This window comes from Maylandia zebra, linkage group LG12 (genome assembly GCF_041146795.1).
Source record: "Maylandia zebra isolate NMK-2024a linkage group LG12, Mzebra_GT3a, whole genome shotgun sequence".
NCBI lineage: Eukaryota > Metazoa > Chordata > Actinopteri > Cichliformes > Cichlidae > Maylandia > Maylandia zebra.
In genome coordinates, this window is record NC_135178.1 from 12,118,652 (window position 1) to 12,225,525 (window position 106,874).

Consider the following 106,874-nt stretch of genomic DNA (forward strand, 5'->3'; position numbering starts at 1 on the left):
ATGGCGTCAATGCCAATAAAAAATAAAGCTCACCATGAAGCATTCTGGATATTTTGTTTAAAGAGTTTATTTCCTACAGGTATGAATGCAGGTCTATTAATGAGTTTCTGCGAGTTACACTATTTTGCTTTATGTTCTTAATTAGATTTTCAAAGACCTTTAAAAAAAAACATCCATCCATCCATCCATTTGCTTCCGCTTATCCTTTCCAGGGTCGCGGGGGGGGGGGGGGGGGGGGGGCTGGACCCTATCCCAGCTGTCATGAGGCGGTGGTACACCCTGGACAGGTCGCCAGTCTGTCGCAAGGCTAACACACAAGGACAGACAACCATTCGCACTCACATTCACTCCAGCATTTACACCTATGGGCAATTTAGATTTTTCAATTAACCTATCCCCACTGAAAAACCAAGAAACCAAAAACCTTTTATTGTAATGATAATTGCTGTTAACTAGTTCAAATTTTTTATTATGGAGTTAATAATTTTTTTTAAATCATTTTTTGAAAGTTGAACCAGAGCCAACCAGTCAGCCAGTACAACACGTTCTTGTTCCCAAAGTGTAACATATTACGCTATGTGACAAATCATCGGTATGTTACCCGTTTGGTCACCCAACATATTCCTATGTTATGCGTTAGGAAACAGGAGGAAACATGAGAATCGTTTGGACTCAATCTACACATGTACATTTATTTTACTTTCTCATCATGAATCGCGTTGGAAAACTCTATCTAACACGGGGCGATCGTGGCTCATGAGTTCTGAGTTCGCCTTGTATTCGGCCCCGGCTCGGACAGTCTCGGTCGTTGTGTCCTTGGGCAAGACACATATCGCGCCATTAGCCAGAAGGGCCGATGGCAGAAGACTGACTGCTTCTGTCAGTCTGCCCCAGGGAAGCTGTGGCTACTGTAGCTTGCCTCCACCAGCTTGTCTCCAGTGTGTGTGAATGGGTGGATGTGTAAAGCGCTTTGGGGTCTCTAGGCGGGACTAATAAAAGCGCTATACAAATACAGGTCATTTACCATATTTACCATTTAACACAATTATTGTTATGGTTAGGATTAAGGTTAGGTTTAGGGCTGGAATACACGGCTGGAAGCTTCATTCTATGGGATTTCATCCGCAATCCGCCGCGTATCATAGGGACGTGACAAATCGTCAGTATGTTATGTGTCGGTAATAAGAATGCCTTGGCTAGTACCACCCTCTTAAATGCTGATTGGTCAGCTTGTTTCTGTGTGGTTGGTTCACTTGGATTTCTTTCTTTATTTAAACACAAACTGTTTAGTATTTTGTAATGACCCTGATGAAGGCCACAAGCCGAAACGCGTTGGTCAGCTAATAAAGTTGTTCCATAGTGCTTCAAGTGTCGCTGGAGTCTTCACGCCACCAGATCTTTGTCCTTCTCAATGCACCTTGGAAGCAGGTGAAGTTGTGCCAGAAATATTTGGACACTGACTTTTTGCAATGGCAGCATCCAATTACAGCTCCATGCTTGAGATCAGTGAGGATTTAAAAAAAAAATCTATTGTTTCACAAATGATTTGCACCTAGCTATGATTTGCATAGCTAGGCGCTTGATTTTATACACCTGTATAAAATTCTGGAAACACCCGAATTAATAAATTGAAGCATGTCTCCCCAAAACCTTTGTCCATATACTGTTATAATATTATATTAAGCGCCCCCTCCTGTGTTTATTTAACTCTTTAGTCTTACTTCTTTTGCCTGTTGGTATAGCTAGCTATTTACGTAGATTTAATTAAATCAATCAGACGTGTAGCAGGACTGAGCTCCTAATATTACTCTACAATATGCTGAATCAGTATTCAGGACCAACTTCTGGGGACTTGTGTAGTGAGCTTGCCTAGTTGTGGGACGCTAAACCCCAAACAGTTTAGTTAACTAATTTTCATTGGCCTCAAAGGTAAAACTGTGTTACTATTACAACTGTATCATAACTGCTTATTGCCGTAAGCTGGGCATGCTATCATTCACATCATATACTTAATAATCTCCTTAAATGGTGAGTGTTGATTTCGCTGGTTAGCAGTTCAAAATGTGCAGAAAACCAAAGCTCAGCAGGTCTGCTGCACATAGTTATTGTAGATAAACTATTATTTGACAATTGTTGTTTACTGGACAGGTTTAGCTAACGGTCAATTCCCAGCAGAAAAACAAATGTATACTTTTATATCACAATAACCTTTTACCAATTTCATCGTAAACTGTGTTTATGTTAAGAACATAGAACTGCTGCGTTGAACAATATTCAGGATATTAATTGGGTGATCTGTACACGTTTTCCTTCCCTGAAAGTAAAATAGCCTAGAAGTGTATGAGTTCAGCGAGTCGAGCTTACTGTATCACATCAGATACCACACAGTCACAGAAGAAGAAAAGCAAGAGAAGTTACCATCAGGGTCTTGATCAATAAGGCAAAAACCAAACACACATCATTATCAGACAGTCCTGCCTGTGCTGTGCACTGTGCTCTGCAGTTTAAACCACCTACACAGCTGGCAAAGTACAGTAGACAGTTGTTTGGGTTGATACCGCTGAACTTGATGAATGACACTGTTTCCGGTCATTTAGCACAGTTTATTTGCCATATATTATATTGTAGCATTTTGTAAAAAGCACACGTGTAGATATGCAAGTGTACAATCAGATAATTGGCTGAATAACACATTATAAAAACCAAAAACCATTAGCCACATAAGTGATTTAAATGAAGGATGAAAAGTAAACATCTGAACGTCCCAGTGCACCAAGCTCTGTACTTGGTGTTTATTTTTCCTCTGTTTATTTCTCAAATGAATAAGAACGTGATCAACATCACAAATCATTAAGCAATTCAAAAGTCACCATGTAAACTATACTGACTGCCAGCAAGATGTGTGGGCTGTACATTTTATAAAACAATTACTGTCCGCTATTTTCGGACTTGTTTCTCTTGTCTTGGGTAATTTCATTGGAGAGGCTCATTTCTCGAAATGAAAAAAGCTACAGGGACTTGAGTTTGAGAGAGACCTCTGGCTGACAGCATGATCAGAAAAAAGAAAAAAACAAAACAAAACAGTAGAAACCCTTTCAGCTTGGTCGAGCTTTCGTTTGTTCAGCTACTCAGTTGCTTATCATGCTGTTTCCCCCTGCTCTGTTTACAACGTTTTGCATTTTGATTACTTTACCTGCACAGCAGAGGGGTGTCCACGTTATGAGAAGTCAAGGAAATATGTTTAATAAGATTAACAAATCATGAAATTATTATCTTTAATACTCCCCAAGAGGCAAAGCAGAATGCAGAAAGTCATGCTGAAGTTCAGCCTCCTTTGCTAATTGAGGACATTGAGGGTCAGGTAGGTCAGAAGCTCACTAATCAAAACTGCTGCTCCCCTTTATTTCCACTGAGAAATATTTTCATTTTCATTACCCTGGTTCCAGGATGCTCTGCAGTAAATTAATTGTCTCCTTTGCTTCTTTACCAGTCCCAGCTTCCTCCCACACAGCCTTTCATTTCGTATGAGCAGTTCTGTGATTATGTGCAGCTGACGTACAGTAGTTTGGAGACAGAGCCTCATGGTGTGCACAGCTCAGTGGTGGTGGGAGTGGGTCTGGGGGCAAGGCAGCACAGGCTTTGAGGGGAGGGCAGCCATTAGGCTGGGTTGGTACAATGCTGGCCCTGGACCTCCCTGCGCCTGAGTGGAGGGCTCCATGCCCACATTGAGGTGCAGTGACAGGTGGGTATGGCAGTAATCCAGAACAGACTGCTCACACCTGTACAATGTCAGAGCACTCAGCTGCCGCGGTACCTAGACAGAAACAGAAAGTAGAGGGAAAGAAGAAGCACACGTAAGGGTAAGGCTTTTAAAACAGCTAGAAAAAAATCCTTAGAATATTTGGAATTGGCTTAATTTACTTCATGGTGCCATGGCACAGCTCTGTCATTAATGCAGCCTTGGCCGATAATACAGCATGCGCCCCAAGACCTGAAATCTGTGGCGCTCAAACACCCACTTTCAGGAGTGATTTATATGCAAGATGAAAGCCTTAAGCAAGAGTGCACACATATTTTCTGCCCTCTTTTAAATGGAGTCAAGGCTCCATTTAGAAGAGAGTGCTTATTACATTACAAGCACTTTGCTGATTCAAAGACCCCTCTTCGCTTTACGTGCTACCGCGGTCTGAATTCTGTCAATTAAACGAGATAAAGCTGCATCACAGCCTGTGCAATATTGATATTAATATCCTAATGTATATTCATATATATATATATATATATATATATATATATATATATATATATATATATATATATATATATATATATATATATATATATTTATATATACACACACACACACAGTGGGGAGGAATAATTATTTGATCCCCTGCTGAATTTGTAATTGTAAAAACGATCAAAAGAAATAATTTTTATGGTACTTTTATTTTAATTCAATTCAATTTTATTTATATAGCGCCAAATCACAACAAAAGTCTCCTCAAGGCGCTTCATAGATACAGAGAAAAACCCAACAATCATATGACCCCCTATGAGCAAGCACTTTGGTGACAGTGGGAAGGAAAAACTCCCTTTTAACAGGAAGAAACCTCCGGCAGAACCAGGCTCAGGGAGGGGCGGCCATCTGCTGCGACCGGTTGGGGTGAGAGAAGGAAGACAGGATAAAAGACATGCTGTGGAAGAGAGACAGAGGTTAATAACAGATATGATTCAATGCAGAGAGGTCTGTTAATACATAGTGAGCGAGAAAGGTGACTGGAAAGGAAAAACTCAATGCATCATGTGAATCCCCGGCAGCCTACGTCTATTGCAGCATAACTAAGGGAGGATTCAGGGTCACCTGGTCCAGCCCTAACTATATGCTTTAGCAAAAAGGAAAGTTTTAAGCCTAATCTTAAAAGTAGAGATAGTGTCTGTCTCCCAAATCCAAACTGGAAGCTGGTTCCACAGAAGAGGGGCCTGAAAACTGAAGGCTCTCCCTCCCATTCTACTTTTAAATACTCTAGGAACAACAAGTAGGCCTGCAGAGCGAGAGCGAAGTGCTCTAATAGGGTGATATGGTACTACAAGGTCATTAAGATAAGATGGGGCCTGATTATTTAAGACCTTGTATGTGAGGAGCAGAATTTTGAATTCAATTCTGGATTTAACAGGAAGCGTCAATGAGTGAAATAAGTATTTGATTCCCAACAATCCAACCAAAACTCTCTGACAGATTGGCTCATATGACACTTCAATTACAATCAATCAATAAATTACAGATACTCTTGATCTCAACTCATTATATTTACATCATTTATATACAGCATGGCTGTACACAGCATCACCAACAGCTCCACCATTATGGATAAAACCAAAGAGCTGTCAAGGATTATAGATTATAGACCTGCACAACACCATCAGCAAGAAGTTTCTTAAGAAGGTGACAACTGTTTGGTGCTATTATAATTCAGTATGTATTTATAATAATCAATAATTATTTCCCCCACTGTATGTGATTGTACAGTCTACAGAAACATTCACATAACAACAGAAAGAACACGTGCAGAACAACTTTTCAGCTTTAATACTTCCTCTAAACCTAGAGTCATGTAAACATACATAACACCATTTTTTTTTCATTGACTTTCACAATATCCTCAGGAATAAAATCACATTATCAATCATTACAATGTAATCTTTCCTCATGTGTAGGATAAAGAATGGAGAATATATTCAAAGTCCTTGTGAGAAAAATCCCAATTCGCTGTAATCTTAGTTGTGGGCAGTACATCTATTGTAAAATATGCTGTCTTGGATTATTTTATTGGATCACAAAAGGATTTGCTGAAAGCTGATTTGATGCAGAAATGGCTTTCAGATAGGTTCCTCTTTATCTCGTTGGGTCAAGATTCATAGTGCCGTCACCATTCAGACCCTTAAATTTCAAATAACGGCTTTCTAAAGGTTATGTTTTCCTTTTCGGAAACGATATGACTCGGTTTGTTCTCCACTCTAATGGGAAGATTAGTTGAAAACACTCCATTGTCTAATTCAACAGCTGAACTTTGCACACTACATAGAGGACTCGATAAAAAATTCATGAACAACAATGCTCTGAATGCAAAATGAGGTAAATGCGGGGGAACCGGATCTGTGAGTTCTCGGTACAGACTGCCAAAGGAGAAAGGCTACACCGTGAACTTGTTTCTCCAATTATTACAATAGTAAAAGTCAAACACGTAAGCAGTGAAGTGGATATAAATTTTTCCTGGTTAGCTGGTCAAACCAATAGCCCTTTCCTTCTTTGCAGAAGTAATTGGCAGAGCACCCACAACCTTTGCCTCTACAACACTTTCTTGCCTCCTATATTTAACTTCACCAGTTAATTCCACATGAAATCCAAAGGTACCATAAAACAAACTGAGCTGCAGTTGCAGAGACTATAAAAGGCTTTCTTGGCCTTTGCGCCTATCCACCAGGGACCTGTACAGATCTGTAATTACAAAATAAATACACCTTTAGAAAGGAATAGTGCTATAATCATATAGGTCTCATCATTGTTAACAGCATCAGTAGTTCAGATATCACAAAAAGACCTGAAAGAGAAATGGTAAATGGGCACCATTTACACAGTGCTTCTTCAGTCTTTCTCACTACGTGGTGCTTTACACTACAAGCCACACTCAGCCATTTCCACGCACATTCATGCACTGCTCTCTCACAGACACCTATGAGACTCTGAGGGCTGCTGAGTATCTTGCCCAATGACACTTCGACATACACACTGAGGACCTCGGGATCTTTCAATTAGCGGAGGGCCCGCTCTATCTCCTTCGAGATGCCACAGCCACCCCAAAATCTTCTTATGACCTCTAAAACAGTTTGAGGCTTGTGAAGGATTTGTGACATTCAATGGGAAATGCAAATAGTTAAAAGAAAAATGCAAACCTAAGCATTGAGAGAGACTCCTCTTTTGTCATACAGATAGAATTATTTATTCACTGTCTACAGTCTAATTTTTGGTATGTGTTTGCAAGTCAATCTTTATACAGAGTTTTAAAGTTGCATCTTTGTGGGCTGGATATAAAATGTACTGATTATTCAAATGGTGCCAAAGTCAGATTCATTTTTCTGTTTGACCAGAGGGTCCAGCGTGGTACAGCAAGTGTGGAGATGCCTCAGTGAAAACCATAGACATAGGTAATTATATGCCACCCAACACATAGGCATATTACAATAAACACATACATTACAACAAACCCACAACAATTTCAAAACAACCACGCTGCATTTGAACCTTTCCCCTGTTATTTATTGCCACCTCCTCAAACACTTTAATCATTTGCAGCCTTTTCCAGCACTTCACTCACACTGTCACCTACTATAGCTTATATAAAGAGCACTCACTAAGTTTCTATTCGTGGGATGAAATGCCAAGAAATCCGGCTATGATTTCCATTTCACGGGCTCCATTTTTTTCTATTAAAACCCTCCACAGTATTTTTTCAATGACCATCAGGAATAGCTACAGCTTTTGTCTTGTAAAAAGTAGAAATAAAGCCACACATTAACATGCTATACAGTTCATCTATGAATCCTTATAGTGGGCGTTCTACAGACACTGCACAGTTAAGCTCAGCAGAACCGTTTGTAACTGTTAAACACTCATCATTGAGAATAGTTTTCACTGAAACAGTGAGTGAAGTAGTGAGATGTGACACGTCAAGTAGTGGAGGCTTGGATTTTGCACTTACAGTATGAATCACCCTAATGATTTTTACTGAATATCTTTCACTCTACCCTATATTTTGGCACCCTCTCATATGAACTCTTCAACAAGACTAAGCGGCTGCACGAGCCCATAAAGCGCCATGTGTTAAAACAATGCAAAACATTAAGGCATATATTCTCTCAGGCAGCGGTGAAGCAAGAGAAATTCAATGCAGGATGTCCACTTTGAATAAAATCTGTGACACTGAAAGCTTATCACTAACCATTGTTAGTGATCAAAGTGAAAAATATCTAATCATTTGTGCTCATGGTTGTGAGCTAAAATGAAAAAATGCTACACTAATGCTACACACCTGCTCGGCATATATGTATTTGATTACCCTCTCTGGGCTTTTGCAGGATTAAAACTCACTGTTTATCTGTTTAGTTTATCATGTTAGTTAACATGTATTACTTGGCAGTAAACACAGAGGTTATTGGAGTACTATTACATGTATCTGGCCATAAAGCAACGAAATGGCAAACTGGTAATCTGACCTAATGGTGCAATTAAAGTTTAGAGCGGTCAACAAAGATTTTCCAATCTGTATTTTGGGAAAATTAATGTCTATACCACATATCATGACAAACTCTCCAGTATCGTACAGACTGTTCAAAACCAGAAAGAAATCAGGAAATGCTCCTGAGATATTTCAGTCTGAACAAAACAGATGAAATGACTAACCATGCTGTGAGCCACGCAAACAGCTGTCCTCTAACTCAAAGGTCACTATCTGTGTACAATGTACTGGCGTCTAAATGGGCAGTTTGGCTTTAACTTGTCGTTATGAAATAAATGTTGACTGCAGAGTGAATGGCTACAGCCTAATGCAATCTGGGTTTTAACAGGCTACAGAAGGCTTCAGTCACACAAGCCTGGAGACCATTTGGCAACTGCTTCAGAAACCACCATTTGCTAGGAAAATGTTAGTTTTCCCTGACTGTGAGTGGTTGTTGGAGGCTACTGGCAGGCACTGTGAAATCAGCTGTTAAAGCCACAGTGGTGCAGTGAAACCTTCATCAGCTGATGAAATATGTATTCCCCAACTGATTGGCAAGCGGTTGCATTAAGTTGCTTACTGTAGTCCCAAAGAGTTATACCATGCAACACTAAAAGAAAAAAAGCCTGTCTGCAAATACTTACCTGCTTACAAAACTATAGTGAAACTGAAAAGCCTGTTGGTTTCAGCAGTAAGAGTTTTACTTTGGAAGAAAATATTTTCCTTTTTTGATTTTTGTTGCACTTTTAAGTTTTACTACTGCTCCATGGTTAATTAGCAAATGCTTGCAGTCAAGACAAAGTCATGCAAACTATGGGTGACTGTGGCAATCATGGTTCCAGGGGGACGTCAACCAGGCTCTAGGCTGGTGTAACTGAGGCCTAAACAGAATTTTCACTGAGGAATTGGTGCTTGGTAAAAAGTCTCCCAGAAACAAGAAGGTTTAATTGCCTAAGCAGAAGAGGTACTGCTTTGTTCCCCAGTAGCTAACAATAGCTTTCTCCATGTTGCTAAAATGTTAGGCATCAGACCAACTGCAGTAACATTTGAATTTAACATGCAACGAAAAAAGGAAGGCAAATAAGACAGAGAGGGAAAGTGGCAAAACCTGAAAATGTGAATCTCATACAGCCATTCATTCAATAGAGGAAGCTAGAAGACTTGATATTCAGTTGATATAGCTTCTACTACATCAAAGGAAAAAACAAAAAAACCTGCCTCTGTTTTCAGTCACTTTATGACAGTGGCGCGTGGGGGAGCAGTGCGGGGGAAGTTGTCTAACGCCACTTTAAATTAACCAGCTGATTTTTTTTCTCTTCCGCTGTTTTTGTTAAAGACAACAGCTTTTCTTTCACCCATTGTCAGCTTCTGTGGATAATAGCGTCCAATAATAACTAAAATACAAAATGTCAAAACAAAGTCACTTAACTTAATGTCATCTCCCTTCATAGGTCTGATGAAGCTGCTGCAGCTGGCGGTCATTAAGATTGGGATAAATGCTGTTTTGTGTTTAAACAGAACATTTCTGAGGTCAGCGGAACATCGAGCTCCATTTCCACAGAGCACAGAACCCTCTCCCTGCTCTTCACTGGCGATCTTTAATATCTGCATTGCCGAAGCGCTGATCTAAAACAGGATCAGTTTCATGTCTTTACACAGAGGAAAAGAGTAAAACCCTTTTTGGCGATCTAAGCTGACTTAGCATTCAGGTTTAATCAGGAATATTGGGGAAACGCTGGCTGTTACAGTTGGAGCTCTTAGAGAGGTGAGTCATTGGCTACCTCTGCTTGGATATTTGCCAACAGAGCTGCATATAGCTGGATTTCGCCTGAGGAATGATCGTCACCTTTCCTAACTTTAATGGGTCCTAAAGTCCCTTCCAATCTAGCTGTGCGCTACAAAAGCAGAAAAATATAAAATGAATTCAAATCTCTTGATTACAATAGCCATCTAAGAATAGCTCTGTTTCCTCCTGACAAGTGTACGCCGTTATTCAGTGAGTCACTGGCTACCGGCCAAGGTAATAGAGCGGACATCTGGCATCAGCCTGATCTTGTCTTCACTTTATGTTAACTGTTTAAACTGCAGCTTGACCTATTTACCCCGAAGTGAATTTCAGGAGAAGCGAACACGACAAGTGTCCTCCGCAGAGGCCGTTACCTCAACTACACCTTTAATTCAGGTACTTTTTGCTGTTTATATTGTACGGAGGTACATTTATACCTCGGGTTATTACATCCCATATTTATTTTCAATTTTTTCCCCCCACATCTTCCTCTCAGCTATGATTCATTGTTTATCACTGAAAACCTCTAGAGTTTAAAGTGTTAAGAAATTATCTTCTCAACTGTTGTGGGAATTGCTCTGGGCTTGAAGTGGTGACAGCTATTAGAATAAACAATAATGCCTTTTTTTCTTAGGTTCTTTTCTTTTCTTTCTGTTTAGTTGTGTGGCGTTGTGTACTGGGTATTGAGTGTTGATAACACAAAAAAGAGCAGTGGTTAACACTTCAGATAAGAGAGAAAATGAAATTGTTGGATGAGACGGAGACGACAAAAAACCTAAACGACAAAGTAACAAAACACGGAGAAATTACCTAAACGGAAAGTTGGGGAAAATAAATGACTGTGTGGTTTTTCCACAGTCTGTGTGTGCAAAACATGAGTACTAAAATCCTCACCTCAAGCAATATGAAAAATTATTCACTACCTGGGCCGTTTTCTCCCAAGACTGCTCTGTGTGTGGTATTAAGTTGTCTCTGTGACATCTAGTGCTTTTGTACAGTTAGCACTGTCTGGCTAATGAAATGTAGAGTGGATTACACAGATGCCACAATATTTGGAATAGCTACAGTTTTCAAAGAAACATCAGGAATATGGTTCTTGGAAATACAGTATTATGAATGTACACTCAACAAAAATATAAACGCAACACCTTTGTTACTGCTCCCATTCCCCATGGGATGGATGTAGAGACCTAAAATTCATTCCAGATACACAATATAACCATCCCTCCCAAACAGTGGTCACAAATCTGTCCAAATGTGTGGTAGTGGGCACATCTGCTATATTGAGATAATCCATCCCACCTCACAGGTGTGCCACATCAGGATGCTGATCTGACATCATGAGTAGTGCACAGGTGTACCTCAGACTGCCCACAACAAAAGGCCACCCTGGAATGTGCAGTTTTGTCTCACAGCAAAATGCCACAGATGCCACAAGCAATGAGGGAGCGTGCAATTGGCATGCTGACAGCAGGAATGTCAACCAGATCTGTCGCCCGTGCATTGAATGTTCATTTCTCAACCATAAGCCGTCTCCACAGGCGTTTCAGAGAATATGGCAGCACATCCAACCGGCCTCACAACCGCAGACCTCGTGTAACCACACCAGCCCAGGACCTCCACATCCAGCAGGTTCACCTCCAAGATCGTCTGAGACCAGCCACCCAGACAGCTGCTGGAACAATTGGTTTGCACAACCAAACAATTTCTGCACAAACTGTCAGAAACCGTCTCAGGGACGCTCAACTGCATGCCCGTCGTCCTCATCGGGGTCTTGACCTGACTCCAGCTCGTCGCCGTAACAGACTTGTGTGGGCAAATGCTCACATTCGATGGCGTCTGGCACGTTGGAGAGGTGTGCGCTTCACGGATGAATCATGGTTCACATTGTTCAGGGCAGATGGCAGCTGAGAATGTCCCAGTTCTTGCATGGCCAGCATACTCACCGGACATGTCACCCATTGAACATGTTCGGGATGTGCTTGACCGGCGTATACGACAGCGTGTACCAGTTCCCACGAATATCCAACAACCTCGCACAGCCATTGAAGTGGAGTGGACCAACATTCCACAGGCCACAATTGACAATCTGATAGACTCCATGCGACGATGTGTTGCACTGCATGAGGCAAATGGTGGTCACACCAGATACTGACCGGTTCTGGGTCCCCAGACCCCCAATAGCGCAAAAAACTGCACATTCCAGGGTGGCCTTTTGTTGTGGGCAGTCTGAGGTACACCTGTGCACTACTCATGATGTCAGATCAGCATCCTGATGTGGCACACCTGTGAGGTGGGATGGATTATCTCAATATGGCAGATGTGCCCACTACCACACATTTGGACTGATTTGTGACCACTGTTTGGGAGGGATGGTTATATTGTGTATCTGGAATGAATTTTAGGTCTCTACGTCCATCCCATGGGGAATGGGAGCAGTAACAAAGGTGTTGCGTTTATATTTTTGTTGAGTGTAGTTGATTTAAAAAAGCCCTTTTTTCTTTCCTGCTTCAATTCAGATAGAAGACTGTCTGTTCCTTGCTATAATCCATAGTGTTTAAGGTCAAATCTACTATATGTTGGACAGCAAAATATACAATGATAATAATAATATTACTATGATAATCAGAGTGTGTGTATGTCTGTTCCACAACTCCTCCTACATGGTCAGTTTAATCTAGAGTACCAGAATTGTCAAAATCTAAAAAGCTTTTAGAATTTTTTTGGCACTCTAGTCCTTACAAATTAAATGTATTATGTATAGCAGCTGATCTCAAACATTATCAGTACATTTGCATGTGTCTGTGAATTGTCTTCTTACTAATTATATAAGTTTTGTGTAGTAATTGCTCTCAGAATGAACACTGAACTTGCGTTACACGTACATTGTTGCCATTACATGTCTATTGTTATGTACTTGTATGTGCTTAAACAGTGAGGCCAATAATGCCTGTAACTGCTTATTTTGTCTCGTGGAATGAATATGTGTCTTGCAGAGAAGAATAAATATATTTATCTAATATTAATTTCTTTGGTTATTTTTGCCCTCTGACTACTTTCGTGATATGATGAAAATAAATATAATAAATTGATAATGGTAATGAAAACTTTATCTATATAGCGCATTTCATTATAAGTCAACTCAATGTGCTCAAATGAGAAAATGAAAACACCTGTGTAGGTTTTACAATGCCTCGAGGAAGTGAAAACAGGAAAAATGAACAAAACAAAATTAACATACATGTCTGGGCTTTTAATACAGGCGTGAAGCAAACAAGTGCCACAAGATAGTAAAAATAATAATAATGATAATAAGAATAATAATAGCTAGTAAAAAAATTCAAACTAGTAAATGCAAAAAAAAACCTATTTAAGAAGATTCAGAGGATTTTGTCTACTAAATTTCTGATTAAAGTTAATCCCAAGACTGGAAACAGTGTGTAACATTTGATTTTTGTATGGACGAAACCAGCTATAACAGTGGGCTTTAAAGACTTCCCCCTTATACAAGTCTTCATGCTCATCTAAGCTAGCTGTAGCCAGGAGCTTCAATTTCTCAAAGCATTGTCCTGACTCTAAGCAGCCTCCTAGCATCATAACCTTTCAGTGTAACTTCAGACTTTCTCGTGATTTTGGTGCTGCATTACAAATGTCACAGTTCTCCAGTAGAGCGCTCCGCTGACCCACTCGAAAACACTTTGCAGCAGATGCTAAAGAGGCCAGTGATCTGAACAGTACACAGCAATTAATTCTAATTCCTGAGCGATTAGCTTTGTGATGCTAATGAAAACATTCACATAGGTGGTCCCCCTTTTGCACTGCTCTGAATGTAGGTCAAGCTGCAGCTAAATAATTCCCATTTGCGTGATAGGCAGCTGCACCATGCCAGCATGCCTCAGACTGGCACGGGAGGCATGAGCTCTCATTGGCATATTAACAACATCCGCCGCCCGAGCTGTGCTGCTGCTCTCTGTCAGCTGGATAATTCACTCAGTGGTCAACGCTGCGGTGAGAGAGCACAGACAAGCCTCTATTATCATTGCTGTCTATTAGGCTGCACACCCAAGGCTGCTGAATGGCATCCTAATGGCCATAAGACCCCCCTTCCCTGATTGTTGATGAACTGAAAAATAATTTCAGGATGAGCATTGCCGACATGAAGCTGATAACAAGTAGTCAGTAAGCTTAATTAAGCGGGACATACGGTACAGCAGAGGAAATGCATTGTTATGAAGGTCAGAAATGTGCATACAAGAGACAGAAGCTAAATTGTCCTTGGAGAATGTTTCATTTCATAAATCATGCAACATATATTGAACAAGATAGCAGGCGGTTAGCATCCTCCATATAGGGGTTTAGTAGCAATAAGGAGACCAGACGTTGACCTCCATCTGAGAGGCAACTAATAGTTTTACAATTTGATACTGCGTGTGCTAGAATTCCAGAAAGATCATCTTCTGCTGACTTTAATATTGACCATGTAATTACATTTCTATTTGAAAAGCATTTTGCATTTGTCAAAATAACCATAATCCTTCAGATGTGGGGATTTATCTCCTCCTAATGCTGCTCATCCCATTTTCTGCTCATCAATGTTGGCAATGCCTGCTGAGATTTACTGTTATTTACTGGAGGGACAATTTATGAGTCACTTCGTAGTCTTTTCTGATATATGTAGATATAAGTAACCTGAATATGGAAGCCAAGAAAATGTAGATGCATAGATGAATCCATATTCATCGAGAGGCATGCACTAAGCAGGGATGTGTGCTACACTGTTTGGTTCATTCTCCCCCGTTGACTGTTTTTCTCTCTCTTTACACTCCCACACACTTTCCTAAGTACACACACACACACACACACACACACACACACACACACACACACACACACACACACACACACACACACACACACACACGCACACTCTTTCAAGCACACACATTCAGTATGTACTGATGCTGATTGTCAAAACAGCCATTAAAAAAACCCAGTTCTAAAATGATAATAATAAAAAAAAAATCATTTCACTTCTAAGGTCACACCTCTTTACTTGAAACTGTGATGCATCATATAGTGTAATAAGATATTGCTAAAGATTCGTATTTAATTTATGTAGCTGATATCACACATGCAGTAAGGATAAACTCTGCTTTTATCCTGTAACATGTATTAAAGGCTATACACTGCTGTGAGAGGGAAAGAAAAATCACAGCAGAGGGTTTTCTCGCCATTTGAACAAAGGCCTAAAGTAAACCTTCTTGTTAGCATGCCAGACCCTCTAATGGATATCATTTGCAACAAGAAACTCCAACTGCTGTTTTTTTTTTTTTTTTTTGGTATGTATAATTGCCACAAGTCAGAGCTGGTATTATTTAAATTGAAAAAATAGAGACCACGTTGGATTTGCTGGGGTATATATACAAATTTCTTTTAATTGCTTTGGACTTAATTCAGCGAGACAGGTCTCTAAATTTTTAATGCAGTCTAGTGATAATTAAAGCAAATGCAATAGGCTTTCTCATCAGTTAAAATGAACATAAAACATCTATGATTACTTTCAATAATTATTTTTTCTTTTTTTTCTGGAGAATGGATGCATGGGGAAGTTAGTCTTGATGGTGGAAATTTGATTGATTTGGTCTACTTTCATATGTTTTTGTCATAAATCTCTATAAGTTCTTCCCGACATCAAAGTGCAGACAGAGGAATTTAGCACCTACTGTAGCAGCATAGCTGGTTAACAAAGTAAAGCATCAGGACTCTGTGGTCATGTCCAGACTGGGTGAAAACAGAACCCCTGATTTATAGGAGCTGCTTTTCCATCAGTTAGTGCAATCAAGAGTGCATGGTGGACACTGCTAATGTTACTCTGTATCAAAAAATAACATTTGCAAATATCCGCTTAAAGCGTGATGGCAGTTTTCTAAAGAAAGTCCATTTTCATATATAAGATATATCTTGGAGAAATAACAAAACAAGCAAGGGAGGTAACTAAAATTAGAAAAAGCTCCATATCAACAAAAGAAAAAGAAGTTTGTCAGGAAATGCATACAGTCAGTAATTCTTAAAGAAAGATGATTCAGTGCTGCACGGCCGAGCTATTTCATTGTCTGATGGATCTATAGTTTATCAGCCTTGCCTTGGCCGGGTGAAAAGCAGAGCTAATGCTGCAAAGCACAGATAATTTAGTAAGTTAAAGAAACATATAAAAGACTAGTGTATTCAATGGCAATATTACAGTCACCTTGGTTCAGACTGAATGCTCACTGACTGTGCGGATGGCTGCTGCAGAGAAGCTGGGCCAAATTTTGTTTGATTGAAAGATTGCACAGATACAGTGTGTACAGTTAAGTCCTGCCTTCCACTTATTTAAAACATCTTAACTCCATGGGAATCTGCTGATATGCAAGAACTGCAGGACATAAGAGATATGGTAATTTGCTCACATCTTATACCGATAGTCCAATTAAGCAACTGCATTTAGTAACAAGCCACAGAGCTCAGCCGTAACTTCTGTAAAAAGGATAAGTGAAGGTTTGGGCTTGAGGTTAATTTGGGGATTAGAGTTAAACGCATACAGAGAAGACAGGGGTTGGGGTTAAGGATTAAAAGAGGGATCGGTATAGACCTAAACTCAGCCTTGGTTTGGGGCCTACATCAGACTAACTAAAAGCAAAAAAATCATCCCTTCTATAATCCTCCTGGTGGCTTTTTTCCCTCTGCAATGGTACTCTGTTCTTTCCAGTTTATGTTGGAATCGTCAGGGAGACACAACAGCGTGAAGCAGACGAGCTAACAAGCTATCCGCTAATTATGGAAAATACTGACAAATACCATAAGGCAAGTAATTAGTCTCGAGCAAACTGTTCCTGTTACATTTTTCTCCTGGACTATATTTAGAAAATGAGCCGCACGCTGGAAGTTCTGCATTTGAAGATTCTGATTGTTTAAACAAATGACCATAGGCACATTTTATATTTGCCAGAAATCACTATATGATAGAGGGATCCTTTTTCAGGCTGGTTTTCAGATTGCCAGAATTTGGAAAATTATTGTGGGATATGTGAGGAATACAGCTAGCAACCACCATGGCTAAGCAGGAGGCATGAACACCTGTCAATCAAGGAAACATGCTGCCAAATTCAATTACATGACATTTCCTGGCCAGGAGTCAGTGGAAACAGCAAAAAAAGAAAGAAATGCTATGAAAACCCCATTAACTGCATGCAAAAACTGTCAGCCGAACTTATCACAACATGAAACCGAGGTCCTAAATTTTAACAAGATGCCTCTAGCTAGCTAAAATGTTATATAAAATTGTATATTTATGTTAGCTAGCATCAACAGGCTAGTCTTCTAAATAATCCACATTTTACTATATTACAGGTGGCACACTTTAAAAGGCCTCAATCACAATGGCTGCTACCTCCAGTCTCTAGAAAAAAATATGTATTCTCAAAACAGTCTGTGTAGGTTCTTAGGCATCCAGGTCATGGTCTAAGGAGCTCGGAAGAACGCCAGTCAGGCTCCCGGAGGTTACTGGCTGTGTGTGCAATCAGTAGCAAAAAGGGTACTGCACCAAACACCTGCTTGTGATTGCTTTGATCGCTAGCAAGTTCCCCTGGATGCTTGAATTTTGCATGGAAGACAAAGGCCTTTCTGCAAAAACTTGCTAACTAACCACACTGAAACTTGAAAAAGTGCATCGCAAACGAGAAGTGGAAATCGTTTTTCACCAGCGACTGGTATTAGCGGGGTGGATGGGTGGAGAGATGTCACTGACCAGTCTTTAGGCCTGCTTTAGCAATTGATTGCACAGCTAACTTCCATTAACTAGTCGCAACCAGGTGGGGAATGCTCATTTTTCCCTAGCAACAGATGCTTGCCTGGCTGTCTCCTACCTGTGTCTAGGCCTCTGTGACGGAGGCTCTTGTAAACATAGCGTTATTACTCATAGGTTTCTAAATTATGCACATTCCACTATATTACTGGTGGCACGCTGTCAAAATGCTTTAGCTTCACTTAGAGCCTAAACTGTTATTTGGATGTTTGACAAAATGTTTGCTGCACACATACACTACCAAAGGTGGCAAAGTCAAGTTGAGGGCTGTAACCAAAACAATGGGCCTCCACAGTCATTTCATCCATTGCCAATCTAAATCCCTGTAGTGGCTTTAGTATATATTTTTTTTCGAAAGTACAGAAAGGCAGAGGAAAAGAAGCTCCTAGATTTTGGGCAGCCAGTGCAGTAGCACAAAATAGACAGCTGGTTTGATAAGACATGGATTTTTTTGTTAGTCAGTGGTTACCAAGAAAATGTTGCTGCGGCGATTTAAGCATATACTTTGAAAGCTGACTTTCTTGAAGCATTCAACCATGAGAGCTCAAAGTCTGAACAAGGTAATAATCATTAGCTTTTGATATATAGAGCTTAACAGGATTTCTGAAGAATCTTTTATGAATTTTTATTACTCTTACCGCTCTCACCCTTTTTAAATACCTGACTGACCCCTTCTGAGAGCTCAGGTTAATCTGCATAGACTCTGTAGTGCTGAGGTTGAAGTAAAATAAAGGATGCTAAAGTGGAAAGATGGCCAGTGATTTGCATTTCTTAGAGGCTGGCAGATAAAGCTTTTCCATATTGTGTATGTCACAGAGTAGGGCCTAGGATGTTGTCATGCCATTGCTCCATCCACCGTAGTATAGGCTTTTCACTTCTGTCCAGTTTCCATGGTGATAACTCTACAGGATAGGCTGTATGTCTAACTCTTAATGCTGTGGAAGATTATGTGCCATTGCATGCGGGTCTCTGTATGCCACACATGATAGTTTATGTGCTGGGTCATTGTGTGAATATCCGCTTAAGTTTCACACTAATATCAAATCTTTAAGGAAGGATACACCGAAGGAGACACACAAAAACACACAGATTTCCACTGCTCTAAATACGCCTCATTCTTGGCTGGAGAACCAACTTGTGCAGAGGGAAACAACTGATTGCAAAAAGAAAACTGCAGGAAAAAGATATTACATTTAGGTTTATCTCTGTCAGTCTTTTGTTTCAGCAGAAAAGGCCTAGAGGACTGCCATCTGTTTAAGTGCTACAGTCTGAAATCTCCTCTGAACTTGAACAGACTTGTTCAATAATGATGTGGCTGAAAAAGTGAAGTGACAAAAAATGAACTACAGCCAGCTGTTGGCCTCCTGTGATATTTCCACAGAGGAACAATCTGCACTACGATGATCGGGTTGAAGGCCCAGCAGAGATTCATCTGCGTCGATGAGAAGTGAAAATTGCTAAAGGATACAAGTGAAGCAAAGAGGCACGAGGCCAGCTCTGTGATAGAATAGCTGTTGCATGGAATCGCATTACAGCGTCTTTCTTCTTCCTGTCAAACAAACGGACTGTTCTGCCCCACTTTCAGAAGTCTCAAACTGTCTTTTCCACGGCAATGATCCCAAAGATTGGTTTTTGTTTTAATGCCGTGTCTCTGGTGCTGCTCATGCCACTCCCCTAAAAGCCCGGGATATTACAAATGCTGTCCATGCATGCAGCTGCACACAGCAGCGATAACTGCACTCTCATTAAACTGTCTTCACCTGATAAACATGTGATTGTTGACTGCGGTAGAGATAAAATAACATAATATATAGCGCTCCCTGTGATGAGCATCAGTCTTTATGGCTCTAGTGACGCATGGTGTTTGTAGTTTGTTTTATTTAACTCTTCTATTTCTGTACGGCAGATGAAAGTACCGTAAGCTTGGAGGAGATAGCCGCTGATTTTACACATCAAAGTCTGGTTACAGGTCTTTGAAAGCACTACTGCATTATGTGGAAATAAAAACTTTCGAAAGCCCTTTGTGGCTCCAGAGGGAGCACTGCTGTCACTTAAGGGTGAAGACTGAAGAGTTTGAAAAATAAAAAATAAATACATAAAAATAAATCTGTAAGTGCAGAGCAAGACAGAAGTGTGACCTCTGAAACCTGCATCTCATCTTAGCCGGCCGATGGGCTGACTATTATCTGTTTCGGATTTCAAAATGATCAATCCTCTGTAACAGAGTTGCTTTTATTCCACATATAAACAAGACAGTTTGTTTCTAAACAGGTTTCTGTTTGTTTGCTGTCTCTTTTTATAAGAATAAAGGTTTCATAAAATGATCAGGCAAGCTTCTTCACATAACTTCAACCCCCCTGAACCATCTTTTCTCTCCTTTTTCAATATTTCTTTTTGTTGGCATACTGCATGTATCATGCAAGATAGTAAACAACACGAACTGGCACATCTGGAATGTGGGTGTCATTTGAGTAAGGTTTCTCTACAGCTCTTCTGAAATCTGGATTTATTACGATTTTCTTTTTTGGTATCATGATTCATCCACTTCAGAGAACTTTGTGCCTGTTTTGTCCAAATTACAACAGAAACAGGAGCGACTATTGTTATACAGATAATTGTTAAACATTTGATATTTTTCCCCATGTGCCAGCTAAAGAATTTATGCATATGTTTACGCAAATGAATCATGACTCAGAAAAAATGGTAAAATTTAGGGTCTACCAAAAATATCCATCCATTCTTTCACTTCCCCAGCTACAAACTGTATTGAATGGTTATAAATGGTTTGTCCTATAAAGGGAGATCAATCAACAGCAGGAAACATGCAATCAGCCATCTGACTATGCAGCCTGAGGCTTAAGGTTCAAATAGCATCCTGTTCATTTACATTTGTTTTTTATATATCACCAAATCACAATGTAAGTCACGCTGTACAAGACACTTTGTATTGTAAAGATGTAAAGAGAAAACCCAAGACTGTGTAACCCAAGAGCTACATCTCAGACCCTATAGGCCTCAGTTAGCATGTTAAACATTACAGCTAATGACAGTTAGACAATTATAAAAAGACTAAAAAAGTATGGCTTACTTGGAACAAGCCTTTCCCTCTAAAAAGAACATGAGAGAGTACTTAGATTTGCAAAGTTGAAACTGAACAAAACCACAAGGCTTCTGGAACAATGTCCATGAAACAGAGATAGTATAAGTGAATTCCTGCAAACCTCAATGAACTGAACTAATACAGTAAAGAAGAATGCACCTGGATTTCTTCACACCAATGTGAGCTACTGATAAAGTCATACAGAAAATGATCAAGATATTGCTGCAAAACGTAGTTCTGCCAGATGATGCATAGGGTGTATTTGATAAATGATATTAAATAATGACACACTGTAATGTGTCATGCATTGTTGTTCATCTGAAGTTGTATTCATTTTAGGACCTTGTAGGATTTACGTACTTTTTTTAAATTTTTTATAAATGCCTGCATACTATAAATGTCCTGTGTACTTTGTTTTTAACCATGACAGCAGAAGCACCAGATTTTATCATGAAGGCTGCATGAAATAAAAAAGATAATATCCTGCTGCCACCAAGTTTTTGTTTTTATTGTGTACAGTAAAGTGGTTCTGAAAATGTTAGTCACAGTCGGTGGGCTTCTCTTGTAAAGACAGTGTAACCTCATTAGTGACCTTTAAGTGTGTATTAGAAAATGCAATAAAACCTGTGTAAAAAATCCCAGCGTAAGACCAACTGTACTAACTCTACTTACCGTGACATGCATGCACAATGATTTTAACACAACCCCACATGCACAAAGTAATATGCACAATATGAATGTTGTAGCTCACCCATTTCCAAGCCAGACCCAAATGCTATTATTACAGTGTAAATAGAACACATTCAAAATGAAAGATGTCAAATTAAATTTTTTAATCTACTTCACACTCTTTTCTGCTGCACTGAACGCTGTGGTCCTTACTGCAGTAGTCTGGGCTCAAATGTAAATCACCCCCTCTCCCTACTTTCCTGTCTACTCTACATTGCCCCATCAAATAAAAGCCCCTAAAAAAGGACCATCAACCAAAATTAATTTGGCTTTAAATTGGTCATGTAGACACACAAGACAGCTTTTGGAATATTAGGCATATTCCTCTACGGGGCTAAACGACCAGATTTCTGTCAAAACACAAACAAGCCTACGAAAAAAGAGCCCGTCTACATGAAAATATAGAGATATTTGGAGCTTTTTTGTCAGCAGATCAGTCTTAAATATTGCAGGAGGGGGAAGCAGCTGGTTGCATGAAGAGGTAGGAGGTGATGCGGTACACTTTTCTCTGCATGCTATCACTCTTGTAAGGAAAACCACTCAAGCTGTCACTCTGCTTTTGTTTTTACAGGAGATTACTTGTCAATCAATAAGTGACGTCTTTGCCTTTCTATTTTATGATGAACTTGAGTGTAGCCGTAGCATCTGTAGGCGATGCAATTTTCCCAGTTTGTTCCCTGCTTGAGATAAATACCCGGTATTTATTACAGAGACACTGCTGGCAGCATAAAATGCATCATTCCCTGTATGCCAGAAGATATCTTATGGGAAAGACCCCACAGACGTGGGTGTTTAAAACAGGAATGTAACAGCCTTTGTGATTCGACTCTTCTTTGAATCGCTGCTGTGCTACTGTATGTCAGCCACTGATGTGGAGTAGCAAAACACGTTTATTTTTATGAAAGTGTGACAGATTTTCACTTAAAAGAATAATTGTGCTACCAAGCATTTGGGGTGTCAAATTAAAATGTGCTTTGCAGCACTTCAGCAAAAACGAGCTTTTCTGCCAGTATGCTGCCAACAGGTAGGTACTGTTCTATTCAGGGGAATGATGCCGGGGAAAGAACATTGTGTTTACAGCTGGAAAGCCTTACCCATAGCCCTGTCTGCTTCTCTTCCCTCCTCTCTCTGTCTCCCTGCCTTTCTTCCCTTGTCTAACTAGGAGCTCTGCAGCCACATCACTTTGATGGTCCTCTTTATTAAGATGAATGAATCTCATCCGCGTGATGCCCTCCTTCATTTTACTGCAGCGCATTCCCTTTCTGCTCAGTGTGCTTCAAGTGCTCAGCTGTCACCTTGAGTAGCCCAACAGGATGTCCCTGGAGGTCACCTTGGGGATGTAAGTTCACAGTCCCAGTGCAAATGTTTTGTTACCCTGACAAAACTGCTGCAGCATGACTCAGTTACACTGTCTATCTGCTGAGCAGGATGCAATGTACCCAGCAGGACGGCCAGTAATAAATCACATAAGAAGAGCGAGGGGAGAGAATGAAGGGAGCGAGGGAGTAGAGGTCAGCAACCTCAATGTTTTCCGAACAACATACATTTAAATTCAGCGATAAGATGAAGGAAAGGTGGGTGTAAAGGATGCCAGCGGGGTCTGTCTGTATCCTGGAGTGATATAAAATGATTTTATGTTTTTTCGTTTTGCCCCACCCCCCTCCTTTAAGCCCAGCTGGTTGAAGACAGAAAATGTAATTGATTACAAGACCTAGTGGTTCAGTTTGGTCTCAGTCATTTGATTATTTACCTCTGCTCAAAATGGGGAATAAAAACTAAGCAGATTAAAGGTTGACCATTAATCCGCTGTGTTTAGCAATCAAATTAATTTCAAAACTTCCGATGGTACTTTAGTATAAAAAACCTTATATTCGGGCAAGCCAGTGGCTCGGCAGTGTGGATGGCAGACCTGTCGGTTCGGCCGAGTATTAAAGCCGCTGTGAACAATGTCTTATATTGAAGGTGATTCAAGTAAGTCTGTAAACTGAAAAAAGAAATTCTGTGTGGTAAATGGAACCATGAATTCTGCTGTCTACTAAAACAAAAAGGCGGTTCATGCTTGAAAACCCTCCAATGTGGCTGAATTAAAACAATTCTGCAAAGATGAGTGGGCCAAAATTCCTGCACAGTAAAAGACTCATTGCCAGTTATCACAAACACTTGTTTGCAGTTTTTGCTGCTAAGGGTGGCCCGACCAGTTATTAGGTTTAGGGGGCAATCACTTTTTTTAGACAGGGCCATATAGATTTGGATTTCTTTTCCCTTAATCATAAATACCTTCATTTAGAAACTGCATTTTGTTTACTTGTGTTATCTTTGTCTAATGTTGACAAACGTACAAAGAAAAAAATAGGAATTCTGAAAGGGGGCAAACATTTTTTCACACCTCTGAAGATATTGTCCAGTCTGTCTGACTAAAGCCTATATTTAGACTAATCTATTAAATTATTACATTCACTTCATTGTATTATTGAATGAACTGTTTAGATGGCCACTTCAGTTAAATCCTTCAGCCAATATTTATAAACCAGATTTTAGCCGTTTCTGTTTGTCTAAATGCAAATGACATTTCAAGTAGAACAATCAAGTTCTACTGAAGTAGAACACTGACTAAACAAATTTAACCCAATGTTACCTGATGGAAGGCAATAGAAATGTTAAGTCTTTAGCATTTAACAGCTAATGCTACACACTAGAGAAACAGTGATTGGAGGCTGCAGTGCAAACAAAATTTATTGCAGCTGTGTGCACTGAACCGGCCGGCTTGTTGGGTTTGAAATGGTTGCTTCAAAAATGGGCACCAGGTCTGCGCAACTTTGGTGTGATAAAACACCAATTAAATCCCGATAAAACAGAGTCAGGTTGCCACCAGTTTCTGACTGAATTAGGTCACATTGGTTTGCATGTAATCTGTTTATGATACAGTTCAGTTAACTTGCAAATCTGCTGCCATCTGTTGAAAATCCATTGCAAAGCCATTGCCATCTACATCACATTAAATGGAAATTCACCTTCAGATACAACTTCATCACGTAGCTGTTGACACAAGCGCTTTGCAGGCAGCCTTGCTTTTACAAAGGAAAATAACCAGAATGTAACCAGTTGGCTACGAGTTGAGTCAGTTCCTGTACTGCAAACAGACAAGTTGCCCCCATTGCAGCAAAATGACTCAGACTCATTGCAGTGAGTTGGCAGTCTATCTGCATTTATAAATTGGATGGCAAGCCTTTGCTAATCTGAGAGCGATTCCAATCAACCCATGTTGACCTATGCAGTCGCCTTGTGATCAAAAGTGGTTGCCAAAGGTTGAGGGTTCAGCAGTTTCAAAGAAAGTAAATCATGATCTCACATTTGCTGTTTGGTCAGGTGCTTGCTGCTAAGTGTAGCATAGTTGAAGGTAATTTGCAATAACTCATATAAACACGTACTTGGCTTGTAGTTCATAGCTAGCAGTAGAATATCACAAAGGGGGGTGTTTCTTTTCCTTCTCTTGAACCAATAAGGCAAATGTGGGGTAGGTGTGGGTCACCTACATCTCCATATATATATATATACTCTCTGTCATCCATTAATACACTATGAAGACAACGTCTTCTGTTTTGCATTGACATCTAATGAAGTAATGTGGGCTGCTTTCATGTCTGCTTCATACAACACGGCCATTAGGCCAATCTTTACATGTATCACCTAACAGTAGTAACACACGGAGAGTGGCACAATGTCTCCATTTAATATCCACAGATTTTGTTTCTCAGTGTGTACGTTCATTAAAGCTTCACAATGCTGCTAGTGTGGCTTTAGAGTTATTGAGATTTGCAGCGTGATGAAAACTGGCACTACAGAGAACTTGCATTAGGCCGGTGTCTAAATTCTCTATGCAGACTCTATTAATTACAGGATTACAATGCCTGTTCCAGTCTGTCGTAGCAAAGATCACGGGCATCTGAAAAGGATATAATCAGATAAAGATGTTAGACTACATGAACACAGCCAAACAATACACCCTGCTGTTTACTGGACCTATAAATAACACGAAGGTCTTTTAAAAAGCAATTAAAACATCCATGAACCATCTTTCAAGCAGCCAACACGCCTAATATTGTGAATCAAGGTCAAGGAGAATCTATCCTGCTGAAAAACAGTTGTCTGTTTTTCTCCTTTGCCAAACTTTAAGGTTTTTTTCTTTCTCGCTGTCTATCTCTTTACCCACTGTCAGACACAGCTGACATTAGAATTCTGACACAGCCTCCTTCAAGCAGTGTTCAGTGCCAGCCACTTAATTTGTCATTTATTGCTCCATGACAACTGAAGTAATTGAACCTCTTGCCCATGGATGCGATCTGCCAGCCTTGTGGCGTTTTCTCTCCTCGTGGTGAGATTGTGCTGTGGGGCCTTGGTGCAAATAAGGGCACAGATCTCATTTTATAGGGCAGTGAGATTGTTAGTCCTTACCCTGGGAAAAAAGGCCTCTCTGAAATGTTTTCTTTTCCCTGTGTACCTTAGAAAGGCTAACCAGATACACCAAATAAAATCAGAGAATCGGAGAGTATACAGTAAATAGCTAAGAAAAGGAAGGAGTACAGCCTAATGGGATAAGGTTAAATGTTTTATTGAAATAAAAGATTTTAGGATGTCCGATACTGGACAAAAAAATTACCTAAATATGTGCATGCAAACTAGTGATCATTTGCATGTTTATCTGATGCATTATCCGCGAGGGAAATGAAGGGAATTGTGAATCAGATAACGAAAGAATGAATTAAAGATGATTCTTTGATCCACTGATTTACTGCTTTCACTGTGTGAACAAATGATCACCTCTGACCTTGTTATGAATATTCACATGGCTGACAGAAAGAAATCTATTGATCTGCTGACCCCTTGACCTTTCCCACTGTGCTATCAGCAAACCGTACATACCTGTAATTATCCTGTCATCTCCTCTGCACAGTGTCGACTGTGAAGCTTATATTGACCATACAGTACACTTGTTTGGTCATCGAGCCAGCTCAATACATATGTATGTATGTTGGTGTAAACAAATGATATGTGCACAGTGATTAACACGGAGCAGAGCACATGTAAAGATGCTCAAGAAGCACTAAGAAGAGATTACTGGTTTGAGAAACAAGCTGCCCAGATGTTACACGAGTAGTAGTACAAGTGCTTATAGTAAGTCGCACACGAAAAGCTAGTATCTAAAGCAAGGGAGTATTTTACTACATGTAAGGAAATACTTTCCTTTTAAAATATTTCCAGCTGTAACTTTTGGAGTATTATATATGTACAGAGAAGCAAATCAGGTTCATGCAAGAGGCAGAGCATGGACCAAAAAAATTAAAGCTAGCTGCAAGCTTCAAATACCCCAAAAGAACAGAGCGTAAAGACGATAAAATGCTCTACAGCACTGAGGAAAACTGCAGAATGGAGAGCGGACTAAGCTGAATGTTGTGTTTAAGTAATCACACAGAGGTGGCAAACCCTATAACTGCCTCCATTCAGACTCAGTGCTGGAATAAATATAGCAACAGAACAATGACAACTGAAGGAGACAGCTTCTAGAGAATTCCCAGCACAGCACTCTAACTACCTTGGCCAAACTTTGCTTTTGCATTGGAATTATTCACTTTAAGTGTCAAACTGCCTCACTGACAAGGAAATACAATATGTGTAAAAAAGTTCATAACCCAGCTTCTCCAGGTTACAACCTAAAACATTGTTAGGTGTAATTTCACGTTTTATTTATCTAGCATCAAATCACAGCAGCAGTTGCTTTAAGGTGCTTTATATCTTAAGATAAAGACCCAACAATCAGATGACCCCCTGTGAGCTAGCACTTGGCAACAGTGACAAGGAAAAACTCCCTTTTAATAGGAAGAAACATCTGGCAGAACCAGGGAGGGGCAGCCATCTGCCACAAGCGGTTGAATATGAGGAGAGGGAGATGTTGCTTTAGACCACAAGTTGCACTGGAGAAATTCTCAGACCTCAGAGACAAAAACCTTACCAGATGTATCTTTGAATGATTTCTCCACAATATCATCTGTATGTGCATTTAAGATGTCACAAATGGCTCCCAAACTAGTCCAGACATTAAACATGTACTTCTGTATCAGACCAACCCAACTTTCTTGTTGCCACGGCCACTGCTAATGAAAGCTGGATCTCTGGATACAAACCACGGACTAAACAGCAGGCTTTAGTTAAGAGTTTACCATGCCTAAGCCTGAAGGAGAAGGACCAGGTCAGCAGCACCAGCAGGAGCATGACTGTCAATCACTTCACACCCCACTTGCCAAATTTGTCTCCTAGCAGTTTTTTTCTTTTTTGCTGAAACACAAATTATGGTGGAGACATGACACATTTGAGACTTCCAGTAATCAAGTGCAAATGTGCATGTCCAGGTGGTTACAACAGAAATTCCTAGTAGCAGGAGTGTTTGTAGCAGAGCAGCTACTGGTCGAAGATGACAGCGGCCAAATTTAACTCAAAAAGGTCTGAGTCCCGGATGTTTTTGCTACTGTATGTCACTACATGCTATGTAAATTCCTATATTAGACTTCATCTAAACCAAGATAATTTCACAATATCTGTTCATATGTCCACAGCAGTCACTTTACCACTGACCAGCTCATTAAACCAATAACACTCAATGGTCAATGAAGGCTTATTAAACTAAATTTCATCTTAAAATCATTTGTTATATTTAATACCAGACTGCACAGAAAACTGTTATATAATCCACAGTACTGTGCAAAAGTTCATCCCCCCCTTCATTTCTTTATATTTGGCTTCCGAGGAGTCAGACTGTCTTATAATTTTTTTTAAAGTGGTCCTGAGGAGTAGTTCTCCAGGTTTTCTGAATGTCTCTCAAAGTTTTTCTTTGAAAATTAATCAAAAGCTTGGAATATATCAGCATGGTGTGGAGTGTGCCCTTTAAAAAATGTTAAGGAAACTGGACACTTGGTAGATAAAAGTAAAAGTGACAGGGCTGAAAACTATCTAGAGCAGATGAAAAATATTTGACAGTCCTGTCCTTAGAAATTGGAAAAAATCCAGAAGAAACCTTATACGGGATCTGAGAGATGCATCTGGCTGATCTACAGTTCACTTGAGACCAGAAATGGTCAAGCTGAGGTACGCTGCATCACACAAGAACTGGACTAAAAATAAATATCAACAGGTCGGATGTAGTTGAAATTGTCATCAGTGTGTACAGAGGTGGTCAGGACAGGTATCATGGTTTGGGGCTGCATTGTCAAAACTGATGGAATTCTGAATGTGGTCATGGATTGGTCTCCCCGGAGCCCAGTGCTCAACATTATTGAGGCAGTGTGGGATAATGTTGGCAGAGAATGAAACAGAAGGCAGTCAAAAATCTAAAGAAAAGCTTTGAATGTCCTTCAAGTAGCCAGCAGAACTATTCCTGAAGACTGCTTAAAGAAATTACAAGTAACCTTATGTTTGCATATTTCAGTAAATCACTGCACCTATTTCCTTTTTTGTATGAAATTTTTCACACAGTACTGTAAAAAATGTCATTACAAAGTTTGAGATTTTAATTTTTCAAGGTCGATTTTGTATTTAGTGCCATCTTGCAGAGGGCACACAGGTCTGCAAAATGAATTTATTCATTTATATGTGGAAAAATAACAGAACGCAACTGGCTTTATTTCTGGGCTAACTTGCCTTAATATGATAAATGCATAGACATTTTTATTTAACAAACTCCCCCAGACTGTCTTAACGGAGAATCACTATATACACATATATATAAAATTCCACACTCTGTTTATCTCTGCATGAGCCATCATAATAAAGTAAGCCCTGCATGCCATCAAGGACTCTGTGAAGTCAAAAACAGTTTGTTTGAGTATCTCACATCTTTGTACTGTGCAACAATGCATAAAACTTAAAGGCAAAATCCAAGCTCATGAGTCATCCTAGGCTTTACTCATTTGGCATGTGTCCACAACCTTCATATCAATCATTTCAAAAAGACTAATTAGCCCAGCGCTCTTGGCTCTTCATGAGCTCCAGTATGTTTAGCAAAGGTGAAAAATACAAAAGAAGTGGACTGACTCATCTTTTCTCGAGTCCTGTTGTATAAAAGCCAAGCCTAAAGCTTTATCACCATCAGTTGAATCTCTGATGAATATTTTGGTGTCAGCAACAGATTCCTTTCTCCTCAGCTGTGCAGACAGACGTACCCCATTTACACCTGACATTGTCATCAACCTTTTATGTGGCTTATATATTATTCAAATGGAACTTAAGGCTATATCCTCAGATACACCATTCCGACGATCTCAAGTAAATTCTGCTAGCTCAGTTCAAAGAAAAGCCCCATTAACAAAGAGGTACAGTTTCTTTTTTTCTGCTGGCCGCGCTTCACTTTCATGACTGAGCTGTGTGAAGAAGCGTGGGCACGGCAGGAGATGATGGACACAGTACACAAATGTTTTCATCTTCGCTTTCTCAGACAGAGCAGACATTTGGCTACCATTTCGGTTTCTATTCATCTTCAGATCGATCACCACCAACCTTATAAAGCCAATTTCATGTACAAAGCACTGAGCAGCACACAGTGGTGCACACCAAAATCTCTTTTTACGTATTTCAACCATTTAGTGAATCTGCCCAGTTACCTTTTTAGCTGCATTCCACTGTGCATCAATCAAGGTTATACTCAGTGATTTATCAACATTAATTTATATCTGTGCCACACTGCTCTCCCCTGTCCATGTTTTACTCCTCAACATTGCATTGTACAGCTTGGACATCACTACCATTTCACAGCGACAGTAAACATCTGTTTTCATTGTGCTGCATTGTAAGTCTCATCCGTGTCCAGTGGCTGGAGCCTGTCCCAGTGTGCTTTGGGCGGAAGGCTGAAAAGAAGTGTGGACAAACAGCAGCCCACTGCAGACACACACTTAGTCATGCTCGCTCACACCTACAGTGTGAGAGTCATCAATGTGTCTAACCTGGGTTCTGTGTATGTGTGACAAAGATGTGTATGCAATGACATTCATGTGTGTAACGTAGGAAGCGTATAATTTCAGCCAAGCATTTACATGTATGTGTACGTGCACTAAGTTTATTGTTGCAAAGAATAGACACTATTAGTGACCGTGGAAACAATTTACATAATGAGGCATGCCACATGTTGTGCTGTTAAACAGCACGATGTCAGAGGTTAAAGGCAAAAAGAATAGTGCTAGCAATGTGAATGTACTGTAGATGTGTTGTTTATTCCATACAATGCTCTTAAAGATCAGACACTGAGGCAAATGTAGGTGCGGATGATTAATACTATACCCACACAAACCCTGTTAATGTCAATTATGATGCGTACAGTGGTTAGCAAGACATTAAATTCCCAATGTTCCTTCATTGTGCTATAATTATGTTATTAATAATCGAATATAAGAATATATATTTCAACAAAATACATATTGGTATGAATATATTTAAAATGTTGGCAGCACTTCCTATTACAGGCTAGGAATAATGTAGTAATAATATGGAAACAAGGAGATAACAATAATTTCAATTAAATCTTATTTATATGGCACCAAATCACAACAGCAGTCACCTCAATGGACTATATTGTACGCTAAAGACCCTACAGTAACACAGAGAAAAACCCCAACAATCAGACAACCCCTTTTTAGCAAGCACTGTCACAAACAAGGATGCAGTGGACTCAAGAGCAGACTCAATTGCTCGAACTATATACAATTTATTGAAAGGAAAAGGAACTTAAACAAGACTGGGTCTAACAGAAATTATTCGCAGGAACTGAGGGAGGCCCGAGGGCGGCGAAACGGACTTTGAACACAAAGAGAACACGGGCGGGAACTTCTGCAAACACAGGGTTTTACTGAATGGGAAACAATTAAAGGACAGAGGTGAGTGGTACTAGTGGAGAGTCTTGTGCTTACTTGAAAACACCGGCTATTAGGCGGGGAAGGGGTTGCTGTGGGAGTGTCCCAGGGATGGTTGAGAGTGTGGGAAAGCTGGTCCAGGTTCCAAGGTGTCAGGGGAGTTGAAGTACGGGCTGGAGGGCAGGCTGAGGAGAAGGTGAGTGTGTAGTCCTAGGGTTCTAGGCAGACTGGAGAACGGGATGGAAACAGAACCAGCACTGCTGATGAGCACGACGGGTGATGAATCTGGAGAACACAGGAGACGGAGAACACATTAACCCACGATCCAGGCACACAGAGTCCGAGCACAGAGGAGGCCAAGTTTATCACGGGTGGTAGGAGGACAAACTGGCGAGGAGTGGCAGGCAGCCCTGGCTTAAAAACCCTCTAGATGGAGGCCTGGAAATTGGAAGCAGGTGATGAGCTGGCCAACTCCACCCCAGGGAATGGACAACAGGAACCTGGACCACACCCGACCAGACACTCCCACGGCATATGACAAGCACTTGGTGACGGTGGGAATGAAAAACTCCCTTTTACCAGGAAGAAACCTCAAGCAGAACAAGGCTCAGTGAGGGGCGGCCATCTGCCATGACCAGTTCAAGGTTAGGGGAGGAAGACGGGACAAAAGACAGCGCTCCATGTTACTCTGTGAATATTCCAACTATTTCTGTATGGAAATAGCAAGTTATCATCTCTTAATTACACGCCTTATAATTGAGTTTGCTTTAATATGTCAATGATATGGAATTAGACAGAAACAGGGATTTTTGTATGTTGCAGCCCTGATTCCTGGTATGAAACTACCACATGTTCAGGTGGTTCCAGGAAATAAGTCACACATTACATATAATGTTTACCCAGTTACCTTCAAACAAAGACGAATGCTAAGGACATAATGCAGGAATCACTCCAGTATTATAATATGATAACAGTATCCTAATATGTCAAAGCATCAATCAATGAAGCTTCTTTTGGCTGCTCCCTTATTCACATGGGGTCACCACAGCAGATGGCTCATTATATGTGATTTGTCAGAGTTTTACACCAGATGCCTTTCCTGACGCAGCCCCCAATGGGATCTAAGTCTCCTTCCAGCATCAAACTGGGGAGCTTTCATGTGTAAGGCAACAGTGTAAACCACTCTACTATGGAGCCACGGTTAAAGCAAACAACATTAACTTATAATTATGAGGTTACTACCACAAGTTTGTATATACAAATGCACAGATATTACAATTTAATGGTCAGGAGGTTAATATTATTACTATAATATTTTGATACTATTAGTAATTGTTTTGCCTCACAGACATATATTTGTTTCTGCATTATTATCCCCTGTTATCACGTAATTACATATATTTCAATGTAATATTACTCAGAAGATCATTATTGCTATTTGCATATTATTACCTTCTTGTTTCATCTTATTACACCTATTACAGCATCATTACAAGCTATTAAAATCTTCATTCAGTTATTGGAAATGACAGTTATCACCTAACAGTTGTGACGATGTGTCAGCCACCTGGTCAAGTTGTAGTGTGCTTCCATGTCTCTCCAGACTAATTATATAGTTAGAGTTGCCTGGTGAAGTAAATGAATAAAAGGAATAAGAGTCTGTGTAAAGCTCTAGTGTGTTCTGATTTTATCACTATATAGACAAAATATACTAGAATCTATCCATCCATCTATACAGGCACAGTGGTTAAGTAATTAGCACCATCACCTCACAGTAGGAACCCGCTGGGGCTTTTCCGTGTGAAGGCTGCATGTTCTCCCTGTGCCTGCGTGCAGTATCGCAGGGAACTCGAGCTTCTTTATTCACTCCAAAGACATGAATGTTAAGGTAGCAGGTGAATCTAAAAAAAAATCTAACTGGTTCACTGGTGTGAACCAGTGCTAACACAGGTCTATCTCTCTGTGTTAGCCCTGCGATTGACTGGTGATCTCTCCAGGGTTTGGCCTGTGAGAGCTGACAGCTGGATAAACATACATTAACTTTACAAAATGTGAACATTTGCAGTAGGTTATTCTCTGCTCTGATAGGGTATGTCCACTGAGGTCATTGATGGACACATATGATAACATTCCAAACAGATTGCATTAAGTAGAAGATGGGTGTCACGGTACTTGGTCTGCGACCCACTATTTGTGTTTCAGCTTCTGGAATTAGATTCTTTGAATATTTTTTCATGTGTTTGGGTTTCTTTAGTTCTCGGTAATCTTAGTCCTCTCTCCCTTAGTGTTTAGCCTATGTTTAGTCTGTTCCCATGTTTTCGTTTGCTTTTGTATTTCCTCTGTCCCAGAGTCTGTCGTGTTTCCGTGTCAAGTCTGCATCTACATGATGTCATGCCTCCTGTTTTATTTTGATAGTCGTTGACTTATGTCAGTGTATTCTGCTTTGCTTCCTTTGTCTTGTTATGTCAGATTTGTCCCAGCGGTGTTCCCACCTGTTCCCCATCCTCTTGTTGTCTTGCCTGTGCATTTAAGCCCTGTGTTTTCCTTTGCCCTTTGTTGTGTCGTACCACTCCATGTGCTGTGTGTTTCCAAATTACTTGGCACCTAGTTTTCTAGTTTCCCTAGTGTTTAAGTTCTTAGTTTCTAGTTCATGAGTTTATGTTTCAAGTGTCAACAGCGCAATAATTCTGCCTTTTTGAATCCGTCTTCTCCATGTTTAAGAGTCCTGCTTTTGATTCCTCATCTAGCTCCTCATCCAGCACCAAATTGTGACACTGGGTTAGTTTTACCAAAACCACAAAGATACACAGTGTTTTCTACCCCCTTCATAGAGCCCTATTAAAAATCTATCCAACAATGTGCGTAGAAGGTTCAGTAATTCTGTCATTACACACTCAAGCAAAAGCACAACTGGACGAGGGGAAAAGGTGCCTTAATTGGATTCTCATGCAGCCTCATTTCTGCTAAATGTGTGAGTAGGCATGTGTTTAGGCACAACAACTGTGCTGTAATATGAAACAGCAAATTAAATGCAAACAAGTTGCTACGCTAAGCAAATTAAAGATGTGTAATTGCATAAACCAGCATGGTGAGCCCAGCTGACCTCGAAGAGTGCCTTTTTTTGTTTTACGAAAGCAATAACACACTTCACCTCACCAGCAGAAATGTTTCTGGAGGAGGATCGAGGCATGAGAGTGAAAAATGCGTCTTGTATTTTTTTGTATCTTATGTTCTATTTATTGCTAATAACTTATTGATCCACAAAGAACTGGAGCTCATTCACCAAGAGTATAAAAAGCCAAAAAAATAAATAAAATAAATCCACATTTTAGTTCCTCTTTGAAACGAGTCCTCTAAATGTCTGGTAATATTATCATCATTAAGAGCAGCTGGTTAGGTTAATGACTGTGGTCAAAAACTGTTGAGTCACCGCTGACTTAAAGAAATTGCAGAGCTACAAATAAAGCTCAAGCCTCACTCTCAGCTATCAGGGACTTAAACCTCGCCATTACCAATGGCATTCCTTTGCAGAACGGCTCAGCCTGCTTTGCATAATAGGGTGAGAAGTTCAATGATGTGAGCAGAGCTCAGTGTTCTGCTCCTGCTCCACCATGTTGCATGGACCAGCTGAGGTTTTTTAAAGACCTTATAAACTGCACCATTGATTCTTGTAAATAGAGCCCATGGTTGTTGGCTTATGATTAATGGAAGTAATTTTGAAATATCAGGAAGTTCAACTTCAGAATATTCTTTTCTGCAGTTTCTCACTCAAACCACTACAGTCAGAGTGTTCTTGTCTGTACAATTGCTCAAAAATTCAGGACGCTATTAAGTAGTCCACTTTAAATAATGTAATATTAGAACCATCACCACAAAATGTACACTAACCCAAGTCCTGAGACAGCAGAACGGCTGAAAGATAATTTGTATGTATGGGTTTTAAAGTGGCCCTTGCTGCAGCTGTACAGTACTATACAAAAGTCTTGAGCCAGCCCTCACTTCTTTACGTTTTCACAGAAAAATGGGAAGCAGACATAGCAATTTAATGAAATATTGCACACACTGCAATATATAAAATCCGAGTTTGTACAATTTTAAAGCGCTTGGAAGTCAATATTTGGTATGACCGCGTGTATTCTTTAACACAGCCTGAATTCTCTTTGGCAGCTTGTGCCTAAAAAATGACACATCTTCAGGACATTGCAAAGCTCTTCTTTGGATGTCGACTTCTTTTTGTTCCGTTCTCCATCAAGATGATCCCACACTGCTTCAATAATGCTGAGATCCAGGATCTGAAGAGGCTGATCAATCACTGACAGTATTCCACTGTATGTTTTTCTATCCAGATTTGATTTTACTGCATTGGCAGTGTTTGAAATAATTGTCATGCTGACAAATGAAGCTGTTGCCAATTAGATGCTTTCCAAATGGTATTGCATGGTGGATCAAAATCTGATGGTACTTTTCTGGGTAATATTCCATTAGCTTTGACAAGATCTCCCACACCACCAGTTGAAATGCAGACCCAAACCATGACAGAGCCTCCACCGTGTTTTACAGATGGCTTTAGACACTCACTGGAAAGTAACAAAATGCTTAAAGATTTGATTTAAACTTGGCTCTTAAAGTTATCTGCTTGCATTTGGTGTCTTTAGTATGCCTAAATGACTAATAGGAGAGTGGCTTAACAAACAGTAGAAAACAAAGTAAACATTCATGTGAAAATGTTCAGGTGCAAGAAATTGACTGAAAATGATTGAAAAAGGAGAAAATATCCAAAATAAAACTTTGAAAGACCTTCAAAAAGCCTGGAAAACTGTTGCTCAAGGCTATTTTAAAGAATAAGAAGAAAATCTGGGTGCTTGGAAGCAAAATATGAAGAAATGAGGAGTAGCTCAAGACTTTTGCTCAGCATTTTAACGTTACCAGGTAATAACTGGTTGATGAAGCCTTTCCTTGAGTGCAGCCAGTTATAAAAATGAAATACATTCTTAAACAAGAGAGAAATTCAAGGGCCAAGAAAAATCTTTCCATTTAGCAAACAAACCTAACTTGATGGGTTGTCATTTTGCCCTTCTGCCAACAAACAAGCTTTAGGGGCTGCTCCACGGACCTTGGGTTTGCACTAAATGTTTTTGTTCTTTAAAAAAAACACACCAGTCGCCTGACTCGGAAACTGCTGACAGACAGCACATAATATAGCGTTTGTTCAGAATTTCCACAATGAAATGAAAAAATAAAAACGTTTCTTGACTTTGCAGTCAGATGTGACTGCTGCCATCTCCGCAGCTCTTGATGAGTTATACATTGTCAGTGGGTGTGTGTGTGTGTGTGTGTGTGTGTGTGTGTGTGTGTGTGTGTGTGTGTGTGACTGTGCTCTGGAGAGAGATGAAGGCAGCATGAATGCGAATTGTGCATCTCTCTGACATGTGGGTCGACGTGAAGCAGATTGGACTAAATGCTGCCGCTCATAACGATTCATATCAGCAGCCTTGTTTTCGGCTCACTCGAGACATCTAAATTCATGGAGTCTATTTCTCAACTTTTTCAAGCATGTTGTGGCACTGAAATGTCAAGTTAGAACATAAAGAGCTATTTTACAAAACGTAGTGCTGTATGGGCAAACTGGAGAAAAGAAAAAAAAAAACATTACCACTAAATTGTACTAAGAAAAATGCTATGCAGGAAAATAGTTTCCATCATCCTTAGCAAAACATTTGAGATTGAATTAAGCCGCTTTAATATGGAGGGCTACACTTGTCATTTAAATGTGGTCATTTTTGTTTCATTACATTTTGGCCGTACACCGTCAAATTTGGGCAAAAAGGGAAAAATGAAAAATGCTGGAAATCCACTGCAACTGAGGGCAGTGTCTGTGCAATACAGTCAGACTATTACAGAGGAGAAAAGCTGTTTGACAGGTGGGTGGAAAGAAAGGGGGGGACGAAAAGCCTCAGGAGCAAGAGAAGCGCATGACCTCTCCATTCTGCTACAGCTGTGAGCTCGCACCTCTGTGCTTTATGGAAATAGGGATTGACGAAGATACGAGAGTCACCAAAAACAGGGAGTCTTCAGTAATGTCAAGCATGTACGGGCATGCAGGATCAATAAGTCCTGATCTCAAATTGATAAAAACGCCCGTCCTCCGGGGTTAAACTCTACAGATCTATCTGTACTAAGGATGCTCTGCAGAACACATAGCCCTGCGCTTTGTTCTTTACTCTGGAGTTTGAATCTATTTGCTACATGAGGAGGAGTAAATCTGTCGGAAGCAACGACTGCCCAAAATCTACTTTTAACTACAGTGGGCCTCATTTTAGCCTTGATGGAGAAGCTTCTGTTTTCTTATGGTGAACCCAAACAACGATCTTTCTCTAACTGGAGGACATATACAATGCTGGACATGAGACAGCAGCTGCTACTGAATGGAGAATCCAAACAAAGTGTAGCCACAAACATGTTTGGGGTTCACTCTGGTACAATAGCCTAGAAATCGGAGTGCTTTCCAGCGCTGGTATTTTCCAGAGAACAAAGAACGCTGGCTCCAGCAGGGGAGAGAGGCCAGCAAAATATTTCCAAGGCGTTCAGAAACATTTCAAAATCACATTATAACCATCATAACATTAAAACAGCTGCTGTAATGCTGACCGGTAATAAAATGGTCTATGTGTTCCATGGTGATACTAGGAGCTCATGAGTAACTCATTGTGAGCAACAATTGAACTGATAAAACTAAATAATTAGAAGAAAATGAGGTGAGCACATAGAGGATTTCCATGCACAGAGGATCTCCATGCGGCTGCTTTGCTGACTGGAGCTGATGAAGTTATCAAAGTGAACAGAGCAGGATGCACGCTCACGACCGTTTTAACAACCTTTGACTGTCTTGATTGATCTGAGTGAATCCACGTGCTCACATGCTGACAGCCATATGTGTTACCATGGTCACTGAATGATTTGTATTAATATATGTATCATTTATAAAAGAGGTTAAGGACACTTCCTGAGCAGTTTATAATCAGCAGCTATTGAATTTATGGTAATGCCACATAAAATCATGTCGATGGCCTGCGTGATAATGGATCAGAAACAAACCTCAGTAGGACAGGACTTTCACACATTTAGATCACAATTTTAGACATAGCTGTGTCTTATGTTGCTGTTTACTTCTGTTATTATTCATTCTTTTGCTAGAATGTATAGCCAATTACATGCAATGACTTTATTCACAATCAAGCATTGAAAACACATCAAATGGGAACATGTACTGTTTCAAGGAAAATAGTAGCTTAGTTTGAATTTGATGGAAGCAACAGATCTCTAAAAAGAAATGGGCCAGTGCAAAAAGAGTAAGTAGTACTAAAAAGAATCAGCTGGAGGGACGTTTTGAACTAATTAGGATAATTGGCAACAGGTCAGTAATGTGATTAGAGAATTTAGAGAGTTAGAGTCAAAAATAAAGATGAGCAGATGTTCATCAATTCCCCCAAAATTGTGTCTACAAAATTGTGAAGATTTTGAATATCTCATCATTTACAGTGCATAATATCATGAAAAATCCAGGGAATCTGGAGAAAACTCTGTGCAAGAGACAAGGCTAAAATTCAATATTGGATGCCTGTGATCTTCGAGCCCTCGGGGGCACTGCATTAAAAACAGCATGATCCTGGCATGGAAATCACTGCATGGGCTCAGGAACACTTCCAGAGATCACAGTCTGTGAACATAGTTCACCGTGTCATCTACAAGGCGGCAGGTTAAAGCTCTTTCGTGCAAAGAAGTCGTGTGTGAACATGATCCAGAAATGTCTTCTCTGGGCCAAAGCTCATTTAAAGTGGACTGAGGTAAAGTGGAAACGTGTCCTGTGGTCAGACAAATAGAAATTTGACTCTTTTTTCTTTCTTTTTTTTTTTGCATAAGATGAACACCACTTCTCCTGCATTAAAGAGGAGAGGGAGCATCCGACTTTTTATCAGCCCTCACTACAAATGCCTGCATTGCTAAAGGTATGAAAGTGCACTAGTGCCTATGGAGCTTTAGAGCAACAGATTTACAAACCAGATGGCGTCTTTTTCAGGGAAGACCTTGCATATTTCACCAAGACAATGCTAAAGCTCATACTGCAGCTATTACAGCAGCATGGCTTTGTAGGAGAAGAGTCCAGGAACTCACCTACCTGCAGTCCAGACATTTCACCAACTGTAAACATTTAGCACATGATGAAATAAGGAAAACAGCAAGCAGCATCCAGGACTGTTGAGTACCTAAAGTCCTACATCAGAAAACATGTAGGGGATGCTACATGATGGCCTCAACTATTTTCCATTCTTGTCACTTTAAACTTGTATTTAGGAAAGGATTGTGGTTTGGGCGTAAAACACACTCCGTCAAAGGCACAAACAATGGACATCTGGTGATCTTTCAACCTTTTTTGTCATAATACAACATTTTTAGCCGTCTACCAAAGTAGATGAGTTTAAATGAACTAGCAAATAGGTTTTCTGTGCATGGACACAAACTGGCTGTACAAAATCAGCTCAACATTTTCAGAAAGTGGACAAGGAGATAACATTGTTCAGCTTTCCTTCTTTAAATTGGCTCATTTGACAAAACTGAATTAGTTCCATTAATTGCATTCAGTTCGTTGGCTGATTGGCATAAATGATGGCTTCACTTTAGAAACCAAGTTCCACTGGCTCTAAATATTCTTCTCATAATCTCTCCCATCTACCTACGTTACAACAGAATTGAATTTTTATGTCAATGTGTCGTTCACAAGTTAATTTGATTGCTGAATTTATTGGCATGGAAAAACTGGCTCATCTCCAAGGAAACTGGCTAATTACGCTTTTTCCCAGTTTATTGCCTTTATTTTGTTTTCCAGCACATGGCCTTGCAGTTTCAGCCTATATAATTTTATAAAAGTATAAGTTCTTTCTGTCAGTTTGTCTTCCTACTTTAAGTTTGGCTTGTTTACTTTTCGCTGTATGGAGAAACATAGCTGGGAAAGGATGTTGGTAAAAAAAAAACACGGTACAAAAACATGGAGTAAGGTACCTGGGGAATGTCGAACTGAAAGAAAAGAAATCCAGAAATCAGCTGAGGTATGTTTAAATTCTGTTCACTCGGAGCACACGTAATCCCAACAGGAATATCTGCCCCACCTCCTGCATTGTGTAGACAGCGTTGTTTTTTCGTTTCTGTGAATGACCAAAATTAACTACAATTTTGCCCAGCATGGAGTAAATTTTTTTTTTTTGGTTAATGTTTGACTGCTGTCTGCCTACACAAATCCAGAAAGCATTTTAAATTTAGAGTGCTGAAACAGCCCGCTGATCAGAGTGTATTATATCCCTTTTAGATAAGGCAAGTAAAAATATTCTGCCGGAACAAAGGGCTGACCCATTTGTTTGATTTGAAAAGAAGCATTGGCAGCCAGAGTGAAAACGGAGAGATGAATCCCTCCGCTCCCTCCACCTGTTCACAATACATGTCAAAGCAGATTATACGGCAGCAAATATTTAAACATCTCCATAGCATTTAACATCAATATTACACACGAAATGAAATCTGACACATTTCATTCCTTGAGTCAATTTGTTCCATGTGCTCCAACAGCTGTGCGCTTCGGCAAAATTTCATATGAGTTTGATCAAAAGTTTGATTTGTTTAATAAGGCTGGTTCTTGCTCCCCTGCTCTATACAGACATGCTACGCCCACTCTAGCAGTGTGCTGATACACCTTATGTAAGAGATGTATCTGTGTGTGTTTATATACGTGTGGGTCTGAAAAGTGAAGCAAAGCAGAGGTGCTTTAAACTAGCATTCTTTCCCATGGCCAGCAGGAGGTAGCAGTCTATGAGAAAATCGTTCCATTTCATTCATGACCTCAGTATCATCATCATCATCATTTATTTATTTATATAGCACTTTAAAAACACACCTGGTAGACCAAAGTGCTGTACAGTACTAATATGCACATAGTAATAAAACCAGACATAGCAATAAAGTTAAAAAACAATAAAAATATCAGTTACCCACAGAGTTAAAAGCCAGGGAATAAAAGTAGGTTTTTAATAAAGACTTAAAAACTGGCACTGATGCAGCCTGTCTAATATGGAGAGGAAGGTTATTCCAAAGCATCGGCGCGGCAACAGAGAACGCTCGGTCTCCTCTAAGTTTCAGCCGTGACTTTGGGACCGAAAGCAGCAACTGCTCAGCTGACCGAAGGGAACGAGTGGGGACGTGGGGCTTCAACAAGTCAGACAAATAAACAGGTGCCAGACCACTTAGAGATTTAAAAGCCAATAAAAGGACTTTAAAACGGATCCTGAATTCAATTGGAAGCCAGTGTAAAGAGGCCAAAATCGGAGTGATGTGATCAAATTTTCTTCTGCCAGTTAAAAATCTTGCCGCAGCATTTTGCACTAATTGCAAGTGTGTCAAAGTGCCCTGCCCAACCCCTGTTAAAAGAGAATTACAATAATCTAAACGTGAGGTAATAAAGGCATGAATAACGCTTTCCAAGTCACGCTTGGAAAGAAAGGGCTTAACCTTTGATAAACGTCTGAGGTGATAAAATGCTAATTTTACCACCCCGTTTACATGGTCATCAAAGGTGAGTGCAGAATCAATTTTAACTCCGAGATTTGTGATCGAACTCTTTAGTTGGGAAGTCAAAGCTGCAAGATCAACATCCAGAGTATGAGAAGAACGATTTGGGCCAAATAAAATTGCTTCAGTCTTCCGATCATTAAAATTTAAAACGTTTTTTGCCATCCATGCTTTGACATCAGTAAGGCAGTCAAGCAGAGGTCCAGTTGGGAGACTATCAGAATGACTAAAAGGTAAGTAGAGCTGGCAGTCATCTGCGTATAGATGGAATGGCACTTTATGCTTTCGGAAAATCGCGCCAAGAGGCAAGAGGTACAATGAAAACAATAACGCCCCAAGAATAGATCCCTGTGGCACACCCCAAAGCAGAGGGGCCACAGAGGATGAAGCCGACCCCAACTTAACACAAAAGGTCCTATTTAAAAGATAGGACTTTAACCACAAAAGTGCCGAACCAGAAATTCCCACACAGTGCTGTAGGCGGGAGATCAGCAAATCGTGATCCACAGTGTCAAATGCAGCTGTCATGTCCAACAAGACCAGCACTGCATATTTACCACGGTCTGTCGCTATCAGGATGTCATTCATAACTTTTACGAGGGCTGTCTCCGTGCTGTGGAATGGCTTAAAGCCGGACTGAAAGATTTCTGACAATTTAGAGTCATTCAAGTAGTCTATCAACTGAGTATAAACAATTCTTTCCAGAATCTTACTAAGAAAGGGAAGCTTAGAGATGGGTCTAAAATTTGATATGACTGAACTGTCTAAGCCTGGTTTCTTAAGTAAAGGATGTATGACTGCATGCTTAAATTCCCTAGGTACTTGACCAGACAAAAGACTAGTATTAATAATGTTCAGAATATGTGGTCCGATGATAGGATATACCTTTTTAAGAAAACGGGGAGGAACAACGTCATTTGGAGAGCCACACGGTTTAGCATTCAACACAAGTTTCTCTAAATCAGATAAAACAATTGGTAGAAAAGCAGAGAACAGACTTGAGCAAGAACCATGCATGGCTGGGTCAGCAATAGGTAGCGTCTCAAACTAGCAACCTTATCCACAAAATAATTAAGAAACTTATTGCACATAACCGCAGAAGAGTGCAAAAGAATATAGCCTTCCGGATTAAGTACAGAATTTATAGTGTTATATAGAACATGAGGGTTATGCGAGCTGGCAGCAATAAGTTGAGAAAAATAGGAGTGCTTGGCAGCCTTTACTGCTCTCTGATAGACTTTCCAGCTAGTCTTAAGAGCTTCCATAGAGACGCACAGCCTATCTTTTTTCCACTGTCTTTCACATCTTCTACATTCTTTTCTAGCGGCTCTGGTAAAATCAGTTAGCCAAGGACTAGCCTTTGGCTTGCATTGTCTGAATATAAAAGGAGCGACAGCGTCGAGGACAGATTTACAAGCAGAATCCAAACAAGAAACTAATCCATCTGAGGTGGACAACTCAGGAGGATAAGAAATAAATTGGTCAAACAATATGGAAAACCGCTCGGCAGTATCTGAGCCAAAAGCACGATAACATCGAGCAGGTACAGCAAGCTTAAGAACAGGATTAAAAAGAACAATATCACATAAAATAGGCATATGGTCAGAGAACACCGCATCCTCGACAAGTAAACACTTTTTCAATGGGTTTTAAAGTCTTACTGAATCTAGTGTGATGTTACTTTTGTTTCTTCCATTTGGACAGAAATAGATAATAAATGAGACTGTTCTTTAGTCTGTGGCTAACCTGTGATTAACAAGTTAGCTTGCTCTGTCTTTTTATCCTTGGGTAGGTCCACCCCTTGCTTGGGAAGTCACGTTTCAAAGAACCAAAACAACCAATGGTTAAAAGTGCTTAATTTCCATCTTTAGAAGGGCCCCTAATAGGTCAAATGACATTCCTGTTTTTTTAGTGAAACTTTTATGTTGGGTTGCAATTAAAATGTAAATAAAATGCAGATATCCCTCCTCATGATGGCTTGCATTAAGTCCAGATACCATAACTTTTCTTATGTTTGAACTCTGCATTTAATCAATACTTATTATTAATCTCTGGTTCACCTCCACAGTGTCTTTTACCCTGCTGTCCTTCCCTCATCCACAGCCGGTGGCAGCAGATAGCTACTCCACCCTGAGCCTGGTTCTGCCAGAGGTTTCTTCCTGTTAAAAGGACATTTTCCCTTCCCACTGTTACCAAGTGCTTGCTCAAACTGGGTTCTTTAATTTACAATATAAAGCACCTTGAGGCAACTGCTGTTGTGATTTGGCGCTTCAGCATAAATTTATTTGAATTATTTTGTTTATCTTTTGGACCTACAGGTTGTATGATCTTATTGTAGTCCTAATTATTTAACAATTTCTATCTAATAGAATCTATCTTACTTATTTGTACTTAGATATTACTTAGTATGTAGTGTGTGGCAGCTCATGCTTTGCACAGCACACTGAAATGTGTTGTATGAATAAAGTTTGACTTGCTTGCTAGGGAGCGTGTCTTCATACCTTAACCCTGCTAATTAATTTTAATGACTCTTGGATCTTGTTCTTTTTTTTTGTTTTCACTAACTAGCTTTGGCTAAAAACTGCGTACATATATGCATTAAACGCAACAGTAACTCAGGCGGTAAACACGACAAACCTACCTGCTGAACATCAGCACAGCCACTGTGAGTGTTCTGATATTTATATTTCACTATAAGTGAGGAAGATGGCAGAAGTGTGGCATCATTTTCAGTTTGTGCTGACTGACACACCGTGTCCCATCAGACAGAGTGAGAACATACTGGTATGCTGTAGCTACACGATGTAGAGGTTTTAGTTTCTGGGAAAACACTATTTTTGAGGTAGACGTGAACGTTACATCAAAATTCTTCTGAGGAGAAATGATGAAAGAAACTGTAGTGTCACTCTACAGAGAAGCGTGGAGATACAAATTGCAGTCCAACAACTTACAAGGGCAAGCACTAATGTGCCTAGTCAACATTTCATCATTTCATTCTCTTTTAAATATCACTTTCAAATTCTTTTCAAGGGAATCAAAGTGACACAGAAGGCAGAACTACAGCGTCTCCGTCAAACTGTCTTAATAGCTCTAATTAAATGAATCATAATAAAATGAAGGGCTAAACACGCAGTAACTGCTTCAAGCTGCGATGAAAAATTAACGTGGCTGCTGTGACCATAAAACGGCATAAAATGTTATGTCTAATATTTTCATGTTATATTATTCATTCTCTCTGCGGTGCCCGACTTTTCATAAAGTGCTAGATAAGCTGTCAAATCCTATTAAAGCAGAAGTGTCGCTGACTGAGTGAGGAGAAGCTTAAACTGAGGGAATCCAGGGCGTGTGATTGCTGATTGATAGATACGCCATGATAATAGGACACTCGATATGGGATTCAGATTTTTTGAGAAGTTATTAGAAGTTTACTGATATGTGCAAATACTTTTTTTTTCTTTGAAAAGAGACATTGATCTGGACTCCTTGGGAATTCAAGTAGTTCTTTTGTTCCTCAACTCTGACTCAGACTGAAGACTTGATGGAAAAATCCACCCTTGGATAGACTTACACTGATATGTATCATCAATCTGTAATGTTTTGTGGATGCCAGAAGCGCAGATCTGATGTAAATTGTCTTTCGGGTACCGAATTGCCACATCTGCTTTGACATCAGCTAGTGATTTCCTGCATTTCCCTGTATGCCTTTTGACGAGCGCCAGGGAGTTGAGGGTCAGGTTGCTTGATTCAGCTGCAGTAGGTAGGTGGAGAGTAAAAATAAAAATAATAAAAAACAAGACATGACTTGTCATGACGCTGCATTGCATTGTGGTCTATTGAGGCGGCTGTCAACTGGAGAAATTGGTTTCTCTGCTTCTTCTAAAATGAATTTCTCTTTTATGATGGATTGTTGAATGCCTGTGTAAAATTGTGGGCCAATCTTTCACAGTGTCTGACACCAAAACTAGATGTACCCCCCTGGAGTTATAGCAATGTGGAAACGTTGAAGCACATGAAAGAGTTCAAACAAAATGAGTCCTGAAAAGAAAAGTACATTCCTCAATACCAGAGTATTACACCTACTTTAGGAAGTAAATCCTTCAAGGCGTTTGTATTAATTGCTCAGATAAGGCTGAAAAGAGACACAGCCTTCGGTTTATTAGGCTGGCCTTGCAAGAAAAATGATTGTCCTCTGATGAAACACCGGAGCATGACTACAGCCGAGGCACCAAAACAACATTGTGCTACTGATCGGTGCTGTTAATAGACACAGGATTACAACTGGTTTACACTGAGAACAAATGTGTAAATGGTGTGCGAAGAGGTTTGCTGGATCATGAAGCATGTAAGCAGCTAGTGGATGGGACTGATAACACTGGAAGAAACGAATACTAGGTAAATTACAGAAATGCTTTAGCTTCGTTTTGCTAGCAAAAGCTGACAGCTAACAAGCTAAGCTAAGATGACGAGCATAGTAAACACTTTCACGCACAGTTAGACTCAAATTGACTAAGAAATCAATTTTATCTAAAGCAGCTAATGCTACACCTCATAATAAACCCAGATAGCTGAACTATGTTGATCACATCCAGATGAAATTGACCGTGTCAGAACAAAAACACTCGGACAGAGCGCCTGATTAAGTAATTTTTCAGACACAGAGATGTTTTTGAGGAGGATTTATCTGCCACACCTGTACTGAATATGAATCAACAGACAGCAGCCAGTTAGCACTCTTACAATGACAGAACTGCACAGTGTGAATCCTTCTTGGTAAATGGACTGGTTGTTATAAAGCGCTTTTTTACTCCAACTGAGCACTCAAAGTGCTTTTCTACAACTTGCCTCATTCACCCATTCATACTAGCACTTTTTTTTCTATGTAAGTGCTTTCTATGTAACATTCACACCATTGGAGAGAGCAACTTGAGGTTAGCGTCTTGCCCAATTAGTAGGTGACCGGCTCTACCTCCTGAGCCACAGCCTCCCCAGGATGAAAGTCTGGAATGGGTGTTGGCTGTACAGTGAGGCAAGTCGTCTAATCCAGAGCTGTGCCATTTTATTCAACATCATAATATCACGGCAAAGGTGACCTTTGATCTTGTGGACAGGAAATGCCTTTTTTTTTAAATTCTGTTAGATATTTGATGAAAAATGAGTTCACAATTAGCATATTTTGTAGACAAAAACATTGTTTTGTTGGGTCACAGTTACCTTTCACCACCCAATTCTAAACAGATCACCCTCGAGTCCAACAGGACGTTTGTTCCAAATTTAAAGAAACCCTCAAGGTGTTCAAGAGAATGACACAGACGGATGAGCCACAAATGCAATGCCTCAGCTGTAGCCAGCAAGGAAGCGTAAAGAATAACCCAGCACACAACACTCAAAGACAGAAGGACACAGCTCGGGCTTATGCGTGGGGTACAAGTGAAGTACAAAGAAAGCAACAACAACAAAAAAAAAGAAATGACAAATTATGTTATTCTGTCAGTAAGACTTTAGCTGGGAAAGAGCTTTGCTCACAAGAAATTGACTCTGCTGTTATTTTATTACAGGAATTTGTTATTTTGGGTGGGTGAGGTAGCAACACAGTGGCGTACAAGATACTGTATCTTAGAGAAACACACACAAAAACACACAGTAGGCTGTATATTAGAACATGTATAGCAGCATCCACTATGTAACAGCATGAATTTAACACAAAAATCGTGAATAATTTAAAAAAAAGAATGTGAAATTGTTTATTTGAAACATTCATTTGGTCAACAACAGCGTGAGCATTAAAAAAAAGACAAAGTACATTAAATTGATATAAGAGGCGCGGCCTTAGGGAGCATCAACAGGAGCCTGTTTTTCCTCCTCCGCCACCCACCAACTCTTCACACAGACTGATCTTTCACCTTTTTCCTGCCCTGCAGGTTTTGCTGTTGAAGAATTTTAATCAGAGTTGCAATAATGGATTTTTTCTTTCCAGAGAAGAGAGGGGAAATATGTTAGAAATGATGTTAAGATTTAGTAATATTCTTTTTCCAACCAATTACTCGTTTATATTTTGGGCTCCCCCATGAATCTCAAAAGCAGAGGAGGAGGCGCAAGATCCTCTGCCTCCATGGAAAGAGACTCCTCTGATCAAAACATACTTCTAATTAATCACTACTTAATGGAAAAAATGGTCTTGAACAAAAAAAAAAAAGAAGAAGTTTAATATCGCATTAAATATTCATCATGGTTTGTGTGTGGCTCCAGGAGGGGAGGACCACTGGAGATTGTGTGATGGGGAGGGATGAATTAGTCTGATTTATCTCTGTGGTCTTTTCATTTACTCCCAAATTAGTTTGTGCAAAAAAAGGGGGGCTTCTAATTCCATTTCAAAACTTCCCATTCTTTGTTTCATTACAACATACGTCTCAGTCATGCCAAAGTAGTACCAAATCAACCAATTTGCTCACACAAGACATTTCATCTTAGGGTTAAATGAAGGACTAGGTTATCATGTAATATCAAGTGCATATCACAATTAATGATGTTGTCAATCAGCGCTGGCCTCAATTAAAAATGAAGGTGTGAAGGTCAACAAAATGATGGCTTTCATTTAGTTTTCCTCGGCAGAACGATGCGGGCTCAGAGGAGACTCCCACTTCTCTGGCTTTAAAGCTTTTGCAGGGATCTTTAATGATTAGCCAGAGACACAAACAGCAGTTCGTCGCATGTGTTCTGTAAATAAGTACATCTAACCCAGAGTGAAATTCAATATTGTCTGTGTTGGAGCGTGGAGGAGGAACATCATATTTTCCGCTTGTGCCAGCTTAAGCTATTAGCTGGCTGAGACATGTGCTATTAGCACATCATAATGAGAGTAATAAAATCACGAAAACATCAATCGGATGAAAGAAGAGATGCTAAGATTAATTATGAAACAACACAACTGCCGTATTCATTTTAACAGTCCATGTTAGACTGCAAGCTATTATTACACAGATCTCACGTTGCCTCGACTTGCTGCTAAGTATTCTTCTTTTTTTTTTTGTAATGTATTCCACCTCCTCACCCGAGCAGACATCACACCTCCAAGAGGAACATCTGTCAAAAGTCTGAATCATACATATCGCAGAGTATGTTTATTTGGAGGAGATCTCACCCCACACACACAGCAGCCTGAGAGGTGCTTTACTAAAGATAAGTCTGAGGTCTGATTATGTGCATTTTTGCTAATGAATCCCACTGCAACATTGTAACTCGGCTTGAAATCACAACCTTGACTGGAACGAGGTGGGATATGCTGCATATTTGAGGCTGGTATGAAGTCTCTAAGTAAATGCAGAATGAGGTACGTTTGCAGCTAACAGTGAAGTAAGAACGGGTTCGTTTGAGAAATGCTTTTAACGTTTTAGGCAGACATTTGTTTTGATGATGGCTTGGTTTAGCATAAACACTGAGTATTATTTGTTGGGACTCTATGTTTGTCAAGCATCCAGAGTTTGGAAATATATGTATATGTAAATATGTAGTCTGGTATAGTCTTTTTAGCAAAAGAAAAATTAAAAATGATCTGTATTTACTTTGTTTCATTTATAGATATCTGACACCTTACCTTCTTTGCTATAATGATTGTAGTGTATCTATATAAGTCTGTATGTACTCTCACCTTAACAGGTGGGCCAATCTGAACAAAAGTTTGCACAAACATTGCCATACATAGATTATTTACCATTATTAACATCTATATTTTCATCTATATTATAAATTCTTGGTTTTTTTTTATATCTACATTGTAGAAACAAACAGAAAACATCAAATATATGAAGCAAGATATATGGAATTATGTTACAAAGAAAAAATTGATAAATAACTCTAAAGATTTTTATATTGTAGATTCACAGCTGTGCCTTGTCAGGGTTCATTTGTGGATTTTCTTACCTTCTTAATGGTTGGGACCATTAGTTGTGTTGTGCAGAAGTCAGGCTGGTACACAGCTGACAGCCCTATTTGACAACTGTTAGATTTCCTATTATGGCAAGAACCAATCAGCTAAGTAAAGAGAAACGAGAGTCCATCATTACTTTAAGGACTGAAGGTCAGTCAGTCTAAAACTTTGAATGTGTTCCCAAGTGCAGTTGCAAAAACCATCAAGCACTACGACAAAACTGTCTCACATGAGAACCGCCCCAGGAAAGGAAGACTAAGAGTCACCTCTGCTGCCGAGGATAAATTCATCCGAGTCACCAGCCTCAGAAAGTTAACAGCACCTCAGATTAGAGGCCAGATAAATGCCACACAGAATTCCAGTAGCAGACACATCTCGCAGCAGGACCCGACGGCATCCCAGGTCGTATCCTCAGAGACTGCACATACCAGCTAGCTCCTGTGTTCACTGAGATATTCAACATCTCTTTATCTCAGTCGGTCATCCCCACATGCTTTAAAGAGTCCATCATTGTTCCTGTCCCGAAGAAACCCCACCCTGCTTCTCTCAATGACTATCGCCCTGTAGCCCTCACCTCAGTAGTGATGAAGTGCTTTGAACGCCTGGTCAGAGACTTCATCATTTCTTCACTACCAGACACACTGGACCCACTACAGTTCGCTTACCGTCCAAATCGTTCCACAGACGATGCCATCTCTCATCTCCTCCACACATCACTCACTCACTTGGACACTAGAAGGGGGAATTATGTTAAAATGCTCTTCATAGACTACAGCTCTGCATTTAATACCATAATTCCCTCCACCTCACCACCAAGCTGGAGCATCTGGGACTCAGCTCATCTATGTGTCAGTGGATCTCCAACTTCCTAACTGGCAGACCACAGGCAGTAAGGATGGGCGGGCGGACATGTCTCAGCCTCCACCACTCTCAGCACTGGAGCCCCCCAGGGGTGTGTTCTGAGCCCCCTGCTGTACTCTTTGTACACATATGACCATGTGGCCACTACCAGCTCCACCACCATCATCAAGTTTGCTGACGACACCGTTGTGGTGGGCCTGATCTCTGATAACAACGAGACGGCCTACCTGAAGGAGATTAGGAATCTGGAGAACTGGTGCCAGAGGAACAACCTCCTTCTAAACGTCAGTAAGACAAAGGAGCTGATAGTGGACTTCAGCACTAAGCAGGAGAGGAACTACCAGACCCCCCGTCATCAACGAGTGCCCAGTGGAGAGAGCGGACAGCTTCAAATACCTCGGAGTTCACATCACGCAGGACCTGTCATGGTCCTGTCACATCAACACCGTGGTGAAAAAGGCCCGTCGGCATCTCTACCACCTCAGACGCTTGAGAGACTTCCAACTGCCCTCCAAGGTGCTCAGGAACTTTTACTCGTGCACCATAGAGAGCATCCTGGCGGGAAACATCTTAACCTGGTTCGGGAACAGCACCATGCAGGACAGATGAGCTCTACAGAGGGTTGTGCGGTCAGCTGAGCGCACCATCCGCTCCGAGCTCCCTGACCTGCACTCAATCTACAGCAGGCGGTGCTGGACCAAGGCCAGGAAGATCGTGAAGGACCTCAGCCATCCCAACAACGGACTGTTCTCTCTGTTGAGGTCAGGAAAGCGATTCCGCTCCCTGAAGACCAACACAGAGAGACTGAGGAGGAGCTTCTTCCCGCAGGCGATACGGTCTCTCAATCACACCACCACACAGTACATTAAATGAGAAGGTTTGGTTGATCTGGAATAGCTCTGACTAGTACTTTATATTACTGTAACTTTTATTGTTTACTGATTACTGTTACTGTAATCACATTATATTTTTCGTAACACAGTAATGTCATGCATTGCATAGCAGCCAGAGCCTGACCTTCAGCAGGTAACAAAGGCAGTGAGGGGCAGTCAAGCTTGTAGGATTGAAGCCTGTGCGTGTTCCTATAGTAGAATGTCAGTGGAGCTTTCTTTAAAGTCTCTCTTTGAGCTGGTTTTCAACTTTTCTTTGTGTTGTCGGCTTTGTGTTCAAATGCTGAAACATTGAAAGAAAGGTCGTATGTATGTCCTCATTAGGAAAGAGATTTGTGTCAGTGTGTGGGACTGTAGCCTAAGGGTTATATTGTTAACTAGTGATTATGTGACAGTGTATTTCAGACCATCTTATGGAGTAACATGAAAGTAAAGTAATGAGAAGTGTAACACATTTTTTTTTCGCCGGGGAGTAATTAAGTAAGGTAAAGCATTACTTTTTAAGAAAAAACACTGGTGTTTAGTTCCAGCTTGATTTTAGGAGACTATTAAATGTAACAAAGATTAAAAGCCACTGTACCCTTTTTCATCCTGAGCTCACACTGCACAGTCCTAACAGCCTTCAATAATAAAGTAGGGCTGCCTGTACGCAGCCTGAAAGGGTAGAAGCATGATAGAGAAAGTCTACATCTGCTTGCTAACCTTATTGCTTTAAGCACAGCGAAACTACAAGCGACTCAGACTATGACAGAAACAATGTTCGGAGATCATTCTGAAATATGAAAATGAAAGCGTATGCAGCGGTACCATCCATATTATGAAGCTCCCTGATGTCAAGTATCCTTTAAACATGAAAATATTTGTATTCTGTTGTGTTTCAATGCAATTAATTTGTCTTATCTTAGCAATAAAAATATTTTTAAAAAATTTAAAAACCCTATGTATTTTTATAGAATTATATGTAATTATATTCCTTATATGCACACGAGATAAACATGCAATGTGTATATGTATACAGTATTAAAATGTAACACCTCAAATCTGCTTAATATTCTTGATCATACACAGAAGTCTTTCTTTCTTTTTTTAACATCACCACAGGCCACTGAAAAATTATGTTGTATAATAGCCATTACAGCCAATTCACTTAATAGTCTGTTTCTTCCTGCATTTTGCTGCAGTTGAGTTTTAATGGAGCTGACTGGAGTCCATTTTTCACAAAATCATCAGGTATGATAAAAGCGAAGCAGTGTACTTCTGTGTGTCCGTGGATCATTGCCACCCAGTCTTGCAGGTACAGTAATTTTCAATTCTACCAAACAAGAAGACAACTGAGCAAAATAAAAATTAATGGCATAAAGAGACTTTTTTTTAAGGAAAAGACCCCCCCCAAAACACATTTCATTTGCTATACTGCACGTGCCTTATTTTTCAGTCTTGTATTGTGTTGTCTATTGTGTGAGAGGTTTAGATCAGTGTGCACAGTCGGGTGTGCACTCACTGATGTAAACCCTCAAAGTTCTTTATCCCTTAGGATTATAATAATGTATGCATTGATTACTCACTAAATATGGCCTGATCTTCATCTAAATCACAATTATAAACAAACACAATTTGACTAAACTAATAACGCACAAAATCAAAGTCTTTAAGGAACACATTCGGGAATAATTCACTAGAAACAATAAGTAACCTCGTTATTAATGACTCCTCCACTTCCATTAAGGAGATTGGATTTGAAGTGTGGGTTGTGGAGGTTCCTATCTCTAAAAATATGGCCATTCTAAGACTGCTTACTGACAAAGTCTGCACTGAAGACAGACTGGTTGGTGTGAGCTGTTCCTCGATCACAACAACTTTCAGTGGATCTTAGAAGAAGCATTATAAAGATGCACGAAGCCGTTAAAAGGTTACAAAACCAATTCTAAAGACCTGGGTGGTCATCAATCCACAGACAGACAAATTGTCTAGATAATGGAGGAAAGTCAGGACTTTTTTGGCTCTCGCTAAGGGTCCTGCAAAGATCACAGCAAGAGCACAACATGCAATCCTGAAAGATGTGAAAAGAGATCTAAGGTTAAAAGCAAAGCACCTGCAGAATTGTTTACAAGTGGCAAGGTCTTTATTCATGTGTCCACTATAGGAAAAACACTGAATAAGAATGAAACACACCACAGAATGAAACCACTGATCTACAAAGCTGTAGTTTGTTACACACTTTTTGTTGTCTGGACAAATAACACAAAAGTTGAAACTTTTTTTGGCTGCATGTGTGATTGTATGGATCAACAAAATTAAGGATTTTTAAAGAAGACGCTGTAAAATTAAGACACTGTGTCCCCAAGTACGCATGACTTGAATAGGGCCGTGTAATCAGATGAACTGAAACAGTTTTTAAAACAGGTGGAATCACCCAACGTCATCCTCACTGTGGAGCAACTCTCATCAGCATTAATCACAAAGGTCTAATGGAACTTGTTATTGCTAAATGAACCTCTGCACACTCACTTTTTCACCCAACACTGTAGAGGATTTTTCTGTGTGTTCAATAAAGACAGGAAAAGCGTTCCAGTCATATTAGTTAAGTAGTCAAATTTCATTTGTCTGTAACTGTGACTTAGATGAAGTGAACACCTTATTTCATGACTAATCAATGCAGGAATCCAAAGGATTTCTTGCACCTGTAGTTTGCTAAGTGATGTGTTAAAAAAAATGACACACACTTTTTTTTTACTGGTCCATTTTACTGATGTCTGTAGCCTTTATTTGGAAACAAATACCAAAGACTGTCAAAACTCTCTTCACTTGACGGCAGCCAGCCTTCTGTGCATTTACGCAGAGATGAAGTGCAAGCTGCCATCTTGGCAAGTAGAGACAGTGTATGTTTATCATCCATCATGCTTGATACTTATTTCTGACATTTCGAAGGCCAGGCTCGTATTATGGTGTCCACAAATTAAACAAATGTTTGCTGAACAAAATGCGCCCCCAGATACAGAGTTCGTCCCAGGAAAACACTGATTAGGTCCACAGGAGCCATTAGTTTTTAATATAACCAGGAGGGGGACACTCTAACTGCAAATGCGAGGAAAGGAAAAAGGAACAACTTTATGCATGAATGAAGCTTGTGCTGGCCTCGAACGCATCAGAATGTTGACAAACCCTGCCAGCTGGAAAATTAGTTGATTTTTAAAAGTAATTATTTAGGCTTGTCTTTTGGACAACAGTGGTGTCAGTCCGTCGCACCGGCAAGTTCTTTTTCCTCACTTCACTCGCCTTTTTCACAGGCCACATTAATTATCTCTGAGCAGGATCTCCTCACCTTATTAATGCTTGCAGATTCCACCCTAGTACAAGAATTGCCTTTGGCTGAGACAGTGGGATTCTCACCATAATATTTTCTGAAATAACTTTGCAGGGGATTATCTGTGGGTGGACAGCTACCACTGCAGCTGCTCTATGAGCTCAGAAGTGGATAGCATACAAGGAAGAGAGAGGGTTTTTATTTATTTTTTTAAATTTTTAAATAGTGTGCCACAGGAAGACCACAGAATTGCACGGTTCAAAGTGTTCATCAAAATTCACAGCCTGCGAGTTCAGTTCGCAGTGTCGAAGCCAACCTGCTGAGCTGTGCTGGAGTAAATCTATAGAAACAAATTAACTCCATGTCTGTTGGTCTGGGCATGTGCAGAAGATAACAGGCTTCAATTACAAAGCTCTTTCTCCTAATTGAAAATGCAGCTAATAGCTTAAGTGCTTGCTATCTGGAATAGCTAAAATAATGTGCGGGGAGTGCAGCGGATTCTGGCGTTTACAATACACTCCTGAGAAGAAGGTTTGAGCCCTCGGGCAGCCTTTTACAGCATCTCTCCCACGTTCATCTCACTTGCCACTTTGCACTCTGTGGCTCTTAATAAAAACTGAAAAATGAATTCTCGTGTGTCAGAAGAGACTTTGCCTGCACTGTGATGCAAATAGCCCAAGACACTATTGATGAGCACGATGGCAGCAACGTTCATAGCTAATGCACACGACGATCTAGTGGGCACATTTTTACAGCAACTTAAACAAGCACGACAAACCTGCAGGTGGTTTCACAGGTGTCCGGCTCTAGCATGTGTTCTTACATTGCATTGCTGTGTTTGGCATGAAATGTAACACGCACAGAGGTAACAAAAAAATGGAAAAGAAAAAAAATCCCATTACATTTTTAACAACTCATGCTGCTCCCTTGAGCTGTAGAGGGCAAGGAATAACAAAGCTGAGGGAAGTCTCGGCTCCTTACCTCTGATGGGCTATTAGTTATTCCAGCTAGCAGAAGCCCCATTAGGTCTGCCATTTAATGCTCCCACGCCACATTCGCACATGAAAGCTACAAGATTGATAAGCCGACCATCTCACCTCCAGCTTCCCTTGCGCTTGAGAAATGCTCTGCCACAGATAATCTGACAAAGAGCTGATTTAGCTACCCGCGCACCTTGTACCAAGTGACATTTCTGAAAACAATGAAACATATGTGTGCGGGCCTTTTTACAGTGACTTGAGTAAAGGGCACAGCAAGAACCTAACTGGTGCTACAGCACAATCCACTGACATGAAACATCTTATAAAATGCTTTACATGGTGTATGTAGAGTATAGAAAATGAGCTGTGCTGCAGCGAGATAAAACTTTGTCTCTGAGCTGCGCTGACACAGACAACGGAGAAGAAAGATGTCTCCCGTACTAAACAGCATGTCTGGTTATTCTGACAAAAAGGTGCTCGCAAAGATTCCAGCGACTCCACATCTTTCCCAGCACAACATGTTCTGTTAATCACACTTAACCACACTGCCAAATGAAAAAGAAGAAAAAAGAAAAGCTGCTGGACAAAAGAAGACAGATACAGAGCATTTGGAGAGAAAATAAAGAATACATGGGCAAAAAAAGTGCCTAATTAAACACGAGCAAATTGATTAGCCTTTCTGTCTCGATCCCTTAGTGCCACGCAGGGGGCTCACAATCTGTCACGTGGAGGAAGTCTGGTTTTAGTGCAAGAATTTTAAAGCCAATTCCATGAGTAAAAGTTTCACAGGAGTAAACAGTTTCTTTATAATGCTGAGATTAAACAAAAGTAGCATAATGCAGTCCCCTCCTGCAGCGTTACACAAAAACCGGGAAAAATGCAAGCCCAAATGCATAATTTATCTTTTATTTGGCTGCAGGCCTTCATAGTGTTCCCCAGCCTGTGGTGACTGTTTGAACTTTGTAAGTTAAACTAATGAGGAAAAAAACCTAAGCACACAATTGCTAAAGGCTAGGGGGGAAAAAAGCAAAGAAAATGAGATTTACAATCAGCTGGTGTGATTGTAAATATTGGCACACTTCAGACATTCGCAAACAAACATCAAGACTCACACGATTTGCACGTTTGCCGCTACAGCTGTGGCAGCAAGCACACAGGATAGGAGAGGACCATCTGCACAGTGACTTGATCCAATCGGTTTACACCGGTTCGTTCAGGACGGCAAGCAGTTTTGGGAAAATAAAAAGTCTGAGAATACACAGATTCATCAATGAGATGTTTTGTGTCAGGAGTGAAAGATGGAGCCACTTTGCGTGTAATGCATCTTACTGTAAGTTACCAATGAGGAGGAGCTGCCGCTGCACTCGCAGCTAATGGGTATCATATTTTAGCAATAATATTGCATGACTCAAAACAACAGCTGGGTAATCGAATGGAACTGAACAAACCCAGCATAATGCAAAACAAGTCACCATGCACTGCCCTTTGCGTCCTTATCCTATTACAGACAGAAGCAGAGGAGAAAACAATTTTTTTTCACCCTGCAGATCATTAGAAAATTTACCTCTTATGCCTCGCAGTGGAAATGGATTTTTGGAGGGCAACGGTCATACCTCACATTCCCTGGAGCCTGAGATGGTGTATGTGTAAGGTCCTGTCCCATTAACCAGCACATCCATAGTCTCTGAGTGTGAAGGCTTGTAGTCCACATAGTACTCTTGCAGTGGTGAATTAAAGGAGCGCTCGGTCTCCCGTGCCTTTTTCTGGCGCTTCTTAACCGCAGAGCGCTGCTGAAGCTGTTTGATGCTGCTGGGATAGCGCTTCCACGACACATAGATAACCAGCAGAATTATAGCCACAGATAAGAAGAGGGCCACGCTACCGGCTATGATCTTGTGGAAGGACACATACTCGGTGTCTGGTAATGGGATAGTGGGGGAGGCCTCGGAAGGAGTTGGAGAGGCTGTCCTGTTCCAGGTTAGCTTTTTATCCACCGCAGACTGCGTGGGGAGAGGTTTCAGCTCAGGCTGAAACGCCGTTGTGAGGGGCAATGTCGTTGAGGGGATAGGGGTCGGAGTTGCAGTACAGATGTTGTAGGTCTCCACCACATCTGTAACTTTCTCTCCTTGTGCCTCCTTAGGGCTGGTACATATCATTGTAAACTCCTTGTTACCCTTGAAGGCTTTGAGCCAGGACACCAGAGGGCAAACGTTGGGGTTACAGTACCACAAATTACCGGCCAAACTGATGGTTGTGAGGGAGATCCAAGCATCCACTGTCTGCTGAGAGACATTAGTGAGCTTGTTGGAGTCCAGGTTGAGAGTCTGAAGGTTAGGCAGGCATTGAAATGTGCTTGGATCCAACACTTGGAGCTCATTTCCTGAGAGGTCCAACTTCTGCAAGGAAGTCCACATCCATGGCAGGCCCTGCGTTAGCAGTTTGATGCGGTTCCACTGCAGATAGAGAGCCCGCAGGTTAGTCAGGCGAGGGAAATGAGCGAAATTTATCTTAGAAAACTGGTTGTGCTCCAAATGGAGCTCGATGAGCTTCAGGAGTCCCGCAAAGGCATTACGTGTGAGGCTTCTCAACCTGTTGTAGCCAATATCGAGGAACTCCAGGTTACGGCAGTCGAGGAAAACGCGCATCGGGACTGTTTTTAGGGAGTTTGACCTCAAGTGTAAACTGAGTAGCTTCCGTAAACCCCAGAACTGATTAGGCTGGAGGACCTGCAGTTTGTTGTAGGAAAGGTCTAGGTTACGCAAATTCGGGACGTCGTGGAAAGTGTTGTTTTTCAGCTGCGTGATCTTATTGGAGCTGAGAATCAGTTCTTTGAGCCTCCTTATCCCGTGGAAAGCCTGGCCATCCACGGCATTGATGTAGTTGTGGTCAAGATAGAGCCAAACTAGTTGACTGAGGCCCGCAAACTGGTGGGCTCTAAGGCTCACCAGGCTGTTATAACGCAAAGACAGGCCCTGTGTGCCGACAGACACGTTGTTTGGCACGTCACGGAAGGCATTGGACTCGCAGTATATTATTTTCCCATCACATCGACAGCTCTGGGGGCAGGGACGCTCACGGATGCCGCTTGGAACAGCAAGCAGCCAGGAGGGCACCACCACAGTGAACACAAGCCATCTGAAAAGCACAAAAAGTCCTGCAGACACACAGGAAAGTGAGAGGTTTATGAGTACAGAACATGTATCACACAGAACCATGTAGACTACACGGACTAGAAGGGAATAAAAGAGATGAAAATAGAATGTGCACAATTTTTGAGTCGAGCAACTGAATATGTTCTGAGACATTTGCAGGGGGGGATTTTCCTGCCTACTTAATTTGCACTGGAGCATTCATGGCGCGCGCGCGCACACACACACACACACACACACACACACACACACACACACACACACACACACTTATGTTCAGCCAAAGTCATGCTCTTGGAAAGGTGATTGATAAACCACACGCATGATGCACAATGTGACAAACAGTTGCTGAGAGAAAAGCCTCCTTTCGGATTCCCCTGCCTGCAGTCATCAGTCATAAACCGCAGGGGGGGCACAGACGCCAGCGACACCAGCTCTAAGTGAATTGTAGTTAGGCAAAAGACAAAAAAGACTGCGCAGGAATGAACCCTTTAAGCACCCTGCGGAACAGATTTTGGCTATACATACCCATATTTGCTCGGTGTCGGCTCTTCCTCTTGCTCAGGGATCTCTGTTGCATGCGTCTCCGGTGCACATGTTTAGACGCACTCGGCGTTTTGCCCAAATAGTTGGACACTTAACCAGGACGCCCGTCTGCGCGGATAAAACGGACACTTTGCGCCGAAGCCGGATCCGCTCTACTTGCAATCGCACACCTGTCGGAGATAAGAGCAGCTCCAAAAGGTGTGCATCAGCCTCCCTGTCTGTAGTTTCCTACATTACCGCACAACATCAGCTCGATAACGCGTATTTTTTTTTCTCCCGAAAGCCCTCGGATGGATGCGCTCAAGCTCGTATCCTCATGAGAGTGACAGTTTAGCGCCTGTCGTGGGAGGCTATTAAAAAACAGTCTAAACACCGAGTCGCCAATTGTTGAATCTAGGTTAAGTGGCAGAGCGAGAGAGACGGGGAGAAAAAACACTGGAAAACGACCAAGTGAAGAAATCTGAGAGGGATAAACTGTGGTCCAAAGCCGATAAGTTGGTTATATCCCGCTTCAGGCGTGGACAGTGGAGAGAGAGTGGGGGGGGGAAAGAAGCAGGCTGCTGTGGATTAGAGCCGTTAACCGTCGCATTAAAAATAAATCAATTGTACAGCAACAGGAATGATGTTGGTGTTAGATTATTACGGAGCTCGCCGGTGCTCGGTTTCAGGACTTGAGATGCCCTCTTCTGGTCGCAGAGTGGCACTCCGCAACCGGAAAAACCTAAAGTAGACTTCATTGTTATCACAAACGCAGCCTGCATATCAATTATAGAGGGAATGGGAAGCCTGTTAGCTTTTTGTGTGGATATTTGTGAAGATGTGCCGCAAGATGTGCGTTCATTAGAATTAAACCCCACCAAATTTAAGATTATAATGAGCGAAGAAATATTATGTAACTTTAATGCCCTGATTTTCTTTCTCTTTTTTGGGGGGCACATATGAATCTTAAGAGGCATAGGCAGAGGCAGTCATTATACAGCACAGTCCTGTTTAATATTCCATTATCTTTTGCTTGAATATTATTGCTATTTAAGAACCATTTGGCCGCTGGAGGTAGTTAATTTAAACCTTTATACTACTTAGTTTTCTTTGTAAGTCTGCACATATTTTGAGGTTCGCCACGTGTGTTTCTTTCAAGTAGATGATTAAGAAACAGAGGACGGAGGAGCAGGAGGGGTTCTGGGATAAATATCCAAGGAAAATGCGAGGACCTCAAACGCAAACTTCATTATTTTGGCGAAGTCCACGCACAGATTGTTTTCCTCACCGGTAATTAAGTGGAATTATGCAGTGAGTTTTACTCTATCTGAGCCTGCATCGAAGGGTCTATTGGCAAAATCTGTTAATGTGGGTTTTTAATTAGGACTTCGGCAGGTGGGCCTGTAACAAAAAGGTCAGCTTGTTAAGAAGTTGTTAAGGAGTTGGTGGTAAAATAAATCACACATGCAGCCTGCAGTCTGCCTTGTACAGGTAGGATGCAGGTTTTAGATCATATCTGTTAAACATTTCTCAATCTCCATATCACTTTTGTTATTTATTTTCTGAATTAATGTATTTTGCAATGAAGGTTTTGTTGACATTTGCTACATTAGCATTCCAAATGCTCTCTTTTAGTCTTATGATACATTTATGAGCAAGAAAAAGTGTAAAAAATTAAGTAGGAGCTCACTAGGAACTCTTTATTGGTAGTGATACTGAAATACATCATGCGTAAACAAAGGATGCTCTCAAGGCTTCATAATGGGACTTTGAGTCCGGGTCAAAGTCATCATTTCTAATGGGTCCCTCTGCCCCTGCACTTAATGAGCAGCGTAATTACCAGTAATGGACATTAATGAATATTTGAGCTCAAATCACAAATAGTTTGTGACAAAGAAATTGCTTAAACTAAAATAAAACGGATGCATGTAGCACTTCGCCATCAGTCACTGATTTAATTTCCAGTGTTAGATCGATAAGCTAACTGGAGGTGAAGGGCAGGGCATTAATCTAAAGACACACACACACACACATACACAATCACTTTCTCTGGCATGGGCACATATGTAACTGAAGGAGTGGCAGTGACGGTAGCAGAGCTTTTACCCTTCAGTGTGCTGTGCAGTCACCTCACAATCATCTGTGTGTTTAGAACCATCTGATGGTGCTTCCAAACTTTCATTTCTGAAATGTTTATGTATTCTTAAGCAGACGTGTAACACCGTGTGGTGCAAAACAGTAATATAAGCAGACAGCTCTCGAACGTGTACACGTGTAAAGCAGGGTTATACGTAGGGTTTGTTATCTGGGGAATGATTTGTGACAGCAGTGGTTCTATTTATTTGATTAGTGCAGCAGCACTGACCCAGTTTTGCAGTAATTTGAATTTAAAAGGATGGAAATAAACTTAAATCAAAAACTTTTGTGTGTATGCATTTTTTACACACCAGTAATGTTCAGACTTGGTGCTTTTTTTATTATGGATTACCAACTTTTTCTGTTATATAGTTTTTATGCTCTTGGATTTACTTAAATGTATTTTATCTTGAATATATATTGTGCATATTAAGAGCAAATATATCCTTTCAGCTTATATGAAGTCTGCTTCTTGGAGGTTTTGGACGTACTCTAACTGGTCACTGTATTAGTTATATCTTTTTTACAGTTGCAATCTTTTAAATAAGGTGGTGCATGAGATTTTAGTCCATATTGACATGACAGCATCACACAGTTGCACATACATGATGTGAATCTCCTGTTGTGAATGATGTGAATCTCAAATGTTCTCTATTGGATTGAGATCTGGTGACTATGGAGGCCATTTGAGTACAGTGTTCAAAATACCAGTTTGAGATGATCTGAGCTTTGTGACATGTTGTTCTGCTGGAGATGACTGTGGTTATAAAGGGATGGACACGGGCAACAATACTCAGACAGGCTGTATGTTTTAACAATGCATATTTGGCACCAAAGTATGCCAGAAAAATATCCCAAACAGTATTACACCACCACTAGCAGCCAGAACAGTTGATATAAGGCAGGACGGATACATGTTTTTATGTTGTTTATGCCTAATTCTGACCCTACCATCCAAATGTCACAGCAGAAATTGAGACATTTTGTGTGTTCAGAGATTCTCTTCTGCATCTGTTGGTTGTAACAAGTGGTTATTTGAGTTACTGTTGCCTTCCTATCAGCTCGAAGCAGTCATTCTCCTCTGACCTCAGTCATCAACGAGACATTTTTCCCAGAGAACTGCCACTCACTGGATATCTTCTCTTCTCAGACCATCCTCTGTAAACTCTAGGGATGGTTGTGAGGGAAAATCCCAACATATCAGCACTTTCTGGAAAACTCCAACCAGCCAACAGCCAGGCACCAACAACCTTCATCATCCCATTCAGTTTGCAGTTAGCAGGTCATCTTCCCCATGTCTGCATGCCTAAATGCATCAAGTTGTTGCCATGCAATTGGTTTATTAGATATTTGTATTAACAAGCAGTTGTTAGCTAACAAAGTGGCCAATGAGTGTACAGTAACTTTAAGATTAGGAACATTGTTTTCTTAGCAGACTGCAGTGCATGAATAAGAATGTGGAACTACGTCTATCCCTTGAGATTGGCCATGAAAGTCTGCTAAGAGAAGCAGTAAGGACATGAAAAGAGTGATTCCCTGTCATCCATTTATTCACTTCTATACATTATAAAGACAAAATTAAAAGACACATTGATTTTTAATATCTATTTTATGGTGGATGGAAATAAAGTGGAGAAGAGTAATATTAGCAATATAATATCACAAGATCTCTCCCCATTGTTGGTGGCCCACTTTTGTGTCAAGTAATTTAAATCCAGAGTAAAACTGCACGTGTCTGAGGTGAAATGTACCGCACCGTTCTAGTTGGTCTGTGAGGTCGATCCCCTTGGGGTCTCTTTTGTCCTCATACACAAACATCTCAAAAGTTTTTTCCACATATGGATGTATGGAATAGGAAGAAATTTCGATGTTTATGGTGGAAAAAGCTGTTATATCCTGTATTCCTATCCCTATTTTTTATTTTTTTTAAATCACAGCACGTCCCTGCTGTATAACCATCCCAAGCCGGGTTCCTTTAAATCCCCTGTGGTCTGTGCATCACTTCTTATTTATGTTGTTGAACAAATCTAACATGACCCACTTTCACATTTCATTCAGCTTTTTCTGGAATCTGCGAGAACTGGCATATGCAAGGAATAATTGAGTTTCACAGTACATTTATAGGCAACTTTTACACTGAAAGGAACGAGTCTACCTCAACTCCTTTAAGCCTTTCTCACTTGCATGTTTGCTTTGTGCTTATTCTTGCTTTCAAGCTGAAATCCATCTGCTTGCCAAACTGAGACAATCACGTGGGTTTCTCTGCTGCTGGATAATGGCACCTCAGGAGTCATCGGGAACAAGTTAACACCATAAGAGACCAGAAGAATGGCTTTCTTTTGACTTTAAACAGCACAGAGAGCAGGGGCATAAACAACAAAAAGGTATATGCACTCACCTCACTTTGCAAATGCCTCAGCCACCAAACTGCTTACTATGAAACTTTAATGACTGTCTGTGACTGACTGAACCCTGAATAATAGAGCATGGGCGGAACTGCTTTTTTGCAGCATAATGAATCCCACTGAAACGGGATTTAGAAATGTATAGTAAAATAATTAGCACAAAGCAGATTCAAACAGATTTAATTTGCGCTGACCCTGACTTCTAAATTTGAAGTTTTAATTACCTCCTGAACATTAAAAAAACATCCTAGCAGCAAGTAAATATTTCTGAGAAAGAAGCCTGGTCCCAAAACATCTGCCACTCTACCCCCTGCTGCTCCTGTGACTCAAACAGCATGCTTGTTTCTGCCATTTAATACACCAGAGAGAGCGTGTGCCGACTGATTGCTGTATACGAAAGCTGATTCCTCCAAAACCGATCCTCATCCTAACACAGCTCACTGGTCGCACCATCGTGCAGCCACTTTTCATTAACAGTTTTGAAGTTACGTGCTGATTTGAAGTTGCAAAGTCATTCATCTCACCTGGGCTTATACTCACTTTTACATCTTTCTCAAGCTGAAACGTCAGCAGCTGTAACACTGATGCATTTAACGAGGGGGCGGGGAAGCTGGTTAAACAGTCGTTAAAATGCTTAAAACAAAACTCTTCGGCTTCGTTTCTCCAGCAAAAGATCATTAAAGCATCTCTCTATATTCTAAGTCTACCTTTTCAAACTCTGCTCTCATGCATAAGATAAACTTCTCCTTCTGCGAGGAGGCCTGTGAGGATCGGTTGGTAATGCATTATAGAGATGATGGTAATGGGCTTGTGCATTCGAATCCTGAGTCAAACAACCATAATGTTCCAAATGAGCCTTTCCTTGCACCGCAAATATCAAGGTGCTGCTTTTAAAAATGGTTTATGTTGCTTTCATTTGTGTATTTCCTCATACATAATGCAGCGTACATAGAAAAGCTCTGCACACACGAGACAGCTGGGCAACAAGGATTCCCTATCATCAACAACCACAACAAAAAAAGCCGACAATGTAACGGTCCTACTTCCAACTGGGGACTGAAAAGACAACTTGAGTAGGCAACAGGCTTCGCTGTTTTATAAAGTATTAATATAAATATAAAAGAAAACAAAGGGCTGTGCTCTAGCTCACAAATGATTTGTGTTATTGTAGGTGATGCGACAAAGCAAATCCAGTCAGTGAGGAGAAACAGTGACTCTGTTCCTGTTTATCATCTTATCAGGGACCTGTAGAGGCCAGCCAAACAGCTGATCTCCCTACAACAGCAATTCTTCCTCATATACTTAATAATAGAGTAAAACCAGGGTGACCATTTTAAAACAAGATATTTCAGTAAAAGAAGCTTGGTATTTCAATATGTGGTCTATATTTGGCAATATGACTGGTATGAATGGTGGAGACAGGTTGCAAAGAAGTTTGCATACGTGGACAGGCTAAAGCAGTTAAAATTTTCTGGCTGGATGTGCTGAAGGGCATCAGCTGAGCCATCACCAGATGTGGCCAAGCATCGAGGTTAGCTGATTTGGCGGGATTGCGGCTGAGCTTTACAGCTTTTCAGGCATGTCTCAAATGACAATATGCTCAATATCTGTATTTGTCAGGGTTGGCAGGACCAGATTCTATTTCGAGTATGTATTCTCTAAACAAATAAAAAAGATAAAATGAGAAAATGTCTGTAAATAATGAGCAGTTGAGGATCTCAGTCACTTAGATGTTTGTTTTTCCACTGTGTACTGTTTACCTTTTTCATTTTGTTCCCAATTGCGATAAAAGTGCTATATAGTTGTTTAAACCTTACGTGCAAATAAAATTTTAATGAACCTGCTGCTTTAGAGTGACTGAGAGTCATTTGTTTGCATGAGCAATGAGACGTTGTGGCCTACCTCTTCGCGCAACCGCTGAATACCTGGGCATCAAATTCATTTCAATGCAGTTTGAGATATAGCAGTAAAAGCTGTCAAATACTAAAAGAAGGCCTGAAAAGTGCAACAGAAACTCAGTTTCTTTCTGCAGAGTCTCCCTCCTGTGGATTTCAATATGTGCAGCAGCAGTCACGTAAAGGCAAATTAGCCATCAAGTTATCTCTGTGATGCATGTGATGCTGTAACAGAAGGCAACTACATTCAAACATCTACCCATCTACTTCTGCTTATCCAGTTCCAGGTCTTGGGGGGGAATTCCTCCCATCTGTCATAGGACGAGTTATGAGGGGTGCACCCTGGACAGGTTGCCAATCTGCTGAAGGGCACAAAATTATCATGAGAGGCAATTTTGAGAATATAAACATGGTTGATAATTTGTGGCCTAGTGAGAAGAGTGAAATGTCAGAGAAAGTTGACTGAGTGGGTGATTAAATCCATCCACCTGTGAGCACCAGATGTGCGTTATATTGACAACAATATGTGACTGCATGCAACTCGCTGTGCAGTCCACATGTGGCACAGTGCAGGCTCTTAACAAGTCAGTTCAGACACAAACTTATGCCTGTAAAGCCCAACTTTTCTTCATCTTCCACGCTGTAACATCCTGTTTATTAGCATCATTTTGAAAAGGCGGGCTCGCATTTTTGATTTCTGAGAATGGGTTTGAAAATGGCCCAGAGGAGGATTCGTCTGCTGTCACTGGCAGTTAAGAGATAGCGGTTGTCACATCTGATGACATCCACAATTATACTGTCAATACAGAAGATGGAGTCGGCGTGCATACGGAGTCATTTGCCATATACAAAGTGAGTTCCGGTTGATAACCTGTTTGTGGAAGCTGACACCATCACTGACAAACAGCACAGCTCACACCCTTAGCTGAGAGCAGGTTTCGTTTTCTCTATAGTATTTATGTAGAAACTGGCACTTCTTCCACCTTAATGTTACAAATTGTCAAGCAAGCAGTTTGCCCCCTAAATGAAAAGTAATCTATGAGTTGAATAAATGCATTTAAATGACATTTAATTACAAAGTGTGCCACTATAGGCATAATCAACCCTCTCTTTAAAGAGCAGAAATACATTTCTCTTTAATGCGCTCCACAGGGATGGCAGGAAATATTGCTTTCCCAGTAATATTACAAATATGAATATGAATTCATCAGCTTGCTCTGGTTACCCACAAGTGATCTGGTTGGTTACCTATCTCTCTCCAGTCTTCGCTGAACTGGTGAATTTCCAGGTCTCTGCAAGCCATACGCTTCCCTCCGCGTGCACAAGGGGTTGCTGTTACCACACCTTACAACTCAAGACTCTCTGACTGCTGTGCATTTTCCACGCTGTTGTGTCCAATGAGGTGAGTGCGTGCTCTAAGCAGATTTAGCAGAGTATGAAAGATGAGCGTGAAACAACCACAAAATTAGAGGTACCCTCATCCCCTCCCACTTCCAGTATGTTTTGTTTCCCCTTTTGTTCCTCTGCCGTCTGTTGAGTGCACACTTCATAAAGGCCATTTATAATCCCGCTGTCTGGAACATTTCTAGCCAGCAAGAGGTGCTGACTGTTTATCTGCGTTAAAGTGTCAACATCACACTTAAGCTGTTAGAATAATTAGCATTTTTGACAAGCTACTCATCACACGTTTTCTGTCACTACTTGGGTTTTTTTCTGTTTTCCTGAATGAATGATTGCAAGTGCTGAATGAATGGTGGATGTGGATCACAGCCCCCCACCTCCACCACCAGCCCAGAGTTTGTTGTTTTGATTACCCGCACCCCCGCCCCCGTTTGTTATCTCTGTCATCATCATGTTCGGCACTCATCAGGACACCGGTGCAAGTAAACGAGGTGAAATCTTACTATAAATAAATACAAATAAAATACCTAAAATTAAAAAAAAATGCGAAACTTGGTTTCAAAGCTAATTTTTAGAATTAATTTTAGGTAGCTTTTAATTCAACCCAGGTTAAAAAAAAAATACGAGCAATTAATAGATAAAAAATACTAATACTTTGCTTTAATTAATTCATTAATTAATAGCTGGTTTAGGCATGCGTGGCTGGAGGTGAGTTTATATACTGTATGTGTGTTTGGAGACGCCTACGCCTCTGAGGGGAGAGAGAGAGGGGGGAGAGAGAGAGCACAGAGTGGAGGATTGTGCATCAGTCTGTTGGCGCTCAAATGGGTAATTGCGCACACAGCCGACTGGACTATAGTGGCGACTCCAAGTACGACCCAGGTGTGAAGGCGTCCTATTTCTGAGCGGCATGCAGGGATCAGGGGGTTTGGACCGCTACGGAAAACTTGCTTCTGCTGCTCAAGTCATGCTCAATGTGCAACTCTGAAGCCGCATAAACTGCGACTGAGAGCAGTTTAACGCGTCTCTTATCGTTCTTTTTTTTAACCCCCCCTAGAGGATTACTCCTTCCCTCGGTAACCATGGGTAAGTCATTATGTTCCTCACAATTTAGTGACACAGTTTCTCCCTCCTGAGGCTCCTCGTAGCCAAGACGACGGCAGTGATCAGTTTTTAATGGCAGATCATTATTATTAATTATTATTATTTCTGTTTAGTTCCTAAACTGAATTTTGCTTTTATTTATTTATTTATTTATTTATTTATTTAATTATTTATTTAATTATTACCTAATGATGGAGGAGGATTTTACGTGTCTGGTCTTTGAAAAGCTAATAATAATTACTGTTATTTGCTTTTCTCTTTATGTGAATATGATCACATATGCATACCTTAAAAATAGCTGACGTCAGACTGTTATCAATTCTTCATGAAGCAGGTCTGGAGTCTGAGACATCAGACCTCAAGCTGCTCCTCTCTCCATGATCTCCTGTTTGAAGGATGAATTCTTTGCCTTTACTTATTTGAGCGTCCTTGAGCAGGCATTTTCTTAAACCATGTCATCTCTTTGATTGCTTGTGCTCCACTCTACCCCCAACAGGTTCTGTGATGTTGGACTGGCGGTTATCATGTCTTCTTCTGCAGGCAGCCGTTTTGCTGCTGCTCAGCAAGGGGGAGAGGATGTGCCCCGTGAGTTGTCGCTGCGAGGGAAAGATCGTTTATTGTGAGTCGGGCATCTTCCACGACGTTCCAGAAAACATCACCACGGGATGCCAAGGTCTGTCTCTGCGTTACAACAACCTGCAGGTTCTGCTGCCGTACCACTTCGCTCATCTTGGTCAGCTTGTGTGGCTTTACTTGGACCACAACTCAATCAATGCCATAGATGCTTTAGCTTTCCACGGGGTGCGCAGGCTGAAAGAACTGATCCTGAGCTCAAACAAAATATCCCATCTGCACAACAACACATTCAGTGCCATACCAAACCTGAGGAATCTGGACTTATCCTATAATCAGCTGCAGTCTCTCCATCCCGGACATTTCTACGGGCTGCGCAAGCTACAGAATCTCCACTTCAGGTCCAATGGACTGAAACAGATCCTCGTTCGTACTTTTTTGGATTGCCGCAGCCTGGAGTTCCTCGACCTGGGTTATAACCGCTTGCGGAGCCTCACCCGCACCGCGTTTTTGGGGCTGTTCAAGTTGAGGGAACTTCATTTAGAGCACAATCAATTTACCAGGATTAATTTCTTTATTTTCCCACGCCTCAGCAACCTCCAGGCTCTTTATTTGCAATGGAACCGCATACGATTCATCAATCAAGGTGTGCCGTGGACTTGGCAGAAACTTCAGAAACTGGACCTCTCGGGGAATGAAATCCAAATCTTGGATCCCGCTGTTTTCCAGTGCATGCCAAACTTACAGATACTGAACCTCGAATCAAACAAGCTGAGTAGCGTGCCTGTGGAGGCTGTGGCAGCATGGACTTCGCTGACCACCATCAGCCTGGCAGGTAACGCCTGGGACTGCAGCCCCAGCATCTGTCCTCTCATGACATGGCTGAGAACCTTCAAAGACTCCAAAGAAATCAGCATGATATGCAGCAGTCCCAAGTCTGTGCAGGGCGAAAGAGTGGTGGACGTAGTGAGAAACCACTCAGTATGCATAGACATGTTAAATGTGTTCTCGACCACTTTCATCATTAGGGGTTCAGCTGAAATTGTGAACATCACAGCTCCCCCGTCTCCCTCTGATGTTACAGACCTGGCTGCACAGACATCCACTGCTTCACCTGACCAGCCTGGCAGGACAGACAGAGAGACAACAGAGTCCATAACTATGAGCTCTACAGCTCACAATTCCCCCGAAACACCTACATCATTTATCCCTGAGCTACAGTTTGAACATATGGCTTTCCATAAAATCATTGCGGGCAGCGTAGCCCTGTTCTTGTCAGTGTCATTGATTCTGCTGGTTATTTATGTCTCGTGGAGGCGCTACCCCAACACCATGAGGCAGCTGCAGCAGCACTCAGTCAACCATAAGCGCAGAAAAAAGGCCCGCAAGCAGGAACAGGACCTTAACTCTCAGTTGCAAGAGTACTATCTGAGCTACCACTCAAACTCGGAGACAATGGACTCCTTGGTGAACGAGCCAAGGCCGTGCACGTGCACTATATCAGGATCAATAGAATGCGAGGTCTGAGCTGCCCACTAAAACACGAGATATAAAGTGCAATTGCTAAGCAGAGGTAGATAGGCTTTGTTTCCCCTCCAAAAAAAAAGATTAAGTGGTTTTTATCTCTAATATGAGATGATAGATTCTGCAGCAGTGAATAAAATACTGGGGGGCATAGTACAATATAATTATATGCAGAGAAAAGAAGATTGGAATGGAGAAATATATTTGGAGAGTTAATTATCGCCCTGACTGACACAAGAACAGTGGCAGGGTCAGTCGGGTTAGCTGTGTCTGACCTTACAAAAAGACTGGATCTTTGCTAACGCGAAAGTCAGCTCCACAGAGAGACTGACCTTATTCTTAGTCAGAGTATATTGCCATAGAACATACGAGCCAACAAAGCCACTTTTTACTTGCAACTGTTTTGTTTATTTTATTTTATTTATTACTATTATATAGCTTGTAAAGCATTTTGGATAAATGTCAGTACCTTTGAGTGTATGTGTGTATATGAGTGTACTATGGGGATGAACTAATAGGACTGCACCTTATTCTCACAGATAGTTTTTGTCCAGTTAAATTATTTTTGCATTGGGCCCCACAGTATAGCAGTAGCACTACCATAAAAATGGACGAGGGTGGGGGGCAATCACAGAGAACAATCTTGTCCTGAGATCATATGCATGAGGCCGTTCTCTTTACTTTAGATGCTTCTTTCTCCTGTAAAAGGATCCGTCCTGACTACAGAAAAAAAGAGAAAAAATATGTGTGCAATTTGATTTGCTGTGAGAAAAGCCACACAGATGAACAGTATTTAAATACCCATGAGTCTGAATCTCAGGACTGACGTTTTCCAAGCTGTACAAATCTGTCAGGTCCAACAGAAGGCCTTGTGTGTGTGTGTTAAGAAGTAACAATGTTGACTTTCAACATATTTTGTATTGATTACCGCTGTCATTGTATGGACTGTTTGTGTAAAGACGTAATAATGTGGATACTAGGAATTCTATGTGACTGTATAATTAAAAGAAACACTGACAACTGATGAAAAAAAAGAGAGAAGAAAATGTGTGTGTGATGAGAACGCTGACATCTGACGCGGCGCATGGCGAAAAAAAAATCTCTTGAAATCCATGCATTGTGATGTGGATGTTTCACATCTCATTGGATTTGCAGCTGCACGCGAGGGGGAGCTGACATATTTCCACGTGTCTCGTTTTCCTGCTGTCTTCTCTTACACCCTCTCCCGGCACTACAGCATTGATTGTATCTGGGTTAACACCTCAAACAGAGGGTAGGGGGACCGTGTCAGTCCCTGGGATATAGCTGATCTTGTTTTTAAAAAAAAAGAGGAGAGGAGTATTATACTCTGTTTTACTGCGGAAAGGTTTGGTTTAAGTGGAGCCCAAGTAGGCGATGCCATTCTTTGAGACAAAGAGACATTTTTGGTCCCTGAAACCAGAAAGAGATTAAGAATCTCTGCTTTATATAACCATGTATTCACTGTCAGTTTGAAAATACAGCTCTGGTGCAGTGAAAGGAAGGACAGAATAGAGGCAGGCCACTGAGGGACAGTGGGTGTTACAGGTCAAGGCAGTTATGCTATTATGAAGCTATCAGCTGCACTGGTCTGCTTTTTTCCCCATCTCCTCCCTTACGTATTCTCTTTGTGTGTGTGTGTGTGTGTGTGTGTGTGTGTGTGTGTGTGTGTGTGTGTGTGTGTGTGTGTGTGGTTTGTTTACTGTGTTGACAGAAAAATGAACCTGTGCCAGGAGACATGCAAATGTTCACACGTTGAGCAAGACACACAGGCAGCACTAGTGTTAGCATATATGAGCAATAAAAAGGGGTATTCGTCCCAACGCGAGAGATTCCGCTGAAAAACGGCATCCTACAGTCTCTCCCTCGCAGCTGTCACATTTTTTTTGCTGTCTGCTTTTTTTCTTTCCACCTGTTGTGTTTTGAAGTAAATGCATGCTTGAATCCCTCTTATTATCTGCTATTAGCCCGTTCGCATGTGTCGTGTGCTATACGTGGAAACTTTCTGACAGGTCAAAGGTTGTTTAGATGTGGATTTATGATCGCTCAAAATCCACTTTCCTTATCCTCCAGGCAGGCGTCGAGGCACGCTGCCAACAGAATTTATATCCATAAATCTGGTTTCTAGCTTGCATATATGATGAATTTCTTCTTGTGGGCCTGTGGGAAAAATGTGAGGCCGCACAAAGAAAAAATACATAATATGAACAGGACAAACGATTTGTTGATCTAATTTCCGCAGCTATTGTAATTAGTGTTTGATTTGTCGTGTAGTGATTGATGAAAAGCAATTCCTTGTGTTTTGAAATGTTTTGGTGTTGTGTGGCTAAGAAAGGAATACTGATTAGAGAGCTGCGGCCTGCATCCTTCAGATCGCTATTGGAGGATATCTGTGCGGATGAAAGATGCTAGGAATGCGCTGCTTCAGCTTCAAGCAACATTGCACAAGTAGAATCACATTTCGCTGGTGAACTCTGTAAAAAGCTAAACCTTTACATACTAAATATCTAATACCTCTGTGAAGTTCAGCTCAACAAGGCCAGAAATGCTCACTTGCTCGCCCCTCCCTGGTGGTCATGAAGTTTTGATTTACAGCAGTCACTGGGGATTTTTCCAAGGTAATGCATGTAACTCTTTGCACAAGGTGTATGCTGGTTATTTGAAAGGTAAGCACACTAATCCTAACGCAGCAGTGATGGTATTTTATCCCCTCAAACACATAATTTTCTTTTTATCTGGCTGCCTGATTTCTATTTTCGAGGGAGGTAATTTAAAGTAATCACTCAAAATTTGGGCAATAGCATATTAGCATTCGTGCCAAGAGTTTGATGAGAAAATTGATAACACTCCTGTGTTTTTCTGGTAAATATAAGGCAACAGCCAGCAGCCAGTTAGCTCAACTTTGCATGAAGAATGAAAATGAGGAAACTAGCCTTGGTTTGTCCAAAGGTAACAATCGCCACCCAACGTCATCGCTAAAGCTCGGTAGTTAACATCCCATTTGTTTAATCCTTAAACAAGCCAAAGGATTAAGACTGTCATATGTAGTGGGTTACATCGCTGATGTAACTTCCTGAAGGATCAGGTGGTTAGCTGACACCTCGTATAGTTAAGGCTTTATCTCATTGTTTTTAATTGTTGTTGTTTTGTACATATCTAAGATACATGGTGTGTGTTTTTACTGATCGTGGCTACATTATCAACCTGTGTACCGTTAGCTACATGGTGTAGAGGTTGCCGAACATATAAAAACTCCCTGGTTAGAGACCAGAAGGAAATACCAACCCGGTCTCAGAGAAGTCACAAGCTAGTGTACTCCCAGTGCTGGTCCAAAGCCTAGATAAATGGTGTTGTTGTGTCAGGAAGGGAATTACAGTGCAGCCCTCCTGAGCCAGGTTCTGCCAGAGGTTTGTTCTTGTTAAAGGGATTTTTTTCCTTCCCACTGTTGCCAAGGGCTTGCTCATAGGGGGTCGTCTCTGTATTACTGCAGGGTCTTTACCTTACAATACAAAGCACCATATGATGGCTGTGGTCATGATTATGTTGTGCTATATAAACTGAAATGAACTGAAATTGAAAATCTGTTGTGGCAACCTCTTATAGGAAGTAAAGGAGTGTCTGAAAGTACTGATAGTAATATGTGCTGGTTTGTCAACTTTGTTTTCCTTTTGACAAAGCAGTGGGAGGTTTTTACGTTGGGCCCAGGTGGGAAATTCCAGTATTTAAAAACAGGCACGATCTTGATATTGAGGGTACAGGCAGAAAAAAAGTGACATCTTTTAATCCACCTCTCAGCAAGCAAGTGAATTTCTCAATTAAATCAAAGACATGAAAAAACAACTACAAGTTATTTATATATGCAAATGACTGATAAATTCTTTCTCTTTTCCTTAAGCATATTTACCATCTTTAATAGCATGGCTGTTTCTGCTTTCACCTTGTGTATTTGTGTGTGTCGTGGTGACTGTCTAATGGGAACAACCGCAAATGCATTTAGGATTTCTGCAGACATTTTTTGTCAGCTGAATGCAGCTGTGAGGCTTCAAATGTGTGTATTTGACTTCAAAATCAAGGTCAAGTCCAGAGGATGAGTGCGGTGAAACTATTGGCTACTCATATGATAATGCAGTAATGACTGCTGAGTGCGCGCAGTTTAGAATATTAACATGTCAATGGGTGCCACAGCTGTAGGGTCCCATTGCAAAAGGGTCTTTCATTCAATATTGTGTTTTCTATTGCATTTGTGCCAGGCTTCCATCCAGTGGAAAGGATTTCTTCAAGGATGATTGAGTCATCCAAGTCTTTTATTGGACAAATGTGCTCAGCAGACAGGGAATTTCCTTTATTTCTTTCTCCTTTAAAACAGCGAGCATCACATCCACTCCTACATGCAATTTAGGACCAAGGCTCAGGACCTTTAAGCTAGCATGTCGAGACTTTTACGCTAATATATTCAAATGATTACAATCAGTCCAAAATAGAGTCACTGAAGTATGAAAGGCTTCAAAGGCAGTTGTCACACTCTGGGGAGACAGAATTGCCCTGTCTCTAGTGTGCCACAACTAGATTCCTTTGTTACTTCACCTTTTGTGCACTGTATGTCACCTGTAAAATTCATTTCAATACTAATGCCTAACAGCTTTTGTCACATGTCCCAGTAGGTGCTTTGAGCCCCCCCCCCCCCCCCCCCCCCAAAAAAAAAAATTCTCTCGCTGCTGCTTTTTATTTTTTATGTGATCATGTGAAAGTGGTGATAGTCAGAGAGACCTTTCAGCGTTCAGTAAAGGCACGCTGTTTTTCGTTCAAACAAGACGACATTACTGAGCGAATTGCTGCAAAGAATTTTAAGATAACTTCAGAGAAAATGACTTTTTGCCATAATCTATTCCCTCACTTTCATCTTTCCGCTTCATCACTCAGTGTAAACTTAAACATATACTGGAAATTTAATGAAAAAAATCACAAAATTTTGATTTTCTCTGCCGTTTGTCCTGAAGCAGTAGGACGTAGAAACTTTCTTCGCAGATATAGACACAGATATATTCATTGTGTGATCTTCTCTGAACAGTGTAGACTAACGGCCTCTTTATTAAGTACAGATTATAAATATCTCATCAGTCAGTCACATGGAAGCAACTCAACTCATTTAGGCATGTAGACATGGTCAGTACAACCTGCTGAAGTTCAAACCGAGCATCTGAATGGAGAAGGAAGGTGATTTAAGTGACATTAAATGTGGGATGGTTCTTGTTGGTAGATGGGCTGGTCTGAGTAATTCACAAACTGCTGATCTAACAGGATTTCCTCACACAACTATCTCTAGCGTGGTCTAAAAAAAGAGCAAATATCCAGTCAGGGGCAGTTCTCTGGAGGAAAATACCTTGTTGATTTTAGAGTTCAGAGAAGAATGGGCAGACTGCTTTAAGCTGATAGGAAGGCGACAGTAAGTCAGACCGCTATTTGTTACAACCAGGTCTAAAGAAGCAGTAGCAGAAGACCACGCTGCAAGCAGCTCAACAAAATCAGATGAAAGAAGACTGGAAAAATGTTCCCTGATGCGATGGTGGGGTCTTGATTTCTGACGTTACATTCAGATTGTGAGCTAACAATTTGGTGTAAACGACCTGAAAAAATAGTTCCATCCTGCCTCGTATCAACAGCTCGGGCTGCTGGGGGATTTTTTCCTGGAAGCCTCTTTGACCCAACTGGGCATTGTTTAAACATTACATCCGACCGGAGTATAAAGAATTAACCCAGTACTAGCAAAGGGTACCTAATAAAGTGACTGGTAAGTGTACTTGTATATGAGCACTGATCTGTGCTCCTAATCATTCCCATGTATACTAAACAGCTAGTCAGTACAGTAAAATCTTTCCAGCAGTGAGTTTTGATATTAGAGACGCTTGAAGTGAAAATGTTGTTCCAGGCACGGAGTATAGTATATTACGTTTTACGAGTTACTTTCTTATCCATGGAAAGTGATCCCAGAGCAGCTTTAGTTTACATAACATTAGGAAATCATTTCAGGCAGAAACCCAATTAACAGCCTGACCTTTATAGCTGCATTTCCACTTCCCTTTGACAACACGTCTGCTTCATTTAGAGTCTGAAGCAGTATTTATACATCTTGTTGCCACATACTTAGAACTCAGATTCAATTATTTTGTATCTAACATGCTGTACATACAGACTGTATGATGTAACAGTAATATAGCGCATTCTTTTGAGGTGTCACCTCATTGTTTCACTGATTTATTTCCCCTGATTCTCCACCAGTTCTTCCTCCCACACCGGGGGAAATCAACCAAAAGCCAACAACAATTAAATGTATAAGATTTATAAGCGCCGGGCCTAGTCATATTATTGTTCCCTGAGAAATCCAACATCACCATGGAAACTCTAATAAAGAAGCAGTGGCCACAGAGGATTCATTTTGGGGCTAAAAAAATGTCACTTAGAATTGTGAAAGAAATTTTCACTTTCAGGTAGCCTTGCATGAGAGCACACACACACACACACACACACACACACACACACACACACACACACACACACACACACACACACACCGTACGCATGATTCAAACCCTCCTTTTCAAGACCGTGGTGATACGGCAGCTGCTTATGTGACTGACAGACAAGCTGACTTAACAAAACTCAAACAAAAACAAAAAATGACAATCATAAATAAAATATGTGACATACGTACACATCCTGCCTGTCCATCTTCCCTTCACTGTCATTGCTACTGTTACTGGAAAGGAGAGGAGCTGAAAGTAAATGCAGTCTGACTGGTTATGTGGAAGCAGGTTAGGTATTAAACTGTGTGAAAACAGGTCATATTCAAATTTCCAAGTTCACTGAATCCAGCATACTGAGTATGACAGCAGAGCTGCAAACAATGCCTGGCAGCTGTAAAATTTTGCTTCTAATAAAAAATATTTTCTGTGCAGGAAGTAATTTTAGCCAAAGTCCCTGAAGAATTCCAAATACCAAATGCACATTTTCAGCAAATGCAGTGACTAGTTAAGCTGACAGGTCTATGTAAAAAGGCCAGCGCCTAACTCGTTATTTATTATATTTTTTTTAAATGATAAAGTCCTGTCCAGGGGGTATCCTGCTCCTCTCCACCCTATGGCAGCTGAGATAGGCTCCAGGCCCTGCAAGACCCTGAATTGGATAAGTACAAGACAATAGATGGATGGATGGATGGATGGATGGATGGATGGATGGATGGATGGATGGATGGATGGATGGATGATAAAGTCCTCACAAGTATAGAGTCGTACAGTACTGCTTTATCGTTGGCACAACCTCAGTATCGTCAGTCTTCTCTTTTAGGGGAAAAACATAATCAGAGTCATGTTTGTGCATGTTACAGACAGAACTAGGCTGAGCTTTATGGCCTCCTGCATATGTACGGTGTAAGCTGTACCCCAGCGCTGTAGTACAGTACAATTTAGTGTGGGGAACATTGTCTCATGAGGATAATCTAGAGCACAGAATGCTTAATACAGATGCAGGGATACGGAAAAGTGAGGCCTGACCTTCGGCCTACACCTATACACCTGTCGACTAAATTAGTCTGTGTGTTTGATGGAAAGGTTCGTATTTAGCTCTTACCCTCAAGCTCAGTGCTGTGGGCTTCTCTGCTACTGCATGAATGATGGCAGCATTAGTGCAGCAGAGGCATACTACAGTGCCATGACACTTTAAAACATCCTAATAAAGATAAAAAAGTAGCTACCGAGCCCATCTTTATCTCTACAGAGGCTTCACAGTGAAGGCTGTTAAAGGGAGGAAAGAAACAAGTTACATAGAAACGAATGGGCAGCGGATTGTCCTTATGAAGTTTGACTGCCTTTAACAACTTGAACTTTAAAGCTGCAGTAGGCAGAAATAACTCCCCCCACCTCCCCCTTTTGTACTAGGCCCCTCCCACCAGACCTGCTAAGGCTTCTATACAGTCCCCTTATTAAACCACTGAACCGCCACTAACCTATGTGGAGTTTTGTGCTTTCCTTACTACTTTATACACTCAACTAATTAGGTTTTAAAGGAGCTAAAGCCTGAAAACCAAACCCAGAGATAACTAGTTCTTCTGGTCAGGTCACTCTTAATAAAATGTTATGAAAGGTTATTATTATAAAACAGCAGCACTTTTGCACTTCACTCATGTGTAGCACAGACATATAAGGTTCATTTATCTTGTTATTCTTAAGATTTTTTTTGCATTTCCTATTTGCTGTCTATGTTGGTCTTTTTTTTCTTAGGTGATTTTTATTTATTTATTGTGTATTCTATTTGAAGACCTCAAAGTGAGCTAATTTGCTAGGCAAACAAGGGCAAACAATTCAAGTGTTTTGTGGTGAAAATCCTCGTGAGCGCTGGAAAGTGAACAAAATGTTTGCTTGCTGCAAATAAAGGATTGTTTTTGGTGGGTATAAAAAGTATAGTTTTGTTTCAGTATGCAGTTTTGTTTGAATATAAAACTGTGTTATTAGCCTAGCCCAGGTCTTTCTTACTGAAGCTAGAATAATGCTAAGGTTAGCTGGCATGTTATAGCATTCTTTGGCTACTTGTCTCAGGCTGCCTGCTTGCTTTTGTGGCTATATATTAAATAAACAGTTATTAAATACTAACTTAAATAACATATCTTCCTGTTTAAGGTATCTAGTAGATATAAAATGTTCACAATATTAACTTCGTAGTATATACTGTTAGATAGTTTCATGCTTATCGTATAAATCTACCTGTGTTTATTGTCTACAAATAAAGTTAATTTTTGTGTGTGTGTCAAAGTGGAAATGGGCAGTATCATGACAGCCTTTCATTGATTTCTCAGCTCTTATGGTGCATTTATGAATAGAGCACTTCTTTATGGAGCATCAGTTTAAAAGTTGGCCATCTTTCTAGCTGAGGATGCTACAATTATAGATTTTTGTCCAATGAGACAAAAATATGTTGCCTACCTCAGCTTTAAATCAACTGGAGTTCTTTACTCAGAGGTCCCTCCTTGTTTTCACTGCAGCAGATTCTTCTTCACTTGTTTATAAAGTGTCATTAAGTAATCTGTGGCAACTATCGACCTCTCTTGGCAGCCACAGAGCTGTGACAACATCAGCATTGGCCTGGCACAGCTCACATTGTGGCATAAAAAATAAAGCCACATTTGCAGCAGAGCTTGTTGACTAATTAGAGCAAAGATCCATCAGCAGAAGTGGATGTGTATTACAATATGTACAATAGAAAGAAGTACCATCATAATCCTGTATTTAATGTGACATTTTTTTGGCTTATGAATCAAACCTCTGGGTTGTAAACAGCGTCTTCCAATTATCCATCTGTTAAGGTATTGCTGATTTTGGCCAAAAATACATCTCAGCCTTCCACAGAATGAAAATCGACTGTCACTGAACACAACAATAAGAATTTTTGTACTCTTTACTTGTAGACAGCATATGTTTTGGCTAATATAGAGATTTGTTTTACATAATAAGCCAGGTAGCACACGAGTATGTCTGTTTAAATCAAGCTTTTATTTTAATTTAAGATTAAATTAGGAGCCAACCTCTGGGGCAAAAAACGGCAGTTTCTTTAATTGTCCCTTAAGGCCGGCGCCAAAATTAGAAAATCCCTAAAGACTCCCATGTCGTATTATCCACAATTAATGATCAAACTACCTGGTAGCAAAAAAATGCAGTTTTCATTTCTAAAGCTAATTTCCAGTTTCACAACAAACAAGTAAAGACACGAATAAATATGGTTATCCCAGCTGGACATTTGTCAAAGCTGGGAAGGCACCTAAAGAAAGCTCCAGCCGATCCAGGAGAGAAGGACAACTGCTCCCTAAGCGAAAACCCGTAGTGATCCCGTATGTGTCAGGAGTATCGGAACAGTTGAGACTCGTTTTTTTTCTAAATACCACGTCTCTGTGGCTTTTAAACCCCAAAACACGCTGTGCCAAAAATTGGTCCACCCCAAGCATCAGGTCCGCTGACACAAACAGAGTAATATAGTGTAATAATAATAATAATGGATTGCATTTATATAGCGCTTTTCAAGGCCCTCAAAGCACATTACAATTCCACTATTCATTCACTCTCACATTCACACACTGGTGGAGGCAAGCTGTTAAGTGCCAGGAGGATTGCCATGATTTTTACATCGGGGAAACCAAACAACCTCTGGCAAAGTGGATGGCACAACACAGAAGAGCTAACTCGTCAGGACTCTGCAGTCTATTTACACTTACAGGTCAATGGACACTCTTTCAATGATGAGGATGTACACATCCTGGACAGGGAGGAATGCTGGTTTGAGTCAAGGGGGTCATTTATGTGAAAAGGGAAAGACCATCTCTGAATCAAGGAGGGTACATCTTTTGCCATCTTACGATGCTGTGACCGCAGCCATTCCCCAACTCTATGTGAATGGTCTTCATGGCCATTGATCAGTGGGCTTTGATCAGTGGTTGTTGATCAATGGTCATGAGAATTTGCATATTAATGATCAAGGAACTGACCTCACAGCCCATTGTTCATTCAGTGAGCTGGTTTCAGTTATTGTGCAAATGTACTATAAGGTTGGGGAAACCTTCAATCGGCTGAGACTGAAGAAGTCACTTGGATGAGTCATGAAACATTTCTCCCACTGAAAACACTTCGTCCAGATGAACAGAATCAACTTTTTGGGGTTATGGCTTAAAGTTAGGAGTATGTTGCGATTGGGCAGCTGTAGCTTGGAGTAAAATTCTAGTTCTTTTTTTTAAACTTACTTAGAACTGACAGTCTATCTACTGACAAACTATGTGTGTCAGGTAATTGCACCGATTTATTCTGTGGATGGATCCTGCTAACCAAGCTTGCTAGCATTGTTAGATAATACTCTGACCCAAATATGGTAACTCCTGGCTCCAAGAAAAGCAGCATGGCAGTTTCCAAAACACCAAAGTTGAAGCTTCAAAATGCCAGAAACAAATGGATTGCCATTTTTTTATCTTTTATAGCCTGAAACTTGTAACTTAACCATTAACTTAGAATGAGGCTAATTAAATCCATGCTGCCCGCTAAGAAACACCTGAACTTGCCAACATATTCCCACATAGGCCCCTTCATATTTGTCGTTATAGGATGAGATGTGAACTCTTTCTCACTGATTTTACAATTAGTTTTTCCTGAATTTCAAAATGCCGTCTTTACTTTAGCCCGGTTCACATTAGTGCTGCTGTTCCTGCATGACACCCCCACGCCACTACAGCTGAGAATGTGAAATGATCAAAGTGGCAGCCATGATAAGAACAGGCTGGCCCCTCTAAACACTAAGGAAAGGTGCCTGAGTATGTCATTTCTTACTTTTTTACTCCTCAGCTGTAAAAGGCTGATGGGGTATTGTCGTCAACCCACCGGGCAGGTGCGCGGTTGGCGGGGACACCAAGGTTTGTGAATGCAATAAGTTGAGAACGAGGCAAATTCACACCAAAGGTGGATCTACAAAAGATCTCAGATGAGTTCAAATCCCGGTGGTCTTGATGTCAAGAGGTCAAGTTCTCTGATAATCTTGTGAATGCGATAACGTGAGAACGAGGTGACACGGGATTTTTTAAATTGATGCCATGGATGTGATATGAATGATTGCATTTCTCATCTTACGCTATAACTTGCTAATATGCTGATACATTTTGGACTTTCAACAATGAATCAATCACACTGGGAAATCCTGCTGCATAATGTGCAAGTTATAAAGCTACAAGCGACCCTGAAACGATCAAAGTCAACAGGACTGTAGCTTAAGTCAGATTATACTGGTTATGTTCTCACATATTATAACCCTTTAGGATCATCACTAATTAACTTTACTTCAGGCCAAGCAGTAATCAAAGCAAGAGTTAAACTCAGCAGGAGCAGAAAATAAGAATGAATATGAATGCAGCCATTTTATTTTACATTCCAGCCACATGGTAAAAGAGCACGGGTCATTGAATTCTCCCTAGCATCTTTTCTCTTATCTCAGGGATCTGATGTTTTCTATTAAGGTCAGAGAAAAGCATTTCACAGAAGACATGAGATGATGGGTTTTTTTTGTTTTGGTTTGTTTTTTCACCATTTGTCCACAACCTGAATCTACATAGCACATTACCCACAAGTCTATGTTAATACATCCTCCGAATGCAGTCTCGATTGAAACCGTTGGCGTGACAGTCCAATCAAACACTCCCAGTCATCATGCATCACAGGCATTGTTGTCAAAGACCCACCCTCTTGGAGCTGATTTAAATTACCTGCTGCTGTTTTTAGATTCTCTTGGTAAGGGCAGAACATGCTTCAAATATTGATCTTTTTTGGTTCGGGTACATGTAAAGAGCTCCAGTCATCAGTTGACAACACAGATTTTGTTCTGGTCTGTTTCAAAATGTCACACGCACAAAAAGAGATGTCACCGTATGTCATCCGTAGAGTACAATGACTTCTTTTCACTTCAGTAGTTTATTTGCATCCAGTCTGGTAGCAATAATGATCGGAAGTAATGCTTCTGCGTTTCTGCAGTCTAGTCTACAGCTTGTGAGTGACATTCCTGTGTCACAGAAGCAAACCTCTGCAGATCGCCACGTGTAGTGATTACTGCAGCTTCAATTCATTAGCGGCTAGCTGATGAGAATATATTTTTGTTGGCCTCAGAGCCATGATTGTTCTTGAAATAATATATTTCTTCAGTGTTAAAGAATTATTATTTTTTTGGTAGGGTGCAATTATCATGATTTCCATTTTAATATCTTATGAAATATGTAAATATCTTTAATAAAATACATGACTGTAATATTCATGCACCCTATTCTCAGTGCAGTCAGCTCTGTGATGTTATGATAATTTATGTAGCCATGTACAACGGGTGTTGTCATAGCAAATAGCTTTGCCTGGTTGACCAGGAGGAAATGTTTAACATTTTAAACAGACTTTATTTATTTATTTATTTTAATCCGTGCTTGGAAAAATGCATGCATGCATGCCGGAAGAGAATTAGACTGAGCTCGCTTAGAGATTGTAGCTGGAAATGTGTGTTTCACATGTCAGTGGCACCAAAAGAAGACTATGGTGTCTGTGAGTTTTGTGGAATTGTGGAAACATCTATATGACATGTGCAGTGTGCATTTGAATTTCAAAACCAACATGCTACCACCTAAAACACGCTCATGTAGTAATCCACTGCAAGCAAACTAATCTGCATGTTTACAGAAGTGTCTTATTAATAATTAGAAGATGTTTAATAGATGTTTTTTGGCTGGTGATATTTACATTTTTGTTGTGTGCAAAGCTGAGGTTAGCAGAGTTGACTCTTTTTTTTCATGAAGGTAAACAAAATATCTGACAAAATTCAATCTGCATCTGATGACGGACCAGATAAAAAGATCTGTACTCAGTTTTATGGCAAATCATGTTAAGACATTTTACCCAAAAGCAGAAATAACCAGGCACAAGAAGAAAAATCACAAAACTCGTTAACATTGATCCCCTATTTCCTGTAATTTATTCACTTGCTGTCTGACAAATTGACCAAGAGACACCCATGCCTGTAGCATAGCTAAAAAGGCCAAATAATTACCTTAATCTGCTTGGCACTGTCAATTTTCTATTAAATGTTACTTCTTATTGGAAACTATTTTTTGCTGCAGATTCAGAGCTCTGTGCCAAGAAGATTGTGTATGTATGACTGACTCAAAATAAACCACAGCACCCATGTTTAAATAAGTTAAGTGGGGTTTCACAAAAATGAACCATTATACAGGAATTATACAGGTATTTTTGTACGTAATTTCCCATTTTCAGAGCCTCAAAAGTAATTGGACAATTGACTGCTAATGTGACAGAGGACTGATGTAAGAGGATGAACTGTGAAGTGTACGTGGCCGTACTCTCTGCTCAGATTCAGCTACACGCTGAAAAATCAGACAGTGCTTCACCATCCAAATGGATAATGAGCCAAAAGAGCCCAAGAGTTACTTAAGACAAAAAAAATAGGATATTCTTCAATGGCCAAGTCAGTTACCTGAACTCAGCCCAGTAGAGCGTGCTTTTCATTTAGTAAATACAAAACTGGAGGCAGAAAGATCCACAGACAAGCAGCAAATGATGGCTGGAGTAAAGGCCTAGAAGAGGATCTCAAGGGAGGAAACACAGCATTTGGTGATGTCCATGTAGGCTATTCTCGACTTCAGGTAGTCACTGACTGCAAAGGATTTACATCGGAGTATTAAAAGCAATTCTTACATTTAAAATAATGTTAGTTTTTCTGATTACTTTCGAGCCTCTGAAACTGGGGGACGATGTATAAAAACGTCTTTAATTCCTAAACAGTTGTTGCAAAATGAATGCTAAACTCCTTGAATTAAAGCTGAAAGTCAGCACTTCAATCGCATCCTGATTGTTTGATTTAAATTCCACTGTGGTAGTATGGAGCCGAAATTAAAAATGTAAAAAAAAAAAATACTCCATATACTTATAAGCTGAAAGGTACCTGGGGTCCTAAAGTATGTAACTTCTTGCTCAGATTAAAATTTGAGCATCGTTTATCGAGTCTATATTAGCAAAAGTTGAAGGATCAAAGTTTTTCAGTGGGATAAACACTGTGACATTCAACAGGACGTCTCTATAAGTCGATAACCTTATCACATCCTCTCAGCTCATTTTGTGCCGTGAATCATTAAAACGCTCATTAAAACTCTTGATGAGGACCGACCCATGCAAATGCGAGTGTACAGTACTTTATCACACCACCACAGTGGATATTGAACTTCATTGCAACAATGTTTATAGAGCCAGATAATAAATAAGAGCTCGTATTCTTACCGGAACCTGCTTTATTTGAAGCAAGACACAGCCAGACTATTAATTGTGGTGCAGATGATAGTCTATAGTCTGATATTAATGACAAAGAGCACAGCTATTAGGAAGGGGGGATTTTTTTGTGTGTGTATGTGTCTGCATATTTATCTTCAGGCATTGTTGTTGATTTTGTAACTTTGGAGAACAAGCTAACATCTTGAGAAACTTCTTGCCATATTTTTTTGTGTCTCTTATTGTTAGCCCGCATCGTTGTTTCTAATTTATCAGAACAGCACAGAGAAACTGCTCAGACCAGATGGTGCAGCTCACTTAATCTTTATCAAATTGTGTGCAATTCGGCATCTGTGTGTCTTAAAAAGCAATAGCTGGTGTCAAAACACTTTTTTTCTCTCCTTTCTCTCTTTTCTGCGGAAATGAGCTGCTCAGTTCCGAGTGGGCAATCTCACTCATCACACTTTCATCTGGAAAGCCCTGTGGGGGAGTGTACACGTATGTGAGAGAGTCCTGATCTTCACACAAGCGTAATGTGAGGCCATTCTATATATGTCATTTCTTCTTAACAAGCTCGTTTATAGATCATCAGTTAGAGCCAGGGTTAGGCTTGGTTCAGATTAAGGGCCATGGCGGACAAATGGATAGGCTTCTGATCAATATTTTATAATAGCAACGGATGAAATCATTATGTGTAATGGCAAAGGTTACTTTCTGTGTAACAAACTAAACAAACACAGAATTATCACCGGACTTGGCTTCTCTCCAGGCTTCCATTGTTAGCATCTTTAAGGTCACTGCTTTCATTTTACAAAGTGCAACTTCACCGTTTTGGGTCATTCCCACCATAATTATCAAAACAGCCACAGCTACTCTGAAAACAGCTCCAAAAACCTGTACCTGCATCAATCCAGGATTCTTCAGACATTTAAATCAGTTGTGTGGTTGCAGGCTAGATTTTTGATATTAATAGCATTTATTTGTATAGGGATAAGATAACATGAACCACACCACACGCCACAGCTTTTATAGGTTAGACTCATTTGCAAAGCCCATCCCTAGATGAGCTTTTAAAATGCATACAACTGAGCAGCACTTACACTAGCGCTAGTAGGATTCACAAGTTATACACTAAAAAAAAAACTGTATTCAGACAACTACACAATGTGCAAACTGCAATGTAATACAGCACCAGAAGACAGGAAACAGTAGATCATTCATGATATCATTTAAATCGGTTTTAGTTGAAAACAATTCAATTCAGGAAGCCAAACCCAACCTCTGACTGGTAATGGATCAACATTTACATAGTCACATTTTAACTGCACATTCAGACAGTGCATTGTGTACCTCCTCACATACAGGAAGAAGCAGGAGCACAACCATGCTGGCACAGAGAGGGTTCGAGCCAGGAACCTTCTTGCTGTGAGGTGACAGTGCTAACAACTGTACCACTGGTGGATTTAATGAAGTCGGAGAACACATGCAGAGCTTAATGCGCTGATGTCTTGTGATAACCCAGTCATAGTGGGTCCCACAAGCCAGTGTGCTCCTGGTGCTGGTCCCAAGCTTGGTTAAATGAGGAGGGCTGTGTCAGGAAGCATATCCCCTTTATTGTCATTGTACATTTACAATGAAATTGTGGAAATTGCTTGCTATCCATAATGAACACTGACCACTTCTGGTGCTGTTGGCCAACAGAGTACCAGTGGAAACTGTGCTACTGTTGGCCAAATGCAAATGGAGATGAGCTGAGGTGTATCCTCTAGACAGAGGCAAGCAGACAAGGAGACTTGGTGGAATTACAAAGTACGGGAAAGTTTTCAAAGGAAGAGGTCAGCAAAGAAAAGTGGGATAATCGGGTAGATGAAGAAAGTAGAAGGACGTGCTGGGAGGCTAGGCATACAGCAAAGAGAGATGTGGCAAACGCTAATGAAAGGGCATATAGTGAGTTGTATGTTAGACTGGACACTAAAGAAGGAGAAATGGACCTGTATTAATTGGCTGCACAGAGAGATCGAGCTGGAAAGGATGTGCAGCAGATTATGGTGATTAAGGGTAGAGATGGAAATGTACTAAAGAGTGAAGAGAGTTCGTTGAGTAGGATGTAGGAGTAGGTTGAGAACGGGTCATTGGAATCTGCTCTGAGCCCTTTCTTGTTTGCAGTGGTGGTGGACAGATACCACAGGCAGATGAGGTCAGGCAGAATTGTCCGTGGACTGTGACGTTTGCAGACGACATCTGTAGTGAAAGTAGGGAGCAAGTAGAAGAGAGCCTCGAGAGTTGGAGGTATACATTGCTGGGAAGAGGAATGACAGTCAGTGAAAGAGAGAGAGAGAGAAGTGGAAAGGTGAAGGAGTAAAAGTAGTGAAAATAGATGAGTTTAAATATCTGTGGCCAGACAAGGTAAAGAAAAGAGAGTGGGCGGAAACGAGAGTCTGGGTGATTTGTGACAGACTGAAAGGGAAGGTTTACAAGATGGTAGCACTAACAAGAAGACAGGTGGCAAAGCTGAAGATGTTTCAATTTTAACTGGCAGTGACCAGAATGAACACTGGTAGAAAGGAGTACATCAGAGGAGACAGAGTTGGAGAGGCAAGACTGAGATGGTTTGAACGTGTGCAGAGGAGTGATAGTGGATGAACTAAACATACAATGCTGGATATGAAGCTGCCAAGCAGGGAAAAAAGAGGAAGACTACAGAGAAGATTCATGGATGGAATGAAAGAGGACACACAGAGGGCTGGTGTGACAGAGGACGGTGATAGCGATAGTGAGGAATTTCCATTTTGCTGGTGAGCATTAGATGACAGGATTATGGTAATACCTATTTCATGTCTGTGGTAAAGTAGGTAGGTAAGTAATTTCCTGTCTCATAAATATCAAACCAAAGCCAGCAGTCAGTTAGCTCAGCTATGCACAAAGACTGACACCTCCAAAAAAAATCACCAATAAACACTTAATATCTTATTCGATCTGAAATCAAAGCGTAGGAGAAGAATTTGTGGATTTATGAGGGATTACTTTTGTTTTAGACTCTGAAGGCATGTAAGTTAATAGAGGGTGGCTGTCTGGTTAGGAGTTAGAGCAGGTTGTTCATTAATCACAGAGTTGGGGGTTTAATCTGCAGCTCCTCCTTTCCACATGTCAAAGTGTCCTTGGGCGAGAGACCGAACCCCAAATTGCTCCTGATGGTCAGGTCTTGCATGGTTCGTTGCCACTGATGGCATGTCCGTGTGTGTGTGTGTTGTGTGTGTGTGTGTGTGTGTGTGTGTGTGTGTGTGTGTGTGTGTGTGTGTGTGTGTGTGTGTGTGTGTTAAGCTGTTATAATGTCTAAGGCCAAACTTGTTTTAGATCAAGTCTAAGATTGAATTTGTAATACGGAAGGTTAAGTTGCACAGAAGCAGTTTGTAGATGATAACAGTGGATAGAGTGTCCTACCAAATTGTGAAATATATGCATGAGCGCTTGTGTAATCGTTGCATGAGTCTTGTGTTTTCTAAAGCACGCTTGTATTACTACCAAGCAACCGAACAAAGCCGGGTTCACTCGTTTGTAGCTGTGACAGGGAACGAGGGCAAACAGCATCAAACGGGTGCAAATTTTACTCCTCAAACTGTTAGCTGTTTAACAGAAAATTGCCATTGCAGTTGTTTTCTCATTTTAAACATTTGCAGAATGTGTATATAAATTCATTCAAATGATATTCATTTCAGCAGAAAGCATTTTTTTCCCAAATGAATACATTTCTTTTCTTTATTTGACCCAGGGAAAGGGTGCACATGAAAGAAATTGAGGCCTGGTCGTATCTGCTGGGATGAGCCCAGGTCAGGTCAGTAAGGGATGATTTCATATGAATGCAGGAGCACACACACACAGAGGGGGCCGGTAAGAGACGGACAGGGCTGGTGAAAACTTTATGGATTTTTTGACAGTCCACCAATGCAACGGTCCACTGGGATTTTCCAAGTATGCCTGGAGGCTAGTACACCACTGACTGAAGATACAACAGCATAACATCATTCTCAACAGCCTTCCTTCCAACACAGTTGTTATATGAGGCTGTTATTCGAGGAACATTTCCCTTAATTGGTCATTTTAGAGAAAAGGAAATTTCAGGATTAAAGTACATCATTATATCATAATTCCCCAGTGTGTGCGGGGAAAATGAGCTATCACAGAAGCAAAGAGGGCAGAGACAGATCTGAAGTTCTTTATCAGAGAATACAGTTTCCATCCTACTCCTGCAAGCGAGGCTTAGGGGACTCTGGTCTCTGTGGACTTTCTCTGTGTGCCAGACTTCACTGGGTTTAGCACAAGAAGCACAACTTATTGGATTATGGTGTCCAGCGTTTATGCTCATATTGCTAGAGGCTGTGTGTGTGTGTGTGTGTGTGTGTGTGTGTGTGTGTGTGTGTGTGTGTGTGTGTGTGTGTGTGTGTGTGTGTGCGCGCGCACGCCATTGCTGTATGTGGGTGGGCAGCTTGTGAAGATAGAGATGGAACAGTAAATACACGACAAACTCCCGTTTACTTTCCCATTTTATAGGTGGGATTTCTTTATGGAGCCCTGCCTTTTCATGTTCACAGGTTAGCCGGTAAACAATCCAGAGGGGGGCCGTACTGTAAATGAAACGGGACTGTTAAGGCTTTTCTTGTTTCACGTGGATTTAACCGCACCTGTCTAATTTCATTCCTCGAGAAGTTTTGTGTCTGCCTGGACAGGATAAGGTTTTTGGCACTCGTCCTCAGTTAGATAGACTCTGGGGCTGCTGATAGAATGCTGCATAATTGTGCACATGCAGATTTGCAGTGGAAGTGATTTACTGGTACACTCTCTGTGTCTGTGGTGCCTGTAATTGCTGTAGCATCGCATTGCATAAATGTTCTGTGTTTATGATGCCTGCTTGATAAATGAGTCCATAATTTTATCTAATAAATAATCTATAAAATACTTTTGTTCTACTTGTAGAATGCCTTTTGTTTCATGGTTGATTCATCTTTTTTGTTTTCATGCTGTGCACTGTATCACTAGTTGATGCATAGATGGAACTGCATCCTTTTAGACTGCTATAAAAATTAGTTATATACCACAAGATTCCCAGTAAATCTCCAGTAAATCATCTTTATGGTTAATTGCTGTAATGTGCATTACATTCTATGATAACACAGTGAGTTATTGTATGTTTTGAAACTGCACTAATATCGTCTTAACGTATTAGCAGCGCTGTGCTCATTCTTAAATACAGTTCCCACAGTGTGAATAAGGCACGGGCACATCAGAGTAAAACAATGTTGCTAAGGAACTGACCTATGTCTATCTAGTTATGAAGAGAGTTATGGTGCTTATTCAGTGTAGTAACCCTGCTCTGCTTTAACAGATTACAGCCTAGGTAGGGATTTTGTATCATTAAGGCTGAAGTTAATCCTAATCTTATTTTTTTTCTCTTTTGCTCTAAACCACTTTCTGCTTTATATCCTCTTTCAGTGTGTCATGACCTCGCTCACAGCTCCATAAAAGTTCAAATGCAGGGAAGACATAAGAAAAACACAACCAGAGGATGATCAGTGTAAGCAGCAACAGAGACAGCGTGGCAAGGCCATGATCATAGTATCAAAATGTATCTAGATTTTCCCTACATTTTGATACCATCTATCCCATTTCCTCAAATAGTTGGCAGTGGGAGGTGGTTTCAGGAAGTTGCTAGTAGTTGCTTATGTGAAATTTATGTATATTTACTGCACGTATGGTACCAAGAAAGATGTGGATTCACTGATTTGTTGCTAGCAGTTGTTAGTATGAAATTGATCACAAAGAAAGTGAGTGTTTGTGGGGAGTACAAGGTTTCCAAATACCTTGCAGGTGAATGTTCTCTGTAAGTGGTTTGAGTCACTTTTTCAATGTTCACTATTTGCTTGGATAGCCAATGACAAGTGTTTGCAGACAAACTGGCATATTTCCATGCAAAGTACTGTCAACTTCAGCAACCAAAGCAATCACAAAGAGGTTTTTGGTATATCCCCTGATAGATTTCACCCAGCCACCAAACTCCAGCAATCACTCACCGACCTCTTGGAGATTATAATTTTTTTTTTCTAGTGACTGGAGGTTTCCAGAGAATTGCCAGCTGGTTTCTAGGCCTGTATGACTGAGGCCTTAGGCAATGAAACCCATGCACCACAGAAAGATATGCAGTACCACTGCACAGCCAGTACAGGTTGCAGAGGGCCATAACAAATGCAAGAGACATAAAAATAATGGTAATACTGTCTGCACCAGTTTCAAAATCATAAATATATGAGAATGAAAGCATAGCAGATAAAAGATGGGATTTCATCCTGCTGTGTATAATGCCATTCAAGTACGCTCTGATGGTAGATATGCCCTTTCCTTAGTGAGTTACTTATTGAGAGGATGAATCACAGATGCTGGGAGGAATCCTTGCATTTCCCTTTTTATTATTTATTCGGCAGCATGGCACAAGGAAAGCATGCGGTGCTGGAGCAACAGGGGGAAAAAAACTGCTTGGAGAGCGGGACTAATCATGCCAGTTTCACAGCATAACAAGACAACAGTTAGAATTGGATGACGACTGGAAACCTTAAAAGCAATGCTAGCTCTGGTCCCATTACTGCACAGCCTAACGAACACCAGCCGGGCTGTAGAGTGTATTTATGATCTGCAGGACATCTGCAAATACAGACTGATTGGTATAAAAGAAAAAGACCAAAAAAAAAAATCAATTTCACTGTCAGAGTGGACATTTAATTGCTGAGTTTCAGGAGGTCATGAATAAAGTGTGTGGCCCAGATTGTGCTGGCTGTATTCCACTCACGTTGCTCTTTGAGGGGTTGAGTGACTGCTCCCCTCTGCCAGAAGCGCCATCCTTGTCCCAGTGGCGTTCCACCTTAAAAAGAGGAATATGTGTGCCCAACTGGCTCCCTGACATTGACACACCGTGAGTCACGCTGCTGTGATATTTCAGTATGGCTGCTGGCAAGCCAAGCCTTTCTGTAGCCTCTCCCCTCCCTGCTTTGGTCATTTGTTTGCCTCCCCTGCTATGCTGTTTTCTTGTAATTTGGACATCTGTCAAGGTGGTTTGTTTGCAACCCTGTGGTGTGATTAGGCTACCTGTGCCAAATCTGGTAAGAGAGATGTGGGTTGAAGCGAGCCTTGGCTCTAAAGACAGAGCCACAGCATGGCTGCTCCACATCTACCAAGTTTAGCGGGATAATTACAAAAGCACTGGGCGATCAAGATGCTGTGAAAGAGATGCAACAAGTCGAGAACATTCAGGTCAGTGATCACAAATGTATTCATCATGCTTGTCTACACGCTCTCCTGCAGTGTTAATGGTGGTCTTGTCAGTGTCCTAGTACTGTCTGTTCAGTCCCGCCTCGCCCTGTCACACAGCTTGCTCAACTCAGAGCCAGTGCCAGAACCTCCTCTTACACCAGGGGGAGGAAGTGGGGCAATTAACCACCTGCTGATAAAGGAGCCATACCGCACAGCCTCACACATACCCCGATATTTGGTGGATCACTCATGGACACATTCAAACCCAGACTTATGGGTGTGGTGTCACTCAGGCGCACTGCGTGAAGCTCTAGCAGAAAGCTTGCAAACATACAGTGAGCACCAAATGAGAACAGGGTTGTGCTGATTTCAGATTTGCTTTCTGATCATGTTTCATACTGAGCGTTACTAATTTGTTCATCTCTTTAATGAACATTATTGGCAGGATCACATTAACCCAGCACTTAAGTTTCCTAATGGTTAAGGTCACGCTCCGCGCTCACATCATACTGTACGATGTCATTCAGTCAGTACTGAATGATTCCAACGGCACATCTCACTTCATTGAAAAGATCTTTTTTTTTATTTTTACATCATTAGCCAGACAGATATATTGCATGTTAAAACAAAGTAAATAAACCATAATGAGCCTCCATTATGCTTTTTCCTTTTTTTCTGTGATATATTTGCTCTGTTACTCGTCCATGCTCATACACTATATTGCCAGAAGTGTTCGCTCATCTGCCTTCACAGGAATGCTCATCTTAATCCATAGGGTTTAATGTGTCGTCGGACCACCCTTTGCAGCTATAATAGCTTCAACTCTCCTGTGGAGGCTGTCCTCAAGGTTTAGGAGTGTTTATGAGAATTTTTGACCATTCTTCCAGGTCAGACACTGACGTTGGATGAAAAGGTCTAGCTCACAGTCTCCACTCTAATTCATCCCAAAGCTGTTCTGTCAGGTTGAAATCAGGACTCTATGCATGCCAGTCTAGTTATTCCACATTGACCTCGCTCATCCATGTCTTTATGGACCTTCCTTTGTGCACTGGTGTGCAGTCAGTGACCCATTCTTTCACAAATTCTTGTAGAAGTAGTCTGCATGCCCCGGTTGATTTCCTACACTTGTGGGCAGGGAAGTGATTTGAACACCTGAATTCAATTATTTGAATAGGTGAGTGAATACTTTTGGTAATATAGTGTATTAAACACGTGCAAACTTTCAAATAATGAGATCAGCTTGTGTATAAGGAACTTAGTGTGAGCCAACAGCTCAAGCTTTAGTCTAGAACATTTGGTTTCAGAAGGATTTTTTCGGTCTTAGAAGTCACTGAGGGTGGAAATTCCTAATATGGTCATTGCAGGCTGTGAGCACAGGACTGTGTACCTGCTGCTCAAACTTTCTGTTTACTAAGAGCATGCAATCAGAAGTAAGATGGCTCAAAGAAATGGGGAAAAAGCTAAAATAGCATTTTTCAGATGGTGGATGAACTGAGGAGCACCAGGATAAGAAAAATAACACATTTATGAACTGAAAATCATAAAAGATGCCACAGTTGAGACAGAAAAATAAAAGGAATTGATTTCTGGCCTAAATCAAAACTTTGTGTTTTGGTAAATCATTCATAGCTGATAAGCCATTTCAACCTCACTAACAGCATGAACGGCAGTGGCAGCTGCCGCACTGCGCTTTGCCGCTCTGTCACGTTAAGTTGTCTTTTAGTCCCAAATCAGCATGGATCTCAATATGTGCCCTGTGTGGCAGAGCAACAAAAACCAGTCAGTGTATGTTCATGGGAGTGTCAGGAAGACGGGTTACACAAGGGCTGGCAACATTTTTTTCTGGCCCATTCGGTCTTAAACAAGTATCATAACTTTCCTCTTACCTTAAAAATAAGCATACCACAAAGAACTCTACAGCATGCAGCAGACTTATCATACCGTAGTTTTAGGAAGAGAGAGAATTTGCATTGTTATGAAATAACAGATGATAGATGTGATAAATAGATGATAGATAAAACTGTGAAAAAAGCAAGAAAGTACATGTAGGTGTTTATTAAACTGTTTTCAGCCAAGACACACACAGAGACTGGAAACCTAAACTAGCAAAAGTCTCTTTTCACATTTTTTGATTATCTTTTATTCAAACAAGAAAAAATAAAAACAAGTATGAAGGGGGCTTGGCGTGTTTCCAATTCTAGGAGTGGCCAACAGGTGCACTATGGACAGAGAGGGTGTGGCCATAGTTACTGCTCCTGAGTTTCACCCGAGGACAAAATAAGCCTGCTACACCTGTACTGTCACACCGGTTAGCCTTCAAGGACACACTTTTGTTGTGGATTGTGTCTTCACTTTAAGGTATGTCGGAGCTGTTATTTTTATTCTTCCCTTTATAGCGTTTATCGATCAACATTTGATTTTCTTGGTAGTTTGTACAGACAAACACACACACACACACAAAATAAACCGTCACGACTGAGTTCTCAGGTGATGTAAGTTTATAGATAAACAACTAAGCAAAAGTGATAAAGGCTCTGGGGGAGAGGTAAATGACGCCAGACATCTTTGCTTTTTGATGCCAAATACAAGCCTTTAGATTAAAACTCTTATTTTCCTGATAGTGTGTTTGCTCTCAGGTTGAAAATGGAGCCAGCATTCACGAGCGTCAGGCTAAAGGTGGCTGTGCTGTTTCTGGTGACAATTCAGCTGAGAACAGGTGAGTGTGGGGTTTTTCTTTCTTTTTGATTACATCTAAGGAGTTTGTTTCAGGTTTCTGAGCATGCTGAATCAGGGAACACAACGATCACCAGCAGAAGAGTTGTTTTTCTTAGGAATTCTGAACCTGAATCTGATTTGTGATCCACACAGCAGATACAGTTCACTGTAACTCAGCTGATGATCTGACCATTTCACGTACTCACTGAAGGGTGCGTTTGTAGTGGGGATGGCTGAGAAGTACCCTGCATATCATTCATACCTTAAATTATTGTGGCTGAGGGTCAAACAGCTATGTGCATTTGCAAAGCGCGACCCTGATGGATTTTATTGTGACCAGGGGAGTAATTAGCCTCTGGCCCCCATCCAAGCTGTCTGTATTAAATATAAGAGCAGCATAAAAATGCAAAAAAAAAAATTACATCAAATACGCCCAGAAAAAACCCTCAAACCTCAACGTCCCCTTCATTATTCAGATAATGCTTCCTAATTAGACCAAAAGTTCACCGCCTTATATAAAGAGCCACGACTGATTCTTTCGGCTCTATCGTGACTATTTGAGGAAAGCACCTGGGCGTGTGCATTTCCATTCACAGGAGAAATAAACAACATTAATGATGGCAGTATTCCAACCATCATTTTATTTACGATGAGCGACATCCAGGGTTTAGCATTGTACGTGGCAATTCCTTTAAATTCCTCTGCATCATTGATGTAAACACTTCTACGTCTGCTTCTGCTGTTATGACGAGTCAAAAAATTATTCCAGAGAAGAAGTAGGGGTGAGCAGGAGGAAACACACACAAAACAAAACAAAAACAAAAACTGTGAGGCACCTTTGTATTTGCCAATGAGGGGAGGGCACAGGGATGTGCATGTTTGTACTGAGCTCAGTGGCTGAACCTACTGGCAAGTTAGCTCAGTGGCCTCTTCACGTGGAAATCGCATCTTCTTTAGATCCCAGTGTTTTGCCCTTGGGGGGTGCTGGGAGTTGGGGAGGGCGGCTTTCACGGTGTAAACATTTGACTGACTAATTTGTTTTTTTCCACACTCACTTCATCACATCTGCCATTGTGTACGCTTTCATAAATACCCCTGACATCCTCTGCTTTGTTGTGGTGCCACTAAAGTGCATTCTGAGTGCTTTCAGAGGGTTATAGTGGATTTAATGATGAGCGATGTCAAAACAGAGGCTGATTTGATTTGAGCTCCATTTAGATATTTTCTGAAGGTTGGACACCCGAACGAAGGGGGAGGGATGGCGAGAAGATAGAGTCGAACATTATCGAGATAAATAACTCTGATCTGTTGAAATGTGTCACCACGCTATCAGTGTTGACTCTGGCAACAGTTGAATAAAAATCTAAGGCCAAAAAGAGTGAGTTAGCGGGGAGTGTGTGTCAACTCAGAGACGGCTCGTAACTAGCTCATGTGTTCAGCTTTCATCATTATTTGCCGATATATTTCAGACAATTAATAAGCCTCCAGAGTTTAATAAGTTAAATTGAATATGCAACCCCAACCCAAAAATCAAAATAAACTTTTACTTTAATTCATGTCCAAGCCCTCAAAATCTTCAGTTTGACTTAAAAGGCCTATTAGTCTCACATCAGCACTTCTTCTCCTCCCTGAGACAGCACAGGACCGCAGGCCCAGAGCTTGAATGCCATTAAGTGGGAGAAATATTAATACGTTTGAGAGCGAAATTCATTTTATTCTGTCTTCTTTCTGTCTCTTAACTTGGGTACACGACTGTAAGAATCCAATGGAGAAAGAAAGCATTGTTCTAAGTTAGACGGAGCTTAATAGAATTTTTGGTTTCATCCCATGTTAACAGAGGCGATGCAGATAACATCCACGGGGCCGCAGACCATTCAGTATGCAACGGGAACGACTGTTAAACTGGGATGCACCTATACTCCAGCCGCAGCAGACACAGGACCGCTGGATATTGAGTGGTCCAACGTCAGTCCGGACATGACACAGAAGGACACAGTGGTATGTTGCATGTGTGATGACAGAGAGGAATTATAGAAAGACAGAGAAAATATTGCATTTAGGCTCAGTTAGCTGGAAAACCTGAATCAAAAAATAAGACATTACTCAGTGCAAATCTTGCCTCTCAGATCTTATCATATTCAGGTGGCCAGACCCACTACACGGACAACAGCGTCTCCAAAAGGTTCAGTTTCACAGGGAACCCCGACCAGGGAGATGCTTCGATCTCTATCACTGGTGTGACAGTCTCAGACACCGCCACATACCAGTGTAAAGTCAAGAAGCTCCCAGGCATTGACATGAGAAAAATCACACTGGTTGTGTTGGGTGAGGACAAATTGCTTTTTTTGTTTTGCTTCTTTCTTTTTTTTTAACCGGTCTAACTTGTTTCATTTCTCAGCCGTCTGCTTTTAAATGTGCTCATTCACATGGAATGCAAAGGCTCCTCCATTCTTTCTGTCTCAGTAGATTACCTCACTGCAGCCATACCCAGATGCTTCAGTGTTGAATCAGAGCATTGCACTAAAATAGTTTTTGTGCCATATGGGTTGTTTCTTTCTTTTTTTTCATTAGTTCCCCCATCAGCGCCAAAGTGTTGGGTTGAAGGTGGTGAGGAGAAAGGAAGCACAGTCTCCCTCCGCTGCGTATCCCGTCAAGGATCCTCTCCCATCAGCTATGTGTGGACGAGAGAAAACGGAGCTGCAATTCCATCCACTGCTACTCAAAGTAAGCAACTTAGCACCAGGATGCCTTTTTCTAAGAATGCTCTTCTCTAAACACTAATGCGGCTGTGTTTGTGTAGGTAATGTGCTTGTACTCAGTGCTGTCTTCTTTCATTAAGACCAACAGAGTGGGGAGCTTCTGATAAAGAACCATACAGACAGCAACACTGGAACTTATGTCTGCGAGGCAGCAAACGCTGTGGGCAAAGGGCAGTGTAAATACGTACTGCGTGCATACAACCGTAAGTCTACAATATCATCATCTTATTTTCAGTTTAACAGCTCTGAACACTCATATCCTGAAGGTACCTTTTTTGACTTGCTTTTATGCAAAATCACATATAATCCTCTTGTTGGATTTGGAATTCAAGAAGGTGAGCTGCACACGTTTGATTTCTAAGCAATACATTGCCTCTTCCAGCTACCAATAAAGCAGGTGTGATAGCTGGCGCTGTGATAGGCGCTCTGCTGCTTCTGCTGCTCCTCCTGCTTCTCATCTGGCTTCTCATCTGCTGCTGCCACAAGCGTCGCTACCAGAAGGAGGTCGCGAATGAAATAAGGTATTTTATGGCCGTTTGAGGCATCTGTCAAACGATCTCAGATTGGTGCAGCAGCTTAACTGAGAACCTGCATGGCTCTACTTTCCCAGGGAGGATGCGCAGGCCCCGGAGAGCAGGCCCCCGAGCAGGAACTCCAGTATGCACTCCAGCCGGCACTCCAGCCTCCGCTCAGTGATGGGATACCGCACTCACCACGGCGTCATCTACAGTTCCGTAAGGGGCAATCTGCCTACGGTCAATGAATCGGGCCCAATCTTCACAAATGGAAGCAATGGGTCGACCACAGGCGGGGAGATACCCGCTCACCTCACATATGACCCTAAATATGGATACGCCGTGTGACCACAAACCTCAAGCCTAACAGGCTCTTAATTTTATTTTTAGTGCTCAACTACACTTTATGATAAAAAAAAAAGACTCAACACCTTTTAAATAATATTCTGTGTCTGAAGTATATAAGGGCCAAGAGTTGCAATAATATATACATGTTTTTTAAACCAGGGAACAATGGGAGTGTTTGCATAGCTACTGACTCATAAAATCCTACCCTCATGTGACATATTATATGTATCAGCTGACTTTCATGAAGCACTTTAGCACATCACTGCTAGTGTAAAGCAAACAGAAGAACAGGTTTTCATAATCACAAATAAGATTTGCTTTGTTTTTTTTAAAACTGTATGTAAAATGTATATAGCAAAGCAATTATTTTTTATTATGGTGCTTTTTTTCCTTCTTGTTATTTTTTTATTTTGTACAGTTTAATGTTTTAATTGGCAAGTCAAGGCGAACAACAAATGTAAATGGCATTCGGGTGTTTGTGTTGTCGGTCCACATGGGTCACATGTGTACAAATGTAACTTAATTAGAGAGATTAACGAATGAAGAATCCATTAAAATAAATATCTAGTGCAAAGTTCTTGTTTAAAAAAAAACCTCAAAATCTTGGTCATTTAATATGCTCGATGTGTTCTCACAGCTTTCACAGTTGCTGCTATTTTCAGGGGTGTAAGTGGCTCGATAATTGGGGACACTTTAGAATAGTTAGCTTTACCTCTGACCCTCTTTATGGCAGTTTGCTTTCTGGTAAAAAAAAAATATATAATAATTTGTAGAGCAAAACGAAGCAGAATTGCCTCGTTCATGTCCTGTGCAGGGATGCATGTCTGATCTTTTTGGGGAGGGGGTAGGAAGAAGGTAAACTAGCTCTTAAACTAGCGGTACTGACCTGCAGCTGACACCTTCAGTAAGCAGAGTCAGCACTGTGCCTGCAGCCCCACCTCTCTTCAAAAGATCCCATCTTCAAAAGGTGCGTATATTGAATGAATACGAGCTGCTGGTAGTGGTGTGGCTTGGTCAGTAATTCTGTTTCCAGTCCCCTTCAGGGCAAGGGGCACCCCATCCCAACCCACCACACAGCTACACCAACAGACTGGCATAACACAGTGTTTAATGTGCCTCTGCTGTGCTTGACTTTGTCGTTTGTTTGCTTCCCGAGAAGACAAACACATCCTCTGTGGGTCCGTGTTAATGTCTGTGACTTTCTGTTTGCTCTAACCAGTATTTTTTCCCCCTTTCTTTCCCAGTAAATGCACATCCGTCAAGCTTTCTCATGTGCTCACACGTTAGCCTGTCCTTTGATCCATGCAAGAAGCAGGAAAACGGATACAATAATTAATTACAAATACTGTTCTGGAAGCCTCGTTGGAAAATCGCAGTCTTGCTTTGGAGGGCAGAAGTTTTAACAGGGTTGGCATAGTAAAAGAAATTGTATTATTATTATTTTTAGAAAAAAGAAAAGGCTACCACCGCAGTCTGCTTTCAAAGAGCTTTTGTATGGAAAACTGCTTTTTAATGTTCTTGTGCAACAAAAAGGCAGAATCTGTCCCTGAAATTTGGCTTAAGGTGATTTTTTTTTTTTTTTTTTTTTATAAAGAAAAGTGTGACTGCAGACTGTTGGGAAAGCCATACTGTGTGCTTATGAAATCAGCATCTTGCTTGTTTTGACTGGATAAATGGAGTAAACAAGAAATCTAAATAGAGTTGAACTATAATTTTAAGTCAGCACCTCATTAAAAAGAAAGTTGGGGTGCTCCACAGCACAAGCTAAAGTGATAAGGTGCTGCATGAGCACGGCTTGTGAAGGTGACTTAAAGGTGATTTGCTGTTCTTATCAGGTAAATGGGCGTGTGGGCGGTTTGGTATTTGTAAATATGTGGCGGACAGCAGGAATAAGTATTTGCATGCGGCGCGTGTTGGATTGTGGTTTGTGGATTGGCTGAGCTGCTGTGCTGCACTGACAGACGTACAGTAAAGTCATTGGATATCAATATGCACTGCTCAAAAAAAATGGAAGGACTTTTTAATCAGAGTGCAGCCTCAAGTCAATTAAACTTGTGGGATATTGATCTGGTCAGTTAAGTCGCAGAGGGGGTTGTTAATCAGTTTCAGCTGCTTTGTTGGTCATGAAATGAAACGAGAGGGGCAACAATGAGACAATACCCAAAACAGGAATTTTTCCCAGAACCAGTTTTACAGGTGGAGGCCACTGACATTTTTCCTTCCTCGTCTTTTCTGACTGTTTTTTCACTAGTTTTGAATTTGAAGTCAGTGTTATTATTGGCAGCATGAGGTGCCAAGGTTTGCTGTGTCTCCCAGCACAGTCTCAAGAGGAGACTCTTTGAGACAGCCAGTTACTTAAGGAGAGCTGGACAGGGTCATAAAAGGTTCTTCCCGTATCAGTAGGACTGGTATCTGGAGGAATAGCATGGGCACTGCCAGAGCTAAAAAAAATGGCCTCCAGCAGGCTGCTGGTGTGAATGTCTCTTACCAAACAACCAGAAATAGGCTTCATGATGCCCAGTACTGTGCAGCTCGATTGGAATTTCCCATAGAATCCCAGAATTGGCAGGTCCACCGCTGGCACCCTGTGCTTTTCACGAATGAAAGTAGGTTCACCCTGAGTACTTGTGACAGACGTGAAAAAGTCTTGATAAGCTGTGGAGAATGTTATGCTGCCTGTAACATCATTCAGCATCATAGGTTTAGTGATGGTTCAGTGATGGTTTGGGAAGGCATTTCAATCAGGGACACACAGACCTCTACAAGCTTGACAACAGCGCCCTAACTGCCTTTAGGTATCTGGATTAAAGTTCCTTCGGGTGATGTGATGACAGTATGCAGGCAGTTCTATGACAATGAAAGAATTGATACCCCTGAATGGATGCAAATCTCTGGGACATTGTGTTTTGGTCCATACAATGCTGCCAGGTTGCAGCTCAGACTGTCCAGAAGCTCATCGATTCCCATTGAGATCTGATGTTTTCAAATTGTCCCTTTATTTATTTATTTTTTTGATCTGTGTATAATGAGCACATATCCTGTCCACCTCATGTCAATGCAAACCAGCTGTCGCCACTACCTGTGGTCAGGGATGATGCAAATCGTACCCAATGTGAAAATATAAATCCCCATGAAAAGAAAACTTAGATCCAAGACTTTCACCTTGCGTGTGCATCCTGCAGACAACTCCAGGCAAGGATTAATGCTTGAATAAACAAAACAAAACAAAGGATTCCTCAGCTGCTACCAAAGTTATTGAGCCAGACCGGGTATTGTCACGACTAACAGGCAAAGAGAACGTAAGCAGAAACCTTCAGTTGGATTCACGGCAATAAAAAACACAATATCTGACCCAGGTGAGCTTCGCTAGTGTAGGAATTTCCTACACTAATTACTCTAACCTTCTTACCTCACTTGTTCGCTTTGCATGTGACCACCTTAAATTTCAGAATTGGCATAAAATTCGAACATTGACCAAAGATTTTAATTGGGCCTGTTTGTATCTGTTTAATGAATTTCAAATGCTAAATGTGTGAATCTTTTCCTCGGGCCCTTCTGACAAGCTATGACTGATTCAATTCTGTGACAGAAATGAAGAATCATCTGATTTTTGAGTGTGTGTATATAATTTATTATTCCTCTTCCCCCCCCTTCTTGTCATCTCTTTGAACGCAGCAAAACCAAAGCACTTCAGAAACCCACACAGACTGCTGAGTGTTGCACGGAGACTTAAAGACTACGGTATCCTTGTTAAAGTTTACGGCACAGAAGAGTTTGGGGTTATGCTTGTGTTAATTAAATATCCCCTCTGGGTAATGACGGGTGTGCTGGGCATCACCACTGTCTTTTTTAATTCCTATATCTCTTTGATGAGTGTGTTGAACTACAAGGAGAAAAAGCAGTGGACGCCTTGTGAAACTATCACCATGGCTCTGTCGGTGGCCAGTATTGCTCACCAGATGACTTGCTACTTCTGGATGACCATGGATGAGGTGGACAGTAACTGCCAGATTGCCCAGATAGGCTACGCTATCCTGCTGGTGCTTACCTTCAGCTTCAAGTTCATCATCATGTGGAACAGCAGCTTTCTCACTTTCTACTACAGCACCAAACTGGTTCACGAACCCAACCACTGCTACACACACGCCCAAGATGTCATCGTCAAGCACGTGACCATAGCTGTGATTCTCATCCCTCTGTTTGGTTTTGGCACCTGTTTGCCAATGCTTGTGTTGTTTAACGCTGGCAACCCAGCAGCTGCTGGAAACGCGGTTGGCAACATCACCTACAAAGCAAATGGAGACTGTGGACTTGTATTCTCTGACACCACTTCTGTGAAGGTTTATCAAGTCATGTACTTGCTCCTCTCTGATGTATTTCCAGGGGTGGTCATGGTGAAATGCTGCATCTCCATCTCTGTTCACCTGGCCATCCATCTCCAGCACATGAAAGCTAGCACCAATGGAACCCACCCTCCAAAGCTGGGCACTCAGATAAGGGTCATCGAAATGGCTCTTGGTCTAGTGGCCAACTTCCTTGTCCTGCTCGTGGTAGACCTGTATGTCAACTACAAAATTGTGGCGCACCAAGAGAGCACCCTCTCTCTCACAATCTTTTTCACATCGCTCTACACGACCGTTGCTGCCGTGGTGCTCATCTACGGCAAGAGGACTCTTTGGAAAACGCTGATACATGATTTTAACTTCTGGCTTAGTGAATAACTGTATTTGTCTTGTCTGAAGGTGCCCGAACAAAAGACTCAAGCCAGCCTTCCTTCAAAAGTTAAAAACTGGGGGACAAAAAAAAGCCAATTTGCTTTCTGCTGGAGGTCTTTGTGCTGAAATCAATTGGTCATTGTCTGAACTTATTAAAAAACTTTGAAGTATTCTTTTATCTTTTGTGCTAGCAATTTCAGTAATGACTACTGTCCTGCTGCATCACCATTAATTACAGTTTCTTGCATCAGAATGGGATTTTAGCTGTGCTGGCCACTTAGAGCTCTGCAAGTGAACGCACACCGGGGCCATATAACCAGCTGACCAGGCCAGTACCTATGAATATTAATATTTCAGTAGTACAAATAATAAGTTAGGCCTGTAAAACAGATCCCAAAGCATGCGTGCTTAGACATGATGTAACTCGGGGCCCATCTGAAAACGTTAAAAAATACATGTGACTGAGGTAAGAGTACAGAGCATATTAATAAAATAGGAACGTATGCAGAACCTGGCTTTAAGAGTTTTTCCCCCCTCACTCAGGTTGCAGATAGTTTAAGCTGCACACAGGGACTGGAGTAACTTGCACGTTAGCTGGAAGGATGCCAGGCCAAATCCCTGCACCATATGAGGGGGAAAAAAACACAAACCCGATGAAGAGAAGCCCCCCCCCCCAACATCCTCCTTTTTAGTATATGTGTTCGCTGGCCCTCGACAGAATCGTGTATACCTGCACTCGACAGCTCCCAGGTGTGACTTTATGTAGCTGTTGCTGAGAGTGTGGATATGAAGCTGGTGTTCCTGAAAAGTGCACTCATGCCCAGCAAACCTACTCTGAGTAAATAGAGGGGCTTTTTTATAAAAAGGAAAAAATGAAAAAAAAAAATGCAGCAGACCTCCTTGCAATGCTACATTAGTTCACACCCTCTGGCACCACCTAGTGAGGTTCAAAGCAGAGATACAATAGTGCAGCTAATCCCACTACACACAGAGACTCGGGATCCCTCCAGCTGTTAAACGGACAAAGTAAGAAAGGGCGTATTATCCTTTGATGCAGGGGAGTTAAGTCGTACCAAGGCCTCCGCTTCCATTCCTGTCGTCTTCCCCTCTCCCTGTTGGAGGGAGCTGGATTCAACATAACAGGGGCAAGTTAGGTTAAAGATGAGGCCAAGAACAGCTCAATACAATAAAAGGAACCAAAAAATAAAAGCGCTAATATGGCTACAAATGGCCATTTCTTCAGTGATTAACTGAAAGAAATGGCTACAGTTGTAGCTGCTCAAACTGGACCCAGTCTTAACTACCATATGCACATACGGTAGACTAAAGCTGTTTTATTGATCACTTTTGGACTTTTTCCTTTGACAGTTAAAGCAATAAATAAATAAATAAATAAATAAATAAATAAATACTTGTGTTTTTTAAAACTACACTGCATTTAGTGGAAGATAAAAAAAAGATGCAAATTAAGACTTAAAAGACAAAAGGCAATAAATGCGATAATTATCATTTTAAATGAGTGAAATTATAACAAACAGGGGTGGCATGGTGGTGCAGTGGCTAGCACAGAAGGTGCTGGGTTTGAATCCAGGCTGGGACCTTTCCATATGGAGTTTACATGATCCCTCTCTGCAGGTACTCAGTCTGCAGTCCAAACATATGCATGGGGTTGAGTTAACTGGTGATTCCTAAATTGGCCACAAGTGTGAATGTGTGCAACAGATCGATGACCTGTTCCAGGGTGTACCCTGTGTCCTGCCCTGTGGATAGGCTCCAGCAACCCCAAATCAGATGGATGGATGAAAAATAAATATTCCACCTGGAACTTATATGTTGTCTACGAACTAAGGAGGACAGTATGTCTTATTTTGTATTCACAGCTTGTTTCTGCTGACCCCAAGTGACCAAAAAAATCCTGCAGGTTTAAAAATAAAATAAATTATTGAATTTTATATCGAATTTTATACCGGAAATTAATTTATAAAATTAATTAAAGGTTGAAAAATAAAATAAATTATTGAATTTTATATCGAATTTTATACCGGAAATTAATTTATAAAATTAATTAAAGGTTGAAAAATAAAATAAATTATTGAATTTTATATCGAATTTTATACCGGAAATTAATTTATAATGACTTGTAAATATTCTGAAAAGCAGCCGCCCAAGCTTCCGCAGTAAGATCTAAATTAAAATACAGTGGACTGGAATAAAAGAATTAAAGTAGCAGAAATATCTAAGAGAAGTATCTCAGAATTGTACTTAAGTACTTTGTTATGTCTGATAAATGAAGTGTAAGAGTTTGCAACTGTGTTGTGGAAAAAATGTTTCAAACTTCGACTGAGTGCTGTCTCAAGGAAATGGAAATTGTGTGAGTGACCTCAGACTGTGGAATGACTCAGACACTCCGATGTGCCACTGGCTTGTAAGTCAGCTGAGAGGAGACTGGAAAGACGTCTGCAACAGAAAGGAACAATGCTGTTGTGATTTCTGCCCTTGGAATTGTTACAGCATTAAGCCGCAAACCTCTTACACTATGAGGTTGTTTCCATGGAGATGTTCCCGAGTATCCAGCTAAAGTTGGCAGTTATTACGTTGCTTCCTTTGCATGAGTGAACATCCCTTTAAATGTCCACTGCCCATGAGACTTGAAGGGAGAAAGATACCCCCGCACCTCACTATCCAACAGGAAGGAAGAGGCCATTAACAATACAGATTAGCAACACCAGCACCATCCCACAATTCCTAGAAGAATTGCGTAAAGTCCT

At 40.9% G+C, this 106,874-nt stretch overlaps 4 protein-coding genes across 8 annotated transcripts; 3 read left to right on the forward strand and 1 right to left on the reverse strand.

The window, feature by feature from the left end:
- Window positions 1-1,332: 1,332 nt before the first annotated feature.
- LOC101488074 (leucine-rich repeat transmembrane neuronal protein 4) lies at window positions 1,333-60,485 on the reverse strand. Of its 4 annotated transcripts, XR_013101114.1 has the most exons (4): window positions 59,875-60,485; window positions 57,762-59,351; window positions 31,682-31,909; window positions 3,731-3,814 (listed from the first exon to the last, which is right to left on the reverse strand). XR_013101114.1 is itself a non-coding variant. In XM_004544095.3 (3 exons), the coding sequence occupies exons 1-3, from the start codon at window positions 59,924-59,926 to the stop codon at window positions 3,596-3,598; spliced, it is 1,812 nt and encodes a 603-aa protein (XP_004544152.1). In that variant the 5' UTR covers window positions 59,927-60,484; the 3' UTR covers window positions 1,333-3,595. The 4 variants fall into 4 exon arrangements, 3 of the variants coding, with proteins under 3 accessions (XP_004544152.1, XP_004544153.1, XP_076746816.1); XM_004544095.3 differs by lacking the exon at window positions 31,682-31,909 and having other exon boundaries at window positions 1,333-3,814; window positions 57,811-59,351; window positions 59,875-60,484; XM_004544096.4 differs by lacking the exon at window positions 31,682-31,909 and having other exon boundaries at window positions 3,700-3,814; window positions 59,875-60,484.
- An 8,064-nt stretch (window positions 60,486-68,549) lies between these two features.
- Window positions 68,550-71,936, forward strand: lrrtm4l2 (leucine rich repeat transmembrane neuronal 4 like 2). Its single transcript, XM_004544098.3, has 2 exons — window positions 68,550-68,794; window positions 69,309-71,936. Exons 1-2 carry the CDS (start codon window positions 68,791-68,793, stop codon window positions 70,910-70,912), a joined length of 1,608 nt encoding a protein of 535 aa, XP_004544155.1. The 5' UTR covers window positions 68,550-68,790; the 3' UTR covers window positions 70,913-71,936.
- Window positions 71,937-95,256: 23,320 nt separating this feature from the next.
- vsig8b (V-set and immunoglobulin domain containing 8b) lies at window positions 95,257-99,965 on the forward strand. 2 transcript variants are annotated; one of them, XM_004544100.5, is made up of 8 exons: window positions 95,257-95,412; window positions 95,691-95,770; window positions 97,607-97,767; window positions 97,896-98,094; window positions 98,341-98,493; window positions 98,609-98,731; window positions 98,911-99,049; window positions 99,139-99,965. In XM_004544100.5, the coding sequence occupies exons 2-8, from the start codon at window positions 95,698-95,700 to the stop codon at window positions 99,389-99,391; spliced, it is 1,101 nt and encodes a 366-aa protein (XP_004544157.3). In that variant the 5' UTR covers window positions 95,257-95,412; window positions 95,691-95,697; the 3' UTR covers window positions 99,392-99,965. The 2 variants fall into 2 exon arrangements, with proteins under 2 accessions (XP_004544157.3, XP_004544156.3); XM_004544099.5 differs by having other exon boundaries at window positions 95,269-95,412; window positions 95,676-95,770.
- A 2,851-nt stretch (window positions 99,966-102,816) lies between these two features.
- On the forward strand, window positions 102,817-104,289 carry tas2r202 (taste receptor, type 2, member 202). Its single transcript, XM_004544698.4, has one exon. It carries the CDS (start codon window positions 103,174-103,176, stop codon window positions 104,110-104,112), a length of 939 nt encoding a protein of 312 aa, XP_004544755.4. The 5' UTR covers window positions 102,817-103,173; the 3' UTR covers window positions 104,113-104,289.
- The last annotated feature ends 2,585 nt before the right edge of the window (window positions 104,290-106,874 follow it).

Bases quoted from the DNA above. Each gene is read 5' to 3' on its own strand.
- LOC101488074 (XM_004544095.3), bottom strand. From the start codon at position 59,926: ATGCAACAGAGATCCCTGAGCAAGAGGAAGAGCCGACACCGAGCAAAT. The intron at 59,352-59,874 runs GTATGTATAGCC...GTGTGTCTGCAG, and splicing joins CCGACACCGAGCAAATATGG to GACTTTTTGTGCTTTTCAGA. The intron at 3,815-57,810 runs GTATGACCGTTG...GTTTCTGTCTAG, and splicing joins CAGGCTCCAGGGAATGTGAG to GTACCGCGGCAGCTGAGTGC.
- vsig8b (XM_004544100.5), top strand. From the start codon at position 95,698: ATGGAGCCAGCATTCACGAGCGTCAGGCTAAAGGTGGCTGTGCTGTTT. The intron at 98,732-98,910 runs GTAAGTCTACAA...TGCCTCTTCCAG, and splicing joins CGTACTGCGTGCATACAACC to CTACCAATAAAGCAGGTGTG. The intron at 99,050-99,138 runs GTATTTTATGGC...CTACTTTCCCAG, and splicing joins GAGGTCGCGAATGAAATAAG to GGAGGATGCGCAGGCCCCGG.
- tas2r202 (XM_004544698.4), top strand. From the start codon at position 103,174: ATGCTTGTGTTAATTAAATATCCCCTCTGGGTAATGACGGGTGTGCTG.